The sequence below is a fragment of the Tursiops truncatus genome, chromosome 1 (assembly GCF_011762595.2).
Source record: "Tursiops truncatus isolate mTurTru1 chromosome 1, mTurTru1.mat.Y, whole genome shotgun sequence".
Classification (NCBI taxonomy): Eukaryota; Metazoa; Chordata; class Mammalia; order Artiodactyla; family Delphinidae; genus Tursiops; species Tursiops truncatus.
Genome location: NC_047034.1, coordinates 33,792,613 through 33,903,332, shown reverse-complemented (window position 1 = coordinate 33,903,332; position 110,720 = coordinate 33,792,613). Strand labels below are relative to the sequence as shown.

The 110,720-nt window shown below is 45.5% G+C and overlaps 3 protein-coding genes across 8 annotated transcripts; 2 read left to right on the top strand and 1 right to left on the bottom strand.

Moving 5' to 3' along the window:
• The first annotated feature begins 35,425 nt into the window (after window positions 1-35,425).
• On the top strand, window positions 35,426-71,492 carry RBBP5 (RB binding protein 5, histone lysine methyltransferase complex subunit). 4 transcript variants are annotated; one of them, XM_019918279.3, is made up of 14 exons: window positions 35,426-35,579; window positions 47,142-47,167; window positions 48,007-48,179; window positions 55,842-55,982; window positions 56,785-56,947; window positions 58,138-58,247; window positions 59,313-59,432; window positions 59,521-59,674; window positions 59,772-59,843; window positions 60,482-60,599; window positions 61,924-61,993; window positions 62,738-62,967; window positions 63,690-63,767; window positions 69,412-71,492. In XM_019918279.3, exons 1-14 carry the CDS (start codon window positions 35,561-35,563, stop codon window positions 69,438-69,440), a joined length of 1,503 nt encoding a protein of 500 aa, XP_019773838.1. In that variant the 5' UTR covers window positions 35,426-35,560; the 3' UTR covers window positions 69,441-71,492. The 4 variants fall into 4 exon arrangements, with proteins under 4 accessions (XP_019773838.1, XP_019773837.1, XP_073658278.1 ...); XM_019918278.3 differs by having other exon boundaries at window positions 63,690-63,881; XM_019918281.3 differs by lacking the exon at window positions 48,007-48,179 and having other exon boundaries at window positions 35,459-35,579; window positions 63,690-63,881.
• A 140-nt stretch (window positions 71,493-71,632) lies between these two features.
• On the top strand, window positions 71,633-75,927 carry TMEM81 (transmembrane protein 81). Its single transcript, XM_019918283.3, has one exon. It carries the CDS (start codon window positions 73,012-73,014, stop codon window positions 73,795-73,797), a length of 786 nt encoding a protein of 261 aa, XP_019773842.1. The 5' UTR covers window positions 71,633-73,011; the 3' UTR covers window positions 73,798-75,927.
• Window positions 75,928-76,702: 775 nt separating this feature from the next.
• CNTN2 (contactin 2) lies at window positions 76,703-108,833 on the bottom strand. 3 transcript variants are annotated; one of them, XR_004525406.2, is made up of 24 exons: window positions 108,579-108,833; window positions 99,665-99,820; window positions 95,240-95,384; window positions 94,981-95,156; window positions 94,724-94,819; window positions 94,134-94,343; window positions 93,762-93,861; window positions 92,444-92,619; window positions 91,903-92,039; window positions 91,332-91,461; window positions 89,807-89,957; window positions 89,558-89,685; window positions 88,829-89,004; window positions 88,185-88,305; window positions 87,523-87,681; window positions 86,892-87,041; window positions 84,694-84,764; window positions 84,143-84,377; window positions 83,687-83,799; window positions 82,396-82,582; window positions 81,942-82,054; window positions 81,291-81,459; window positions 80,617-80,884; window positions 76,703-78,342 (listed from the first exon to the last, which is right to left on the bottom strand). XR_004525406.2 is itself a non-coding variant. In XM_033852430.2 (23 exons), exons 2-23 carry the CDS (start codon window positions 99,741-99,743, stop codon window positions 80,775-80,777), a joined length of 3,132 nt encoding a protein of 1,043 aa, XP_033708321.1. In that variant the 5' UTR covers window positions 99,744-99,820; window positions 108,579-108,833; the 3' UTR covers window positions 76,703-80,774. The 3 variants fall into 3 exon arrangements, 2 of the variants coding, with proteins under 2 accessions (XP_033708321.1, XP_033708331.1); XM_033852430.2 differs by having other exon boundaries at window positions 76,703-80,884; XM_033852440.2 differs by lacking the exon at window positions 80,617-80,884.
• Between the last annotated feature and the right edge of the window lie 1,887 nt (window positions 108,834-110,720).

The following is a 110,720-nucleotide window of genomic DNA, read 5'->3' as shown; positions in this document are numbered from 1 at the left end:
CATCATACTCATAGCTGCTTCACTTTTTGCTGTAACTGCTGTGATCTGACTGCAACACAAGTTTGGCCAGGAGATGGCAGCACACCTTAAACAGTTGATGTGTTTGTGATTAAGTCTTAAAGAAAAAGCTAAGGTTGAATCTCTGGTTCTCAGCCTCCCCTACACAGTAGTCATCTAATGTAGATAAGCCTGTTACACTTGTGAAACTCTCCACTAACTCCAGCCATCTTTCACAGCTAAATATATCCCATCTTTATGCATATACCGTATATTCTCCTACTATAAAGTTCAGAATGACTGAGTTCTCTTTCTCATCATTATTATTTTGGAGAAAATAGTTTGTGGTATATACATTTTTAGATTGCATATGCTTTTCCAAGAACACAGTCCTCAGCGGCCTTGTTCTTTAAGCAGAGCAACTGGGGTGGCCTTCCTGGCCTTCCAAACCCGTTTGGGTGGGGCTCAGAGGGGAGAGGCCTAGTTTCTGAACATTATTAAATTCAACTTCAGAATTTCTGTCTTTAACAGGTCCCCAAGGAGTCCACAAAGTGCTAATTGAATAGCCTGCTTTCAAGTGTAGTTATCACAGGTGGCTATGTACTGGTTGAGACCTCTTAGGGCACTTCTAGGGATGGCCTGTTCCTTAGCATATTCTAAAGGTAGCATTTCAGATCAGTGGGAAAATCGACTATTTAACAAAACTGGCTATCCATCTGAGAAAAAAATAGACTCAAATCATCATGCAAAAAAAGGTATACCAAAGATCTAAATGTGAAAAAAGGCTGTAAAGGAACTAGATAATAGCACACACATTATTTACCATATGCTCGGCACTATTCTAAATGCTTTACCTGTACTCACTAACTTAATCCTCACCACAACCCCATTTTACTGATGAGAAAACTAAGGCATAGAGAGATTAAGGGTCCTGCAACTGATACGTGCCAGAACTGGGATGTGAAACTAAGGAGTCCGGCACCAGAAACTCTCCTTCTACAGAGGACCACCGCACTGTGCTGCCTCTAGGAGAAAATGTATGTAACTATGTATACTTATAGTTGGGGGGCAGGAAGAACTTTTTTTTTTTTTTACATCTTTATTGGAGTATAATTGCTTTACAATGGTGTGTTAGTTTCTGCTTTATAACAAAGTGAATCAGTTATACATATACATATGTTCCCATATCTCTTCCCTCTTGCGTCTCCCTCCCTCCCACCCTCCCTGTCCCACCCCTCTAGGTGGTCACACAGCACTGAGCTGATCTCCTTGTGCTATACGGCTGCTTCCCACTAGCTATCTATTTTACGTTTGGTAGTGTATATATGTCCATGCCACTCTCTCACTTTGTCACAGCTTACCCTTCCCCGCCCCCCATATCCTGCAGTCGATTTTCTAGTAGGTCTGTGTCTTTATTCCTGTCTCAACCCTAGGTTCTTCATGACATTTTTTTTTTTTTTTTTTTTTTTTTTTTACGCGGGCCTCTCACTGTTGTGGCCTCTCCCGTTGCGGAGCACAGGCTCCGGACGCGCAGGCTCAGCGGCCATGGCTCACGGGCCCAGCCGCTCCGCGGCATGTGGGATCTTCCCGGACCGGGGCACGGACCCACGTCCCCTGCATCGGCAGGCGGACTCTCAACCACTGCGCCACCACGGAAGCCCATGACATTTTTTTTTTTTCCTTAAATTCCATATATATGTGTTAGCATACAGTATTTGTCTTTCTCTTTCTGACTTACTTCACTCTGTATGACAGACTCTAGGTCCATCCACCTCATTACAAATAGTTCAATTTCGTTTCTTTTTATGGCTGAGTAATATTCCATTGTATATATGTGCCACATCTTCTTTATCCATTCATCCGATGATGGACACTTAGGTTGTTTCCATCTCCGGGCTATTGTAAATAGAGCTGCAATGAACATTTTGGTACATGACTCTTTTTGAATTATGGTTTCCTCAGGGTATATGCCCAGTAGTGGGATTGCTGGGTCATATGGTAGTTCTATTTGTAGTTTTTTAAGGAACCTCCATACTGTTCTCCATAGTGGCTGTACCAATTCACATTCCCACCAGCAGTGCAAGAGTGTTCCCTTTTCTCCACACCCTCTCCAGCATTTATTGTTTCTAGATTTTTTTTTTTTTCACGGTACGCGGGCCTCTCACCTTTGTGGCCTCTCCCGTTGCGGAGCACAGGCTCCGGACGCGCAGGCTCAGCGGCCATGGCTCACGGGCCCAGCAGCTCCGCGGCATGTGGGATCTTCCCAGACTGGGGCACGAACCCGCGTCCCCTGCATAGGCAGGTGGACTCTCAACCATTGCGCCACCAGGGAAGCCCCTGTTCCTAGATTTTTTTGATGATGGCCATTCTGACTGGTGTGAGGTGATATCTCATTGTAGTTTTGATTTGCATTTCTCTAATGATTAGTGATGTTGAGCATTCTTTCATGTGTTTGTTGGCAGTCTGTATATCTTCTTTGGAGAAATGTCTATTTAGGTCTTCTGCCCACTTTTGGATTGGGTTGTTTATTTTTTTGTTATTGAACTGCAGGAGCTGCTTGTAAATTTTGGAAATTAATCCTTTGTCAGTTGCTTCATTTGCAAAGATTTTCTCCCATTCTGAGGGTTGTCTTTTGGTCTTGTTTATGGTTTCCTTTGCTGTGCAAAAGCTTTGAAGTTTCATTAGGTCCCATTTGTTTATTGTTGTTTTTATTTCCATTTCTCTAGGAGGTGGGTCAAAAAGGATCTTGCTGTGATTTATGTCATAGAGTGTTCTGCCTATGTTTTCCTCTAAGAGTTTGATAGTTTCTGGCCTTACATTTAGGTTTTTAATCCATTTTGAACTTACTTTTGTATATGGTGTTAGGGAGTGATCTAATCTCATACTTTTACATGTACCTGTCCAGTTTTCCCAGCACCACTTATTGAAGAGGCTGTCCTTTCTCCACTGTACATTCCTGCCTCCTTTATCAAAGATAAGGTGACCATATGTGTGTGGGTTTATCTCTGGGCTTTCTATCCTGTTCCATTGATCTATCTTTCTGTTTTTGTGCCAGTACCATACTGTCTTGATTACTGTAGCTTTGTAGTATAGTCTGAAGTCAGGGAGCCTGATTCCTCCAGCTCCGTTTTTCGTTCTCAAGATTGATTTGGCTATTCGGGGTCTTTTGTGTTTCCATACAAATTGTGAAATTTTTTGTTCTAGTTCTGTGAAAAATGCCAGTGGTAGTTTGATAGGGATTGCATTGAATCTGTAGATTGCTTTGGGTAGTATAGTCATTTTCACAATGTTGATTCTTCCAATCCAAGAACATGGTATATCTCTCCATCTATTTGTATCATCTTTGATTTCTTTCATCAGTGTCTTATAATTTTCTGCATACAGGTCTTTTGTCTCCTTAGGTAGGTTTATTCCTAGATGTTTTATTCTTTTTGTTGCAGTGGTAAATGGGAGTGTTTTCTTGATTTCATTTTCGAATTTTTCATCATTAGTGTATAGGAATGCCAGAGATTTCTGAGGAAGAACTTTCTTGAATATGATCAGGAACCCAGAAGCCATAAGGAAAAAAGTGATAGAAATTATATAAAGAACATATGTAAGAGCCAAAGACACCAAAACCAAAATTAAGACTAATCACTAGTTTAGAGAGAACAATTGCAATATATAACTGATAAAAAGTTCATATTTTTATGAACTTTTTATAGCACAGCACTACCTATGTTGTCGGGGAGTGGATACAGCCGCAAAAGGCAATTTGGCGGTAAATATTACAAAAAATGTTAATGTATATATCCTTTGCGCCAGAAATGACTTCCAGGGAGTCCCTACCTACAGAAATATTTGCACATGTGTGCAAAGCTATGTAAGTACAAGGGTGTTTATTGCACCATTATTTGTAATACTAAAAAGTTGGAGGCAGGGCTTCCCTGGTGGCGCAGTGGTTGAGAGTCCGCCTGCCTATGCAGGGGACACGGGTTCATGCCCCGGTCCGGGAAGATCCCACATGCCGCAGAGCGGCTGGGCCCGTGAGCCATGGCCGCTGAGCCTGCGCGTCCGGAGCCTGTGCTCCGCAACGGGAGAGGCCACAACAGTGAGAGGCCCGCGTGCCGCAAAAAAAAAAAAAAAAAAAAAAAAAAGGATATATTTAGTATGACCCCTTTTTTGATAAAAATCCCTTCCATTCTTCCATAACACCAAATTATCTGGAGATCTAGTCCATCTCTTTATATACATGCATAGAAAAAAGTCTGTAAGAATATATATCAAAATGATAACAGTGGTTTTCCTAGGGAGAGAACTTCCAACTTTTAGTGTATTGATTTTCTGTTATTGTATTGTTCATCTGCTATGAACATCTATTTTTTTTTTTGTAATTTAAGAAAATGAATGAAATGGCTAATTTAGGAGAAAGGAAATATGTATTGGAAAGACATTAGGGCTCACAAAATCAACAGGAAACTATAAGTTCAGGCTCATAGATAGAATCAGTGGGTTGGAACCAGAGCAACTCTTCTTCATTGTGGCTGTGAAGAACCATCTTCACTCCTGATGCGTCCACAGCCAGGGAGGATTTTCTCAACTGGCCCAGTATGGGCCCCAGGCCTATCTCCTACCTGTACTGGTTCTGAACTGGAAGGCTCTCTCCCCTCCAGATTCCACGGTGGGAGACAAGCGCCTAGATTTGCCTGCTCACTAAAACCGCACTCAGTGGAGAAGTAATTCCTGAAAGGTAATCAAAGAACATTTAGAAAAGGGACCTAGATTCAGGACAGGCTCCAGGTTGACAGATGTCCACTACAGTTCACCTCTTGGGCTGCTCCAGTCTTCTGGCACTACTGGGAGGCCAGGTCGTGGAAGGAGATTTATAGATTGGAACCTGTGCATGGAGGGGAAACAGCTGGGTCTCTGGTAAGTTCATTTATAAATCTCTGGACTTTTTTTCATTGTAAGAAGACCCCCTTAGCTTCTGTTTCCTTTCTTCCGCCTTCCTTGTTTTCTTAGCATGGCTTCCCAACAAGATTAATCACAAAGTCACTCAAGCACCTAGCAATGTGCTAAATCAGAGGCCTTTTTTTTTTTTTTTAAATCAAAGTGTAGTTGATTTACAATGTTGTGTTAGCTTCTGGTGTACAGTAAAGTGATTCAGTTATACATATATATATATATATATATATACACATATATATATTCTTTTCCATTATAGTTTATTACAAGATATTGAATATAGTTCCCTGTGTTATACACTAGGACCTTGTTGTTTATCTATTTTGTACATAGTAGTTTGTATCTGCTCAGAGGCTTTCTATGTATGGATTCCAGGAACTGGGAAGCTAAAAGGATGAGGCGATTGCCAGGCTCAATGTGAAGCCACAGGCTCCGAAAATTAAGGGAGCTGCTCCTGGTTCCAAGCTGGCAACGTAGAGAAACAACACAGAATTAGTCTGAGACATTCTACTGAGCAGGATTTGCTTACAATTTTTAAAAATTATTACTTATGGGCTTCCCTGGTGGCGCAATGGTTGAGTCCGCCTGCCGATGCAGGGGACACGGGTTCGTGCCCCCGTCCAGGAAGATCCCACGTGCCGCGGAGCAGCTGGGCCTGTGAGCCATGGCCGCTGAGCCTGCGCGCCCGGAGCCTGTGCTCTGCAACGGGAGAGGCCACAACAGTGAAAGTCCCGTGTATCGCAAAAAAAAAAAAAAAAAAAAAAAAAAAAAAAAAATTATTACTTACTATTTGCTACCTGCAAAAAAGCATGTGTAACATCCTTGTAAATCTGTGGACCAGGACATTACCATGGTCTTGAAGGCCCTCTGTGCTCTTCCCAGATGCCAGTCCCCTGCCTCTCTCCCCAACCTCAAGGTTACTATTGTGCTTATCATTCTCTTGCTTAAAAAAAAAATTTTTTTCCCCAAATACACATGTACCCTAAACAATACATAATTTGGTTTTGTATGTTCTTGAGCTTTACAAAAATGCTGTTACCTGTATTTAACCTTCTGTAACTTTATTTTCACTCCCATGTCTCTGATTTTTATCCAAGCTAATTTGTTGTCACTGTAGTATAATACACTTCACTGCAGTGTATTATTCCAATGTGCACATGTACTGCAGTCGAGCCATTTGCTTTTTCTCAGGGAACCAACTTTTGGTTTGGTTGTTTTCCCATTGTATCTCTTGTTTTCTATTTCATTAATTTCTGCTCTTGTCTTAGTTATCTTTGTTCTTCTTTTTAGGGTTATTCCATTGTCCATTTTCCCAGGACCTTCTTTTTTTTTTTTTAATAAATTTATTTATTTTTGGCTCCCTTGGGTCTTTGTTGCTGTGTGTGGGCTTTCTCTAGTTGCCGCGAGTGGGGGCTACTCTTCGTCGTGGTGCGCAGGCTTCTTATTGTGGTGGCTTCTCTTGTTGCGGAGCACGGGCTCTAGGCGTGCGGGCATCAGTAGTTGTGGCACGTGGGCTCAGGCTCAGTAGTTGTGGCTTGCGGGCTTAGTTGCTCCATGGCATGTGGGATCTTCCCGGACCAGGGCTCGAACCTGTGTCCCCTGCACTGGCAGGCGGATTCTTAACCACTGCGCCACCAGGGAAGCCCCTCCCCCCATTTCTTGAGTTGGATGCTTAGCTTATGGATTTTCAATCTTTCTAATGTAAACATTTTATAATCTTTCAATCTTTCTAATCTTTCTTTCAATCTTTCTAATGTAAACATTTACGTTCAGAATTTCCCTTTAAATACAACTACTGCTGCATCCCATAACTTTTAATATGTAACATTTTTTGTTATTATTCAGTTTTAAGTGTTTTCTCATTGCCATTGTGATTTCTTCTTTGCCCTGAGTTTTACATAGGCATGTTTTAAAATTTCTAAGTGTGAGGATAAATTCCTTTATGTTTTTGTGGGCAGACAGCATGGTCTGTATGATGCCAGTTTTTAAAAATTTGTGGGAACTTGCTTTATGGACTAGCTCATGGTGAATTTTATTTTTTTAATGGTTAAGATGATAAATTTATTTTATGTGTATTTCACCGTGATAAAAAAATTGGGGGAAAAAAAGGGATTGAAGTTCTGATACACGTTACAACATGGATGAAGTTCAAAAACATCACGCTAAGAAGCCAGTTACAAAAGACCACACATCATATATTCCATTTACATGAAATGTCTACACCAGGTAACTCCGTAGAGATGGTGCAGTTTGGTGGCTGTCGGGTGCTTAGCGGAGGAGCTGCGACTGCTCGTGGGCACGAGGTTTATTTCCTGAACGTGTTTCAGAAACGGCAGAGGTGGTGAACCTACAAAATGCCACTGAATTCTTCAGTTTATTTTTTTTAAGTGGTCAAAATAGCACATTTTATGTTAGGTGTACTTTACACCATTTTTTAAAAACCCTATAGAACCGATTAAATTCAGGCTGACAACCTGCACAGAAGGTGCTGGAAGGGGCTCTGCTGCCACGAACACAGGCCCGGCCAGACATGCCCAGGCATGACCTCGAGGCTGCATCTCTGCCGTGTGTCCCTGTCTGGCTACCGCCCGTCAGACCCGCCGGCATCTGCATGCGGTCCTGACCCGGGTCAAGGGTGCCATTTGTCCCACCAGCCTGACCCTTCTCACTCGCCCGGCCTTGGCAGTGAACACCAATGCCCACGCAGGTGCCAGGATCACGCCTGCACCCGGACCATCAGGGGACCAGCGCAGGGCCGTCCTAACTGCCCAAGGTCATTGTCACGATCGAGCTGGACGAGCAGAGCCCGGGAGAGGACGCCACCCCCACCCTCCGTCCACCCCACCCCCCACTGGCCGCCGAGAGGCTACTGGAATGTTCCAACAAAAGCGAGTGGCCCGGAGCTCGGAGCCGCCCCTGGTGAGCATCTCAAGGACCTGCTTGCGAGTGGGGATGGCCCCACATTCTCCGCATTCCGCCTCGGTGATGCAGCCCCTGCCCACGCGTCACCCCACATCACCCTCCAGCAGAGACCCCGTGACCCCCACGACCCCAGGAGGGCACCGCATCGGCTGTGCCGACCCCCATCACCATCCCCTACGTGAGGCCCCAGACAGGCGTCCACGCGGGGATGAAGCCAGGAGGGAACCGAGTCGGGGACAGAACGGACAGGCCCGAGCCCCTCGGGGCGGCACTGCCAGGGCCCTGGCCTGAGCTGATGGTCGGGCAGCCGGAGACCGAGATGCAGAGATGCTTGGGCGACCCCTGTGCCGCGGGCCAGCACGGGCTGCTGGCGACGGCTCTGGGTAGACAGACAGCCTGTCACTGTGGTTGAGAGCCATCAAGGGGGCAAAGAAACGAGCTGGGGGACCCCTCGTACAGAGCACAATGGAGGGGACCCTCCTTCCAGCAGGAAGGTCTACCTTATTCTATCCTTTTATGTGTCTGAAAAGACAACGTGAACTATCAAAAGTGCGCCCCTTCTGTGATACGTGGGTACCCCAGGGCGGGGGGTCATGAGGAGGGGCACCCCGCGGGGGATGAGGACCCCCTGGGAGGCCCACCCGCCTCCGAGCCCCCCACCGACGAGCTCCTCTCTGGCCACCTGGGGCTCCTGCGGGTGGGTGTCTGCTCATGGGGTCTGCTCCCAGCGGGCTGCACTCTCCACCCCCTCAATGTCCTGCCTTGAGCCACGTCCTGGCAGGTCCAAGGGCCGCTCGCAGCGAAACCACACATGCACACAGGAGCCTGCTGTCCTGGACGGGGCGGGCGGCGGCCAGAAAGTCTTACCCATGGGACTGACTTCCCCCCCGCCGCCCACCTTCTCAGGGCGACTTCCAGGCCTCAGAAGCTCCAGGTTCACCCCCCACCTCTAGCTTTATCTACCACCGGCGGACATCTGCCTCCCAGCCAGGACGCATTGGGACTCCTCACTCTCCCCCCAGCCTTCCCAGACCTGCCCGCACGTCTGCCCCCACAACCACCTGCTGGGGCAGCACGTCCCGCCGGCCCCTGGGCTGCTCCGGCCTTTTCAGACTGCCTGCTCCACTCCCACCAGGACTCCACCATCGGGATGTCTCCATGGCCTTGCTGACTGCTCCTCCAGGGTCCACTGTTCTCTTTGGGAGACCCCAGGGCCTGGCCCTCATCACTGGCCACACCCTCCGTGGCCTCAACAACCTCCTCTATGCTAAGGGCTCCCAAATCTCTCTTCAGCCCCGATTGCTCCCCGAAATGCAAGACTCACGCACCCAAGTGCCCACTGAACAGCTTCACTGGGTCTGACGGACCACAGACTGAGTCCGGCCTCTGCTCAAATCTGCGCCCACCCCACACAGGACGCTGCTGGCACCCAGAGGCTGGGCCCAGGGACCTGATCCGGAGCCCACCCTGGGACCCCTGCTGGCAGGAGGCTGAGCCAAGTTCCCCTAACTGAACAAGCGGCCACCGTGGTCCAGAGCCCCTCAGCACCAGGCCAGGGCCCGAGGAGGGTCTGGTGATTGGTGTAAAGTTTCTCTATGCCCAGTGGGGGCCCTGCCCTGGAAGACGAGGCAGGGCACGCTGTTCAGGGTCGGGGCCTCCGGGTCATGGTCAGAAGCTCTCCTCTGACCCACAGCCCCTGGGACTCTATATTCAACCAACAGACCTGCCGTGGAGGAGGAACGGATGCCTCCCTGGGGGGCCCGGTAGGGACTGGGAGGGGCCGATGACCAGGTCTGGGGGTGGCCGCAGCTGGGACAGACACACGGGAGCAGTGTCCAGCCATCCCAGCCAGGGCCCTTCCCGCCGGGGGGCATCAGGGCTTCTCCTGGGCTTTACCTCACGGCACCACTGACCAAGCTGGTGCCCTGATGGTGGACACACCCCTAGCCAAGGGCGAGGACACCAGTGAAAACCCCACACGAGGCCACACCCGCTGCCCACTCTGCTTTCAGACTCTTCGCGAGGAGCACCTAAGCCTCGGGCCACCAAGCTCCATCGTTCCCCGCCTCGCAGAGCAGACATGTCAACCCATCACCGTGACACACGTCGTGGGAGAGGCGGTACTCACTGTCTTCTCCAGGACAGGGCATGCTGGCTCCTCGGGGATGCCGGGGAAAACGTGAAGGATAGCCCTTCGTCTTTGCGCTGACAGGACAGGCGGAAGGCCTCCATCTGGGAGGACACAGTGCAGGGGTCACCTTCACTGTCCACCCACTTGAGGGTGAGCGGGTGGCCCTGGTGGAGGTGGCACATCTCCCGCACCTCCTCACAGAGCTTGTCAAAGGTGGTGGTGGAGTCCAGGCTGGTGATCAGGATGTCCCCGCTGTAGTGCGCCTTCAGGTGTCCGCGGCCGCCGCTCCTGTCCATCTTGCGGCCGGTCCTGCTAGGCATGGCGCCCTCTGCAAGCTGCCGTCAGCGCCGCGCCCCGGACGCTCGGGCCATGGCGCGGGGCCCCAGCGGCCGGGCTGGGGCGCAGGTGAGGCAGACGGCGGAACGCGGAAGGGAGCGCGCGGCACGGGAACCTAGGAGCACGGCCTGGCCAACTCCGCAGAACTTAGCAGCAGGCGGGGCGGGGCCTCATGGTGAATTTTTAATGAGAGTTTTATGTGAACATGAAAATAATCAGTATTTTCATTACTTTTTAATGATTCATTGATGGGAGTCCATTTTGCCCTTTGAGACTAAATGAGACAAGGGCACTGCTATTCTGTGCTGTTCAGTGTCTGGCACACAACAGGGATTATGCTGAATGATTTCTCCTCGCCCCTCCAAATCTACTCTTCCACCTCTCCACCCAGCTCTGTGGACCACATCTTTTTTTCTGGGGTTTCCAGTTGGGTTCAGCTATACCCGTGGGAGTTTGGAGGGTGGCGGGAGAGAGAGATTGGGGTATTTTTCACCCGAGCTCACTTCCAGCTGGGCTGGATTGGCAATGGCTGCCTGCTTCCTGAAGGTCACAGCTCCTGTCAGATGGCTTTTGCCTGTAGCTACAGCTCTGGCAGTGTAGCTTCCACTAACCACTCTTCCCTTTACCCCATCAAGCCTAGGAGCTTCCCACTGCTATTAGTCTTAGGATGCTTTGCTGATTTCCCATAACCCTGCTTACATCTTTTAAATAGTCCCTTCATTAAACTTCCTTCAGTTCCTCCTTTTGAGTATGCCATCTCTTTTCTGATAGCATCATGATTGATACAGTAGCATAATGAATATTTGTAGAATGAATTATGTGAAACCATCACACACAAATTTTCACAGAACAAGACAGAACTTGGTGTTTGAGTGATGCTCAGGTTGAGTGATGCTGAAGAGTAGAGTGCGAGGGGGCACTAGAGAGAAATAAGACGAGAGAGATGGCAGGGACCAGATCATGAAGGACCCTGTAGGCCATGAGTTATGTTCCTATAGGTCTAGTTCCCTGAGAAACAGACTCTGAGATCGATATTTATATGCAGGAAGTTATTGGGGAGATCTCTGGACCACTTAGGATCAACACCTTCGAGACGCAAAGGAAGCGAGAACAAGCAGAGGAGAAATCTGAAGTGCAATGAAGCTGCAAAGGAGGCCCGAGCCATTCCATGGGGAGCTGTGGACCTTTAAGAATACTACAAAACTGTCCTACCTTGAGGCTGCAGGGTAGAAGTCCACAGTCTCTGCCACTTTAAATGTCACACAGTACTCAGGAGAGGGCACAGCCCATGTCCTCCCTTGAGGCTACAGGGTAGAAGTTCATGGTCTCTGCCACTTTAAATGTCACACAGTACTCAGGAGAGGGCACAGCCCATGTCCTCGGCCCCAAGGCTGGAGCCGGAGCTGGAAGACCTTGCAGCCTGCGTTCTTCAGCAGAGAGTTACTTTTTTCTCCTTCACCTTCTGGTGCCAGAACCAATTCTGGATATGCTTCATCATTTAGCATCATGAAGACCTAGAAAGTGGAATGAGAAGCTGGGAAAAAGATCTCTGCTGCTTCCTCTTTTCTTTCCTAAGAGAGGTGATCCCTGGGCAGCAGCTCAGGCTTTTAGAGACAGACTTGGAGTTGGAAAGACTTTTTAAAGCACCCCGTTTAAGCCCCTCTCTTTCAGCAGAGGACACTGTGATCCAGAGAGGAAAGGTGGCCACACAGCTAGTTAGAGGCCAGGACAAGACTAACACCCATGTTCCTGATCCCCAGGCCAGTTTTCCTTTCTTAATTATTCCCTTTGGCCCTCTGAGCTGAAAGGAGGCTGGCAGATGGGCTCCTTCATCTCTTCCAGCCATGGGGTCTGGCATAGCCTCATGTATGGAACCCCCATCCAATGTCAGGCACTAGAAAGGAGTCTGTGGCAGCTCATGTCATCAATCCCATGGTCCTGGGATGCTAGGATGTGAGAATAGCTTAAGAAGCACAGCTTGCTGAACCAGAAGCTAAGCTGAGGGATGCCGGCCAGGGCAGGTAAGGGGAGAGGCAGCCTGAGGATGTTACCAAGTGCTCACAAATTGAGGGTTGGGGGACGGGGCACCAGCTGGGCCAGGGTTTCCCTGTGGGGTAACTTTTCCCTCCCCAGACACAGGGGAGGAGGACCTTTCGCTGGACAACACTGCAAGCTGGATCCAGAAGAGCCAACTGCAGCAGGAAGAGAAGGGTGTGGCAGAGCAGAGAATGAGGGCTTTGGGCATCTAGAGAAGGTATCTGTCTTTGGTGGGCCTGGAGAGCTGAGTGAGGTTGGAGACAATCTCAGAAGGTCAGGCTGGCCCAAGGAGGTGGAAGATTTGTGCCATTTGTGGCTTTCAATTGTCAGCTGTTGGCTGCAGGTCCTGTACTTCTTGAGATTGTATTCAGGAGAGCTTGTGTTCAGGAGAGCTCTGTGTGCTGTCTCTGGTGTGTGTGGTCCTAACAGATGTTTCTGAGTAATGCAGAAGAATCTGTAAGTCATAGGCCTGTTCCGTGGGCCAAGCCACTGGACGAGAGGGACAAAGGTTTTCATGTCAGCATTTGGATAGAGGAAAAATGTGGCAGAGGCTAGGTGGATGCTTTCCCTGATGCTGGAACCCTGGGGGAAAAGAGACTGGGGTAGATGTGAACCTATAGGTCAAGCCTGTGACTGCCTTTCCTTCTCTCCCTCTTGAACCTGTACTATGTCCAGACTTGCAGGGCCTGACTGTGGGACCTACCATTGTGTCCTTTGGAAACAGGAGCCCCTGATCCTCATGCTCAAGGACGAGATGGGGGGAGGGAGAGTGACTGGTGTACTGCTGTGATTAAGTGGTGAGTCTGAGTGGTCACTACCTCTTTCCCTTCCCTAGACTGTGAACCTGGTAGGCAGAAAGGGCAGACTGCCAACACAGTGGGAGGACAAGAGCATGGGTGACAGAGCGCTGACACTGCAGGGCAGGAGTAGGCAGATGGGCAGGGAAGGTGTGGTGTCTAGCAGGGAGCTCAAGCCGCTCATTCTCAGCAGGTTCAGTGGGACAGTAAGGTGGAGGCTTTCCGAGAGATGCTCATCCCTGTGTCTTATCCCTCCCTGGCCACACACAACAAGGGACTCGAGCAAGAGGGCTGCACTCAGGCCTAGTGGCCCACGTGCCCCAGCTTGTCCTTAAGTATCTTACTGTCCAGGAAACGTGCAGTTCCTGGTGAGGAGCCCCCAGCTGCCCACCCACATTCTAGAATTGGGAGAATACACCCATCTCCTTGGGGTGAAGTGCTGATTCAGCTGAAAGAGGTCTAATGTTCGCCACAGTGCTTGGGGCACAGTGGAGTAAACTGCAGCCCTTATCAGTCTCTAATTTATAGGAAGAGCATGGTCTTGGGGCCAGACACAGCTGAATTAAAATTCAGACTCTGCCCCTTAGCCAGGCTATGTGTCGGGGCAGGTCATTTTTCTTCTTAAAACCTCAGCACCTCATGTGAAAATAGTGATGTCAGTGGCTATGTTTTGCAGAGTTATTGTGAGGTTATATCACAATATATATATCACATATTATATCACAATGTATATATCACAGATTATATCACCAGTCCAGTCCTCTTGGGCAGCAGTCCCCAAACTTTTTGGCACCAGGGACGGGTTTTGTGGAAGACAATTTTTCCACGGATGGGGCTGGGGGATGGTTCAGGCGGTAATGCAAGTGATGGGGAGTGATGGGGAGTAGTAGCAAGTGAAGCTTCGCTCGCTTGCCTGCCGCTGACCTCCTGCTGTGCGGCCCAGTTCCTAACAGGCCACCGACCAGTCCTGGTCCGTGGCCCGGGGTTTGGGGACCCCTGATCTGGTGGCTAAGACTCCACACTCCCAGTGCAGGGGGCCTGGGTTCAATCCCCGGTCAGGGAACTAGATCCCACATGCCGCAACTAAGAGTTCGCAGCCCACAACTAAAGACCCCACATGCCACAACTAAAGATCCCATAGGCCGCAGCTAAAGATCCCGCATGCCGCAATGAAGATCCCGCAAGCGGTAACGAAGATCCTGTGCCGCAACTAAGACCTGGCACAGCCAAATAAATAAATATTTAAAAAAAGAAAGCCCCTCTTAGAACTTATTTTCCAATGGCAGTTGATATAAAATAACATATAAAAACACGAGAGAATAAATTAATACCAGAAAGAGGTAAGTGCATGGAAAACAAGATGGAAGACAATAAAATGAAAGGTGTCATTTTAAATTAGGTGGTAAGGAAATAACTCTATGAGGAATAACTCTATGACATTTGAGCAGAAAAATGAATAATAAAATTTAATCAACTATACAAAGTTGGAGAGCTACAGAGAGGGCAAGGGAGATTGGATGTTCTAGGCAGTAGGAGCAGCAAAAGCTCTAAATGGGAACAAACTTGGCATGTTTATGAAACAAGAAAGTAAAGGTGGCTGAAGCCCAGAAAGCAAGGGAGAGAGTTCGAAGGTGAGGTAGGAAAAGAAGTTAGGATCAGTTTATGGGCTGTGAAGGCCAGGGTAAGGATTTTAGATTTTATTATTAGTGCAGTGAGAAAACACTGGAGCAGAGGAATAATATATTTAACTTATGTTATGAAAAGGTCACTGCCTGCTGGGTAGACAATGGGTCATAAAGGAGCCATAGAAGAAGCAGAGAGATGTACTGAAGAACTGTAGTGATACAGCAGAGATGGAGCAGAATAGATGGAATCAGGTTAGATTTTGTAGATTGAATTAATACAATTTGCTTGTAATTTGGATATGGGTGTGCTGAGGAAGGGAGCATTGAGAATGATTCCTAGGTTTTGGCTTGGGCAGCTGAGTCCCTGATGAGGGGACTTTACTGAGATGAGGGAGATGGGAAAGGAACAAGTTTGACAAAGAACTCAAGACTTCTGGTTTCCAGTCTGGTTTGTAAGACTTCTGGTTTGTAAGAAGCTTGGAAGTTGCCACTCCATCCTAACAACAAGTAAAACACTGAACAGACTGAAAAATAAACAGATCCATCAGAGAAGTGAGGTCACAGAGCAAACTACTGCCCCTAAAATTGGAGAGAGAGATAGGCCAATACAGAGCAGAAACCTGCAGGAGCCATTGCCAGGGTATGAAAACCTGAACTGTAACTGATGAACTGCTGGAGGCTCAGTGTGGACAAGTTTGAGGGCTAGAAACTCCAGGGGTACCCAGTCATAGGGGACCCCCACACTTTTATGAGTTTTACCTCCAGTAGCTTGGCCATTTCTCACAGTAAATATTGAAGAAAAATCCCCTCTTGCTTCCAGTAGGGGTGGGGGAAAAGGAACCATTTTGAACTATGCCAGAACATTCTGTTCTTCTTAACAAGGCTTGCCCTAAAGGGAAGTTATTTTACCAGAGTCTAAACTATTGGGGCTTGTTTTTTAGAGACCAACTAACCTGGGGGAAGGGAAACACCCAACTCCAGCCCACTCTGGCCATCCTGTGCCACCTAAGGGGTGGCTAGGGGAGGACTGAGAAGCACTTGCGAATTTCACAGTCCAGAGGCACAGGCTCATTAAAAGACTGACACCTAATCACAGGACTACAGAACAGTTCCTCTCCCCACACCACATCATCACACTACTAAAGGCCTATTTACCATAGTTCCCTTTACCCAGTATATCATGTCTTCATCAGACAAAAATTGAGGGAATCTGTTGCCAGTAGACCTGCCTTTAAAGAAATGTTAAAAAAAAAAGTTCTTCAGAGAGAAGGAAAATGATATAGGTCAGACATTCAGACTTACAGTATGAAAAAAAAAGAGCACCAGAGAAGGAATAGTGAAGTTAAATAAAGAGTTTTACTTATCTTATTTTTAATTGATCTCACAATAATAGTTTCTTCAAAATAATAATAGCAATCATTTGTTCAACTATGTATTCTTACATATGTATAAATATATGTATATATAATTTATATGTTTATGTATAATTGAAATAAATGACAGCAATGATATAAGGAACGAGAGGAAGGAATAAGGATTATTTTGCTATTATAAGGTACTTGTATTACCCATGAAGCAGTACAGTTGACCCAAGGGTTAGGGATGACGATCCTCCATGCAGTTGAAAATCTGCATATAACTTTACAGTCCTCCCTCCATATGTATGCAGATCTGCATCCACGGATTCAACTACTGTGGATCATGTAATACTGTAGTATGTATTTATTGAAAAAAAATCCACATATAAATGGACCAGTGCAGTCCAGACCCATGTTGTTCAAAGGTCAACTGTATAGTGTTATTTGAAGGTGGACTTAGATTATTTATAAACATATATTGCAAACTCTAGAAAAAACACTAAAAAAATGTTTTTTAAGAAATACAACTGATATGATAAAAAAGGAAAGAAAATGGAATCGCTCCTCGGCCTTTTGGCTAAGATCATGTGTAGGAAAGAAAATGGAATAATATAAAATGTTCATTTAAAACCACAAAAGGCAGAAAAAGAGTGGAAGACAAAAATAGGAACAAAGAACAGGGCAACCAATAGAAAACTGTAACAAATAGGGTAGATACTAATCCAACTATACCCATAATCACTTAAATATCAATTATCTAAATATACCAATTAAAAGACAGATATTGTCAAAATGGATCAAAAAAAGAACCCAACTGTATGTTGTATACAAGAAACCCACTTTAAGTACAAAGACACATATAGTTTAAAGTACGTGGATAGACAAAGATATACCATGCTAATACTAATTAAAGAAAGCAAGAGTAGCTATTTTAATTTCAGATGAGCAGATTTCAGAGCAAAGGAAGTTATCAAATATAAAGAGGGGGGCTTCCCTGGTGGCGCAGTGGTTGAGAGTCTGCCTGCCGATGCAGAGGACACGGGTTCGTGACCCGGTCCGGGAGGATCCCGCGTGACGCGGAGCGGCTGGGCCCGTGAGCCATGGCCGCTGAGCCTGCGCATCCGGAGCCTGTGCTCCGCAACGGGAGAGGCCGCAACAGTGAGAGGCCCGTGTACCGCAAAAAAAAAAAAATATATATATATATATATATATAAAGAGGGGCATTCCATAATGACAATAGGGTCAATTCTCCAAGAAGACATAATAATTTTTAATGTGTATCTGCCCAACAACAGAGTGTAAAAATACACAAGGCAAAACCAGATAGAACTTCAAGGAGAAATAGATGAATCTGCTATTATAGTTGGAAACTTCAACACCCCTCTATCAGAAATGGACAGATCCAACAGGCAGAAAATCAGTAAGAACACAGTTGAACTCAACAGCATATCAATCAACTAGATATAATTGACATCTGTAGACTACTTCATTCAACAACAGCAGAATACATATTATATTCTTCTCAAGCCCACAGGGAACATTCGCCAAGATAGACCACTTTCTGGGCCATAAAACACACCTTAACATATTGAAAAGAATAGAAATCATATGCTTGCTCTTAGACCATGATAGACTTAAAGCAGGAATCAATAACAGAAAGGTAGCAGGAAAATCCTCAAATACTTAGAGATTAAACAACACACTTCTAAATAACACATGGGTCAAAGAAGAAACCTCAAGGGAAATTTTAAAATATTTTGAACTGAAAAAATATCATTTATCAAAATTTGTGGGATACAGCAAAACAACTGTCATGGTTAATTTTATAATATGTCAGCTTGACTGGGTTAAGGGATGCCCAGATAGCTGGTGAAACACTATTTCTGGCTGTGTCTGTGAGGGTGTTTCTGGAATAGAGTAGCATTTGAATTGGTGAACTGAGTAAAGTAGATGGACCTCCCCAAAGTGGGTGAGCATCATCCAATCTACTGAGGGCCTGAACAGAAAAAAAAGGCAGAAGAAGAGTGAATTCATTCTCTGTTTAAGCTGGGATATCCATCTTCTCCTGCCCTCAGACATTGGAGCTCCTCGTTCTTAGGCCTTCAGGCTCAGACCAGGGCTTATGCCATGGCCCCTACCTGGTCCTCAGGCCTTTGGACTCTGGCTGAATTATACCACCAGCTTTCCTGGTTCTCTAGCTTGCAGATGGAAGACTGTGGGACTTCTTGGTCTCCATAATCACGTGAGCCCATTCCTATAATAAATCTCTCTAAAAATATATGTTCTGTTTTTCTGGAGAACCCTGATTAGTACAGCAGTGCTTAGAGGAAAATTCATAGCATTGAATGTATATAATCAGAAAAGAAAAAGGATCTAAAACCAGTCATCTAAGCCACCTTAAGAAGCTAGAAAAAGAAGAGCAAATTAAATCCAAAGTAAGCAGAAGGAAAGAAATAATAAAAATATAGAATCAGAAATAAATTACATTGAAAACAGGAAATCAACAAAACCAAAAGCTGGTTCTTTGAAAAAATCAGTAAAAGTGATAAGCTTCTAGCTAGGCTAACTAAGAAAAGAAGGGAGTAGACACAAATTACTAATATCAGAAATGAAAGAGGGGACATGACTACAGATCACATAGACATTAAAAGGATCATAAAGGAATATTATGAACAACTCCATGCCCACAAATCTGATAACCTTGATGAAATGGACCATTCCTTGAAATACACACTTTGCCAAAACTCACACAAGAAGAAACAGATAATCTGATAGGTCTGTGTCTATTAAAGAAATTGAATCAATAATTAATAACCTTTCAAAATAGCAAGCACCATGCTCATACTGGTTCACTGGTGAATTCTGCTAAACATTTAAGGAAGAAATTATATCATTTTTCTACAATCTTTTCCAGGAGACAGAAGCAGAGGGACTGCTTCCCAACTTATTCTACCAGGGCATTTCCCTAATACCAAAACCAGACAAAGACATTACAAGAAAAGAAGACAACGGATCAATATTTCTCATGAACATAGATGCAAAAATTGTCAACAAAATATTAGCACCAACAATGTCTATAAAGAATTAATTAATTGGGGCTTCCCTGGTGGCACAGTGGTTGAGGGTCTGCCTGCCGATACAGGGGACGCGGGTTCGTGCCCCAGTCCAGGAAGATCCCACATGCCGCGGAGCGGCTGGGCCCGTGAGCCATGGCCGCTGAGCCTGTGCGTCCGGAGCCTGTGCTCCGCAACGGAAGAGGCCACAACAGTGAGAGGCCCGCGTACCGCAAAAAAAAAAAAAAAAAAAAAAAGAATTAATTAATTAATTATAGAATTATACCATGATTTAGTGGGATTTATCCCACATATTCAAGGCTGGTTCAACATTTGAAAATCAATTAATGTGAAATCATCCCTCAGTATCCATGGGGTACTGGTCCTAGGACTTGCCACGGGCACAAAAACCCTCGGTTGCACAAGTCCCATAATCGATCCTCTGTATCCACGGGTTCTGTATCTATGTATTCAATCAACTGCAAGTTATTTTGTGGATATGGACAAATTGATTCTAAAGTTTATATGGAGAGGCAAAAGACCCAGAACAGCCAACACAATACTGAAGGAAAAGAACCAAGTCAGAGGATTGACACTACCTGACCTCAAGACTTACTATAAATGTACACTAATCAGGACAGTGCGATATTACTGAAAGAATAGATAAATAGACCCACATGAATTTTGTCAACTGATCTCCAAAAAGGAGCAAAGGCAATACAATGGAGAAAAGGTAGTCTTTTCAACAAACGGTACTAGAACAGCTGGACATCCACATGCAAAAAAATGAATTTAGACTCAGACCTTATACCTTCACAAAAGTTAACTCAAAATGGATCACAGAACTAAATATAAAATTATAAAATTCCTGGAATATAACATTTTCCTAGGAGAAAATTTAGATGACCTTGGATATGGTGATGACTTTTGGATACAACACCAAAGCCATGATCCATGAAAAAAAGAAAAGAACTCTTAAAACTCAACCTGATTAAAAAATGGGCAGGGGATTTCCCTGGTGGTCCAGTGGGTAAGACTCTGTGCTCCCAATGTGGAGGCCCACGTTCGATCCCTCGTCAGGGAACTAGATCACACACTCACGTCGCTACTAAGAAGCCCGCATGCCGCAACTAAGAAGTCCACGTGCCGGTGCCGCAACTAAAAGAAGATCCTGTGTGCCGCAACTAAGACACGGTGCAGCCAAAATAAATAATAAAATAAAATAATAAATAAAAAATAAATATTTAAAAAAATGGGCAAAAGATCTGAACAGACACCTCACCAAAGAAGATATACAGATGGCAGATAAGCATATGAAAAGATGCACTACATCATATGTCATCAGGGAAATGCAAATTAAAACAATAAGAGATACCACTACACACCAGAAAACTGACACCACAAAATGCTGATGAGGATATGAAGCAACAGGAACTCTCATCTATTGCTGGTGGGAATGCAAAATGGTACAGTCATTTTTTTTTTAATATTTATTTATTTAGGCTGTGCCAGATCTTCGCTGCGGCATGTGGACTTCTTCGTTGCAGCATGCATGTGGAATCTAGTTCCCCGACCAGGGATTGAACCCAGGCCCCCTACATTGGGAGCGTGAGGTCTTACCCACTGGACAACCAGGGAAGTGCCAGTGCAGTCCCAGTCACTTTGGAAGACAGTTTGGTGGTTTCTTACAAAACTAAACATATTCTTAGGGTACAGACCAGTAATCATGCTCCTTGGTATTTATCCAAAGGAACTGAGAACTTATGTTCACACAAAAACCTCCACACAGATGTTTATAGAAGATTCACTGACAATTGCCAAAACTTGGAAGCAACCAAGACGTCCTTTAGTAGGTAAGTTGATAAATAAACATTGTCTGATACACCCAAACAATGGAATACTATTTAGCGCTAAAATGAAATGAGCTATCAAGCCATGAAAAGACATGGAGGGAAACTAAACACTTATTACTAGGTAAAAGAAGCCAACATGAAGAGACTACTCACTGTATGATTCCAACTTTATGACATTCTGGAAAAGGCAAAACAGTGGAGACAGTGCAAAGATCAGTGTTTGCCAGGGGTTGGGGGAAGGGCAGGATGAATGGAGCACAGAGGATTTTTAAAGCAATGAAGCTATTCTGATACTATAATGATGGATACATGACATTATATATTTGTCAAAATCCATAGAATATACAACATAGGAGTGAACCCTAAGGTAAACTATGGACTTTCAGTGATAATGATGTGTCATTGTATGTTTACCAATTTTAACAAAAGTACCACTCTGGTGGGGATGTTGATAATGGAGGAGGCTATGCCTGTGGGGGGGCAGGGGGGTATGTGGGAAATTCCTGTACCTTTCGTTCAATATTGCTGTGAACCTAAAAAAACCTAAAAAAATTTTAATACATTTTTTAAAGAGTGTATTAAAATTAATAAAGATATTCACTTCTGACTTAAAAAGAAACTGGGTTCTGGCCTGGCATGAGGTGGACTTCAGATTCCATTTACAGAGCACTGAGGGTGGAGATATTGGGGAATAAACTTTTCTTCTTCCTCCTATAAAGATTTATTGCCAAACAGAACAGTTGTTCTCTTTTTGGAAGCACCCATAGCTTGAACTCTGACTTCTATAACAAGTTATCTAACTTCCCTTAAAAAAAAAAAGGTCCTGTTGGACTAGGGGATAGAGACGGTAAACAGGGAAAAAACTGCATTGAAAATCCCATCAGGTTTTTGTCTAATGTTCTTAAAGGGCTTTAATTTGAACTTCATCAAGAATATTAGCATCCAGCCCACAAAAGATGATCAAAATAATTAGAATTGGAAAGTCAGAGAATTGAGAAGAAACCAACCTGTTCTTTTCATATGGTTTTTCTTTGTTGCTTTTTCCTTTATGCAATGTTTTCCTGTTTTTGAAGAGAAGCAACTGTGGATTTTCTTTATCAAAGTGATTTTGAATGGCTGGGTTTGGTTTTAGAAATAGTTTTGTAAGTCTTTTCAGTTTGAAATGATACTTCCTTCCCTAACCCCTTCCAACACAAATGGGGTTTGAACATTCTCTGCTGTTAAGGAGTGGAATTAGTTAGGACCCTTGTAATCAACAAAAATGTTTTGGGATAGCACAAGCAAAAGGGCTGTCTTTGGGACTTTACTGGTGGCCCAGTGGTTAAGACTCCGTGCTTCCAATGCAGGGGACGCGGGTTTGATCCCTGGTAGGGGAACTAAGATCCCACATGCCACGTGGCCAAAAAAAAAAAGGTTGTCTTCTATAAAGGTCCAAGGCTATTTAACAGAATGAGAGGAATTTAATGCAACATGTTCTGGAAACAAGTTGGATGCAGAGAGCATTATCTTTGACTTGTTTCTGAACCTCTTTTTTATTATTCAATCTGCAGCCAACTACCATGGTTTAGGAGACAATGGCCCTGTAATACACGTCTATTCTCGTCAATAGATGTATCAGACTATGGAGGCCAATTAATTCCTACTTCAAATTCTTAGGAAAGGAGTCTAATTGGGTTCAGTTTGGATCAGGACATATAGAGCAATCAACTGTGGCAGGGGGACAGGGTGCACCACGTGCATGGGGTTCTCTTTCTGCAAACTTGTGGTTGACGAGTAGAGGCAAACTGGACTAGCTGTGTAATTTGTGGGGCCCTGTGCAAAATGAAAATGCAGGGCTCCCTTGTTCAAAAATTAAGACTTTCAAGATGGCAACAGCAGGCCATTAAACCAAGTGTGGGGCCCTTCTAAGTGTGGGGTCCTATGTGACTGCACAAGTCTCATGCCCTGAAGCTGCTCCACGCTCTGGTCCTGGAGGAAGAGCCTCCAAAAGGAGTTTTTAGACTCCATATGTTGGAAATAGAACCAGTGTTTCCTGTTTTTTGGAGATCGTAACTTTAGATTGACTTATGTTTTCCACCATTTTTCTAGTTCCTTATCGCCTCTTCAGATCCAGATCTTCAGAACTTTATGTGGAATTGCTTGAATGTAAGTTAGTTGTATTTTTAAAAGTCTTTCGTCCTTTCCTTTTATTGTTAGGCAATGATCTTCTGGAAGGTTGTGCAAAATTTGATTCGGGTTAACCACCTTCATGAGAAGAGTTGTAGGAGAAGATAATGTCCTTTTTCTTTCTTTTTTCTTCTTTTTTCGGCTGTGCTGCCCAGCATGCGGGATCTTAGTTCCCCGACCAGGGATCAAACCCGTGTCCCCTGCAGTGGAAGCGTGAGTCTTAACCACTGGACGGCCAGGGAAGTCCCTGTCCTTTTTCTTTTTAACTTTTTATCTTGAACTAATTTTAGACTTACAGAAAAGTTGCAAAGATAGGCTTAAGAGTTTCCATATACCTCTCCTCCGTCTTCCCCTAATGTTACCATCTTACATAACTACAGTACAATTATCAGAACCCAAAAAATTAACGTTGGTGCAATACTACTAACTAAAGGCCTTTTTTGAATTTTACCAGTTTTTCTACTAATGGCTTTTTCTTTTTCTAGGATCCTGTCCAGGATCCCACATTGCATTTAGTTATTTCTCCTCAGCCTTGTGCAGTCTGTAAAAGCTCCTTAGTCTTTCCTTGTCTTTCATGACTGACTTTTTTGAAGAGTACTGGTCAGTTACTTTGTCAAATGTCCCTCAATTTGAGTTTGTCTGATGTTTTAGAATAGCTAGACTGAATATTACAGGTATGATGTGTGTCCTCAGTGAATTCTATCACAGGTTCATGATGTTATGTATCTTATTACTGGTGATATTGACATTTATCACTTAAGGTGGTTTACACTAGGTTTCTCCCTGTAAAATTACTATCTTTTCCTTTATAGTTAATAAATATCTTGTGGGAGATATTTTGAGACTATGCAAACTCTGTTTCTTCTCAAACTTCTGCCCACTAATTTTAGCACTCATTAAAGGAACTTGTCTGCAACAATTACTAGTGTTTACCTAATGGTGATATTTTCTATAGTTCTTTTTGTCTTTAGGCTTATAGTATCCCATCAAGATGCTGTTTCCCAGAATTCATCTTAGTTCTTTTCCTCCCATCCTTTTTAGTGTAGTTATGTTATTGCTTTAGAATAGGTTCATTTGTTAGCATTTTTATTCCATTTGGGTTCTCTCCACATCCTAGCTGGTTTTAGTTGTTTGTTTATTTTGGGGGTATGTGATACACCACTATGGTTCTAAGGGTCAAAGCAATACAAAAATATACACTATCCAAGATGGCGTACTAGGAGGATGCAGAATTCGCGTCTCTTCACAACTAGGGCACCTACCAGGCACCAGTGGGGGACCACGGACACCTAAGGGGACAGGAGGAACCCCCAGCCATCAGGTAGGACGTGGGGCATGGGGGGAGTGAAGGGGGAGGAGAAGTGGAGGCAGGACGGGACTGGCGCCCCTGAGGGGCAGCTGGGGGAGGGCAAGGGATCCCACGCCCTAAGGGGAAAATTGGGGAACAACTGGGAGGGCAGAGGATCAACAGGGAGCATGGCCAGGTTTCCCCTACCCACTTGGGCCCCCAGGAACCTCTGCTGAGATCCCAGGCCTGATCCTCTGCTCACCAAGGCCCCCTCCAGATGCACAGCTCCTGAGGGAGTGGCAGGGGGAGAAGGGGGAGCAAAAGTAAAGGCCGGACCTCCAGGACCAGCATCCCTGAGCGGTGGTTGGGGATGGGGAGGTGTTCTGACACCAAGTGGGTCCCCCACCCCACGGTTAGGGGTCCAGCGGTGACGGGGGAGACCCTGGGGGAGACGGTGGGGGAGAGGCATGAAGGAATGGAAGGGAACGCGGACAGCGCTTTCCCTGTCCACTTAGGCACTGGGGAGCCTGTTGGGCTCCCAGGCCTATTCCCCTGCCCTCAGAGTCTCCCTCTTGCCACTCAGAACCTAAGCCCCGCCCCTACACCCGCACCCAGGGCCCTACCTCTACACTTGGAAACCCCCAACTCACTGGGCCTAAACCCCACCGACACATCCTCACTCAAGGCCCTACCTCCAAACTCCAGAACTCCTCACTCCAGACGCCCTGCTTTCGACGGGCTGCCTCTCCCCTTCCGCCGCAGGTACTAAGCAGAAGCACCGCCCCATGCTTGAATGTCGCCCGGCCTAGGCCCCGCCCCATGCGCAAACATCACCCCCCACACGCCTAGGTCCTGCCCCACCATAAACCCCACCCCCGCCTAAATTCCACCCCCCGCCTAAACTCCGCCCCCATAGCCAAGGTTTTTCATTTTTCTTTTTTTTTTTCCTTTTAGATTGGGGTTCTGTTTTACTTTGTTGATTCATTGATGTTGATTCTTTTATATTTTTATTTTTCCTAATAAATATTTATTTTTCTAATTTTATTTTATTCTTTATACTTTGTTATTGTTCTCTCCTTTTGGCTTGTTCCACCACCCCCCCTTTTTTTCTTTTTCTGTTGTGGTTTTATTTTACCTTGTTGCAGTTGTTTCAATTATAGTTTTATTTTTCCTAATATATACTTTATCTTTCTAATTTAATTTTGTTTTTTATTCTTTGAGATTGTACTGCTCCTTTTTTTCTTTCTTTTTTTTTTTCTTTTTTTTTTACTGCACTACAAAGCTTGCGGGATCTTGGTTCCCAGGCCAGAAGGTCAGTCCCGAGCTCCTGTGGTGGGAGCTCTGAGTCTTCCCAGAGGTCCTCATCTCAGCACCAAGACCTAGCTCTATCCAACTGCCTGCAAACTCCAGTGCTGGATGCCTCAAGCCAAACAACCAGTAAGATAGGAATACAGCACCACCCAACAAAAAAAAAAAAAAGAAGAAAGAAACGACAAAAAAATATGTTACAGATGAAGAAGCAAGGTAAAAACCTACAAGACTAAATAAATGAAGAGAAAATAGGCAACCTACCTGGAAAAGAATTCAGAGTAATCATAGTAAAGATGATCCAAGATCTAGGAAAAAGAATGGAGAAAATACAAGAAACATTTAACAAGGATCTAGAAGAACTAAAGAGCAAACAACCAGTGATGAACAACACAATTACTGAAATTAAAAATACTCCAGAAAGAATCAATAGCAGAATAACTGAGGCAGAAGAATGGATAAGTGACCTGGAAGATAAAATGGTGGGAGTAACTGCCAGGGAGCAGAATAAAGAAAAAGGAATGAAAAGAATTGAGGACAGTCTCAGAGACCTCTGGGACAACATTAAACACCCCAACATTCGAACTATAGTGGTTCAGAAGAAGAAGAGAAGAAGAGAAAAAGAAAGGGTCTGAGAAAATATTTGAAGACATTATAGTCAAAAACTTCCCCTACATGGGAAAGGAAATAGTCAATCAAGTCCAGGAAGCATAGAGAGTACCATACAGGATAAATCCAAGAAGAAATACACCAAGACACATATTAATCAAACTATCAAAAATTAAATACAAAAAAAATATTAAAGGCAGCAAGGGTAAAGCAACAAATAACATACAAGGGAATCCCCATAAGGTTAACAACTGATTTTTCAGCAGAAACTCTGCAAGCCAGAAGGGAGTGGCAGGACATACTTAAAGTGATAAAAGGGAAAAACCTACAACCAAGATTACTCTACCCAGCAAGGATCTCATTCAGATTCGATGGAGAAATTAAAACCTTTACAGATAAGCAAAAGTTAAGAGAATTCAGCACCACAAAACCACCTTTACAACAAACGCTAAAGGAACTTCTCTGGGCAGGAAACACGAGAGAAGGAAAAGACCTACAAAAACAAACCGAAAACAATTAAGAAAATGGTAATAGGAACATACATATCGATAATTACCTTAAATGTAAATGGATTAAATGCTCCAACCAAAAGACATAGACAGGTTGAATGGATACAAAAACAAGGCCCATACATATGCTGTCTACAAGAGACCCACTTCAGACCTAGGGACACATACAGACTGAAAGTGAGGGGATGGAAAAAGATATTCCATGCAAATGGAAATCAAAAGAAAGCTGGAGTAGCAATTCTCATATCAGACAAAAAAGACTTTAAAATAAAGACTATTACAAGAGACAAAGAAGGACACTACAAAATGATCAAGGGATCAATCCAAGAAGAAGATATAACAATTGTAAATCTTTATGCAGCCAACATAGGAACACCTCAATACATAAGGCAAATGCTAACAGCCATAAAAGGGGAAATCGACAGTAACACAATAATAGTAGGAGACTTTAACACTCCATTTTCACCAATGGACAGATCATCCAAAATGAAAATAAATAAAACACAAGCTTTAAATGACACATTAAACAAGATGGAATTAATTGATATTTATAGGACATTCCATCCAAAAACAACAGAATACACTTTCTTCTCAAGTGCTCATGGAACATTCTACAGGATAGACCATATCCTGGGTCACAAAGCAAGCCTTGGTAAATTTAAGAAAATTGAAATCATATCAAGTATCTTTTCCGACCACAACACTATGAGACTAGATATCAATTACAGTAAAAAAAATGTAAAAAATACAAACACATGGAGGCTAAACAATACGCTACTAAATAACCAATAGATCACTGAAGAAATCAAAGAGGAAATGAAAAAATACCTAGAAACAAATGACAATGAAAACACGACGACCCAAAACCTATGGGATGCAGCAAAAGCAGGTCTAAGAGGGAAGTTTACAGCAATACAATCCTACTTCAAGAAACAAGAAAAATCTCAAATAAGCAACCTAACCTTACACCTAAAGCAATTAGAGAAAGAAGAACCAAAAAAACCCAAAGTTAGCAGAAGGAAAGAAATCATAAAGATTAGATCAGAAATAAATGAAAATGAAATGAAGGAAACAATAGCAAAAATCAATAAAACTAAAAGCTGGTTCTTTGAGAAGATAATTAAAATTGATAAACCATTAGCCAGACACATCAAGAAAAAAAGAGAGAAGACTCAAATCAATAGAATTAGAAATAAAAAAGGAGAAGTAACAACTGACACTGCAGAAATACAAAGGATCATGAGAGATTACTACAAGCAACTATATGCCAATAAAATGGACAACCTGGAAAAAATGGACAAATTTTTAGAAAAGCAAAACCTTCTGAGAGTGAACCAGGAAGAAACAGAAAATATAAACAGACCAATCACAAGCACTGAAATTGAGACTGTGATTAAAAATCTTCCAGCAAGCAAAAGTCCAGGACCAGATGTCCTCACAGGCGAATTCTATCAAACATTTAGAGAAGAGCTAATACCTATCCTTCCAAAATATAGCAGAGGAAGTAACACTCCCAAACTCATTCTGCAAGGCCACCATCACCCTGATACCAAAACAAGACAAAGATGTCACCGAAAAAGAAAACTACAGGCCAATATTTCTGATGAACATAGATGCAAAAATCCTCAACAAAATATGAGCAAACAGAAACCAACAGCACCTTAAAAGTATCATACACCATGATCAAGTGGGGTTTATCCCAGGAATGCAAGGATTTTTCAATATGTGCAAATCAATCAATGTGATACACCATATTAACAATGTGAAGGAGAAAAACCATATGATCATCTCAGTAGATGCAGAAAAAGCTTTTTTTTTTTAGAAAAAGCTTTGGACAAAATTCAACTCCCATTTATGAAAAAACCTCTCCAGAAATCAGGCATAGAGGGAACCTACCTCAACATAATGAAGGCCATACATGACAAATCCACAGCCAACATCATTCTCAAAGATGAAAAACTGAAAGCATTTACTCTAAGATCAGGACCAAGATAAGGTTGTCCACTCTCACCACTATATTATTCAACATAGTTTTGGAAGTTTTAGCCACAAAAATCAGAGAAGAAAAAGAAATAAAAGGAATCTAAATCGGAAAAGAAGAAGTATAACTGCCACAGTTTGCAGATAACATGACACTATACATAGAGAATCCTAAAGATGCCACCAGAAAACTACTAGAGCTAATCAGTGAATTTGGTAGAGTAGCAGGATACAAAATTAATGCACAGAAATCTCTTACATTCCTATACACTAATGATGAAAAATCTGAAAGAGAAATTAAGGAAACACTCCCATTTACCACTGCAACAAAAAGAATAAAATACCTAGAAATAAACCTACCTAAGGAGACAAAAGACCTGTATGCAGAAAACTATAAGACACTGATGAAAGAAATTAAAGATGATACAAACAGATGGAGAGATATACCATATTCTTGGATTGGAAGAATCAACATTGTGAAAATGACTATACTACCCAAAGCAATCTACAGATTCAATGCAAACCCTATCAAACTACCACTGGCATTTTTCACAGAACTAGAACAAAAAATTTCACAATTTGTATGGAAACACAAAAGAACCCGAATAGCCAAAGCAATCTTGAGAAAGAAAAATGGAGCTGGAGGAATCAGGCTCCCTGATTTCAGACTATACTACAAAGCTACAGTAATCAAGACAGTATGGTACTGGCACAAAAACAGAAAGATAGATCAATGGAACAGGATAGAAAGCCCAGAGATAAATCCACGCACATATGGTCACCTTATCTTTGATAAAGGAGGCAAGAATACACCGTGGAGAAAAGACAGCCTCTTCAATAAGTGGTGCTGGGAAAACTGGACAGCTACATGTAAAAGAATGAAATTAGAACACTTCCTACCACCATACACAAAAATAAACTCAACATGGATTAAAGACCTAAATGTAAGGCCAGACACTATAAAACTCTTAGAGGAAAACGTAGGCAGAACACTCTATGACATAAATCACAGCAAGATCCTTTTTTGACCCACCTCCTAGAGAAATGGAAAGAAAAACAAAATGAACAAATGGGATCTAATGAAACTTCAAAGCTTTTGCATAGCAAAGAAAACCATAAAAAAGACAAAAAGAGAACCCTCAGAATGGGAGAAAATACTTGCAAACGAAGCAACTGACAAAGGATTAATCTCCAAAATATACAAGCAGCTCATGCAGCTCAATATCAAAAAAACAAAAAACCCAATCCCAAAATGGGCAGAAGACCTAAATAGACATTTCTCCAAAGAAGATATACAGATTGCCAACAAACACATGACAAGATGCTCAACATCACTAATCATTAGAGAAATACAAATCAAAACTACAATGAGGTATCACCTCACACCAGTCAGAATGGCCATCATCAAAAAATCTACAAGCAATAAATGCTGGAGAGGGTGTGGAGAAAAGGGAACCCTCTTGCACTGTTGGTGGGAATGTAAATTAATACAGCCACTATGGAGAACAGTATGGAGGGTCCTTAAAAAGCTACAACTAGAACTACCATATGACCCAGCAATCCCACTACTGGGCATATACCCTGAGAAAACCATAAGTCAAAAAGAGTCATGTACCACAATGTTCAACGCAGCACTATTTACAGTAGCCAGGACATGGAGGCAACCTAAGTGTCCATCGACAGATGAATGGATAAAGAAGATGTTGCACATTTATACAATGGAATATTATTCCGCCATAAAAAGAAAGGAAACTGAGTTATTTGTAGTGAGGTGGACAGACCTAGAGTCTGTCATACAGAGTGAAGTAAGTCAGACAGAGAAAAACAAATACTGTATGCTAAACATATTTATTGAATCTAAAAAAAAAAGGTTCTCATGAAACTAGGGGCAGGACAGGAATAAAGACACAGACGTATAGAATGGACTTGTGGACACATGGTGGGGGAAGGGTAAACTGGGACAAAGTGAGAGAGTGGCATGGACATATATATACTACCAAATGTAAAATAGATAGCTAGTGGGAAGCAGCTGTATAGCATAGGGAAATCAGCTTGGTGCTTTGCGAGCACCTAGAGGGGTGGGATAAGGAGGGTGGGAGGGGGACGCAAGAGGAAGGGGATATGGGGATATACGTATGCATATAGCTGATTCACTTTGTTATACAGCTGAAACTAACACAACATTGTAAAGCAATTATACTCCAATAAAGATGTTAAAAAATATATACAGTATCACTACCTCCTCATCCCTGTTACCCCATTCTCGTTTACCCCCCTTTTTTTCCATTCTTTTCACACCTGTTCCCTATAGGTAACCAGTCTCCTTAGTTTCTGATTTATCTTTTCTGTATTTCTTTTGCACATACGGGCAAAAGCAGAATGTTTTCTTATATTCCTTTCTTTCTTAGCCCAGCATTGTATAGATAAATCTTTTGTGGTTTGCATTTTTCTTTTAGCAGTATGTCTTGGCAACCACTTTATATCATTTCACAGAGTTCTTCCTCATTTTTTAAAATAGCTGCTGAGTATGCCATTGTATTATATACCATAAATGTATGAACACTTAGGTTGTTTCCAATATTTTGCAATTACAAACAGTACTGCAGTGAATAACCTGTGCATATGTATTTTTCCATTGTTGGAGGTGTATATTCAAGTGAATAGCACAGATCTTTCTTCCCCTCCAATCCTTCTTTCCTCCAGGGAACCAAGAGCTGTGCTGATGTTATTGCCCATATAATGTTTTCTTTCTTAGCTCTACGTTTGAAGTCTGTAATCTCTGACAATAAGCACAGATTGTGGTCAAGTGTACACTTTCTGAGAAAGCCTTCACTCCCTGTCTCAGCCAATAATTTGGGTGGCACCCCCAGCCTTGTACTACAGTAGTGGTTTTCAACCTTGTCTGAACATTAGAATCACCTAGGAGCTTTTAAAATACCATGCCTAGGAATGCTCTAGGTAGATTCTGCAATTAATGCAGGATCTCTGGGACCCAGGCACCTATATTATTTTGAAGTGCCCCCAGAAATTCCAACGTGTGGCTAAAGTTGAGAACCACTGGTTATATCCTTGAAATGTTACAATAATCTCCTGGCCTTCACCATACTGCCTGTGATTTGAGCCAGCTGCAGGAGTGTATCCTAGATGATTAGGAGGTGCTCCACTCAGAGAATTCCTCATTTTTACCTGGAGAAGAGGTAAATACCTGCTGGCCTAATTTCAGGAGGATCTGTAGAAGTCTTTAATGAAACAGAAGTTCAGCCTAGCTAAAAAAGTTCTTTCTCACATAGAATCTGAATGACAGGTACAAGTTGCTTCAGGGCGAGAAGGAAGAATATTAAATTTCCCTTTCTCCCCTTCAACACACAAATATGGGTACCTTCCTTTGTAGTTGGTAGTATTAATAAGACTTTGTAGGGAATTCCCTGGTGGTCCAGTGGTTGGGACTTCACACTTCCACCGCAGGGTGCATGGGTTCGATCCCTGGATGGGGAACTAGGATCCTGCATGTCGCATGGTGCAGCCAAAAAAAAAAAAAAGACTTTGTAAAGCAAAAGTCGACCAATAACACTGTTTATCATCAAATCAAAGATGCCACAAGTTATAAGACACATGATTATCTTATCTTAGTGATTCTTAGCACTAACAAACCCACTGGTAAATATGAGATATAATCAAATGTAAGATATATCCCTATTTCAGAGATTTTTAAATGTGGAAAAGTGCACATATTAGAATTGATGAAATACAGTAGATCTTTAGCCTAGACTTCTTTGAACTCCATGCTTGTAGGATCACTTCAATTTCTCACAGGCTCCTTAAACTCAACTTGTCCCAGTGGGGTACTCTTCATCTACATTGCCAAAGCTATTCCTTTTCCTGCATTCTCTACTTGGGCAAATGGAACCACCAAACTAGAAACATGGGAGTCACACCAGCCTCCTGACCTTCTACTTTCCACATGCAAAAGGTCTTTCCCATTCAGTCAGTTCTGTCTGGTACCTCTCTCGAATGCATTACCTAGGTCTTCCTCAACTCTACAAGATTGCTGTAGTAATCTCCTAACTGCTTTCCACCCCTCTAATCAAGCCCCGCTCCACACTGTCCTTGTTTTCTTTCTTTAAGCATCAATCTGATCATATTATTCCTTGCTTAAAAATCGAACAAGGGCTTCCCTGGTGGCGCAGTGGTTGGGAGTCCGCCTGCCGATGCAGGGGACGTGGGTTCGTGCCCCGGTTCGGGAAGATCCCACATGCCGCAGAGTGGCTGGGCCCGTGAGCCATGGCCGCTGAGCCTGCGCATCCGGAGCCTGTGCTCCGCAATGGGAGAGGCCACAACAGTGAGAGGCCCGCGTACCGCAAAAAAAAAAAAATCAAACAAGATGAATACTCCATCCAAAAAATAGACAGAGGATATGAACCGGTCACCTCACAGAAGAGAAAAATACACACTTATACATGTGAAAAGCTGATCATCCTTATTAGGAAATAAATGTAACAATGACATTTTTTCACCCACCCAGTTGGCAGCGTTTGAGAGAACTGATAATAATGAATGATTACAAAGGTGTGCAGAAATACTCCTACATACCATTGTTGGTAGTACAGTATTTGAGATGCATTTTGGCCACGTTTCGGATATGTGAAGGAATGCAAACTGCCTGTTAAAAACCAAAATTCAACCAAGTAAGTTTGAAGATCTAATTGGCATTATTAAACTAGATGGGCAGCATCCCATCTAGTAAACAGAAGGGCACTCTGAGGGATGTACAAAATGGAAGCTTTTTATAGGAAGAAGGGTAGGGTAAGGGAGTTATTAGCAAAAGAAAAGAAAGGATTATTTTTAGGTCAAGAGACCTTCTTTCTGGGAGGAAGGGAATGGCAAGGGTTTTATCATGCAGATTGCTCCTTCTGGGGGGTGTTGGGTGGTAAGCAGAGGTGGAGAGGGCCCAGGAGACATTACCTCATTGGTGCTGAAAATACCAGACTAGCCAATAAAGAGTACATTTCTGGTGAAGGTTTGAAACTGCATTTCGATCAGGTGTTAGATCTAGATCCATTTGGGGCCTGTGGTTTTCTCTTTAACATATCTAATTTCTCTGAGCCTCAATTACTGCACTTGGTCAAATGGGGCCAGTAGCTACTCTAATGTTCTCAAGGAAATGAGATAATTTTTTTCTTTTTTTTATAAATTTATTTATTTATCTTTGGCTGCATTGGGTCTTTGTTGCTGTGCGTGGGCTTTCTCTAGTTGCAGCGAGCGGGGGCTACTCTTCCTTGCGGTGCGCTGGCTTCTCATTGCGGTGGCTTCTCTTGTTGTGGAGCACGGGCTCTAGGTGCGTGGGCTTCAGTAGTTGTGGCACGCAGCCTCAGTAGTTGTGGCATGCAGGCTCAGTAGTTGTGGCACACGGGCTTAGTAGCTCTGCAGCACGTGGGATCTTCCCGGACCAGGACTTGAACCCGTGTCCCTTGCATTGGCAGGCAGACTGTAAACCACTGTACCATCAGGGAAGTCTGGAAGTGAGATAATTTAGGGGAAAGTAGTAATAGCTAACATTTACTGGGCACTTGCTGTTCTAAGTATTTCATATGTGTTTACTCATTTAACCTTCACAATAACCCTGTAAGAACTACCCCCGTTTTACGTATAAGAAAACTGAGACACAGAAGATAAAATACTGCCCAAGGGGTGAAGTTAGTACTAAGAAAGGAGCTGGGATTACTGGCTACATAAGAGGCCACATAATCTACATAAGAGGATCTAGCTCCAGTCCTACGTTTTTTGCAGCCAACCTACGCCCATCTTTCCTTTTTGTCATAGCCCACAGCATCCATAGTCAAAACCTGTTTATACAGAATTTGCCCATTCGCTAGTTTCATCAACTAGCCTCTAGTAGCTTTGGGTATCTCGTCACAGTTCTGTCTGATTGAGTTCCAGGGAACTCAGCCACCTCCCATTCCAATTCACTTCCAGGGTCCGGGTCAACGCTGGGTACACGGTAAATCCTTAGATAAATTCTATCGGACGTTTCTATGGGATCGATGTCATACCTTTACAAATGTGAAACAATTCTCACGAGACTGAGACAGATACACGATAACTAGGCTACATACAGGGCGAGTACCGCCTTGTCGCGTACAGCTGCGCTCCACACTCGAGCTCTGGGGCCAACCGTTCCTGCTGTGCTACTTCAGGGACTCGGCCGGAACCCTTCCGGCGGCAGCTGAGGCAGCCCGCCGGGACAACGCCGCTGAACGCACAACACGGGAAGGATTAGTAGTCTAACTATGTGCCTAAATTCTCTAGCTCACTTACATGATCCGAGGGAAAACAGCCCCAAATTCTTGCACTTTTAAAAAAAACCTGAGTGACGATAGCATTTTTATCCATTAAAAAATATCATAATCAAGTGATTCCGAGAGAGTTTTTTTTTCTTTTTGGTTAGGCATATATATGGACAGCCCACTTGAAAGAACAAGGAAGGCGAGGGAAGAAAGCGGAAGCCGTGGGGTCTTCTAAACCAGAAAGTCTCCGGAGCTTGTGCCAGGCTCTTTGCGGCGTCACCCAGTTAGACGCAGGTTTTGGAAGCGGTTGGAAGAGAAGGTGTCGTTGCTGGAGCTGAGACCAGACGGCCAGAGTCCTCAGGGATGAACCTCGAGTTACTGGGTGAGGAGGACTATGGCTGCTTCTTAGAGAACCTTTTGGTCCTGGAAAGGAGGGAACCCAGGCGGAGGGGACTCAGGCTGCAACATTAGGGACACAGTTCTAGATGCATCTTTTTGGGCGCCTTGATATGGAGCAGCAACAGGGAGAGGAAGACGAGCTTCTGCCTGAGCGGAATGCATTGCTTCTCCCGAGGCTACTTTGCAGTTCAATTGTGAAGCGTTAGGGAAAGATAGTTTGTGACTTAGTTTCGATTACAAGGATCACAGGTGCTGAAGTAGCCCAGAGCAGGCAGGACCAGAGTTACTGGGGGAAGGAATCTGAGGAAGTGAGGCTTGAGGTAAAGCTTTGAACACTTGTCAGGGTTTTGGGTGAAGCATGGGGTTTTGAAGAAACATGGGGTGCCTAAGGAGGGGAACGTGTTTATCTTCTAGTACAAGTTCCTCATTGAATAAATTAAAAAAGGCTCAGAGGGTACTGACTTGAAGGCACTCAGAAAGTAAATGGTATAGTTGGCATATAGGTGGCACTGGAATCCAGTTACCTTGACTTTCTGTTTAAGGTCTTTATCAGGGACGGTGTGTAAAACACTGAGGGGTGAACTACAAGGCAGTTTACTTTTGTCACCCTCTCTGATTCATTTCCTCTTTACCCTTTACCCAAGTTGTTTATAAACAGTAGGTTCTTCTGGGTTTTCATTAGGTAATATTTAGCATCGTAGCCTAAGGATGTCTGAGGTTTTCAAGAACTAAGCGACTTGCTATTTTCAGTGGTTGTGTTTCTCTTTAAAAAAGTTAAATTCATGAGATATACTGGCAGTCTTAAAGACTGTAAAGCTATTTAAGGAATGGTCTTTGCTTTTAAGGAGCTTTTTGTTAAGTGTGGAGAATAAGGTGTTTATGTAAATAGCTATACTATATTGCAGAATATAGGTCATCCTTTTTTAAAAAATTTACTTTTTATACAGTAAGTTCTTATTAGCTATCTGTTCTATACATATTAGTGTATATATGGCCAGCCTTAAAGAGTCTTTACTAAGGGCTAAGAACATTTGGAAGAGGGAGTGAATATCTTTGGGGCAGGGGAAGAAAGGTAATCAAGAAAGAACAAAAACAAACAACCAAAAAACCAAACCTGTGGAGGATTTGGAGTTTTGAGTGGATATTTAAGATTGGTAAAATATTGACAGACTGAAGTATGAAGATATTGGAAGGAGTGTTTATTAGGAATACGTTTGAGCTAAGACATCAGTGAGGTGAGTCCTAAAGGTATTTTCCGGCTTGGCCAGGTTGTGGGTACTGTGAATAAGGAGAAGGCCAAGAGATGGGATTAGTACCATCTACTCCTTGGAGGCTTTTGAATACCCAGCTGAAAAGCTGTGCTTTTTAAGGAAAGTAGGGCAGATCCATTGAAGGGTTTTGACCTGGTAAGTGACTCAATCAGAGCTGTGATTTTTTTTTAAAAAAGATTTATCTGACAACAGTGTGTAGTTGAGTCTGCCAATTTGGAGGGCTAGAGTAGATGAGGGATAAAGAAGGTCTGAACTAGAAAATGGAAAGAAAAGACATTGAGAAGGTAGAGTTGACAATTTGAAAATTGACTACATATCATGGTGGTAGTGGCACTGGTGGCGGTGCTGGTGGTGAGGAAGGGAGTGAAGTGAAAAATGATGGGAACTGTGATGGTGCTATTCATAAACATTTAAGGACATTTGGAAAAGACAGTTAGCATTGGGTATGTTGAGTGTGGGCCTGTGGTTCAGAAGATGGGTTTGGATTTATGAGAGAGATTTGTAACCTTCCTACAGGTGGGCTAGACAAAACCTTGTGAGGAGATGATAAGACCCAGGGAGAAAGTGGGAGGGGAAGAAAAGAAAACTGCTGAGGACAGAATCTTGGACAATCATCTATATTTAGGGAATAAGAGGAGGAATAAATGATAATATATCAACTAATAGTTACATAGTACTTACTATGAGCTAGGCCTATTTTCAAGTGCTTTTCATATATTTATTCATGTAGAGGTAGAAGAGAATGCAGGTTGGTGTGGTGTCTTCCGTAGAAGCAGTTGTAGAGCAGTTGAGACTAAGAGCTGAGAAAGGGCTACTCTACTTAGTTCTTGGGCAACTTTGGGCTCCTTAGCAACTTGAACAGAAGCTGAGTTACAATGATTTTAGGAAGATGAGTGACATGGACTGGAGGCAAAGGGTTGATGTTTATTTTTAAAAACTTAACTATGGAGGAAAGGTGATAGATAGGCTCATACCTTGAAAGAAAGAGCAGATGGGAAAGATTTTTCTTGTATGATACAGAAGATTCATGTGGGTAAAACTTAGGAAGGAATATTTAGCATTGGAAGGTTAGACAATTTAAAAGAAGGCTGACTGGATTCAAAAGATATAAATCTCTATGGGAATGACTTGAGTTTTATAGCAAGAAAGTTAATTATTACAGATATAAAGGAGAAAGGAACAGAAGTAATGTGATTGTGGGAGCATACCAAACCGTAGCTGGCCAGATAAAGGAAAGGAATGATAATGTATTCTTAACGTGGACTCTCAAATGCTTTTACCTCTGCAACCACTTCTGAGCCCTTGCTGTGTATTAGGCAGTAGGCACTGGAGGTAAAAGTTAAACAAGAGTTTTTCAAACTTACTTTTACTACAGCTCATCGTAAGAAATGTATTTTCTATCACAGTCCATTATACATACATACACATATAACTGTTTCTGAAAATGATACTAATTGTTATGCTCAGTGTCCTCTGATATCTTCTGATCTATTAAAAAACTTTTATGGTATGGCTCACTGAATGATTTATCCATTTGTGGTGGATTGGTTCCTAATGTTTGATAAACACTGAAATAAGATACAGCTTTTGCCCTGGATAAATACATAAAACTAGGAGGATAGGGCATAAACAAATAACTATGAAATGGAACCACAGTAAATAGTGGGAACCCCATTATGGGAATCCAGCTGAAAGAGCAATTAATTCTGCCTCGTTGGGGTTGGCGGTAGAATTTGGGGATGACTTTATAGAGGAAGTGCCATTTAACGCAGACAGTAAACATGGAGGAGGATTTTTCCAGAGGGACAAATGGAGAAGGTAATTACCAGTGCAGAGAACAGTAGGGGCGAACATTCTGAGGCATGAACATGTGATACATATTCTGGAAATGGTTAGCAGTTTCCAGCTGGTGCTTAGGGTGGATTATGCAAGGTTCTGTCCCAGGTGCTAATGCGGAGTTAGTCAAAGATAAAATGGAAAATACTGGTTGGGGCCAGATTATTGCTTTTTAAAATTATACTTAGGAGTTCAGCATATTGTTTAACAAGGGAGATTTTTGAGCAGGTAAGTGACATGATGAGATTTGGGGCTTAGAAAGTTGGCTGTAGCAGCTTTCTTAAGGATTGATGAGGGAGGCCAGACTGGAGCCAAGGAAATATAGTAGTTATGGCAGCGATGGCATCAGATTGGGGTGTGGTAAGATCAGTTATTTAGCCACCTGCAAGTTGCATTTCTCTAAAAAGAAATGCTGCGGATTGTGTCGTCACCTGTTAGACTGAGGAAGTGGAATGGAAACTGCTACTCTGGACCTAACTTACGGTAGGGAGGAATTGGTTGGCAAGTTGAAAATACTTTCACTGGGAGAAAAGGACCACGAAATTTTAGAGTTCATGGTAACCGAGTTTTTAAGGAGGTGGATGTTGAGCAATTTAGAGAATAGATATTATTCCAAGACCTAGAAAGCTAAAAGGTAGTTTGGAGGAAGGGTCCTAACTGGGAAAAAAGGAGGAGGCACCTGAGGGAACTGATGTGCTTGCACTGAAAGCAGTCTAAACTCAGATTCCAAAGAGGCATGTACAAAAGAAGGGCACGTTGCTGAAGGTGAATATATGAGGGTGGCACTAGCTGTTAAGAATAGTGTCAGGAAAGCTAATGTGACTGAAGGCAAAGATTGTAAAAATGAGGCAACTAGAAAGGGTTTTTAACATTATGTGGAGTGCTAAGAGCAAAGAAGTTTCCTGCTTGGTTGGGCTGGATGGTGTAATACCAAAATTATTCATTCAACACTCAACAAATATCTTTCATGCGCCTACTCTGGGCTTTTGTAGTTTATAGGCAAAAGGGAAGTGGAATACTTCTTTTATTTTGAATTTTATTTTATAATGTTTTTTATACAGCGGGTTCTTATTAGTTGTCCATTTTATACATACTAGTGTATACATGTCAATCCCAATCTCCCAATTCATCACACCACCACCCCGCCCCCACCCCCACCCCCGCCGCTTTCCCCACGTGGTGTCCATACGTTTGTTCTCTACATCTGTGTCTCTATTTCTGCCCTGCAAACCGGTTCATCTGTACCATTTTTCTAGGTTCCACATATATGTGTTAATATTTGTTCTTCTCTTTCTGACTTACTTCACTCTGTATGACCGTCTCTAGGTCCATTCACGTCTCTACAAATGACTCAATTTCATTTCTTTTTATGGCTGAGTAATATTCCATTGTATATATGTACCATATCTTCTTTATCCATTTGTCTGTTGATGGGCATTTAGGTTGCTTCCATGAGGAATGCTTAACTTCTTATTTTTCTTTTGCCTTCTCTGGGGAAAAGGATTTTTGTTTGTTTGTTTTTGAACAAATAAAGTGATCATTGGTTATGGCCAAGAAGAGTCCTCAATAGGTAGAGATTTTAGATGGGTCACTTAGTTCACTTCTCTTGGTCGAATTATATTCCTTGGCCGTGAAGGAACTTGGCATGTGAAATAATGTCGGTGATCTTTGAGAGTTGGGGAGAGGAAAGAAGACATGCTGAAAGAAAGAAGATGGGCAGAATTTTGACTATTTTCAATTAAGGGCAGATGTGTTTTGCAAATCATAGACTAGTAACCTTGAGGTCAAATTTGGGCAAGATTATAGAGGCTTTTTAGTGCAGTTATAGTTAAGAGTAGGGTTTCTTGGTCAGGTTCCAGTTTTGCCACTTTTTAACTGTCAGTTTGGGGATAACCTTTAATCCTAACTTTCTTTATCTGTGAAATGGAGTATGATAGTACTCAATAGTGAATTGAGAGGATCAAATGAGACAGTATGTAGAAGACCTTAGTACGGAGTCTGACACATAAGCATTCAGTAAGCCGTAGCTGCTAATGATAAATGCAGGCTTGAGCACTTCAAAGAAATGATAAGCCAGCGTGAGTTTAAGTCTAGAAAACTCATTAAAGTTCTTTAAATTCATGCTTTTCAAATTAACATACACAGTAGATATTTATCATAACAGTGGACACAATACAAATATGCATACAGAAAAAATTGCCTTTTTCCTCCTTTCCAAATGGTAACTGTCTGGAATTTATCCTTTTATACCTTTTCCTTGCTCATATGAGTATAATTAAATACAATTTGTAAGGGCTTTGTTTTTGCTTTTTTACAGAAATAGAACTTTTTATACACATTTTTTGCAACTTGCTTTCTTCACTTAATTTCACGAGATACTATTCCTACACATTAGGAGATAATAGAACTAAGGATTTTTAATGCGTTCGTGTAGATACACACTCACGATATCAAATTTTAACTTAACTGTAAATGCTTTTTTATTTTTTATATTTTTTGGCTGTGCCGTGCAGCTTGTGGGATCTTAGTTCTCTGATCAGGGATTGAACCTGTGCCCTCTGCGTGGAAGCATGGAGTCTTAACCGCTGGACTGCCAGGGAATTCCCTATAAATGCTTTTTTTTAAAAAGTGTTCTTTTTTTCCCTTGCCTCCTCCATTCTTTGTTGATAATCCCGTGTATCTCCTTCCATATTTTTCTCTATGCCTATATGTGTGTGTGTGTATATACATAATGTTAACAAAAAAAATGAGATATACACTTTGTGTTTTGCTTTTTTTCACTTAAGTAACACCAATAAAAATTTTGAAGAGAATTAGTGTAATTTATCCATATTTGAATACCACAATTTTTTCATCCATTACACTAATAATGGGTATTTACCTTGTTTCCAATGCGGTGGGGGGGGGGTGTCCTTTTTTTTTTTTTTTTTTTGCCACCAAGAACAATAGTTTAAGTACCCTTGTTCTTACGTCCCATTGTTGTGTTTACATCTATGGAGATTAGGTTTCCAATTGTAGGATTACTGAGATGAGGGCTATGTATATTTTTGCTTTTAATAGATGCTGTCAGATTCCTTTTCCAAACGGCTATAACAGTTCCCATTTTTATAGGCAATATCCCTTCCCCCCCAGCAGGTGTTCTCTCTCTAAATTTTCCTGTCTGATGGATGAAAATGGCATCTCATTTTTCATTTGGTTTACATTTCTCTGAATTTGATGTTTTCCTTTGTTTAGAGGCCATCTCATTTTGTTCTTCTGTGACTTGTTTATTCACATTCTTTATCTTTTCTTTTTGATCATTTTTCCTTATTGGTGTATAGACTTGCTTTATAGTGTAGATGTCAACTCCTGTCCGTCATCTGCATTGCCAATTTTTTCTAAATCTTTTGACTGTTTATGGGAACTTGTGCCATGCAAAATGTTCCAGTTTTTATATAATCTAATGTATTTCTCTTTTCTTTCGGTTTTCCTAACTTGGTTAAGGTCTTCCCCACCCTAGATTATACATGGGATCTCCTAGGTTTTCTTCTAAGATTTTTGATTTTAAAAAATCATTAATTTACCTGAAATTTACTTTTATATGTGGTATGAGAGAGGAACTGGAGCTGTTTTTTCTTTCAGATGGATAGTCAGTTGTCCATCCCTATATATTAAATAAATTCCCACTAAATTTAAATGTTATCTTTATCATATATCAGCAACCTTACAGTACATGTAGATTTTTTTTTAACATTTGTCTTTAATCCATCTGGAACTGCATAAAATTTACTAGTTTTTGGAGAAAGCCATTAAGCTTTCCCACCCCAGAATGTAGTTTGTCTTTTCACTTATTCATATTTTACGGCCTTAACTAAGATTTTATAGTTTTCTTCTTCATACATGTCATGTCTTTCTTATTACATTTTTTCCTTAAATATTTAGCCATTGTGAGTGGAATTTTCCCCTTCATTTTCATTTCTGGATATTAATTGCTAACCTAAAGAAAAGCTGTTAATGTTTGAATGTTTTTCTTGTATCAAACCACCTTGCCTTATTTTCTTATTAATTTGGGTGGTTTTTAAAATTAGAATTTCTGTGTTTTCTAGGTATTCAGTGTTATCAGCAAAAGAAATAGTTTTATCTCTTATAGTCAATGTTTAAACCAGTTATTTCATTTTCTTATTCCATTGGCTGGAACCTCTAAGAGGAATATTAACTAATAATGGTGATATATCCCTTTCTAGTTGCTGATACTAATTGGAATGGTTTTAATATTTCACCTTTTAGAATGATAATTGTTGTGTTTTTGGTTAATAGTTTTTATCATTTATTGTAGTCTTCTGTTAGATGTGGCTGTTATTAGAATGAGCTATTGAGTTTTAGCAAAATTTTTTTTTCAGCATCTACTCATAGGATTGTATGGCTCTTAAACATTCTCGTCCAAGGATATATTGAATACATTAGAGTGCATTGTGCTATTGTTTGTTCCTTTGGAGTGAGTTTGGAGTAGGCCTATTTTTTTTTTCCCCTTGCTATTCCATTATGCCTTCTTACATGGTAGAATAATAAACTCCAGATTTTTTGTGTTTAGAATTCGGTTATACTTATATACACTGCTAGAAATTACTTTTCATTTCTGCAGAATCTAGAGGTGAAATACCCTGTACTGTTTGTGTTCTTTTTTTTGTTGTTGTTTGCGGTACGTGGGCCTCTCACTGCTGTGGCCTCTCCCGTTGCGGAGCACAGGCTCCGGACGCGCAGGCTTAGGGGCCATGGCTCACGGGCCCAGCCAATCCGCAGCATGTGGGATCTTCCCGGACGGGGGCACGAACCCGTGTCCCCTGCATTGGCAGGCGGACTCTCAATCACTTCGCCACCAGGGAAGCCCTGTTTTTTGGGGTTTTTTTAAAGAATCAATTTAATTTTATTTATTTTTTGTTGCATTGGGTCTTGGTTGCTGCACGCGGGCTTTCTCTAGTTGCGGAGAGCAGGGGGCTACTCTTTGTTGCGGTGCATGGGCTTCTCATTGCTGTGGCTTCTCTTGTTGCAGAGCACGGGCTCCAGGCGTGCAGGCTTCAGTAGTTGTGGCACGCAGGCTCAGTAGTTGTGGCTCATGAGCTCTTGAGCACAGGCTCGTAGTTGTGGCACACAGGCGTAGTTGCTCCACAGCATGTGGGATCTTCCTGGACCAGGGATCTAACCCATGTCCCCTGCATTGGCAGGCAGATTCTTAACCACTGTGCCACTAGGGAAGTCCCACTATTTATGTTCTTAAGTGAAAGAGACTCTTGTTTTCTTTTTGTATCATCTTATCAGGTTTTGGTATCAGCTATGTTGGCTTTATAAAACACGAATACATATTTTTTTCTGCTCAGAAATAGCTTGAATAACATAGTAATTACCTGCACCTTGAGATTTAGGAGAAATTGCTCATAAAACCATATGGGCCTGCTGTCCGTTTTTTTATAATTAAACATTTAAAAAAAATTTAATGGTAGGTCTTTAACAACCTCTCAATGTGTTTTTTCCTCATTGACCCAGTCAAGGACTTTTCTTCTGTAATCAGTTTTGGAAATGTGTCATTCATGTTTTTTGAATTATCAAGTGTACTGTGAAGTTAAATCTGACCAGCGTTTATTTCTCTTTGGCAGCTACATTTGGGCATCTTTTTTACCCCCTTTCATGGTCTTTAGAACCAAGCCTAAGAATCTAATTGTAACAAAATGTTAAATGTTAGATGATGGGTGGTTAGATGGTGGGAGGATAGAGAATATAAAAGTGGCCTTGAGCATCTAGGGGCAGTGGCCTTGTGCTACCATAACCCTACTTGACAGCATTCTTGCTCAGGCTCTTCAACCAAAGTGGCCCAGACGAGCTTAGTCTTTTTTATACACACTTTTTCTTTGTGTTCCTTTAAACTCCTTGTTATAATCCTGTTAACTAGGATGACCCTCCAAAAAAGGGGAAAAAAACCCACAACACCTAAAACATAAAACAAAAATACAAAATCAGGGGTAATCTGTGTTGAAGGGTAATCATACATTAAAATGGTCCCAGGATTCTGGATTCTCTCAGAATCTTTTTGTTGTTGTTGCTTTTTTGGCCACACTGCCCTCTTCAGTGGAAGAAACTGTGCCCTCTTCAGTGGAAGCTCGGAGTCCTAACCACTGGACTGCCAGGGAGTTTCTCTCAGAATTTTAAATATGGCTTTCCCATCTCTGAACACAGAAGTCATACTCTACTCCTTCCTGAGTACTTCATATTTTTAGGTTGTGTTTTTTTGTTTTGTTTTTAATTTTTCAATGAATACTCCTTTTTTCTCTCAATCATGTGAATATAGATTTATATTATTGCTTTGGAAATATATATAAGATATTTTGTTAATACATATTATAATACATATATTACATATAATACATATAATATGTGTAGTATTTTGTTTAAAGAACAAACCTTAAATATGTTAATGTTTGTTTAAGCATATAGAAATATATGGAAGCTTTTACCTTAGTAAGTGGGTTGCAGGGAGGAAACTATATCATTTTTTAATTACACATATCTGTATTACCTACATGTATGACTTTAGTAATTTTAAAAAGGTTCTTTCAGAATAACCTATCTTAATCTGGTTTCAGCTTTTCATTTCATTCCTGTCTTTAGTATTTGAATGCAATCAGACACTGAAGTCTGGTGCACATTAGAGAAATCAAAATAATTGCCTTTTGTTGGGGGGCAATTATTCATCTTTATTTTCATCTTTCTTTTAGTTTTCTTAACTTTAGGGCCTGTATTCTGATTAGTTTTAATGTTTTCACTGTTTTGATTTCTATTAATTTTTATAAAGGACAAAATGTAATAAAACTGGTTTTCAGACTTTTTTTAAAAAAATGGAAGTACAGTTGATTTACAGTATTATGTTAGTTTCAGGTGTATGACATAGTGATTCAGTATTTTTGTAGATTATACTCCATTTAAAGTTAGTATAAAGTATTGGCTATATTCCCCATGCTGTACAGTATATCCTTATAGCTTATTTACTTTATACATAGTAGTTTGTACCTCTTAATCCTCTATCCCTATATTGCCCCTCCCCCTCCCCTTTCTCCACTGGTAACCATGAGTTTGTTCTCTATATCTGTGAACCTATTTCAGTTTTGTTACATTCTTTCATTTGTTTTATTTTTTAGATTCCACATGTAAGTGGTGACATATAATATTTGTCTTTCTCTGACTTATTTCGCTAAGTATAATACCCTCCAGATTGATCCATGTTGTTACAAATGGCAAAATTTTATTCTTTTTTATGGCTGAGAACTATTTTATTATCTATATAAATATTCATAGATATATAAATATTCATATATATACACATACTCTATATCTTCTTTACCCATTCATCTGTTGATGGACACTTAGGTTGCTTCCATATCTTGGCTCTTGTAAATAATGCTGCTGTGAACGTTAAGGTGCATGTATCTGTTTGAGTTAGTATTTTCATTTTCTTCGAATATATACTTAGGAGTGGAATTGCTGGATCATATGGTAAAAAACTAAAAATAGTAAACTTATTTTTTAGATGAAATCTTATTTGAATGTCCTAAATGTAAAACAGCTTCCTTGGATCTGTAGTTCTCAGAGTATAGTTTAAATATCATGCTAATAAAATGTTTAGGTAATAACATAAGTAAATACTGATAAAGATGTTGCTACTGCATTAAACTTCTAAACCTTAAACTTCTGACAAACAGGCAGTATCGTACTATAGCTCAAAATGTTTATCACTAATGTATAAATGCCAAATTTAATATAGGAAAAGTATTCAGGGATGTCTGTACCAAAATGTTATTTGCTTAAGAAATTAATACAGAGAATTGTGTGTTTAACCAACTACCAGATTGTGTTATAGCCTTAGTACTATTATTAGGAAGGGAACCCTGTTGGTTGGCTGCTCTTAATAAAGGTTTTAAGAGAGTAGTTGGGATTTAAGATAAGTTGACTGATTTGATTTTTTAAAGTTTGTTACATAAAAATAACCGTAAAAACACCCCATTACATGTTTACATTAATAACGTTTTTATGAAAAATAACTTTTCTAAAACAAAACTTATTTAGTGAGAAGAGTGGCATTGTTTTGCATTTTTACAAATCTCTTTAATGTTTGCCTAAATATCAATAGAAGTTGGCTGGATTCTGCATTCATACTGTTTCAGTATCACAGCTCGTATAGCCTCAGAACTCATCTGTAAACTTGTGAAATAATGAGAGTAAAAAGGCACATACCATCTTGGTGTGATATTGAAAATAGGTGTGACCTCATGGAGTCCCTGAAAGGGCGCCAGTTCTCCATCCACACTTTGCAAGCCACTGCTGTACACTGTTTGTGAGCGGTAGTTGTGAGCTGTAGGATTCCTGGTATGTTGCACATGTTCCATCAACTTTCTTCCTTTGCTTTGTTGCAGAGTCCTTTGGGCAGAATTATCCAGAGGTAAGAGTATTGTATTGTGATTTTAGAAAACGGTAACTCCCTAGCTTTTATGTTTGAGTGGAAACTACGTTTTCATCTTTTTTTTTTTTCTTGACAATAGAAGCATTAAATATGATGATCTTTTGCTATAAAAGGGAACTAAATGTTTAATTTTGAGCAGCAGGGGAGGTAGATAGGCAATGTTGGCTGGAAATTTCAACATAATGTAAATCTTACAGTTCATTTCCCTTTAAATTAAAAAAATACTTTTGATTGAAGCATTTTTCAGAAACAGTACTATCACCTTCATGTAAATTTTTTTTCTGTGTGCTTTTATAGTTTTGATCAGTGTTTTTGCATAGTAATAACACGTATGGTATAAGTGTGCTTTACATGTAAAAATATTTTGTAACACTTAGAGTGTGTTTAATGTAGTCGTGATTATTTTAAATGGCTTGACATTAATATAAATTTATTTGATTTTCCTAATGTTACACAGGGGTTTTGTTTTATTTTTCTTGGAATAAATTTCAAGAACTATGATTACTTGATCAGTAAGATGACTCTTTTAGTGAATCCTGTTTTATTTTGCCTAATTGCCTTCCGGAGAATTTGTATGAAGTTATAGTTGTAATGCAAGGGATTGGTCACATCTGTTTCTAAAAATTCTCTGTTAGCTTTTATAAATATTTCTCTATTTGGGCTAGTTTAATAGATATGAGAACACACATAGAGATTATTTTGGTATACATCATAATTTAAATTCAAGAGAATTATCATAGATGTTAGAGAAACTTTAAGAAATTATTTGGATACCTGGGTATTATTGTCTATATTCTTATGTTCATTTTAATCTTTAGGAAGCTGATGGAACTTTGGATTGTATCAGCATGGCCCTGACTTGCACCTTTAACAGGTGGGGCACACTGCTTGCAGTTGGCTGTAATGACGGCCGAATTGTCATCTGGGATTTCTTGACAAGAGGCATTGCTAAAATAATTAGTGCGCACATTCATCCAGTCTGTTCCTTATGGTAAGGAATTTTAAAGTTAATGTATTAAATATTTAAATCGGGGGGATGAACGGTGACTGTGTAGTTGCCAGTCTCATTAGATAAATTTTAATATTTAGAGTTTTAAATATACAGCCATTAGTAACATAATTTCTCATAGCCTATGGAGACCTTGAATCCATGCTGCTTTCAACACCTTTGGGGGAGAAATTCATTGTAATATGGATCTGTATCAGGCTCTGTCTGAGAATATTTCAGTACTGAAATGAGACATTTACAGATTGCAGCTGTAGTATTCTTGTGGTATTGACCTTTCATTTAGAATAAAAAAATCCTGGTTAGGAGGGCAGCTTGGAAGTCAAAGTGTCCAGCCTTGTCCATGTTCTTGAATTACAGTAGTTTTAGTGAACACAAACATGCCTGTTCCTTCATTGAATTGTAGTTATTAAGGCTTCCCATCAAATATATTGAGCTGAAATCGGGTATTATATAAATCCCATTGATTTCATTCTTATTCTCAGGGACTATCTGTTTTCAGAAAATTTTATTTTGGGGCAGCACTTCTTTTAAATGAACTTGGGACCAAAAACACCTAATCAGATCTAGATTTATTAAACTAACATATTTCCTTTTGTCGAAATATAAGCAGCAGTGGTATTATAAAGCACTGGATTGGGAGGAGGCCTGAATCCCAGTCTAGCTTTGGCCACTAATGAACTGGCGGCTTTGGCCAAAACGTTTCTCTAATATGCAAAATGAGAGAACTGGCCTGTATGATTTCTTAGGTTCTTTCCAGTTCCTTTGCATTTTATTTATTTTTTTTATTGTTGTGCTCTTGCAATAAAGATTTAAGTAGGTACATACATTTTTATCAGCTTTATTAAGATACATATAATTCACATGCTATAAAATCCACCCAATTAAAATGTACATTTCATTGTTTTTATATATTCAGAGTTGTGCAACGATCATCACAATCTAATTTTAGAACTGTCACTAAAAATATACATGTATTGGGCTTCCCTGGTGGCGCAGTGGTTGAGAGTCCGCCTGCCGATGCAGGGGACACGGGTTCGTGCCCTGGTCCGGGAAAATCCCACATGCCGCGGAGCGGCTGGGCCCGTGGGCCATGGCCGCTGGGCCTGGGCGTCCGGCGCCTGTGCTCCACAATGGGAGAGGCCGCGGCAGTGAGAGGCCCGCGTAATGGAAAAAAAAAAAAAAAACATGTATTTTTATTATAAAATAATAATAATTTAGAAAATTATGGAAAATACAGCAAAGTAGAAGATAGACGACTATCTCCCATAGTCTTACCACTCTGATATTACTACTGTAAATATTTTGATTTGTTACTATGTATAATTTTTAAAAAGCGTAGGACTTCCCTGGTGGCATGGTGGTTAAGAATCCACCTGCCAATGCAGGGGACACGGACTCGAGCCCTGGTCCGGGAAGATCCCACATGCCACAGAGCAGCTAAGCCCTTGTGCCACAATTACTGAGCCTGCACTCTAGAGCCCACAAGCCAGAACTCCTGAGCCCATGTGCCACAACTACTGAAGCCTGTGCACTTAGAGCCCGTACTCCTCAACAAGAGAAGCCACCACAATGAGAAGCCCGTGCACTGCAATGAAGAGTAGCCCCCACTTGCGAAACTAGAGAAAGCCTGCGCGCAGCAACGAACACCCAACACGGCCAAAAATAAAATATATAAATAAATAAATAAATTTTAAAAATTAAATAAAAAGCATAGTTTGTAAGCGTGCTACGTTTTATTTTATATTTTGCTCTTTTCCTGTCTAACACTGACCAGACATTTTCCTGCTGTGTAGCCTTTAAAAACTTTTTTTTAATGGCTAAATATCTTCTGATAGATAAACCATAATTTACTTAATCATTTTTGTTTCTCTGCTACATAATGTTCAGTCAACGTCTTTGCACATAAAGTTTTTCTCTCATACAATCATTTCTTCAGCAAACATTGAACATGTATTATATACCAGATACTGCTTTAGGCATTTACGATTAGGGTTAGGGTTAGGGTTTGGGGGACACAAAAACAAGTAAGGAGAGATTCTTGATTGGTAGGGGGAGGTACATGTGCATACAGCTACATGTACTAAAGCTCTGTAGGTCCTACCTAAGAACTATATTTGCGATTTAGTGGAGGCAAAAGTGCAAAGGAGGAAATGATCAATTGTATTGGAGAAGAAGTGTGGTCAGAAAAGGTTTCAAAGATGAGGTAATTTCTAACCTCAAACTTGTTAGATGACTAGGTGTTTGCCAGTTGTATTCCAAGCAGAAGGTGCTGTACAGGCAAAAGCACATCAGCTTGAAACAAGCATGGTAAAATGGGGAACTGCAGGTAGTTCAGATTAGCTGGATTGTGGTATCAGAGATGTGACATGGCAACAGCCAAGGTAAACAGGTCCTCATGGAGCACATTGTGTGCCACACTATGAATTTGAGCTTTATCGTGTAGGTACTGTGAAGCCATTAAAGGACTTTAGGAAGGAAAGTGACGTGATGAGCTTTTTATTTTAGAAAGATCTCTAGAACAGCATGTGGGAAAGAGATTGAAGGGGACAGTGAATGAAGTTAGGATTGCAGTGGCCTAGGCTAGAGCTGATGAGGATAGGTGCAGTAGGAATGGAGCTGAATGGTACAGATGTGAGAAATAGTAGAAATAAGAGGTCTTAGGCATTAATTAGATAAGGAGTGTAAGTGAAGTAGAGAAGTTAAGATCCTCAGGTTTCCTGCTTGGATGAAGATGTTCAGTGTAAGATTTGAGGGTGATAATGGTGAATTTGAGATCACGGTTGTGTGTCTCCTGTTGTATTTTATTGCAAATAGTTGTTTTATGAGTATCTTCCCTGGAACATGGTAGGTGCTGTGATACATGAACCTTGTCTGCCATTTTACTGTAGCATTATACCTGGTATGTAGTAGGCATTCAGGTACTTGTTGGATGGGTGGGGATATCTTAGTGAAGATGCCCAGTAGGCGTTTGATCTATGTTTGTTCATTATGTAGACTTCCAAAAGTATGTTACTGCTAGGTCAAAGGGTTTGAACAATGAGAGATTTTCCCCCTCTCCCCCCAACATTTTAAAACTTTTTATCACAAAACTTGATTATTAAGAACTTTAAAACATTCAAACAATATATGAGTATATAGAGTAAAAAACGAAAGCTCTTTGTCTACTCTTTAAGGTAAGTAGTATTAGAGTATATGGAATATATCTTTCATCTGTGAGATATATCTGTATCTCCCTCAGCATGTATAAAAATACACATACACATATACATGTGTATGTTTTTTAAAAAGCGGAGACATACTATACATTTTGTTTTTTAGCTTGCTCTTCCACTTAATGTATAGTGGATGTTTTTCTGTGTTGATATATGTGTGTGTGTGTGTACATACGGTATATATAGTATTGCTTAGTATGTATGCATCATAATTATTTAACTGTTCCCTAATTTTTGGTATATATAAGTATACATGAGAGTTATGATCTGTAGTTATATGCATTTTGCATTTTTCTTTGATTCATCCTCATTTAGTATATAACTTTATGTATTATTTTAATTGTTGTGTAGTATTTGAACATGTTAGGGACTAAGAAAATTTCACCAAAGAGAAGTTTTGGATAGGCATGATAGCTGTCTTCAGCTATTAAAGAACTGACATGTGCAAGACAAAAATTGACCTAAGGAGAAGAAGCAGGACTGGTAGGTAGTGAACGGGATTTATAGGGAAACAAATGTTACCTTAGAATAGAGATGAGCTCCCAAGCAAAGGTGCCTATGGATGGGATGGACTGCCCAGGAAAGAACTTACCAGTGGGACTGGCCCTGCTTCGGCTTGCTGTCTCTTCATAGGGATGCTACAGAAGATATTCAGTCACTGGATGGGGGCCATAGGTAGAATGAAATGATGTTTAAGACTCTAAGATATTAGACTTAGTAAAGACCTGTCTGTATTTTGGAAAGAAACAGTATTGTCAGATGTGAGGATGTATGAGAATCCCTAATTCTTGAATTTATGGAATTTGGAATTGAAGAATATATTGTTAGTTTTAATGGGAAAACCCCTCTTAGTTTCACCTCTGATTATAATTTAATTTCTAAAAATAGATTTCCCTCTATTATAACAGAAATACAAGCCTGCTATGAAAGAAAAAGTTATTAAAATGCAGAGGGTTTAAAGGAAAAATGGAAATATAGCTAACATTCTGTTTCATAGTCAGATTGTGCTAAAATGCTTAGGGGAACAGCAGCAGAAGCTGTCCCTTGTTTCTTCCCATTCCCAATATTCCAATAATGTCCCATTTCCAGTGTACTTCCATTCTTTTGGTTTGTTTCTCTTAATATTTGTCTTCATATTTCTAAAGTATTTATGCATATTACTTCTTCTTAGTTTGTTAATTTCAAGAACTTATCCGTGACTTTTTATTACAGTATATGTGAGCTTTATCTCACCCTTTTACCCTCCCATCATCTACTGAAATTGGGTGGACCATTGGCTTTTTTGTTATCAACCCTCAAGTTACAGTATCTGTAGGCATCTTCTTTTTTAGATTCTCCAGAAGGATCTTCTAATTGACTGGGAGTGTTCTAGAGGTTGTGGGAGACACAGGCACCTGAGTCCTTTGTATGCAGACTTGAGCTTAGTCCCTCCACATTCACTTCCTCAGTTTACTCCTGCCTTCCTCTGCTGTGAGTTACAAGTCTGGGAATACATTTATCTTGTCTCTAATATAATTAATGGTTTTTGAGCACTTACTGTATTGCACTGAGAGTTTTTTATGTATTAATGTTAAGTCTCTCGAGAGTCTGCAGGTAGATACTATTATTTCCATGTTATAAGTGAGAAAATTGAAGCTCAGAAAGGCTGTATAACTTGCCCAAGATCACGCAGCTAGAAGGTTGTAATGTCTAGGCTTGAGCATAAATCTGACTTGAGCCTCTGTTCTTAACCATGAACTGTGTTGCGTCCTCTATGTTCCTCAGCAGCAACTCCTCTTCATTGCAAAATTTGAATGAAGACTGATTTTGGGTTTCTTTTTCTGTTTGTCTCTTCTGTTTTTCATTTCTCTGTTTTCTTTTTTGCCTTTCTGTGGGTTACTTGAACTATTTTTAGAATTCCATTTTGATTATCTGTGGTATTTTTTATTCTTTTATTTATTTATTTATTTTTGGCTGCACTGGGTCTTTGTTGCTGCTCACAGGCTTTCTCGAGTTGCGGCAAGTGAGGGCTACTCTTCGTTGTAGAGCACGAGCTCTAGGTGCACGGGCTTCAGTAGTTGTAGCACGCAGGCTCAGTAGTTGTGGCTCGAGGGCTCCAGAGCACAGGCTCAGTAGTTGTGGCGCACAGGCCCAGCTGCTCCGTGGCATGTGGGATCTTCCCAGACCAGGGCTCGAACCCACGTCCCCTGCATTGGCAGGCAGGATCTCAACCACTGCTCCACCAGGGAAGCCCCTGTAGTATTTTTTAGTGTATTTCTTTGTATAGCTTTTTAATGGTTGCTAGGTATTACATGGTATATACATAACCTATCATAGTCTACTGGTGTTGACATTTTACTAGTTTAAGTGAAGTACAGAAACCTTCCCTTTACATCCCTTTACCCTCCCTTGTTTATAGTATAATTGTCTTAAACATTTCCTTTATGTATATTGATACCTATATAACTTATAATTTTGGCTTCAAACATCAAAACTCTAGAAAAAAGTATTTAATTTTTTAAAACCTTTTTCATTATTCTTTCTTCCTGATGTTCTAAGATTCCTTCTTTTATTGTTTCCTTTCTGCTTAGAGAACTTCCTTGAGCCGTTCTTTTAGGGTAGATCTGCTGGTGACAAATGCCTTGATTACCCCTTTGTTCTTGAAAGTTAGTCTCTCTGGGTGTAGAATTGGGGATGACAGTTCTTTTCTTCCAGCACTTGAAAAACTGTCACTTTCTTTGGACCTTCATGGTTTCTGGTGTGAAATCTGCTGTCGTGTGAATTATTGTTCCCCGTAGGTAACGTGTCATTCCTCTTTCTGCTTTCAAGATTTTTTTCTTTGTCTTTAGTTTTCAGAAGGTTGTGTCTTGGAGTGGATTTCTTTGAGCTCATCCTGTTTGAAGTTTGCCTAGCTTCTTGAGGCTGTGTGTTTTATATCTTTTGCCAAATTTGGGAAATTTTCAACCATTATTTTTTTTTCATGTTTATTGGCGTATAATTGCTTTACAATGTTGTGTTAGTTTCTGCTGTACAACAAAGTGAATCAGCTATATGTATACATATATTCCCATATCCTCTCTCAACCATTATTTCTTCAAATACATTTTTTTTTTTTTTTTTTGCGGTATGCGGGCCTCTCACTGTTGTGGCCTATCCTGTTGCGGAGCACAGGCTTCAGACGCGCAGGCTCAGCGGCCATGGCCCACGGGCCCAGCTGCTCCGCGGCATGTGGGATCTTCCCGGACTGGGGCACGAACCCGTGTACCCTGCATTGGCAGGCGGACTCTCAACCACTGCGCCACCAGGGAAGCCCTCTTCAAATACCTTTAAGCCTTACTCTCTTTCTTCTCTCCTTCCAAGACTCTGATGCCATGGATATTAGATATTAGATCTTTTATTATAGTCCCACAGGTCCCTGAGGCTCTGTTAATTTTTTTCATTCCATTTTTTCTCCTATTCAGATTGGGAATTTTTAATTCTGTCTTCCTCTTTTCCATTGGCTGCTGAACCCATCTTTTGAGTTTTTTATTTCAGTTTTTATATTTTTCAGTTCTAAAATTCCCATTTGGTTCTTTTCTCTATATTTCTGTTTCTTTGCTGAGACTTTTTTTTTTCCATTTGTTTCAAGCATGTTTGTAATTGCTTGTTGAAGCATTTTAATGATGGCTGCATTGCAATCCTTGTCGGGTAATACTAACACCTGTGTCATCTGTGTGTTAGCATCTGTTGGTTGTCCTTTCCTAGTCCTTTGGCTCTTCTGGAGACTTTTTTTTGTGTGTGCCTATTGATGCTAATGGGTTGTTGGCATCTCCGTCACCCAGTCCAGGATATATGAGGCAAAAAGAAAATCTAAGGACCTCACTGCTGTGTCGTTCCTCATATCCTGTAGTCCCTAGACAGTCTGTCTTCTCTTTACCTTTTTATGTTTGTTTTCTATATAATGTTAGGATGTTTAACTGTACTTAGCAGGAGGAATTAATTCCTTCCTTAATTCTTTTCTTAATTATTTTAAATAACAGATACCTATCTGTACTGGTTCACTTATACTATGATAGTGCTACTTCTGGGACAACTTCAGAAAGCTCAACTACTCCTCCCCCTCCCCCCAAGGGGAAGAAAACCTGCTTTTTGTTAAATCAACACTTAAGGGCCAGCTGATTTTATACTTTTCTAAAATGTTTGAGTCTCCCTTTTTTCACTGAGCCACTTGTACTGTTATCTTGAACTGTTAAGAGCTTCTATTACTAGATATGAAGATGTCATGAAAACATTCTTTTTTATTGCTTAGTTAGGAAAGCTTGTTGTGGATTTGAGTATATGTTTAAAAAATAAAGAAGAAGAAACGTTGGTGACCCATGCAGTTAGGGCAATAAGTGTGACTCATGCTTTTTTATCTATAAGGATGATATGATATACTTAGAATGTGTGCTAAGTTACCCTTTTTCCTTCTCAGCTGGAGTCGAGATGGTCATAAGCTCGTGAGTGCTTCCACTGATAACATAGTGTCACAGTGGGATGTCCTTTCAGGCGACTGCGACCAGAGGTTTCGATTCCCTTCACCCATCTTAAAAGTCCAGTATCATCCGCGAGATCAGTATGTTTAATCTGTGCTATTCTCTCCTGGGGTGGGTCTAATTCTATCTCCAGGCCCATGACAATTTCAGTTTAAGGTTTTAGGATGCAAAAGCCCACATCTCTTCAACCTCTTCTATATAAAATAATCTTTCCAGATTATCTGGATCTAGTGAATAGATTTTAAAGAGACTGTTATAGTATATAGTTAAAAACTGGCCTATATTAATTAAGACTTCAGAAATGGGCAAAGGTAGAAATAAGTATAATAACTGTTCTTTACCTGGGGTTTTCCTCCAATTTGAATTTCTTTAGTAGGGGAAACGGTTCATTATGAAAACTATATTTAAGAAAAAGAGTTACCCATCATTCTATTACTGAGATATAACTATTTTCATTTCTCTAGGTTTTCTTTTAGGCAAGTTCTCTTTAAGTATAAAGCTTATTGTATAGCGCTTCATAACTCACAAAGCACTTACTAGCTCACAAAGCATTTGTCTATTAGATGTACGCAAATATGTATTTTTACATAGTTTTAATTGGTATTTTGCCTTTCACTTTATTTCATACATATTTTACCAGTTTGCTACATCTTCATATTTATTTTTAATAATTACATTTTATCTTGTCAAGGTAAGATCTCATAACTTTACTCAGTCATTTCCCTATTATTAGGAATTTAGAGTTTAGGCTTTTTCACTATTTTAAATATGCTTGGGCTGGGAGAGTTGATGAGGTAGTAGATAGGAATTACAGAAAAGAGCAGAGAGTCAGCCTTCTGATATCATAGCAACAGCCAATGTACTATTCATATTTTTAAACAGGAACAAGGTTCTCGTGTGTCCCATGAAATCTGCTCCTGTCATGTTGACCCTTTCAGATTCCAAACATGTTGTTCTGCCCGTAGACGATGACTCCGATTTGAACGTGGTTGCATCTTTTGATAGGCGAGGAGAATATATCTATACAGGAAATGCAAAAGGCAAGGTAAGCGTAGAAGCTTAGAAGCTGGTGAAATATGCATCAGTCATCCTGTACATTGGCTCATTTCATGTTTGCTTGTTCTTTCTTTGAAATTTCTTTTACCCCTTGACTAAGCATGCCTCCTGCCTGTGGTAAATATAGCCTATTTTTCTCTCATGCCTTAATAATTTCTGTTCTTTGGATTTAGAGCAGTCAGAGGTAATTTGACCTAGAGAAGGATGGGGGGGCCTTTACTGGATGCTAGTAATGAAAGGCCATTACTAAATTATAAAATTTAAAAATCATATCATCAATGGAGTACTGCTGATAAAATGTCTGATATCTTGGTCTGCAAATATTGTATAATTTAGGCTAGCTTAATGTATTGTTTTGTGTACTAAGAAGTTGGATTTGATGAGCTTTAGGGTCCTTTTCAAGCTTATTAGAGTTTGAGTTCCAGTGCACTTTGATTTTTTTTTTTTTTTTTTTTTTTGACTGGGACGTGTGGGCTAGTACAGTTTCATGGCTGCTTTAGAGAGTGGCAGGTTTTTTTTTTTTATTGTGGTAAAATGCACTTAACGAAATTTACCGTCTTAACCATTCTTAAGTGTACAGTTCAGTGGTGTAAAGTACATTCACATTGTCGTGCAGTCATCACCATCGTTTATCTCCAGAGCTCTTTTCATCTTGCACTCACCTTGTACTTACTACATAATAACTTGCTATTTCCTACTCCCTTTCACCCCTTAGAAACCATCATTCTACTTTCTATCTTTATGAATTTGGCTATTCTAGTACCTGTATAAGTGGACTCATCCAGTATTTGGTTTTTTTGTGATGGGCTTACTTCCCTTAGCATAATGTCCTTAAGATTCATTCATGTTGTAGCATGTGTCAGAATTTCCTTTCTTTTCAAGTTTGAATAATATTCCATTGTATGTATGTGTCACATTTTATCTGTTGATGGATACTTGGGTTGCTTCTACTTTTTGACTCTGGATAATGTTAAACATTATCTTCTAACAATAGGTTAAGACAGTGTCCTTTAATTGAAGAGGTAAAAGGCAATAGCAGTTGATCAAGTTGAATACATGGGAATAGAGATATTTATATTAATATTTTCACCCAGTCTTTGCCCAGCTTCAGAAACAGAAGTCAAATCTAATTACTGTAAGTTATCAGAATACTTATTATTTTTCTCTTTTAAACTTTAGATCTTGGTCCTAAAAACAGATTCTCAGGATCTTGTTGCTTCCTTCAGAGTAACAACTGGAACAAGCAATACCACAGCCATTAAGTCAATAGAGTTTGCTCGGAAGGGCAGGTAAGTGAGACCTGTCTTTTTAGAGACAGTTTTAAAAGTGAGTAGAATGCAAAAATACATTGAGATTCACAGTTTTTGTGTATATTATACTTATTTTTTTTTTTAAGTTTACTTAGAAAATAGTTATAGAAACTGTCACTATCTGGTTCTTAAGTTTATAAGATTTACTGCTTTGAGCCAGCAGTCACATCTTATCGGGAGGTTAACAGGCAGTTCCTTTACAGAAAAGATGTCTGAGTGGTCTGTGCATAGAACCAAAATGTCTGGCATATGGTAAACACTGGGTAAAAGTGAGCTGTTATATTATAATCAGAATTGATATCACAAATTCACATAGTAACTGAATATGCACTTTACTTACATAAAACCTATTTATTTACCCTTTTAATTTCAGATGTTTTTCTGATAAGTTTGATTACCCAGCTAGAAGTAGATTTATGTATCAACAGAAACAACAAGAAAATAGGTTGTCAGTAAGAGAAGTAACAGTCATCCTATTTTGTATGGGAACCACCATACATACTTAGAGGACATTCATGTTCAAATTCTCTTGAAGCAAGAGACAATGAAGTCTGTAAGAAGGTGGTAAAATAACTTGTGTTTTAGACAGGTTTCCAACACTCAGTGTTATCACAGTAAAAAATTGGGCAATCCAGAATGATATATTTAGTTTATTAACTCATTAAGAATATACTATATATAAAGCAGGCCAGAGGAATGAAGTATTTATATATATTTAACTGTAAGCTTGTGAATTCGGGAAACTGGTTTCAATTTAGAGGTTTTGGATTTTAGTCAAATACTGCTGATTAGTTTGTGCATCTAGGGTTCAGGGATTACACAGGAAGGGAAGTAAAGCGTTTTCTCACTTCACGCTATATTTTGGCTTGGAAGGTGACAAGTAGATATATCAGTAGTCTAGTCTATTACTTAGATTTTCACTCAGTCTCTCCCTGATTTGTTAGTTGTCTTATGGTACTGTTCTAAGTAACTGGTAGCCATGGAAAATGTTAACAGGAACAGATTCTGACCTCTGGTGTTGATATTTTTTTATCTTTTCTGTAGTTGCTTTTTAATTAACACAGCAGATCGAATAATTAGAGTTTATGATGGCAGAGAAATCTTAACCTGTGGAAGAGATGGAGAGCCTGAACCCATGCAGAAACTGCAGGACTTGGTGAATAGGTATGTATCACAACCTAGAAGAATATGTGCTAATTCATGGCCTGGGGTCAGGTTCTGGTTCTATTTGGGTACTTTCTTTGTCCTTTAGGACCCCATGGAAGAAATGTTGTTTCTCTGGGGATGGGGAATACATAGTCGCAGGGTCAGCCCGGCAGCATGCCCTGTACATCTGGGAGAAGAGTATTGGTAACCTGGTGAAGATTCTCCATGGGACAAGAGGAGAACTCCTCTTGGATGTAGCTGTGAGTAGGATGAGAGGTTGCTGTTGTTACTTATGTAATACAGAAAATCTTGGATTCATCCTTAGAATTGATTTTTCTTTGCTTCATTAAAATTTAGTGGCATCCTGTTCGACCCATCATAGCATCCATTTCTAGTGGAGTGGTATCTATCTGGGCACAAAATCAAGTAGTAAGTATTTTTCTGGTTTAACTGCTTTGAAGCTAGATACCCTTTCCTTTTATCAAAGAACTTTACAAATAGTAAGCCCAAAATTACCTTATATACTTTCTTTTCCATATGATTCTTCTAATTAAATAGTTCAGTGCATCTAGTTTTGCTTTATTTTAATGGTAAGGTCTTGGTCCAAAGTCAATTTACCAGCTCTGTTTTCAGGGAGAAAAATCTAGTGTACTTCCTGGTACGTTTTTCTGTTGCTCATCTGAGATAGAGTTTTCTTGTGCTTTTCTTATTTTCAGTTCAGTTAGCTTCTGTTTTACATCTTGGTTTTATTTTGAACACCTTTAATTATATTTGTAATCAGTGTACTCAGAAGAAAACTTAACATTTTACCTCAGAATTACATCTTAAAAAGATTAAAGAAGGCTGTTATTTATGAAAGAACTACAGTTAATACCATGGAATGTTTAAGATAGGAAATGCCTTAAGGTAATAAAACTGTAGACACCTAATTTTTATTATCTGCCAAATTTGATCTCAGAATTTTGAGTCTTGTTCATGGTCAGTCCTTTTATTTATATCATTAATGTCTAGGTTACAGACCGCTGCTTTCTCACACAGTTAAGTAGTATGTTTTGTTTGTGGCATAGGAAAATTGGAGTGCATTTGCGCCAGACTTCAAAGAATTGGATGAAAATGTAGAATATGAAGAAAGGGAATCAGAGTTTGATATTGAAGATGAAGATAAGAGTGAGCCTGAACAGACAGGTAATATTTCTCAATTGCAGGTAGTATTTCCCAAAGGAAAAATGATTGTTTTACTCAGTACTCATTCTTAATTTGTGTTGAAAATTCATTTCAGCACTTAGTCTAATTTTTTTTCCTAAGCTTACACAGTTTTGACAGTGTTTTTAGAATATTTATTTGTAAGGCATTGACTCAGGGTTTACATGGGCGTTCCTAGGGCTCAAGCAGCTCTCTTAACGTTTCACTTTGTATTTCCTGACTAATTGCAGATGATTAAATGAGGATTTGCATGGGGCACCTAACAAAGCCACCCACACACGCTGGGTGCTCAGCTGCTGTTTGCGTATTGTCACTCCTTTGTCAGTAAGATGAAGGTAAAGAGCATGGGCTCTGGAGTCAGACCGCCTTGGGCAGAATACTTATTCTTTAAACCTGAACTTCCTTTTCTGTAAAATAAGGATAACAATAGCACCTGCCTTTTAGGGTTGTGGGGAATAAATGAGATAATTCATGTAAAGGGCTCACTATAGTGTCTAGGCCATAATGAGCATTCAGATGTTCTCTTCTATTATGATTATGATCGTGATCATTGTTATTTTTATCTCTTGGCTTCTGAACTTCTAGATAGGAAGTTACTTGAGAATAAAGATTTCATTTTATAGCCCCATCGTTGTCTAAACACAGGGCTTTGCATCTGGCAGGGGTTTGTGTGTATGAATGCTTAATGTGCCCAGTTGGCACTGTCAGCTTGAGTAATTAATGCCACGGGTCATTGACTGCTGGGCCACTTGATGATGTCAGGAATCGGGGAATTGGGATTGAAATTAGTTCTCTCCAGCTTGAAAGTGCTGGTCCTCACTTTTGTGATATTAGATAACTTACATGCCTCCTGTGCCTTAGAAAGACCGTCAGGGCTGCAGTATATTCTGGATTGTATTCGTGTTATTGGACTGTGTTGTACGAAGCCTTCCCAAACTTCCGCAGAAGTTCTTTCTCCTTCCCATCTCCTTGGCACATTGCACAAACCTTTACTGCAGCACTTACTGTGCTACAGTAACAGGAACAGATTCTGGAACTGAAATTATCTGTGTGTATGTGTCTCCCCAGTTAGACTTCTAAAATTTTTACTGAAGAACCGTTCCCAACTTCCTGGGGCATTGCTCTATTCCCAGTGCCTAGCGTGTGGTGGAAATTCAGTAAATATTTGCAGAACGACTAAGTAAAACAAACTGTTTGGTTTTCCTCCTTTGTTTCTCCTGGATTTCAGTTTATGAAAACCATAAGCTATATGTAAAAAGCAGTTTTCTACTTCTTCTCACACCTCTGCTGTGTTTTTGTCCTGCAGGGGCTGATGCTGCAGAGGATGAGGAAGTGGATGTCACCAGTGTGGACCCTATTGCCGCCTTCTGTAGCAGGTGAGCTGCCGCTGAAGGCTGGGCCTGGGGTGCTCCTCCTCCTCAGTCTCTGGTTGTGCTGCTCAGTTCCCCGGCTCTTCCTTCAGGCCCATCTGCCTTTGACCTCAGAGATAACTCCTTTGGTGCGCAAGAAATCCCTTCCCTTCTCCCTTGATAGAAAAATCTTAAGGAAGTGAAATAATTTGTTTATGCCGTTTATTTTTACTACTGATTTTATTAATTGTGTTGTCTGATTTCCTTTTTTAAAAGTTTATTTATTTATTTTTGGCTGCGTTGGGTCTTCGTTGCTGCGCGCGGGCTTTCTCTAGTGGCAGCGAGCAGGGGCTACTCTTTGTTGTGGTGCGCGGGCTTCTCGCTGCGGTGGCTTCTCTTGTTGTGGAGCACGGGCTCTAGGTGCATGGGCTTCAGTAGTTGTGGCACGTGGGCTTCAGTAGTTGTGGCTCGCGAGCTTTAGAGCACAGGCTCAGTAGTTGTGGCGCATGGGCTTAGTTGCTCTGCGGCATGTGGGATCTTCCCGGACCAGTGCTCGAACCTGTGTCCCCTGCATTGGTAGGCGGATTCTTAACCACTGTACCACCAGGGAAGCCCCTGTCTGATTTCTTTTTATTTGTCTTGGCTTTCTTGAAATTTTAGATCCATACATGTTGCTTATGGTTAGATGATTCTGCCCTAGAGGAAGGGTTCACGGTTTAAGCAACTTTCTCCTCTTTTTTCCTATCCCTTTTCTGATCCTGTTCCAAATAGTGATGAAGAGCTGGAAGATTCAAAGGCTCTATTATATTTACCCATTGCCCCTGAGGTAGAAGACCCAGAAGAAAATCCTTATGGCCCCCCACCGGATGCAGTCCAAACCTCCTTGATGGACGAAGGGGCTAGTTCAGAGAAGAAGAGGCAGTCTTCAACAGATGGGTCCCAGCCACCTAAGAAGAAACCCAAAACAACCAATATTGAACTGCAAGGAGTACCAAATGATGGTAAGAGCCACATTTTCTCTCCCTCGCCTGACAGAGGCCACTCTCTAGCACAATCTGGTAATTTCCTGTTTGGGTGATTTTCCCTTAAAGGAATTTTCCCATGAGTCTTTTTTATAGTGCTTTACAACTTTGTAATAATTTCATCTGCTTCACGTCTCTTTTAAAATGGGGAGATTCTGCCCTCAGTACTTTGCCTCAGATGACATACTTTAAGTCTGACATCTGGCTCAGTTTGTTTAAATACCCTACCTCTCCCCCAAGATTCTCATTAGGTAGTAAAGTACTAGTCAGACTTGGACAACCTTAATTCTTCCTACCTACTTTTACAGTCTGACTCTAGAAGCCTTTTTAATTACATGGTTGAGTCTGGCCTGTTGCGTACCAAAGCCCATTCCCTTTCTGCTCTCACATGCCAGTGTGCACATGTGCATTCCTGTTGTGGCTTGTGTGATAAAGTGTCAGTGTGTCTTTGAGCTACCTTTTCCATTTAGAGCTGCTGTGGCTTCGTATGAATCACATAGGCCATGTGGCCAAGGAACTATTTCTCATTTAATAGCCACACTTCTGTAGTTTATAATTAATAAACAAAACAAACTTTTCTTCTTGTATTAGTGGACCTGAGATGCAAGAGCAGAATTCTTTGCTCATGGATAGGTGGCATGGCACATACTCAGTTGGGGTGATGTGTGGATTTCTTTCTTTGCCTATCTGTCCTTTTACAGAAGTCCATCCACTACTGGGTGTGAAGGGGGATGGCAAATCCAAGAAGAAGCAAGCAGGCCGGCCTAAAGGATCAAAAGGTAAAGAGAAAGATTCTCCATTTAAACCGAAACTCTACAAAGGGGACAGAGGTTTACCTCTGGAAGGATCAGCGAAGGGTAAAGTGCAGGCGGAGCTCAGCCAGCCCTTGACAGGTAAGGACACATTGGGAGCACTGTCTGGCTTGCTTCGTGGCCTTGCTTTGTACAGCCCCTGACTCCGTTTAACTGCAGCATTTTTTCCTTCCTTCCCTCCTTTTCCCCAGTGGCAGATATTCTCTGAGTTTTAAACTACTGCTGAGGGCAGGCTAAACCAGATTTGGCTTAATTCAGTGGCTCTTAACCTTGGGTCTATAACCAGGTTTCAGGGGATCTCCATTCCCTTGGTCTTATGCAAAATATTTTATGAATAATTTTTGGGGGAAGATGCCTGTACATTTCACTGGATTCCTGTAGGAATCTGTGACCTGAAAAAGGGTAAGAACCCCTGGTTTAATTCATTTTTTTAATCTGTGTTTGCTCCTAGGTTTTTTGTTTTGTCTCAAATGAAAGATCCAAACAGATAACCAGAAATATGAACTTCTTTATACAGCCCTTGACCATTTAACTGTAGCATCTTTTTTCTCTCTCTTCAAATTGTTCAAATCCCAGAGGTGGTGTTTTTCTCTCTTTCAGTAGTCTAGAAGCAGTGATGGAGTTGTTTGTAGTACCATCATGTTAAGGAAGAAGATGAGGTGTTTTGTTTTTTCAAACAGGAGATTACCAAAAAGACAAACTTTGTAGCTTCTTAACACCTAAGCCTCTTGAAACTTACTGTTTTCTCACTTCTATATAATTGAGGGATTTTTATTGGAGGATGGAGAACAGTTTCAATTTCCAGTCAAATACTTGTGAATCTAGGCTAAATGGTCTTTTGTTTGGAAAATAGTAAGCAAACTCAAGTTCATTTCTGCTCAAATATTGTTGGGCTTTGGAAACTTTTTGTTTTGTTTTATATTTAGGCACTGCTTTAGTTAATACATTACTCTCAGTTTTCTGTGGCTAGGTCAGTAGATTCAGAGGCAGGACTAACAAAATATCAGTGTTTGTGTTTAGGGTTTTTTTTTCCCCACTTTAAAATTTTAATTGTGTTAATCCAAATGTGATGATACGCAAAACAGAGTTCCTTAAGCCAGTTAATCATTGTGAACATGAATTCTCTTCTGCAGAGAAGCTGAAACAGACTCAATTAGTCATCATTTTGAGTATTCCCCCTCAAGTTCACTAGATTTAGACTTTCATAGTCCAACACCATACCATTGGAGCACTAGCATTTTTTTTCCCAGCAACAATATTTATGGTACTCCACCGATAATCAGTTACCATCTCCACATTCAGTCCACTTAGGGCCATGTCTGTATATTTTTAAAAATAGCCTGGAAGAGTTATATGGACATTGCCAGCAAAGATTGCATGTCAGTAATTGACTAATGTAAATAAAATCCATCCTTCCATAACCCACTTCTTGCATAAGCAGATGCCACTATAGAAGAAACAATTTGAAGTTCAAATAGATTTCCCTGGCCCCAAGAGCTGAAATGCTTCAGGGTGATTTCAAATGTAGGCAAACATATTGAATTAATTGAAATACTCTAAGACATACTTTCCCAGCATCTTCAGAATCTTTCTAAGCATACTTTCCCAGCATCTTCAGAATCTATCTGTAAGTAATCATTCGCTTTTTAATACTAAGTGTATGGCAAATAAACCATTTGAAGTTTTTAAAAACTAAAATTTTCTCTCTATAATACAGTGATTTCAACTTTTAATTATAGCTGATATGATCACTAACAGTTACTAAATATTTTTGACATTTCTCAAATTGGGTTTTTGTCAAAGGTACCATGAAGTACTGTTACATTTTACAGCTTAGAGTATAACAGCAGTGGTATTTTTTAGCTATGCTTCAAAAACATGTAAATGAGATGTTAGAAAGTTTGCTTAGAAAGTTTACTTAGCCGTAAAGGAATGGGCCTTTTTATTCCCTGAAGTTTTCAAAATACTGCATTGAAATTTTGATCTGTGTGTGAAATACATAGTGTTTGTACATGTCAGCATTTCAAAACTCCTTCTAGCAAGACTGGATATCATTATCAATGGCCTATGAGAAGTTTATTCCCACTCACTCAGCTGACAAGGTTAAAAAAGGTACCGACCTCGTTAAAGGCTAGAACCTGTGTCTTGAAACAGCAGGGTGCTTCAGACTGGATTTTTATTTTCTTCATTATTGTTATCAGGGACTTGAGTTGGTCAGCCTTAAATGGAGGCAGTTATTTTAAGGGCTTCACCCTTTGAAAGGACTAGAGGAGACTTTTACATAACAAGGCCAGGGTGATGATACGCTTTCTGACACCACACAGACAAAACAACTGTCTAGATTACTGCAAACATTTCACCAACTTCTCATGATTATCTGCATCGCATACTTCCCCGTGTAACCTCTACTTCCTTCTTCCCATCTTCTTCTTCTCTTGCCTTGGTTCCTTGGCCTTTTCCTGAATGGAAATCTCCAAAACTGAAATGGCCAGATCAAACTCCCGAGTGTGCTGAGGAGCAGGATCATTAAGAAACCTCAAAAAAGGCATTGTGGTTTAGTCCTGACACTTCCTCAGAAGGGCTTTTAGCCACTAGCTGCAGTGTGGTTTGGGTCTTTATGAAGGCTGTGAGTCTGGGGGAGAGTGCTGAAACTGAGTATCATATAGCGCGCCATTAGAAGTCTCAGTTTCAGGACAACCTGTCATACCTTTTGTGTGGGTTTCTTCGGGCGAGGGTGGTGCTTCATCCAATACCATTTTCAGCTTGGAGGGCCCAGAGCAGGCAGAGGCTGGCTGACACATGCTGTTCATTTTCACATAGCTCCCCCAGGCCTCTGAGGTAATAAAAACTTTATGTCTCACGTTCTTCCACACCTTGGAGAGTTTCAGTAAAAAGCAGCATGCTGTCACTGTGGATTTTCCACCAGATATTAAGAAATGAATCCTGATCCTCAGTGGCTGAGGCTGAACCATCTTGAAAGATTAGTTCAGTCTGATGGGTGTATTTATAGATCCAGTGCTTTGTGGACCTCCCCGCAAATGCCCTGCTTTTGCATTAGAGCCAAATCATTTGAAGGCAGATTGTAGGTGTAGGCTACTGCTCAAGTTAGATAAATGCCAGCTGTTTGTTAATATCTGCAATTCATCAGTTACTGAAGAAACTGTTCAGTAAGCCCTGATAGGCCTGACAAAGCTGCTATAGTCTGTTGCATGTTGCAACAGGAGATTATGCATTTCAGGCGACAGTTGGAAGACACATAGACCGCCAATAGAAGTAATCTAGCCATCTGGAATCTGAGACTGTAGAAAATTCTTCCCTATCAAACAGCTCATCAGTATTGAACAGTACCAGTGGACTCACATCCACGAAGACACACTTTCTGTGATGAGGGAGGACCCATCAGTGAAGCTTAAGGGTAACCCTGAGCCGGGGACTTTTCAGAAAGTCCAGATCGACATAGCACCATCTATCAGATTCCCCCTGGTTACCTTATTAGATACTCTGCAGAGGACAGTCCTCAGGATCGAAACTTGAGATGTGAGCAGAGCCACCAGTGTCCCGGTTGCCCTGTGACCGCTCAAAGATTGCCCTAGAAGTAGGGCTCCTTGGCAGTAAACACCCTCGGTAGCAAGTGTGACAAAGTTGTGGTCTGTCACATATGTGGTCTAAAGGCCTTGTGGGTTGGTGGGCATGAAGGGAATGGTCTGTTGAGGCCAAACTGAGCAGAGGTGCCACTTCTGGGGGCCGACAGGCCCCGCGCTGATTTCCCTGCCTTTGGCTGCACCACTGCCCTCCTGGTGCTGGCCCCCCACCCTGGGCCTCTGAACTATGTTCTGTTCACTTGCTGAATCTGATTGTTTTAAATGATTGGTAGGGGCTTCCCCCCCCCCCCCGCCCTTTTTGAAAAATGATCAGTCTCTCAAAGACTAATTTATGAATTCCTGCTAAAATCATATTTTTAGATGGCTAGTTGGGTATTCTCATTCTGTGTGGTCTTATTAGCTGACTAAGGTAATGTTTGAAAATTAAGTGTTTTCTTAAGCCACCCTGGCTTGGCTGCTTTGGGGAGGTACCAATAACAGCTGTTTACCATTAGCTGAATTTTTCTTAATTTTATATTACTGGAGATTTCTGTCATGTTGCGGGTAAATAATACTTGGGGCAGATTTTTAAGTAGCCTGGAGATCTTCTGCTTTGTTGCTGTTGCTGTGTATCTTATCTTGCTCACAGACTTGCTTGCTCTGGTATTGGTTTGTTGCCTGATGCCTCAACAAGCTTTGTTTTTGGTCTGTTCACAGGAAAGAGAGCGATTAAAGAAAAAACATTAACTGACCTCAGATAATCAGTATAATGATGTAGCTCATTAGTCATCTTGAGTGCCCATTATTAATGCAAGCCACTTTTTCCTCTCATGAGTTAGGCTTAAAATGTCAATGTTGTCTTTTTTTAAACTGTTAAACTAGATTGGTCAGGGTACCTGTGGAAACAGTCAGAGAAGCTAGCCTTAAAGTGTTAAAGGCCTGTTACTGAGCCCTGTGGAGTAGATTCTTTTATCTCACGATTTTTAAAAAAATCAATTCAAGAAGTTAATTATTATATTTTATGTTGAAAGATCTGAAAAACAGATGCTTAAATATACTTTTTATCTTACTGAACTATATAAAGTTTAAATTTGATTTTTAACATGTAGCATCCAGGAGAGTTTGTATCTCATAATTTCAGTCTCTTCTCAGGCAAATTGGAATTTATTTTTATTGCCAGTTTTCATCTGTGCTTGAACTTATTTAAAATCAGGTTAAAAGCAAGGTTTATAAATGGGTACTTTTTTTTTTTTTTTTTTTTTTTTTTTTAAAAATTGGGCAATTATTTTTAACTATTTTACCTTCAAGTGGAATGTTCTTCCCCATTCCAGATGACACTGGGAGGACTTTCTTCACCTTGATCTCTTTTTACACTTCCTAGTTAATATTTCACAGCAACCCATTTAAGGATGTCCCTCAGAGATTGAACAGCTTCTATGGAGTAATCAGGGAAGTGTTCATTTGATTTTACTATTTAGGATTTTATTTATTGATCAGTTGTTGGCGCATAGAAATGCCAACAGTAGTTTTCATTAACATTTCACCATATTTGGGATTCTGAGGAGCTGAGAGTATCATTTAAGGAACAAGGGTGTTTGGAAAAGGGTTTGTTGCTCACCTTTAATCATTTAGTGGCGAATTAGTTTAGTATATGAAAGATTGAAAGAGGCAGTAGTACCCTAGAATTTCCTTTCCTCTACTTAACTGCACTTTTTGGAATGTGAAGCATTGTATGTTAACACCTTGGAGAATGGTTAGAAGCTTGGAAAATGTGTAGAAGTCTGATCATTTTGCCTTTTTTTCTCCCTTTGGGGCAGTGCTGAGAAAAGTACTGAGGGAGGGTGGGGTTTGGATTATTTGTTGCTTCAGTAAAGAGTAATTGGGAGTTGGAGTTGGTTTTAACTTAAAGGGGGGAAGTTCTTAGCCCATGTGTGCTTGTAATGCATCGTCCAGCATCTGTATTTGTGTTCTTGAAAGTAACTGGTCTAAGTTGATGCTAAAAGAAATCTTTTTATGTCTCATCTCTTTAGCAGGGGGAGCGATCTCAGAACTGTTATGAAGGCCCTTGAAGTTCTTTGTTCTTCCCTACTTTGCCATCGTGTGGCCTCTGGACACTGTGGTCAGTCATTTGAGATTGACTTTAATTTAAAACAAAGGCCTCTGTCTTCCACCCAGGAGGTGGAAGGAGTGAATTTTATGTTTGAATGAAGAATTGAATTAAGGAAGAAGAATATATGTCCCCTTCCCTTTCAAGCATAAGTCCAAATAGGCTCTCAGGAATGAGGATTTGTGAAGACATCAAACAGGAGTTTTGACTCATTTAAACTTTAATGCTTGTTATGTTGCTGGAGAAGAGATTCCTGTTTTGCTTGTCTGTCTTTACTGTACCCAGCACCATTTCGGCCTGTCATTTCCTATCTCCTACTTTCCTTCCCTCCACAGTGCACGTCCTTGAGTGACTTGTTCTTATCTGTAATTTTGCTGCCTGTATCCTAGAAAAACGTCTGTTGCACATTCTTTCTTCCATTTTTAAACTTACCCACTCACCAGATACCTCCTATATTTCCGTATTGTATTACAAAGATGGGCAGAAAAGAAAGTGCTGGAAAGATTTCAGATTTTCCAAAAGGAAAGAAAGATAAGAAAGGCCCCCTCTTTGTTCACATACTGTAACATTTTGCTCCAGAAGTTGAGCTATAAGAGAGTCAGGTTTTTCTTTGTATCCTTTTCATTGCATGGTTCCCTCCAGTATTGGTTCATTCTCATTAATCATGGTTTTTGAAGATAGCTAGTTCATTTGTCTCCAGCAAAGAATCATCAGTAGTTTATATTGCTTTACCTGTACTGGCTTCCAGAGCCAGAAACAAACCGAGGTGTCTCTCAGCAGACTTCTTTTTTGCTGGGGGTGGGGGAATCTATGCAAGGACTAAAATAAAACCGTCCAAAATCAAAGCAATGACAACACAGTTCAAATCAAAAAATCTAAGCACCTTTTTTTTTTATCATTGCTCGTGGACATCTGTCCTTCCCATCAGTCATTGCATTTCCCCTCCTTGTATCCACACCCCTTTTCCTTCCTACATGTTTCCAGTCACTTCCTTTCTGTGAAAGGTTGCTTAGCTTTTTAAAAAAAAATTTTAATTTTTGCTTTTGCTGTTCTTTGTATAAAAAGTAGCAGATTGGATGGATGTGTACACTAGGTGTTTGAAATTCTCTGAAAATCCAGAGTGAAGAAACCAGGTGTGGAGGGAGGGGCCTCTCCAGCCTCTCTTGAGCAGAGCCTTGAGCTGCCTGGAAGTGCTTAATCTGGATCATCATTTTCACAGTATTTTCAAAGGAGAGTTAAACACTGTGCTTGTTGGGAAATCTCTGTCAGTTGGTGGTTGCTCCGATAGGTAGCCAAACGAGGTGATTACCTTTTGGATTTTAGCATAGAAATCAAAGTAGAACACATCAACAAGAGCCTCTTCCATTCCATCTTTAGAACCAAAACGTTCAGTAGTTGAAGCAAGAGCTCTCCCTGAGTCAGTGGCAAAATGTCTATATTTTTAGATGCCACTGCTTTTTCCTCAGATGCTCATTTTGTGAATTTCATTTCCTATTTCATATTAGACCAGTGGTTGAGATTGGTAGGTGGGTCACTAGACATGTTTTTGTTTTGCAGACATTATTTCCATTTTGTTTCTCTTTGTACTGTACAGTGCAGTAGTATGCAAACTGTGTGATACAAGAGGTTTCTGCCTTATTTCCACATGCAGAGTAGCTGGGGGTCCTCTGCCTGAGCATTGGGATGTTCAAGCTCTGTCCACCTCCTAAACCGGCTACTGAGAAAGTCAACTTCAGCCCTGTCAGAGTGTCTCTGGCAGCAGCTCCTAATAATTATTTATGCTTTTGGAATTTGTTTCAGCTCCTAAAACCTTCTGTCTATTTCAGTTTGATTTTCTCGATTTGTACAATATATGCATATTCTTTTTCCCTTTTGTCACCTGCCCACCCCCCAGTGTTTTGTTTTCTAATGTTCTGTAGTTTTGTACGAGATGAGACTTAGCCTTGGGTACTTCTTGCTGAAGCTTTAATGCTTTGTAAATAAAACCTGATGTTTATTAAAGAACAGGTGTAGGTGTGTGTTTGTAGACACTGATCACTTCTGAAAGTCACCGGCCACTTCACTCTGTACAACAGAAAATGCAGCTTACTTTGTTGATATTAGATCTTCTCCGTGTAGAAATAACAGCTGGAAGGGCTAAGGAGTGGCCAGGTAGTCCAGATACCTGCCTTTGGACAAGAATATAAAGAAACAATTCAAGCAAAAAGTTAGTGAAAAAAGGATCATGTAGGAATGCCCTCTCTTCCAATTCCTTAGCTCAGTAAGTGTATAACTACTCTGTAGAGGCCTCAGTGCTAGGAGACATTGTGGAGCTTACAAAAACTCTTGCCAGGAAGTTCCTGCCTTCCAAGGACCTTTCTTAAAGTGTAAGTACAGATAAATTCCTCTTCATTAGCACTTTTTCTCCCTAGATTAAATAGCCTTGAAATCCATCGAATACTTATTGTCTCCTAAAGAATAAGATGTTTCATAAAGTCTATTTAAGTCTTTGATTTTAATCATCTCCAAATCTGAGTGTCTACTTATTAATCCTGTTATGTGACTGAGAATCTTTTTTGACATCATAGCTGTTGCATAGCAACTTTGACCCAAGTGAATGATGAGCTCCTTTCTCGTTCTATGGGGTTGGGGGGACTGGACTGAGAGTCAGGAAGAATTATATATCCTCTCCCCCAGAATATATCTTCGGTACCCTTAGGAACGAAGAGTGCCTAGAAGTGGGAGAGGAGCTGCATTTAACATCGCCTGTCTTGCTGCTAAGCATTGATTCTAAAAGCCCATTTGGCCCTTGCCTTCGTGAATTTTCATTTCTTTTTAAAATTCCTTACACACTTTACAAAGTGTTTTCATGTACAGTTTATCACTTTTGATGCTCAAAGTGACCTTCCTGAAATAGGCAAGGAGGTCTTAATTTACAAAGGAGGAAACAAATTCAGGAAGGGTAAATCACTTGCCTCTCAGTCCAGAGTTCTTAATCCTTTTTATAGAAGGTTTAGGAGCATTTAAAGTTAATAATAACTTAATTCAAGTTAATCCTCTCTTTTTTGTTTTTAGACTTGGTATTTGATTTCTTATTTGGGCAGATTTAGCTGGTATTTTGAAACCTTTGAATTCAGAGCCTACAATTTGGAGGGGAGGGGAAAGGGTGAGGAATGGTACAGCCTTACTATACATTGAGGTAATTTGGAAATTCACTTCAGCTTCTGAAGTCTTTTCATCTTTGTTTCCCAAGAGGTGGACTTAAATGCATTAAAAGGATGGGAAAAGAATGAAGACTGGTAAGGTGGTTGTTAACAAGTAGTGATAGTAAAGCAACAACCTTGTGACGTTTTTTCTGCCGTGTGGCCTCACCTGTTAATAAGGACTGGACTTTTATTAAGTTGTATTGTTTTATTGACAATGCATGCATCATATCTTTCGACTTTGAAGGCTATCTCATGTCGAAGGAATTAAATTACGTTGCGGAGGATTTAGCTGGAACACGTCGGGTGTTGGCTGAGGGTGGTGAAATGCCTACTAAGACATGAAGACTTTGGCCACTAGTTTCATCCTTGGGAACCTGGTGTTGGCCTTCTATCTCCCTTTGGTGGTGACTTTACCTAAAACACTGGCCATTCCTGAGAAACTGCAAGAAGCTGTGGGGAAAGTTATTGTCAATGCCACAACCTGTACTGTCACCTGTGGCCTTGGCTATAAGGAGGAGACCGTCTGTGAGGTGGGCCCTGATGGAGTGAGAAGGAAGTGTAAGTCTCAGCGCTTGGAATGTCTGACCAACTGGATCTGTGGAATGCTCCATTTCACCGTTCTCATAGGGCAGGAATTTAAGCTGAGCTGTCTGAGTTCAGACATCCTGGAGGTTGGACAGGAAGCTTTCCGATTCACCTGGAGACTTGCTCGGGGTATCATCTCAACTGATGATGAAGTCTTCAAACCCTTCCGAGCCAGTTCCCACTTTATAAAGTTTCAGTCCGCTCAGGAGTATGACTCTGGGACCTACCGGTGTGACGTGCAGCTGTTAAAGAACTTGAGACTTGTCAAGAGGCTCTATTTCGGGCTGAGGGTCCTTCCTCCTGACTTGGTGAACCTGAATTTCCATCAGTCCCTTACTGAGGATCAGAAGTTAGTAGATGAGGGCCTGGAAGTGAATCTGGACAACTATTCCAGGCCTCAGCGCCCACCGTGGAAAAAGAAGGTGACCATAGCTGTGGGGATAGGAATTGCCAGTGGTGTGACTGGTGGCGTGTTGGTGAGCATCGCCCTGTGCGGTGCACTGAGGGTGATCCACAGCAGTGCCATCCTTGAGACCTGACAAACCTTGCTGCCGAAGGGCTGGCTGCTCAGGAAGCCAAACTAGCTTTTCAGGGGAATGTTCTGCCTGCCGGATTGTGGATTAACTAAGTGGGGGGGCTTCCACTACCACAGGAGTGAGTGGGGGTTGTGATGCGGGGCAACATCATGGTAGCTGTGGGCAATATTCCCTAACTCTGTGTCCCAGATGGATCTCTTCCAGATCTTCTCTGCCCACTAGGTACCCAGGAAACCTGACTGCAGGCATCTCCCTGCTCCTGGGAAGAGTTCTGTCTTCCAAGTTTGCATTCATTTTCTACCCTTTACAACTTGTATGCCTCCCTACCTTGATCTCCCTTCCGAGCAGTATAATCGTGTAGAAGGATATAATAGCTTTTCTAGTGAAAGTGTTTTTTTCCTCTTCAATAAAAACAATTCCCAGTAGCTGTATGGAAACCTAACCTTTTCTGCCCTTTAGTTTAAAATTTCTTGCAGTTGTTTAAATTGTCCCATAATCAGTCTGGTTTGGGGTTAAACTTACACCAGCGTTTTTAGAATAGACATTGAACATATCGCTTTGTTGGGGGCATATGCCCATGTGTGGCAGAGCCGAGGGTGTTAGTAATGACTTCTGACTCAGTTATGTAAGAGACAGTCACTAAATGTTAATAAATTATTTGCACCCCTTATACACTCCCAGGTGAAACCTTTGTGCTCAGTGCTAAGTTGAATTCCTGGTGAAACACTGGATTCTTCAGCTGGTAGATTGCCCCTGAACAGTTCCTAGGCTTGCTCCCTGTTCCTGTCCTTCTAGCTCTTTCAGTGCCCTGAAGCTTGTGCTGCTGGAGGTTTCTTACAGCAGCCAAGGCCCCGTAACGGAGGACTAGTACCTTCCTTCCTCAACAGGAAAACCAATCTTAAGACCTTCAGAGGCCATTCAGACTGTGTCTGAGATAATTGCCTTGGCTTGTGGAACTATCAGGGAAATTGCTCTTGGGCCGCCAGCTGAGCTAATTCTATATGAGATAATTAGCATTTCTTCCCCTCACTTTTTTCTCAGCACAGAGGAAGTAGCAGAAACAAGACTTGGACCAGTGGTTATCTTCTCTGGCCGTGTGTCTGAATCACCCGAATGAGCTTTTGAAAAATAAGATTCCTGAGCCCTAACCTGAGGATGCTAATTCAATTTAAATTATGACCAGTGGATCTCTGTTATTTCTTCTATTTTATATATAAAAATAAAGTCCAACCCATAGAAAAGTTGAAAGAAAGGTTTGATGACATCCACAGACCCTTTAACTGGATTCACCGATTGCAAATGTTTTGCTCCAGTTCTCTTCCTCTCTAAATACATATTGATTTTATGTGAAGCACTTGAAAGCTAGTCACAGACATTGTGACCTTTTACCCCTAAATCATGTATGCATCTCCTAATAAGGACGTTCACCTGTATAACTACAATGACTTCATCACACTAACAGTTTCCTAATCTTACAAATAGTTGATACTTCGTTTCTCCCAATTTCTAAAATCTTAGAACTTTTAACTTGATGTTTGATCTAGGATCAAATGAAGGTTCACGTATTACATTTGATTATTATTTCTCTTAAGTCTTATTTTACAACAGATCCCCTACTTTTCTTTTTTTCATGACATTCATATTGAAGAGGCCATTTGTCTTGCATAGTGTCCCACAATTATTTCCTCATGAGTAGATTCCTGAGGAATGAATCTTAAACATTTTTGACAAGAGCCCAGCGAAAATAATATGTACTTATTGCATGACCTCGGGAGGCACAATGTCAGGGTGACCCATGGTTGATGCTAAGCTTGATCGTTTGGTTAAGGTGGTGACTGCCAGATCTCTCCAGTGGTGGACCTGTATATGTTTTCCTTTTGTAATCTGTGGGGTGATGCTTTGTGATTATCTGGTTTCTAAAAAACGTTCACAAGCGTTTTAGAATCCATTCATGGTCTTTGCCTTATTATTACGTGCTGGGGATTGCAAAATGATGGATTCTTTAAATTCATTTTTGTATTTATTACCCTGCATTTTTCTGTAAAGAAATGCTATTCTTTTTATTCTTCTGACGTTTCAATGAATTCTCTTTTATATTCAGTGAATTATATATAATCCATTACTGTTGTCATATTTTTGATGTTCAGATTGTTCCCAGTTTTGGCCAGAAGTCCCTTCAAGCCAACTCCTTTGTCCTTTTGGTGTGGTCCCACTTGACTTTGAGCATGTCCTTGCATGGTAGTGTTGCAGCTGGAAAATGTGACTAGAAATTCAAATTCTTTTGGTTGTTGTGAAGAGAGGCTAGAGGCACCTTCTCACCAGGTGGGGGTCACTATGTCTCCGCAGGGAGAAGACTTCCCTTTGGTACTGCTGAGTCAGTACAGGTATCCCCCGCTTTTTGAAAGTTCACTTTCCACCACTTTGGTTTTAGGAGAAACCTACGTTAGTACCTGTTTTCGCTAACTGAAAAGAAATCTGAAGGATTTTCACTGTTTCAAAAAAAAGGTAATTGCTTCTTTGCTTTACACCATTTCAGCTTAAGAAAGATTTCATAGGAACACTCTACTTTTGAGGAGCGGGAGAAACCTGTACCTCAAATGTCTTAAAAATCAGGGAAGCTTGAGCAGTACCATCAGATGAGCACTGTTTACTGCCCATCCTGTTAGGTAAAGCCAGCCAGCCTAGGAGAATGCCTGCTCTGCTGAGGCCTGCCTTAAAGTTGCTTGGCCTAATTTTTCTCCCCTCCCAGGACTGAATGAAGCAATATGGACCGTGTGTTGTGACTTCCTTAGCGGTGACTGTGTGAAGGCTGAAGGTGTTGGGTAAAAGCCTAGGGTTAGAGAACAGGACAAGGAGATACTCTTTAGTCTGAGGATAAAAACACGCACAGCTGGTGCCAGCTGCCTCAGCAGGTTGAGAAACCGTCTTTATTTAAGAACTGCCTGCTACCAGAGTCAATAAATAACTACCATTATAAGAAGTGTAAGAGAGACAGACAGTAGGTCAGTGGGAGCGGGTCCATTTTAACAAAAACTGAGTTAAGTCAGTGGTCCAGTGAAGCCCCAACCCTTGCCCAACTGTGAGCTTTTCTAAGCTATGCAGGCCCTGGAGGGGGTGGGTCAGTTGGAGTCTGGGGGCCAAAGCAGGGTGCACCCCATCTGAGGGCATGAGGCTTCCTAGGGCTCTGGGGAAAGCTATCAGACCCATTTTTTTTTTCCTCTCCAGTTTCCCTTTATTGTCCTGCCTTCCCAAAGCCTATGACCATATATACAGCTACCAAGCACCTCTTTCCATGGAGCTCTTTGAAGTTCCTTAAAAGTGCCCATCTAATCCCTCATGCCACTCCAGGAGCCTCTCTGGCAACCTTGCTCATCTCCAGGATGAAGCCCAGGTTAGGTCTGAGCCAGGGAAATAGCTGCACCTGTGCCTCAAACCCAGGTTTGAGGATACTGTTTATCCCTCCGATACAGAGGAGCCCAGTAGGCTGTTATATTCTGAGATCAGGAAGCACACAGACCTCTAGCTGGAGAAGAGATGAAGGGAGTGAAACATTCTAGAGCCAGCTCGGGCTCTTGCCCAGAGTAGACTAGCCTGGCTCCTGCGACTGCCAAGAGGCAGCAGTATATGCTGGGAAAAGAATGCCTGGGGTGAGCCTTGCCCCGTAAATGACTGTGACTGCAGTCACTCCCCCCTGCATGCTGCAGCGGGCAGGAGCTCCAAGACTCTTCCTGTGCTGAGCACCTTCTGATTCCAGGAATCCCAGCCCTGACGGACACTTGCAGCGTCCCCTCCAGTCTTCACCTACCCTAGACCCCAAGACAAACAGCTGTCAAAATTTCTCAGAGGTCCCTACAAAAGGAAGAAGCCCCTCAATTACTCAGTCCAGGGTCTCCTTGAAGATGTTTTTTCTGATGGCTCTCCTGTCATTTTATCAAAAAGAGCCCCCCCACCCCATGGCCCTCCTGTTCCCTGGGACCACCTGTATCATTTGATTCCCTGGATGAAAGTAGGTAACCCAATCGCGCTGGGCCCTGAGACTCCACCTGAAGAGAGCTGCCCTCCCCCCAAGGGTGAGGTATACATCTGGGCTGTTGGAGCAACCAGGGCTGAGCAGCCAGGGCTGGGGCAAAGGGCGCTATAGGCTGAGCCCCAATGTACACAGAACGGAGACTCTCCCGAGCCCTGAAGCGCTGCCTGTCCCTAGTCCTCAGGCACTTGCTGGCCACTGAGCTGTAGGGTGAAGTACTGGTTTGTGGCTGTTTCCCCTTGGTTGCCTGTCTGGGGCTTGGCGTGTGAGAGGGGAGAGATCCAGGATCGAGTCGTTACCACAGCAGGAGCGAGCCTCAGCGCGTGCGGGCAGCGAAGGCAACAGTCGGGCCTCTTGGGCAGGAAGGGACTCTGAGAAGCCGTCTGATCTCTTCTTCTGCCTCCACACCACCTCCTGGGCAGCCACGTCACCAACAGGCTGTTCCCCTTCACGTGCCTGCGTGTCCTCAAGCCACCTGCTGTCTTATTCAGTCTTAACCAGCACTCTGCCTGAGTCTTGGCCTGCAGGAACATCCATTTTAGTCCAGCTCTGTGTCCCCCAAACAAGTTCTTCCTGCACGGGGCTTACGTTTTCCTGAGGCTGAGTTCTCCTAGTTAGAAAAACCCTTCCTGGGTTTCCCAGGGGGTCTGTGTGCCTCCACAGAACTAAGACTCTCAGTCGTTCTCTCTTGCCTCAAGCAAGCTTAGGGGCTGCAGCCGCCAGCTGCACAGGTGAGTCCCTGTGGCAGTCGAGGTCAGCCCTCTCGGCCCAGCATCTAGACACCTGTCCCTTTGCTGCTCCTCCCGCAGCCGAGGCAGTGAGGAAAGAATCGGCTAAACCCTGGAAGGAGGTTTTTTACTTTCAGCATCCCCTTTCTGATAGAGCTGGGTACAGGCCAGATCACAGCCATGGGGGACCAGGGTGGATGCTAGGACAAGTTTGGGTCCCTGCAGTGGAAGAATGGTCACTCAGCTGAGCCCCCAGCACCTCGCATGGGGGTGAAGGGTGGGAGCAGGTGAGGAGGTTTTGATTGGAGGGCTCCAAGGAGGCAGTCCTGGGCCAGGGGCAGGCTGGTAGGTTCAGTGGTGGCAGGGAGAAGGCATGTGAGCTTACATTTTTAAAAAATTGTAGTGGGTAAACACCAACATAAACCTGCCCAGGAAAATAGAGCAGGACTTGAAAAATTTAAAAACCATAACAAAATAGAGCTCTAACTGTAAACTACAGAAACCAGGCTCAGGGGGCCTGTGCCCTACAAGATGTCCCGCTGCTCCTATATGTGAAGGGCCACCTGTCACAACATAGGCTTTGGAGTTTCCTGGTTGTGCCACCACTGCTGCCTGGATTTGGGGAATCCCTGCCCTTGCTTTGGCCTCTTTTCTTGGAGCAAGGGCAAGGGGAGCAGGGGGCTTCAAGCCAGCACTGCATATTGAGGTCCCAGCAGAAGCTAGGCTCAGAAGGCAAAGAAAGACTGGGGTCTCCTGTAGTCTGCATGCGCCTTGGGTTGGGACCCAGCCATGCCGAGCACCCCACCATCACCCACCTGCACCTCTTGAAGAAGAATTTTCATAGCCCAGCGCCCTTCTTAACCACCTTCTTAACCAGGTCATAGCCATTCAGCACTGCCCCCTTCCTCTGGGTAGACAAAGAGCCTGGGACAGGAAGGTTGGAGAAGAGTGCTATCCCAGCCCCATCATTGACAGGCTGTGTGACCTGAGGAAGGCCCTGCCCCTTCCAACTCTGTTACCTCATCTGTAGAGTGGTGGCTTGGGCCCAGTGAGGTCTATAGCCTCTTCCAGCTCTGACGTGCTGTGACTGGTAATACACCCAGAGCGCAAGCTAAGATGTCCCATTTATTTACCCCTTCGTCTTCTGGGGGAATGCAAAAGAGCATCCGAGGCAGCCTGGGGGGCGGGTCGCCATGTGGCCCAGGGCGTTCCTGCGAGCAGGTAGGGCCGCATTTATCCTTTGCCCTTCTCAGAAGACTCCTGACTCCAGACACACAGAATTACAGCTGCATTTTGCTGGAGGAGGACGGTGGAGGCACTCCTGCCTCCTACTCAAACCCGCGAGGGACCGTGCAGGCTGGGGCTTGGTGCGGTGGGGGACCTGCCCAAGACAAGCCCTTTAGTCACCCAGCCACCTGTAGTGGCTTCTGTCACTCTGGGGTGACAGGGTTGGGTTGGCAGTATTGGCTAAGAGGGCAACGTCACCTTGATTGTGACTGTGCCGCAGGCCAAGTCTGGTGCCCCTTTCCACCAGGAGTCTCAGCTTCTCAACCCCTCTTAGCTCCCACCCAGCAGTCGGGAGCGTCGCCCCCCGGAGCTGCAGGGGCTCAGGCTCCCGGCCTCAGACACCAGAGCACTGGTTCTCAGCCATCAAGGTAGGTGGCAGGGGCCTCCAGGGAGTTATCCAGGACAATGTCAGGGTCCAGCCGTGCTGTCCTTTAAGAGGAGAAAGGAGGAGAGTCCCTGGTCCCCAGGTTTGGCCCTCTCCTTAGACTGAGAGATGCTGCTGTTTAAGCTTTGTCCCGTTCCTGTCCGGTGTTCCCGGGCTTAGGACTCCGCTCTCTGGAGCAGAGTCCATATGCGGTCCCAGAGTGCTATCTCCGCTGATGCGCAGATGCCTGTTTAAACCCCCTTCTTCCTGTAGGCCTGCCTTCCATCCAGGCACCCTAGAGGGCCCAGGCATAGGGTTCAGTATCATCATGGAAGTTACTGTCTGGTGCCTCTTGCTTTAAAGAAAAAAATTCCTCGCATGGGTTCTATCCTGTGGCAGAATATGAAATATCCTACCTCCTACGAAAAGGGCACTGCTTAAAGTAGGTATTTAAAACCAGTCATTCTCAGGCACAGTGTTGGGCCACCTTGGCATTGGGAAGGGGCTGGGGCCAGCTGGCTCTGTCCATCGGAGGTGGGTGTCCAGCTGTGGCAGAGAGGGAGGGGTGCCGAGATCAGAGCTCCAGGTAGCCTATGAGGATCAGTGTCGCCACGGAATGACAAAGGACGGTGCCAGGATGTGGGACTGGACAGACTGCTGAGTTCTCCACCATCATGCTTGTGCCTGAAACCAGCAGGCGGAAATGGGCTGAGTGAGCTGGGCCTGGGACCTGCACATCCCTGTCCCACCCTCAGGACAGAATCCAGACCTTTCCTAAGGAGATTCACGGAGGGCTGGCTTCAGGACGGGGAGGTGTTCTCAAGCCCTCCTTCTGCAGTGTTTTGTAGGACCTTTGCTCTTGTTCCCGTGAAAGGAGTGCACTTACCTCAGCCCTCAGGGATGTTTGGGAGTGGGAAGGAGGGGGCAGCAAGGGCAGTTCCAGGGCTACTTTGCACTTGGTTCCTGCCTGCCTGCTTTTTTGCCCCTTGGGGACTGGCTGGGTTGGGGTCTGGCTTGGGTGGGAATGATTCCTGCATCAGGCATCTGGATGGACCCTGATACTCCTGGGGGATAAGGGGAGAGACAGCACCTCCATTCCTCACGATGTGGACTTCTGCCGGGACCCCGTCCCCCCCTGGCCCTGTGGTCCGAATCTGCACCAGGGCATGGCCAATGTCTTCAGGAACCGCAATTTCTATCCAATTCTTGCTGGTGAGGTGGAGCGTGGGAGTCGGGTGTAAGTCGTTCTGGTACAGCATCTGTGGGAAGGGGGTTAGCCAGGCAAGAGTTTCCTTACACCAGGACTGATTCTCCTCTTCCCTAGCCCCAGGAATGGGAGGAGCCCATATGGTTCTGGGCCCTCGAGGTCCTGCCTCCTCACCCCTCCCGTTTCCTGTTGACCAGGTCCAGGCTCTTGAACAAGCTCCCCACTGGGAAGAGAAAAGCTTGCAAGCAGCTGAACTGGTTCTGCAGACTCCTTAGACCAGAAGGACCCAGACTTCACCCAGTCCATTGCTGCCCCCTTGAACCCTGTCTTTCCGCAGTCATACTATTTTCTTCTAGTCGCTACTACCTGCTCCCTGAAGAACTGCTCATGGATTTCACGCCTCTCACAATTCCAAACTCTCTGCTTACATCTAACTCAGATCCTTCTGGCTAGAAACTGCAGCTCCCTTTTGTTTGCCAGAAATACAAGTGAGCTCTTCCTCAGCGTTCAATGCCTGGTTGATCCCTTCCTTACCTTATAGCCTGTGACTGCAGACTCATTTCGGAGCGGGACCACAGGGTCCCACTTAATACTAAGACTGGAGCTCGAGAAAGTCCAGGAGATGTTGCCAGGGGGTCGCCGTGGAGCTGCCAGAGGAGGGAGAGAGTTGGGGAGACTTCCCAATGTTTCCCCACCACTCACCCCCTTGCTTTTAGCCAGCCTTTTTCTAGATGTCTTCCCAAAGCAGTTGGACCCAGAACATTCTGTCACCGCTGCCTGAGAAACACACTCCAACAAAGTTTGGAGAAAAGGGAGGCAATTCAGAGGCCATGAATTCCATTCCCTCGTTATTATTAGACGTGCTGCCTCGTTTCTGTCCTGCCCAGGGCTTGTGGGCTGGAGCATTTGTCTTTCGGGGAAAGAGTGATCCTAGAGGCACCGCCTCCAAAATATACCGCCCAACCCCCACCCAGGCTGACGGACTCACGTGGCTTCACGGTCGTGGCATTGGCGGAAGGGCTGGCAGGCCCAGTGCCGGCCCGGTTGTAGGCCCGCACAGTCACGTGGTACTTGGTGTTGTAGTGTAGGCCGGTGACTAGGGCACTGGTGTCTAGCCCTGCTGTCCTCACTCGGTCAGCAGCTGCTTCTTTGTCCCCAGCTTTCCAGTAGCGGATCTGAAGGGGGCAGGGGTACCCTAGGGTCAGCAGTCAAACCCAGGACCTCGGGGCTACCCTGACCCTGGCTCTGGACACCTGCATCCTGCTCCTTGCTGGTGCTTGTAACTCAGTCTCGGGTCTCAGAACCTAGACACTAGATCATGAGCTCCAAGGGAGCAGGGACAAGTTGGTGTAAGTGGCTGCTCCCTTCTTGGTGCCCAGCAGAGTGCCCAGTCCAACGAGAGAGCTTAATACGTGGGCTGAACGAGGGAGCGGGGGTGTGGGCACTGACTCAACCTAGCGATGGCCTGCTGAAACCAACCCCATTTAATTAATTCAAGGAATCCCGTGGGGACTCTGTTAAAGGCTATGAAACGCACATTGTACTTGCAAAGTAGTCCCCCAGCCCTCACTCCAGCAAGCTTATGAGGGCTGCGGAGTAAATGCAAACCCATTGTCATAGACCTCGTAACACCAAGGCCTTCTAGATATTCTTCCAAATCAATGGCAGAGTTTGCAGCTATCTCCTCAGTGGGGCTCGCCTAACCCATTGTGCTAAAGCCCAGAGCTGACTCTCCTGAATGGAACTGGCAACATCACTAGTATGATGATTCTCCCTTAGACAATGACATTTCCTGCTTGCCCTTCTTTCCCTTCCTCTCGCTTTCTCACTCTCCATCCACCCCCGCATGTACCCCAGTGTGGAGTCACCAGTGGGCCCAAGTCTTGGGTCAGAAACTGCTGGGCCCAGAGTTCCTCAGGGACAGGATGAGCGGCTGGTACATAGAGGAGGCCATGCTGTTCTCTGCAGCCCTGAGGATGCCAGGCTAACTGGGCTCTGGCATGAAACGGGCAGGCTACGCCCCTTCCAGGACCTACTCCTCCTCCCCTGGGCTCCCACAGCGTCCAGTGCCGGCTCGAGCCAAGCAGTAACTTCAAGGCTGTCCACAGGCATCAGCTAGAGGGGCTTAGCTGAGGTTGCGTCCATGGTGCTGCATAGACTGCGTGCTGTGTGCCTGGTTAGTGAATGAGTGATTCCAGGAGGAGGACTAGCAAGCCATGAGGTGCCCCCGCGCCTTGACCCCCCGACCCCTTCCTCTCCCAGCCCAGGTCAGTGCTCACCTCATACCCCAGGAGGATACCATTCATGTCCTGCCGCACCGGTTCCCAGGTCACGTTCATCTCTGAGGATGAGACCCCTTTGGCCCAGACCTTGGTAGGGGCCACCCTGGGTTCTGAAGACCGACACAGAATGGGTTTGGGTTCCCGGGCACTCCCTGTACCCTACAGAGCAGCTGCCAGCTGGGACTGCCCCCTCTTAGGATTTTATGGAGCCCAGGGTGCAGGGTGCAGAGCATCCCCCGGGGCCCACTTCTCTTTCCAGAGAGCCTCCCTCCTCTAGGCCTGAGGGGAGACGAGGTAGCAAGGGCTAGGAAGGAAGCCAGTGGCTTAGAAGCCAGGTGTCCTCTCCACCCCACCTGCGGAACCTAGCAGGGGTGTGAGGAGCGCTCCCGCACCCTACACCCCGTGGACACGCTGCTGGGGTGGGGATGCCGCATGGGCCCCGGGGTGGCCCACCTTCCTCAGCTGAGTACACAATCGCGGTGAGGCTCTCAGGCCCATCCCCGCGGTGGTTGTAGCTGCGGATCTTGACCTCAAAGGGGGTGTAAGGCCGGACGCTCTCGTTGCTGTAGACGAAGTACTGGGCATCGGCGCCGGGCACCCGCGCGGTCTGCCAGCTAGTGCTGCCCTGCCTGCGGAAGGACAGCAGGTAGCCGAAGCCGTCTCCGTTCTGGTACTCCCGGGACATGGGCTGAGGGGCAAGAGCGTGGCATGGGCGAGGGGCCGCGGCTGCGTTTTCCTGCCCGTCCTCCAGCCCCACCTAGCCTTCACCAAGAGGGGTGGCCCCAGGGCTGTGGTGGTTCCATCCTGCAGTGGGTACCAGGGGAGGGGAGGGACCTTGTCTGCTCTGGAGTCAGGACCGTGCAGTGGCTCTGTCTGGGTCCTCTCTGCATGCTGCTCAACTCCTGAGACGAGTCCCACCAGGTGCGGGTAGGGGTGAGGGTGGGGTAGAACTTGTCCCCCCAGAGAACTGGAGGCATAGCCCTGCCTCTGTCCTTGCAGCTTACCGTCCAGTTGACAATGAGCTCTCCAGGGGCTCCACCGCCTCCTCTGAGACCTGAGGGTGCCACCGAGGGGGCTGTCAGGGCCAAGGGACACAGACAGTTAATGGGCAGTGAGGGAACAAAAGCTCTGAGTCTGAGACCAAAAAGCATCCTAGGACAAGGACACCCTTCCAGTGGGCCCTGGCTACACGCCAATAAAATGGACAACCTAGAAGAAATGGACAAATTCTTAGAAAAGTACAATCTCCCAAGACTGAACCGGAACCAGGGAGAAATAGAAACTATGAACAGATCAATTACCAGTACTGAAATTGAATCAGTAATTTAAAAACTCCCAACAAACAAAAGTCCAGGACCAGATGGCTTCACAGGTGAGTTCTACCAAACATTTAGAGAAGAGTTAACACCTATCCTTCTGAAACTATTCCAATGGGACCTGGTTTTGTCTTTCAAGAGTCCCTCTGGACGTGGGCTTTGGAGTCAAGCAGACCTGAGATCAGATTCCACCTCTGCCACTTACTAGCTGAGTTTCTCTGGACGAGTTACTTAACCTCTCTGAGCCTCTGATTCCCCTCTCTGTAAGATAAGGATAATAATGTTTCTCTCAAAGGCTGTAAGAAGAATAAAATTAAACAAGACAGTGGCTAGCATATACATATAGTATACACTCCATAATGATCATTATCTTGATCCCTCTTGTTGGTTTAAACTAAGTAGCAGAGACCAACTCTAATTTGCTTTAAATTAAGGGGAATAAATAATTCAGAACTGCAGTTAATCCAAAAAACATTTCTTTTGGGTTACAGGTTGTTTTATTATTTTATTTTTTTATTTTCATGGCAGACTTAATTTCCTACTTGTCTCTAGTATTCAAAAGGCTGATATTAAAACAAGAATGTATTTAATTAGATCGTGAAGCTTGGCAGGGGGTAACTTGGCTGAGGGTTAAAATATTTCTGTAGATGATCCAGCAACTGGACACTTATCACTTCGTTCTGATGATACTTTAGGGCCTTCTCATTTGCAAAGGGCACTTAAACACATTACCCATTTGATCCTGTGAGGTAGGCATTAATATTACCCTTTTCAGAGTGGAAAGATTGAGGCCCAGAGCAGTTAAGTGACTTGCCTGAAGTCACACAGCTAATAAATGTCACAGTTTGAATTTGAACTCAGCTCTTCTGATTTGAAATCTCATCATCTTTCTTCTGCATCATAGCTGTCTTTGTGCTCAACTCCTGGATACTACAGTGAAGGAGACCACTCCTCACCCTTTGACTGTCCAAGAAGTTCAATCAAAGAAAGTGCTCCTTCTGGAATTCTTTACTCAGGAGAGGTACAAGTAAAAAATATTGAATGATTCCAGAAAGAGCCTGGAGAGTCAGCATGGGGCACACAGGAAACCATGTTTATGGACACAAAAAGGCAGACCCTCATTACACATTCAGTGGGGCAGGCCTGGGTGGGTATGGAGGGGAGGCAGGTCCTGATTCCATGCTGCTGGTCTCAGGATCCCAGGGCTCTCATTCTGGGCCTTCCCCTTCACCTCTTCCCTTCCTTCCCCACTCAGGTTCTGACACCTACCTGCCTTTCAGGGAGGGTTGTGGGCAGATTGTCCATTCTTCCTGCTCCCAAAGAAACCATCTAAAGAAGGACTTAGAGCACCAGCTGCTTACTTAGTGCCCTGAACAACACACACACACACACACACACACACACACACACACACACACACACACACACACACACACACACACACCCCCCTTCCTCATTAACTGATTCCTGCAGCTCGTGCACTTCCAGGGAGGATATCTGCCCATCACCCCATGGTCCTGGGTAAGTCCAGGCTCTGCCAGTGTGACCCTTCCTTCACATGGAATGGTTTTTCCATTTTTTTAAAAATTAAACTCTTTACTTTGAGACAATTGTAGATTCACATGCAGTTGTAAGGTTGGCCTGTTTTTTAAATGAGTGGTTTGGACTGGATGGCTTCCAGCCCTGACAGGCTGTGGCCCAAGGCACAGTACGTTGTGCAGTGTTGCGGCCTTGCTCTGACTTGTGTTTCTTTCTCATCTGTTTTGTTAGAGTCCGAAGCCTGGTGAGCAGGGTTGGAACTCCATGTAATTGCTGCTTGCTTGGGGCTCCCTTTAAGGAGGGCTAGGGTCTGTGCCCTGACATTACTTCTCACCCAGGGCTCTGACCTGCTTCCTTGGTCCGGATGTTGCTGGAGGGCCCACTGGGCTCCCCAGTGCCCAGGATGTTGCTGGCTAAGACCCGGAACTCATAATCCATCCAGGGCGTGAGGCCCAGCACCTGGGCGGTCTCGGCGTTGCCCTCGATGTTGGCGGGATCTGCAAGGCACCAGGGAGTCAGTGTTCTGCACTTCATTTACTGATCTAGATGGAAAGGGCAGGGACTGGGTATGAATCACTTTTTTATACCCAGCTCTCACGGTGGTACCCGCTATATTAACAGTTCAATACCTTTTTCAGGAATGATTGGGAAACTCGTAGACCTCCCTGCCTTGGAGCCTTTGTAAGATGTTGTGTGCATCCCACACCCCCACGAATGTTTTCATTGCCCCATTAATAGTCCTGCCAGTGCTTCAAGGGTGCAGACTGAGTGCCTCCCTCTCCAACCCTCTCCCCATTCTTCTGCCGCCTGTGTGACCATCTTCCCTAATGGCCTGGGAGCTCCCTGCAGGCAGGGGGTCTACACTTGTCCCTCTTCGAAGCTCCAGGCTCAGCCTTGGCCTCTGACCCCCAGCACCCCCCCTCGCCCCCCTACAGCCAGGCCTAATCAGTACTGACCTGGGTGGGGCCTCACACTTACTGGTCCGAACCTGCTTCCACTTCCCTGCAGGTAGAGTACGAGCTTGCAGGGTGTACTTGGCAATGGGGCTGTGGTTGTCAAAGCCACGGCTCCAACTGAGCTGGACAGTGGTGTCACCGATGTCTCTCACAACCACGCCTCCTGGGGGACCTGGCGGACCTGCACCAAGAGGTCAGAGCAACAAATTTGAGCCAACCTCCTTCAGGCTCGCTTGGGCTGGTGCAGTACCAAGAGGGAGCAGCAGAGGGCGCAGGAAACATACACCGGGTTGGGAGGGCAAGGAATGGGGGCAGTAGTGAGTGGCAGATGGGGTGTTTTGAGGAGGAAGGATGTGTCCAAGGCTGGAGGGGTCACAGAGGCTCTCTCACAGAGATGTGTATAGATTTCCCAGCATGAGGCTTTGAAACTTCTGGCCTCAGCAAGTTCTCCAGTCTTGGGATGTGGTGGAGTGGATTTTTTTACAATTTTAGCTTTGGAGAAAGAATATTTTATTCATTTAGGACCTGCGAAGAACCACGGGATGAGTTCAGCTCAACAGACTTGTTAGGAGCCCTTCCCACGGCTTTCAGGGAGAGGTGGGAGTTAGTTAGGGAGCGAAGGTCAGAATAGCCCAGCTGGCCTCTGAGGGTGTCACGGTGGGGGTGGGGTGGGAAACCCATCACCTCGGACCAGGACTGTGGCCTCCTTAGATGCACTGTCCACCACCGTCTGGGCCATGCATGTGTACTTCCCACCGTGGCGCAGCTGGGCGTTCAGGATGGTCAGATCCCCAACCGTCTCCTTCTGCACACGGGGGACAGGAAGCGGGGCGGGTCAGAGGAAGCAGCCCTGGCTAGTGCATGAGTCAGGGGACAGGAGGCGGGGCTCAGAGTCCCCTGCTCTGTTACTTCCCCAGACCCCTTGCACCTCGCTCTTCCTCTCTGTTCCGTGGGAGGGATCAGCTAGTCTCTACTTGGTACCACTGGGGATTAAACGACATTTTTTTTACAGAAGACAGTCAGTGATGGTTCAAGTTAGTGATATCATCTGCGCTGGGGGGCAGGATAACAAGAGTAGGGGAGTGAGTCTTGCTCGGTGTGTGAAATTCCAGGTTTGACCCTAACCCTCTTCTAAATGCATAGACGTCGGGTGGAATCCAGGGAACTGCCCGTCTAAGGGAGGGTGCTTATGAACCCAGGGATGAGCTTGCCATCATGGCATTCCTGGGGGAAAGGGGAAAAGCTTTGGGGGTGTTGATGGCTCTCGTGGGTCCCTTGTCTGCCCAGAAGGAGAGAAGAGCCCTGGGTTCTCTGGCCTCAGGCCTTACCAGACTGGCCCTTCGGTAGTGACCCCCAGGCTTGTCGAAATCGATGGGGAAGTCATCCAGGGTCCAGATGAAGGTGAGGTCCATGGTGGGGTCGTGGGAGGCGTGGCACTGCAGGGTCAGGTTATCTCCCAAGTTGATGTCGGCACTGGAGGGGGCTAGAGTGATCTTGGTTGCATCTACCAAGACAAAGGGCCCCTGAGTGGAAGGGGAGGAAGTAGGCCCAGGCAGGGGCGGCAGGGCAGGGTGAGAGGCTCTGTCTTGAGCCCCAGGAAAGAGAACAGGCAGCGTGGCCAACAGCATCCTGACCTCCCAGCCGCCCCGCGAGTGCGTGGGAGGGAGGCAGGAGCATATCCCGGATGGCGGTGTTTGGGGGCAGTCCCAAGAGAAACCGAATCCTGGGGTAGCCTCAAAACCATACTAGGGGCTTCCCTGGTGGCACAGTGGTTGAGAGTCCGCCTGCCGATGCAGGGGACACGGGTTCGTGCCCTGGTCCGGGAAGATCCCACATGCCACGGAGTGGCTAGGCCCGTGAGCCACGGCTGCTGAGCCTGCTCGTCCGGAGCCTGTGCTCCGCAATGGGAGAGGCCACAACAGTGAGAGGCCCGTGTACCGCAAAACAAACAAACAAACAAACTAGGAGGAACATGGGAACACAAGAGCCCAATGGCGAGGAGGGACGGCACCCCATGGTGGCTGAGTCACCAACCTCAGCCAAACCATGGTCCTTACCTCGCACAGACAGGATGCCCGTGCTGTTGGCTTTGCCCATGAAATTCTCAGCAAAGCAGGTATATTTGCCTTCATCTGACCGACTGATGTTTCTTATGATCAAGGTGCCATCCGGAGTTACAGTCACTCTGCAGCAAGGACAGAGCAGATCTGGCCAACCCAGTGACACACTGTCGTCACGGGAAGGGGACTCACCTCCAGGGAGAGAGAGGGTGAGCAGGAATTGCTCAGGTGGGGTGGGGCTGGTACCTGCTGCTGTTGACCAAAATCTCAGTGCCTTTGCTCCAGAGCACCACGGCCTTCGGAGCTGCCCTGGGCTGACAGGGGATAACGATCTCTCCCCCTCGGGCTGCGGGGATCAGACGCCTTACAGGATTCAGCCTAAAGTCAGGGGCAAGTGCTGGAAGGAAGGGGGAGCGCCCCACAGTCACGCAGGGAATCGAACCAGCACTCGTTGCCCTGGCGTCAGATGTCACCTGGCTACATGTTAAACATTTTATGTTCCCTCTATGGCCAATCCACGAGTGACCCCCTAGCAGCACCACTTCCAAAATAGCCAGGATCCAGCCCCGCCTCATCACCCCCACTGCCACCAGATCTCTGCTGGTTGGCCTTCCTGATTTTGCATTTTCTTTCTACAATCTCTTCTCCACCCAGCTGCCAGGAATATCATTTTAAAAACACGAAACAGACACTCAGAATGAAGTCCAACGCCTCCCAAGGGCTCACAAAGGAGTCCCTACCTCTCAGATCACATCTTGCTCCATTCCTTCCCTCACTTATTGTGCTCTATCACCTGGGCCATTTTTTTCCTCTTCTTTTTTTGGTTCCGTGAAGATGACATGATTTTTCCTGCCTCAGGACCTTTGCACTTACTATACATTTCGCTTGGAAAGCCCCCAGATCTTCACATGGTTGGTTCACATCCCAAATGCAACTTCTTCAGAGAGGTCTTCCCTGACCATCCCCTCTAACTGGCCCACCTTACCCACAGCACTCCGCGGGATTTTCTTTACTGTATTTTTTATGGCTGTCTGAAATTATCTTATTTAATTGTTTGATTTTGTGTTTATTTGCCCCCCTCTCTCCACTGGATTGTAAGATACTTGAAGGCAGAGACCTTATTTTTCGTGTTCACTTCTTAGGAGGTGTTGAAGAAATATTGGTTGAATGAATGAATGAGTCTTAGTTAAGCCTCACTACAACTGGATGAGGTAGGTACCGTTCTGTCCATTTTACAGATGAGGAAACAGACTACAAGCTTAAGTCACACATCTAAGGATACTGGACTAGCTGACATTTACTGGGCACCTGTTATGTGATGGGCAGGTTCCTTACGCTTTAGCTCTATCATCTCCTTTCATCCCCACAGCAGCTGGATGAGGGCTGGGCTATTATTGCCCACATTTTATTATTCAAGAAACTGAAACACAAAGAGATTAATAACTTGCCGAAGGTCACACAGGCAAAGGGGCTGCATTAAACCCAAATCTAGCTGATTTGGCTTTCAGTGACTTTTGCCACTTTTTTTTCATGGCGGCAGACATTTCCTTTTCCACGTCAGACGCGGGTCAAGCCAGAGACCCTGTCCTCTGGGAGCTCCATCTAGTGTCTCATCTCCTGTCTTAAATCCCTGAGTTCTACTCAGAAGCTGTTGGAAAACTAAGGAAAACTGCCAGGTGAGCATGTGCATTTAGAAATGCTGCAACTCACAACCCCTAACGCCCCCCACCTGGGTGTCCCCGGGGATGTCCTCTCTCCCTGGGCCCCTTACCTTGCACGGCCAGCTCGGCACTGGCGTAGATGGTGCCGTGCTTGTTCTCCGCCACACACTGGTACATGCCTGAGTCCTCCAGGCTCAGCTTGGAGAATCGCAAGTCTCCGGCCAGCACTTCTACCCGGGCCTGTGCAGAAGATCAGGACCACTGGGTGGGGGCTTATGGGGTGGATGCAGTGGAGACCGGGCTGCCTGGAGGGAGTGCCTGTATGCCCAGTCCTATCCAGGGCCACCTGGAATCCCAGGACGCACAGATTCCCCTGGCCTCCCCACACGTCTGCACCCGGAAGCCAGAGGGGCAGGTGACACACTCAGGACCACATAGTGCTTTTGTGGCTGAGTTGGGCCTGAACTCAGGTCCCTGGACCCTCCAGACTCTATCCAGTTGACCAGCCTGAGGCCATGTGACTCTGGGATGGAGAGAAGCACCTAGAACTACGCTGTGGCACCCTAATTGGCCCAGAAAGGTTGCCAGTGTGCGGAAGGGGAGGAGATCTGGAGGGTGAGGGAACCAGGTGAGCAGAGGAAGGTGTGCTGTGTGTGTGGAAGGAAGCCCCAGGTCTCCTACCTGGGAGGCCAGAGGATCCCCATCCCGAAGCCAGCGCACTGTGGGCCGGGGCTTGCCGGCGGCTGCGCATTCCCAGTGCAGGTTGGAACCGATGTCAGCCTCCATGTCTGAGATCACCTTGAGCCACTCGGGCTGAGCTGCGGGGAGCAAGGGAGAGCAAGGCTGGGGAGGGGCTGGGGAGGAGCTGGGAGGAGCTCCGCGAATTAACTGGACTGGATTTGCAGGGCTGCAGCTCCTGCGCCAGACAGCAGAGGGCGCCAGCCGCATTCCGGGGTGGGGAGAAGCAGGTTCAAGACAACTGGCACTGCCAGTAACTCTTTTAGCGACTTAAGTCATTCTAATGCTTTCCATGTGCTTTCTGCAACCTTGACTGAAGCTCTGAGCTGACCGCAGCACCAGCCTCGTCTGGTCCCATACCCACCCAGTGCACCCCGTGGGCAGGAAAGTTTCAGCAAGGGGCTGCCTAATCTCCTCCCTGACTTCTGGGTCGGCTTCCTCAAGGACAGGGGAAGGCAGGCGGCGAGGGTGTCCGGCTCTGTACCCTGCACGATGATGCGGCCCTGGACGGTGTCGCGGCCCTTGGAGTTCTCCGCCTCACACTCGTAGGTGCCTTCGTCCTCGAAGCCTACGCTGGGGATCTGCAGGGTGGGCTCGGCTGTGGCCCACTGTGGGGACAAGGAGCCATCCACTTTGCGCCACTTGATCCTGGGGACGGGGCTGGCAGGGGAGACAAAGCCAGAGGGGGTGGGTTGAGCTAGGCAGACTCCCTTGTGCCTGCAACTCCTCCCCCAACCCAGGTCCCCCTGAGATGCTGGGCAGGTGGGGACGACGGGGAGGAGGGCCGGGAAGAGACAGGGAGAGCGGCCAGGAGAGGAGGAGGGGCCTCTCCCAGGGAGGCTCAGAGCACAGGTGGTCTGTTCCCTGAAGCTGACTTGCCCTCATGGCTGACCCCACCCTGCCCTGGCCTCTTCTGGGCCTGCCCTCCTCAGCAGCGGCCTGCAATCCGGTTCTTTATGGGTCCCCTTCCTCCTCTCCCCAACAGGGCCTTGCCTCTACTTTTCAAAGGGGATTAAGTTGTTAGTAATCTGTGTACTAAAATGGACTGAGGTATCGGTGAGTCTTACAAGGTAACGCATTACCCTTCATGTGTTTTAAATATGGATTTTCTGGAAGCCCAATAACTTTCCACAAAGCAGGGGGCATCTTGGGTAACCACAGGAGATATGTGAGGGAGGAGGGGACCAATGCACAAATCACATTCTTTCATTCATTCTACAAACATTTATTGAGTACCTGCTATTTGCTTAGCCCTGTTCCAGTGAGTCCTTTTTCTGAGAGAGTAAGAGTTCTATTATACATTTTCTATTTTAAGAGATAACTGTTAGCATCCACAGAATACTTACTAAATACCAGATGCTATTCTAAGCACTGTACATATATTAGTTCATTCAATCCTCATAACAACCCCATGAGGTAGGTACTATTATTATCACCATGTACAAATAGGGAAACCGAGGCACAGAGAGGTTAAGTGGTTTACCCAAGGTCTCCCAGCCAGCAAGTGACAGAGCTAGTAGTTGAACGAGGCAGGCTGGGTTGGGGTCCACGCACCATGCTACCTGCCCCCAGCCTGGGGTGTTGTACAAGCTGCCTGAGCCTATCATGCACGTTGCTGGGAAGATGTCTCCCCCAGAGGGTTAGTGCTCAGTGAGTGGCGGTTGCTACCCACCGTGGGTCCGGCACTCTGCTAGACCCTGCGAAGGCACCGAGATGACTGAGAGCCGGCCCTGCCTGCCCTCTCCCTGAGGGGCTCTGAGAGGCTGTGCCCTGGCCTGTCTCCTCCCTCCCCCACCACTCACTTCCCGAAGGCGAAGCACTCCAGGGTGACCTGCTGCCCCACCAGCGCATAGGTCTCTGCTGGGAACCGGGCCTTGATGCTGGGGGCAAAGAGCCTGGTGTCTGGGGAGAGAGGGTTCACACATCAGATCCAGATCGGGTGCTCCTGTGCTTAGGATCTCAGCACAACTCAGAGCCCACACTTTCTTGACTCCCTTTCCGCTTGGGGGCATGCAGCAAGGGTCTGAGGCCATGTAGCAGGAAGACCCTGGGGTCCAGGCCCAGACCCTGTGCCCTTTGAGCTGCTCTTCACAACTTCAAAGGGAAGACCCCCTTTCCCAACACCCCTTGACCCCTTCAGCTCCCTCCTCCTCGCCTTGCCCGCTGACCCTGACCTTCCGCAGCCAGGTTGAGCTGAGCAAACTTGCTGAAGACGCTCTTGGTGGAGAAATCCATGTGGCTTGTGGCCAGGCAGGAGTAGTTGCCCAAGTCTGAGGCATTGGTCCGGGCAATGTACAGGTTCCCTGTGGTCTGGGACACGAAGTGACGCCCATCCGTAGGGATGAAGTTGGGGAACTCGTTGAGGAGCCAGCGGTAGGACAAGCCTAGGAATGGGGAGTTTGAGGAAACCGGGGGTGCTGGGCTAATGGAGCAACTCTGGGTAGGACCTCAACGCGCTGCTGGGGATCCGTAGACCCTGTCCTGAGAGCCCCTGTGCTCTGAACTGGGGCTGAGGGGAGACCTAGAGGGAAGATGCGACTTTATCTCTGCCCTCAGCGAGTGCTGTCTGCTGGGGAAACAGCCCCTGCCCTTGGGGACCTCCCAGTCTGATGGGGGGTGGGGCACAGAATCATTTAGAGTTGGGCACCCTGGGATCAGTGCTTCCAAGGGTCACTCACCACCTCTTATTCCATCCCTCTTCTGCTGAGCGGCCAGAAGCCCCTCCTGTGCCCTCTGTCTAACATGGCCCAGGGGCCTGACTCACCTGGGTAGTGGGCGGGTGGGTTACAGGGCAACATCACACCCCAGCCTTCGTGGGTTTTCACTGGGTCTCGCTCCTCCTTGGAGAATTCCTGCAGGACTGGAGGTGGAGACCCTGTGCTCAGGCGCTGTCCTCCAAGCCTGCGGGACCCTCCCTCCCCAGCTCAGGCTCCATGGGGAAGTAGTCACCCGCCCTTCTGGACACTTTTTCCAGCCCTGTCTTCTCTACCCCAAAGCGTCCCGGCACCCCGTGGGGCTCACAGCCAAAGCGGAGGACAGCCTCCCTGCTGACGACGGTGCCCACTGGGTTGGAGGCCAGGCACTGGTAGACGCCGGCGTCCTGGGCTTTGGTGGGGTTCATGATGACCAGGTTGCCCCCGACCAGCTGGTGGCGGGAGCCTGGCTCCAGCTTCATCTCGGTGCCATTCATCTTCCACCTGCAGTGGGGGCGGAGAGGGGCTGATGTGACGAAAAATTGCCCACTGCCCAGGGCCTCCCAGCACCACTGCGAGGGTCTCACCTGTAGGTGGCCGGAGGGCTGGCCCGGGCACGGCATGCCAGTGTCACCTTTTCCTCGGTGGACTCCTCTGGGAATAGCAGACCGAGGGGCTGGTCTTCAAAGACAGGCCCAAAGGTGGCCGGGGATCCCCAGGCTGAGCTCCAAGCTGCAGATGGGGGACACCACCAGAGGTCTCAGGGCCTAGGGGCCAGCTGGAGCCTGGCCTCCAGGGCAGCGCTGTCCAATAGAACTTTTGGCAGTGATGGAAAGGTTCCATTTTCTGCCCTGTCCAGTACAGTAGCTATTTGCCATTAGCCACTGTGCCCCTGAAATATGGCTAGTGCAGCTGAGGAACCAGATTTTAAATTTTATTTGATTATAATTAATTAAAATTTGAATTTCAATAGGTTGGGCAGACCCCATCTAGTCACTTAGTTCAGTCAGTCACCCCTCCTATACTCAGATATTGAGTACCTGCTGTATACTTAGCACTGGGCGAGGCCCTGTGTAGCAAAATGAGTAAGACACAGTCCCTCTTCCTCAAGGAGCTTGCGACCCAGGGAGGAAGACAGAAAACTGACAGTAGGTGAGAGCCATAATAGTGGTTTAGGTTCAAGAGCAGGGACCCTCGGAGTGGAAGCAGTCAGGGGACTCATGGAAGAGCTGACCTGCAGGGTGTGAGATGGGCCTTGAGAGATGCATGGAAGCCACTGGCTAAAAAGGGGGAGAGAGGAGGTGTGGCCCTGGAGCCTAGTGTTCCTTCTGGGAAGGGCGTCCTGAGAGAACGTGCTCTGGCCCTGGGCCTCTATTAGCTGTTACAGGACCCTTCTAAGCCTCAGCGTCTTCACCTGTGAAATGGAAAGAAGATGAACCCCCCTCCCAGGGTCTGTAGCAGGGTTCAGCTTGACACAGGCTGTGTACTCAGCCACTGTCTCCTGGACCCAAGTGAGGGGGCCGGGTGGGGGTCAGGGGAAGAGGAAGGCTCAGTGGTGGGTGGATGACGTACACGTTGCTTTGGGGCATTTTATAAAATTCCATTGTGACATTTCAAGAAAGAGAGGCCCAGAAAAGGGAGCGACTTGCCCACAGTCACAGGGCAAGCCTGTGGCACGCGCAGCTCTAGACCTCGGGTTCCTGAATTTGCTGGGCAGATGGGTATCCCGCATGCAAATGGCATTTTCCTGCCTGGCCCCCTCCCGGGGCAGATGCCTTGCTCTCCATGTCCCCTTGTCCAGGCTCACCGGGGCAGGCTCTGAGAGGCAGAGGGCAGTGTTTCACATCTGCCTCTGTCTGCGGACTGGTGTGGCCGGTAATTCTTTGCCTTTGTGGTGTCAGGCAGGAGCCAGGCCACCCCTAATTGGCTCCTAACCCTCCATGAAGCTGAGTTCAGGCCCTCCTTGGTGGGTCGTGGGGGATCCCCATTAACCAATTAGTGCCTGCTCTCCCGGTGCATCCAGCTGTCAGCCCTGGTCCAGGGGTGGGGGTGGGCCCCGTGCCACAGCTGAGGCCCAGCCTTGGACCCCTGGGAGTGATGGCAGCTGTCAAGCAGCTCTCAGAATGAGGAAGGAGGCAGGGCTCCCTGAAATGGCATCCCCCATCCGCCCTCCCCACCACCCATCACTGTCCCTCATCGCCGCCCCAGGCCTCGGAGATGGCAGCGCATCCTCTCGGCTGGAGAGCCCAGCTTAATCCTAAGTTAATGATGGTGGTGGAGGGTAGGGACCCCTGCCCCAGCTGGGACTGCCGGGAGGGGAGGGAAAGGAGGGGTAGCGGAGGCAGCCAGGCTGCTGGGAACAACCTTGCATAATAGCAGCTTCCAGTAACTCTGTCTGGATGGTGGTGGGGGGGGAGGGGGGCGGATGGTGGCTGAGTGGGCCCGGGGCACACTGATACTTTAAGCTTCCAGAAAAAGCTTTCTCTCCGGCATTCAGCCATATACACACCCTCACCCAATATCCACAGACACATGCTTTCCACCTCTCACGTATACACACTTCCTTAAATGCACACAGACATCACACATATATACATACATGACTCTCTAAGCTACTCCAGTAGTCAGATACACACATTTATACACACACCCGTTCCCATGCACGTATGGCTACAAATGTCCACATATACTTATTTATATCTACATCTAGGCATTCATAATAACAGAATAGATGCTATTTATCGAGGGCTAACTCTTTACCAAATACCATGCTCCACATTTCCTTCTCATAACCTCTTTACAAAGTAGCCAGTGCCATTTTCTCGTTTGGCTAATGTGAAAACTGAGACTTCGAAGGTTAAATAACTTGCCCCAAGTCACACAGAGAAGGAGCAGATCTAAGGGTGTGGACCCTGGCCAGCCTCCCCCCATAGCCAGCGTCCTTAACCACAGGGCTCAGAATTCTTGACTTCAGTTTCCCATCAGGACCATCAGAGATGCTGCTCTATCCTGGAGGTCCCGAATCAGAATCTCTAGGAGTGAGGCCCAGGAATCTAGATTCTAAAAGGGCCTCACGGGCATTCTGAGGAGCGGATAGAGTTGAGAGCCATGCGCTGTGTGTAAGGCCTTCTATACACGTTCATCATCCCCCCAAATGTAGCATGCCCCCCATGCAATAATAACGCACTCACATCTCCACCCTCTCAAACATCCACAGACACACCCGCACTCACCCCACACCTCCCTCTGAGGCTACACACACATCCACCCACACATGCACTTTCTCTCTCTCTCTCTCTCTCTCTCTCTCACACACACACACACACACTCCCAGGGAAAGCCACCCACTCTGTGCTGTCCTTATTCGGCATCCTCTCTGATTCTCTCCTGAATCCCTATCCTGACAACTCTGCTCCCCCAAACACAGGTTTCAGGATCTCATGGAGGAAGGAGATTAGGGAGCTGAGACTGTGGAGGGGAAGCCGTGCTGCCCGTCTTTGCACTGGGGTGCAGGAATCCGAAGCTGCCTCCCCAGGGTAGGTGCGCAAAGACAGCCAAGAGCTGAGGCCCCTTCCTAGGGGGTGGGAACAGCCATGGGATGTTCCGCTCCTGCCTCTGCGGTTGCTGGAGGTGGCAGACCAGGTCCCGTCTCCCTTGGCCTTCCTGCCTCTCTGGGTCTATGGACCGCGGAGGCTGCACATACTGCTTACCTCAGATGATGGGGTCCCAGCACTGACTGACCCTGAGGGTGGGGAACGCGGAGGAGCCCGGGTACGTCCGCCACTCTCTCTGGGGTGGGTGTCTCCTGCCCCTTGCAGCCTGGGCTCCCCAGCCCAGCAGCTCCTCCAGATCTGGGGGGCCCTGGCACTGGGAGCTAGGCCTGGAGCTGGGGGCCTGGGAGGCTCCCCTATTTCCCAGCAGCCTCACTGACTTGGATGCTGGGTTGGGAGGCAGTTAGGACATAATGAGAACATCTGAAACTATGCCAGTGGAGTCCTTCCCTGGTGAGACGAAGAATTTAAAATGTGCTGGTTGCAGCCTTGCAGGGGCTGTGGGGTGGGGGGTGGGGGGGTGGAGCCTGAGGTATAGCTAGAACTCCAGAAGGACACCAGAGGATGGGTACCCTTTCTCCCACGGAGATCTTTAAGAAAAAAAGAAACGTCTATTGATCCGGGCTGACGGTCAGGGCAGAGAGGCCAAGCAGCGGTTCCAGTAGGCCCCTCCGAGCAGCAGCAGGCTGTTGGAAGGTTCCCCCAGCTCAGACAGCCTGGGGATCCCATACCGCCTCCCTAGCCCACTCTCCAGAATCCAGCCAGCCCGGGCCCCTTGTGCTGCACTGCTCGGTTTTCCGTACCCTCCTTTTCCTTCTGCCAAACGCCTTCCTCCCCTCTCCCCACTTGAAGCACCCCTGGCATGAGAACTTTTGCTTGGGTCCCTCCTGCCTTTTTCCTGGGCCACGCCCTGCTCTGCCTCATCTCTTCCCAGATCCCATTCCACATTTGGTCCATTTGCCAGGCTTCACTGTTGTCCTGAGGAACCTTCCCAGAGTTGTGTGGTCAGGGCACCCTAGAGCAGTACTATCCAATAGAACTTTCCGTGATGATGGAAATATTCTATAAACGGTGCTATCCCATACGGCTATGAGGCCTTGAAATGTGGCTAGTACAACTAAGCAACTAATTTTAAATTTAATCTTGCAGCCTTAAGAGGCTGCAACTCTGGGCTGATGTCATGGAGATCTGGTTGTGCCATAGTCTCGCTGTGTGACCCAGGGCAAGTCCCTCACCCTCTCTGGATCATCTACAATACGACAAAGACTCATTCCCTCTCCTCCTAATCTCAAAGGGAAAGTAAACTCCACAAACAGGAAACTTTTATAAGGAAATGGCCTCAAACTGGAGTGCCACGCAGTGCAGTCAATTATTTCTGTAGTCACATCACTAACATAATAGCAGTGATATAACGCTGTGATCATGCCCGCTAGGCTTCGGAGTCCAGACAAGCCCTCTTACCTGGAGTGGAGACAAGGGCCACAGCGGCCAGCATTAGCAAGTGTGATTTCCTCCTGGCAGGTGTCCCCATGGTGAGCATTCCAGGCAGAAGTGGGGAGCGGAGGAGAGGAGCCTCAGCCCTGCACAGGGAGAGTCTGGCTGGAGGCTGAGAAGGACCTAGGGAGGCAGAAAGGCGGGGGAGGACTCTGAGCTGAGGAGCGCCCCTCCCAGCTCCAGGTACATCTGGGTCAGCGGCGATGCTTTTGCCTCAGCCTGGGGAGGGGCTGGAATTGCTCTCACCCTCCCCAGGGCCCCAGGGGAAGGGGCTTGGCCATTACCAAGGAGCTCTTCCCAGGGCCGAGTGCCTCCTGCTGGCCCCCTGGGAGTCTGGCTCTGCCCTGTACCCTCACGCCACCTCCCGTGCAGCCAGCAGGGTGTTGCTCAGGGAGTGAAAGCAGTGACTAATTGGGAGGCAAGAAGCCAGCGCCTGCTCACCCGGTAATAGCTCTCAGTGCAGGGCCAGAAGACAGCAGGGCCCGTGCCTGGGTTTGGGGAACTAGTAACATCTTCTAGGAATCGGGCCCGCTTTCCCCTGCCCCGCACACAGCTGCCTGGGTTGGGGGTAATAAGCCCCTCTGGGAGCTGCAGCAAGTCTCTGGGAACCAGCCTGTTTTTCTACCAGTGAGGAGGGGTTTCATTGATTCGCCCACACCCTCTCACCTGGACCCCAGGTAAGGCACTTAGGTACTGTACATGATGGAGCCATAACCTTGGCCCCCTTAGTAAGGTTTCCCAACCAGATGGGCTAGTGGGCCTGGACAGGCCTTCTGGGCCGAAAGAGTTAACGCAGCTCCTAGAGGAGCCTCCCTCTTGCCGAGATGAGCGGAGATTTGGTTAGATCCTGGAGCCCTGAAGAACCTGCTCCCTGGGGGGCACCGAGAGCAAATCAGAGCCCCCCTCCATCAGTCTGAGAGAGGGGGGCCTCATCCTGGGGGGAGAGCAGGTCCAGCCTTCCACCAACTCCCCATCTCCAGGCTGTCCTGCCCAGTTTGGGGTGGGGGGAGTGTGGGATCTCAGGGGCCTGCTTCTTGGTTATCAGACTGAGTCTGGGTCACTGGGCTCCCAGGCTACTGGGGGCCAGATCGTCCTGCTGCATATTCCGCTTCTCTGCCCTGCTACCTGCTTTGCAGAAAACTAAGAGCAGAAGGAGGTGATCTAAGGTTGAGGGAGCGAGCCCGGCTGGGGGCTCTTCCACTAACTGGCTTCAAGACCCATGCCATCTCTGGGCCTCAGCGTCCTCATCTGTAAAATGGGTGCTCTCTAGCGCCTCTTCCAGCTCTGAGACTGTGATTCTCCCAGAGAGTGCAGGGTGGCCGAGGGCCTGGGAACGCTGCCCCTGGGTGGGAGTGGGGAGGGGGAGATGGCAGGCTGCTGATGACCTGAGTCTGCCTCTAGGGCCAGTGCAGAGTCCGAAGACCGGTGCAAGCTCAGGATCTCCCGGCCTCACTGCGGGCTCTATTCCCCAGGAAATAGAGGGCTCCCAAATGCCCTTAAACCTCAATATTGATCACCACCACCCGTTCCTGCCTTCCCAACAGCCACAGCTGGCACCGAAGGAGCAGCCAGGGGGTGGGGGGAAGAGAGGGGAGAAGTGGGCCCAGGGCCCGTCAGGGAGGATATAGGCTGAGAAGCTTGGTGTTCCGATTCGAGTGGCGGGAGTGGTGTTTAAACAGATGGCACTCCCTCCCCCGCCCCAACTCCAGCCTCATACCCACCTCCCTGTGTCAGAAAGGGGGCCAGGTGCCACCTCTCCACCTGTCCCTCCCTATCCTTGCCACTTTCAGTTCCAGGCTTGAACCCAGAGATTCAGCACTTCCAGCCCGTCCAACACGCCCCCAGCACCCTCAGCGCAGAATAGGTATCACTCGTGTGTTGTACTTAACTGCTTGAGAACAGCTGTGATTGTGTGCCTGCACGTCACATGCTCACACTCACACTCACACAGTGGGCTGACCAGTCTTCAGTGCTGCCCAAGGGCAACCCCAGGGCACGCACACACACACACACCCCTCATACGCCCTCTCACACAAATTGTCTCTCACTCACACACTCCCTCCCTCTCTCTCATACACACATACACTCTCACACATGCTCTCAGGTTACTGGGGTCAGCAGGGTGCTTAGCCATGGAAGAATCTAGAAACAGGACCTGGATGGTACACAAATGCAGGAAGCTGTCCTCATGATAGGGAGCCACTGGGGCACTGGGAACCACAACAGGCGTTGGAATCGATGGACAGGAGTTGGTGACCTTGGCTTCATCTCCTAACAGTGTTGGGAGCTTGGACAAGTTCTCTCCCCTGGTGGACCTCAGTGTTCTCATCTGCGCAGTGGAGATCGTAACGCTTCCTTTGCAGAGCTGTTCTGAGTGTGGAGTGAGGTACAGAGTGCCCTGCAGAGGCAGTCTTGGGGACTTGCCTTCGGGTAGCGGTGGGGATAGGGGCGTGGAGAGAAGATGGGGCACCAGGCCCCCTCCCCACTTCAGCCAGAGCAACTCCACTTATACTTGCTTTATCTGCTGGACTTCCCTCTGAGGTTCCCTTTACTCAAAGGTTTCCGCAGCTCCGAAGAGTTTGAAAACACCCCTTTGGCACAGGTGTGCCCCGTCCGGAGCCTGGCACAGAGAAGGTGCTCAGTCATCGTTTGCTTCCTGCCCTTTGTCTGCCTGCCAGTCTTGAGAGCTCAGCGAGGGGGTAGGGTGTGGGCTCGGGGAGACAGGCACTTATCCTGAGTGTGTCCGAGCAAAACGGAAACAGACGGGCAGGGACCTGCGGCCGGGGCTAGAGACTCCAGGGACGAGTCTGCTGCTGCCCGTCTGCTGTTGCCCACCAGCAGTGCTGGAGAGAGTGGGGTGGGTGTGCGTGTGTGCGTGTGTACGCATGTGTGTGATGTTTGTGCGTATCTGTGTGTTCTGTCTCTATGTCCCTGTGTACATGTGTGGTCTGGTCTTGTGTCTCTGTGTATATGCATGTGTCTGTGTATGAGTATATCTGGTCTTTGTGTATTGAATATATGCCTCTGTGTGTGTGTGTATCTGTGTGTCTGTGTCTTGTGTCCCAGCCCTGCCTTGTTTCCCGGTGATCTACCAGGAGCCCTGCACCCTGGATCATTCACCTCCACCCCACAGTGGTCAGAATTATCTGGTATCTCTCTTACCATAAGTAATTACCATACATCATGGATAATACAATCCCTCTGTTCATCCTAAACTTCGATTTAATCCTGGACTTTTATCAGTCACTTCTGGGCTCAAGGGCCCTGGGCACCCCCTGGGGCCTGAGACCTGCAGCCTCAGAGGAGACATGGGTCGGGGCGGGGCTGGTACCAGGAAGCACCTAGGGTTGCCCTCGGGGAGCATTAGAGGCTGATCAACCCCATCAGATGTACATTGAGCCAAGCCCGCTCCGCTCCGTGCTAAGGCCTTGTGTGAACGCACATCCCCACCCCCCAGAGCTTGGGTCAAAGGTTGGAGCTTATTTCCTCCCTGACACGAGGCAGTTGGCATGCAGCCTTGTTCTGCGTCCATTCCCACTGCGTATTTAACACCATGTGCCAGGCATTGTGCTAAGTGCTGGGGAGGCAGGAATAAAAACACCGCCTTTGCTGAGTTCCCTGCCCAGCTGAGTGCAGCAGGGGATGTGCTCACGAGCTGCATGGGCCAGTCGTCTCCCCATACCATCTGCCCTGTGACACATTCTAGAATACCCAGGATGGAGGAGGCCTTTTTGTCAAGTGCAAGGCCGGCGTGGAGCTATGCCAGGCCTAGAGCTGGCCCTGTGGACCCTGAGCCAGCCAGGCCTGGCCCCGGCCAGCTGCCCTGGTGCAGGGGTGCAGGCACAGGCTGGTACAGGCGGACACAGGCTGTCACCATCCGGGGCCGGTCCTGGGAGAACGTGGGGGGCTCATAGGCTGCTTGGGGTTCCGGGAGACCAGGGAGAGCTGGCCGAATTGCCGGGCCCAGGAGACAAAGGGCCCGGAGGACAGCTGGGGATGGAAGGCTGTGAGCTGGACTCCAGGGTTTGCTGGCTGAGGGCCCTTGCACAGAGGCAGTCGGAAAATGAAAGACACACTCCACCCAAGTGCTTTCCCTTGGGGTACTGAGCTCCTGGCCCCAAGCCTGTCTCTCCTTCCCCCTGGACAATGGAGATTTGAGCAGCTTTGGGATGGGTGGTGGTAGGAAAAGAAGGAGTTTGGAGCCCATTTGAGGGCAGAGACTAAGTGACTTGTTGTAAGCTGACAGGTATTATAGGAGCCCCTCGTGTCCCCACCGTGCTCCACCTAGCAGCACAGCACGCTGGCTTAGTGGGGTGGGCTCTTGCGTTGACAGACCTGACACTTACTAGCCAGTGTAACCTTAGTATAACTAACCAGCGTAACCCCAGTTATTACGTTCATTACTTAACCTCTCTGAGCCTCAGTCTCCATCTGCAAAATGGGGATGAGAGGGGTAGTACCCACCTCCCGGGACCCTGTGAGGTCAGCACAATTCCTAGCCCATAGTAAGCGCTTGAGATAGATCAGAGCTCATCACTGAGAACCGTCATGGGCCTCAAGCACGGACCCCAGCACACCGAGGGACACACAAGTGTGTCGACAGACACTGGGCCCGGCTGTGGGTCGGGCTCACTTCCACACAGTCGCGACATTCGGGCCAGGCTCACGTGTCGAGAACGCTGAGAGTCTCCCACAGACTCCCTGGGCTGTACCCCACAGGCGTGGCGGGCCTGGGCCAGCACCGGCGGGCATGCCGTTCCAGACAAGGCACAAGGACACACAGAGACACGTCCAGACGCCGCGTGTGCAGGAGAGCACCTGGCTCGGACACCCACGCGGGCCCCCCCAAACAGGTGCGCAGCCTCAGCCACTGCACCTCCTGCCTGTGGGGTGTGCGATGGGAGGGGGACTCTGCCTACGAAAGGAGTTGCCACCTGGGACGGGACCACTGTCTTCCGGGAAGGTCTGAGCCATGCCCACACCCCCTGGGAGGATGGGGTGTCTTCAGTGGCCTGGTGGGCCCGCGTGCCTGGTGGCAGGAGCTGGCAGGAAGAGGACTGCAGTTGAGAGGCCTCGGTGCGGGCGGGGCTGGTGCCCTGAGCTGGAGGAGGTCCTCCGGGCATATTTGGGTGGGATAGGGACCTTCTCAGTCCCCACTGGGGGACAGGGACTGCTTGGTGACAGGGCGGCCTTGCAGCTGGGTCCCTCCCCAGCCTGCTCTGTGTGCTCCCTCTCCTCCCACCCCTCGGTGTTCTCTGCAGCCTCTTTGTATTCGCAGCTGGTTCCCTGAGGCCCCAGCCCTGGCACTGCCGTGCCCTCGGGGGAGAGCTGTGACTCCCAGGCTCGTGGGTTTGCCTGAGCTTTCGGCACGGGGCCGGGGAAGTCCGGCCCTTGATCTGCAGCCGGGAGTCTTTGGCCCTTCTGTCCCCACCCTCTCCACTGAAGAGACCCCTCAAAGTGGGGAGTGGGCAGAAGGGGAGAGCCTTGCATTCTCCTGGGAGGACCTGGGGGCGGGCAAGTAGCACCCAGACTCGAGGTTTTCCTACCTGCCTGCCTACTCCGTGTGGGGTCTGGGGGCAGAATGAGTGAGGGCTTTGGGAGGGGGGCCCTTTTGAGACATCAGGCATAGGAGCGATTGTTTCAACTTGGTTCAGAAGATCCAAATCGGGAAGAAATTACTGGAGCAATTTTGCATGTCCCCTCATCTCTGCTGAGAGGTGACTCCCTCTAATTCCTGGACGGCTGGTTCAGAACCAAGCCTGGTCGAGGTGGGTTTGAACTTGCTCCTCCCCTCAGGCTAGTTTCCACTCTAGGGCCCAGATTAACTGTACCTGTTGGGTTGCACCGCAGGAAGGCCACCCTTCAGCCAGAGCCAGTGTCGGGAGCCTTTTGGTCTATGAGGTCGGTGGACATTGAGAGGATGTGGGCTAGGCTGGAGAAGACCCAGCAGGTTTCATCTGGATGTGTGCCCCAAGTGTGGGGTGGGGCTCATCAGATAAAGATGCTGAGGTGCACTTGGGTTTGCACATGCTCTGGGATAGAGTGTGTTCAGTTTTGGGTGAGAATGTCACACACTTTTGCTTTTGTTTGCATCCTCTCTGGGTAAACAAGGAAACATGGGCTCATTTTGCATCAGGAGAACTCATTAAACCCATGGAAGTACTTCTTTACTCCAGGACAGTTACCATTGGGGCACAGAACCCATGGGAACTCCCATGAATGTTCCAAGTTAGCAAAGTCCTGGGGGGTTTGGTCTAGATTAGGGAGGTCCGGAAGGTTGAGAGGTGGTCAGCATGCAGGAGGGAGAGAAAAGGATGTCTGTCTTCTTATGGATTCCTGAGTCACCTCCCCCTGTACCATTTGCAAGAGGATAACCTGAGGCTGGGAGAAATTAACAGGTCACCTAGCCCAAACTCTACTTCTAGGCAGAACTGTCTCTAAGCTTGGACGGACCCCAGTTCTCCACACCCTCACAGAGTCATTGGAAAGGAGGTTGCCCTACTTCCTCATGGCACGTCTTCCTGGTGAGGAAGTGTCTCCTGCAGTCTAGCTTCAATCCCTCCTGCTTCACTGGCATATCTTTTGCTCTAGTTCTTCTTTCCCTGTGTATCAGTCCTCAGCCCTGTGGTTCCAACCTCAGGCATAAATGTGTGTAGATAAGCTTTCTCACAAACATTTGGCTGAAGATGTTTCTGGGAGGTGGGGCACAGTGCATTCTCCAAACCACCCCAAAGGTATTGCTTCCCTGATGGCCTTAAAGTCAGAGAGGATACCTTGGGGGTACCTCCTTCTTTGTACTTACTCCTGAGGAGCAAGTGTGGTCAGTTGGTCAGAGACAATGTGTGCAACCATCCCGTTGAGCACACTTCTTCAGAGGCCCATCCCACACGTGTCTCTATTTGAACAACTGCTGGCAGAGAAGGTGCTGGAATGGAGTTGCATAAGGAGTGAAATCTGGCAGGGGGAACGGTGCGGGGTAGGTGGAGGAGTGCATTCGACCAGGAAGGGAATGCGAGGAGAGAGCTTGGCCGGGTGGGGCATAGAAGACGCGTGGGGAATAAGAGAGAGCGAGAGCAGGGGACACCTTTCCTAGGGCAGTGCACCCCTGCTCCCCTCACTGCTCATGGTGAGCCCCAGAAGGACAGGTGGATCTTGGGTGACTTTGATGCCGTGGGCTCTGCGGCCCCTCCCTGTCTGTCTCACCTCCCACCTCCCTCTTGCCGGCTGGCAACTCCTGATAGATCTCATGGGAAATTAGGAAGAACTTTGACCTTGTGGTCAAAGCCTTCCTTGAGTGGTCCTGCAGCCTGGCTAGAAGGGGTTAACTTGGGGCACCCTGGGGAAGGGCATGGATGCTGTTGTGTCTAAGGGAAGAACTCCCTCCCCCCGAGGACAGGAGTCAGGGCACCATCTCCCTGCTCCACCTCCAGCCTCTCCCACAGGTTCCGGTGGCTCCGTCTGGTTCCCTCTGAGTGCAACTGGGAGGCGGGGACTCAGAGGCTAAGTGGAGGTAGGGGCTCTCCAGGCAGGAGGTTGGGAGAGGAGCCTGAGACTGCTGCCCAGAGTGATGTCAGATCACCGACCTCCTGGGTTATTTGGGCTCTTCCTCCTACTGCTTCCCTTTGAGCAGAAGAGAAAGGATGCCAGCTGGAATGGGAAGGGAGTTTGGGGCCTTGGGGAGTCAGGCTGAAAGGAAAGGGTGATAAGAGTCTGACCAGTTGCAGGCTGGACATGAAGTGGGGGAAGTTAAGGGCAGGAAACCTGGGGGCTAAAAAACCTGCCCTTCTCCGGGGCAGGGGCTGTGGGTACTCACAGTTCACTCCATCCTGGTCTGTCTAGATTCCCAAACCTCCAAACAACCTTGACTGACAACTTTTCCTCCTGGGATACAGGCTCAGCCCCCAGTGCTCTGTGGCTGAAGGGTCCCTGGCTTTTTCCCTGTGTAGGGTCAGGACCCTCCTTCCACAGGCACTGTCTTAGCTCACCCCACTCCTTGCCTCCCAGACCTGGGAATCCCTCCTGGAGAAGGTGATGGGATTCATCTCTGGGCACTGGCTGGGGCTGCTTCCCCCACCACTGGCTATTATGTAAGCCCTACAGTGCTGGACAGAAGGATTGCCCTCTCTTTCTAGACCCCCTAAATGGTACCCCTCCCCCTTCTAGCCTAGCCCCTTTCCCCACTGGAAAGCCAAACTTCTGCAAATCCTTTCTTCCCATCGGTGAGGCTGAGGGGGAGGGATCCGAGGAGAAGATAAGGTTGGGGAGGGGGGAAGGGATGTGACTTGCCTCAGTTTCTCCTCCCTATGTCCCCGCTCCAGGACAGGGCTTTGCCCAAACTTGTGCTCCAGTCTCTCCTTGTCTCCCACAGCCTTCCCCTCTGCCGAACAGAAGCAAGACTTTGCAAAGAGGTCACCCTGCACAGGCAGACGCAGGGGGACCTCAAGTCTGGGCAGTCAGGCTCAATTCCTTCTAGGGATATCTGGGCGCAGGTCAGGGTCTGGGACTTGTCCTCATGGAGAGTCAAGCCCTGGACCAGGGGTGTGGGGCAGGCCCATAGCCTCTGCCCTCTCCGGAGGCAGTTGTTGCTACCAGCCTGTGGCTTGAATTCCTGGACACACTGCTGGGGTCCAGGTTCCGGGCCAGGCTTGGCCTGCTAGGGCCCTGAAGGATGCCACCCACGTAGGGCGGAGGGCATCTCCAGTCCTGGTGGCCCCTGTGGGGCTGGGGTGAGAAGTCAGACTGGCCCCTGCCAGCCAGCTGGGGTTCCTGCCCTGTCCCTGCCCCCTCCCAAGTTGCCAGGAAACTGAACGCGGAGCCCCTGCCCACAGCAGCGCCCTGGGAAGCCCCAGGACTGGAGGAGACAAAAGCGGTTGGCACCTACCTGGGCTGAAAGAAGGGTGTTGGCTGGGGTAGGTGGACGCTGCTCATAGCCCCCTGGGCCGCCCTCCTCTCCTCCCGGCTCGCCTCAGCCTCAGCTGATCCCTGCTGTCCTGGCGCGGCAGCGGCGGCAGTGGCGGTGGCGGGTGAGGGCGCGCGCGCGCGTGTATGTGTGTGTGTGTGCGCGCGCGCGCGCGCGCGCTGGAGCCACTGCAGCATCTCTGCATCAAGATGTGCTCCTCCCTCTCCCAGGCTCCGCTCACTGGCTGGCTCCCGACGCTCGCTCGGGGCCCTGGAGACCGCTTCCTTCTGCCCCCCTCCCACCCCCTTCCCGTCCCCACCCTCCTGGCTTTACCTCATTTGCTGTCATTTAAGGGCTAGGGAGCGAGCCAGGCGCCCGCGTCTTCCATAATGCATGGGCAGCTCAGCTCCTGGCGCTGTCTGGCCTGCCTGCCCCCACCTTCCCTGCCCAGCCCAGAACGGAAGGGCTGGAGAGGGGTGCGGTGAGGAGGCAAAAGAAAGTGGCTCCTATCCTCAAACCCTAGAGACCTATGGAGGCAAACTCCTTGTTTCCTCCAGAAATCCCCTATTAGAGGAAGGGCTGCGAATCAGAAATCCCCAGTTAGTGGCGCAAAGCAAGTGGGGTGGAGGGCTGCCTCCGTTGCCCACCTTACGTGTTTATTTTTATTGTTTCCCTTGCTTATAAAAGTAACACGGGCTCTTGGTCAAAATATCCGAACATTAGAGGAAATTTAAAAATAGATAGTGAAAGTACCTTAACAAATTTAAATCACATGCCTCCAGGTTTACTATTTTCATGTATATAATTTCATGGGTTATAAGTATTATTTTATGCAAATGGATCACACAATACATCATGATTTGCAAAATATTTTAAAATTATATAATAGATCTTGGGCACCTTTTCACATCAGTGCTTATGGATCCAAGCCCATTTTCAATCAGCCAGCTGTGTATTGTCATGAAAAGCTCACTAGATTGGGGGTCTGAATGTCTGAAAGGTAGTCTGGGCTCTGCTAGTCACTGGCTGTGTGTTCTAGGGTAAGTGCTCCGCCCTCTCTGAGCCTCACTGGTAACCCGAAGGGGTTAAAGATGGCCAAGGCCCCTGCCAGCTCTGAGATTCTAGGTGCTCAGCCAGGTGAGTGACACATCTCTCCTGCTCTGCTCCTGTCATGTGGCAGGTGTGCCCAGGAAGGCTGGGGCCTGGAGGAGGAGGGACAAGCCATCTGTGGTGGCAGTGGGCCCCGTCAGGCTGTCACTGTTCTCTCACCCCCCGCTGGTCCACCTGCTGTCCAGCTCGCACAGACAAGACTGGTGAGTGGTCCAGATGCTAGAAACAGCTGGCAGGGCCAGGCCAGCATCAGAGTTTTCAATAAGCATACCTGTCAAGCCTGGGACATGGCTCCATGTCTTCCTGAGTGGAGGGGGTCACAGGGGCTTGGGACAGACCTGGAACCACAGAGAAGGGTCTGGAAAGGGAGAAGGAGGTGTGGTGTGGAAGAGGGTCTGCTGCGCAGCCTCCAAGGCCTGAATGCCTGCCCAGGTCCCATATGCTCTCCCCTCCGGTCCTCCTGCCGCCCCGCCATGGAGCTTTCCCAACTCGGGAGATAGTCTTCATTGTTCCTGATGGAGACTGTGTGAGCCACGTCTCTTGGATAACTTGGACTGCTGCTGTGCAAGTTCCTTCCAGGATGTCCTTCCTTTTTCTGCCTCTGCCCACATTGTCCTTGTCTGTCTGTCTGTCTTCCTGGGGCTGGCACGTGGACCCCGAGCTCCTGAGGTGAGCCCTGCCCTCTGACCCCGCCCAGGTCAGCCCAGGCTCTGAGGAGAGGGCTTCAGAGTTCTCTCCAACCAGAGATGGCTGCCAAGCGCGGATGGCTCAGCTGCTGCCCTGGGACTGACGGACCAGCCATTGGCTGGCTCAGGGGCCAAGGGTCTGGAAATGCACGCAAGGAGCATTGCTTTAGATTGACACTGCTGTCTTTGTGACTCTGTTTTAGGACAGCTGCTGCCCTTGTGGTGGGAGCTTGGTCCTTGGGGGAGGCCACAGTTCCCGTCCCAATGACACAGGTGGCTGGGGTCTTTAAGATGCTCTCAGATCCCTCTGCAACCTGCCTGCCCTGCC

Excerpts from the sequence above, each read along its gene's own strand:
- RBBP5 (XM_019918278.3), top strand. Across the intron at positions 55,983-56,784 it reads CAGTATCATCCGCGAGATCA|GAACAAGGTTCTCGTGTGTC; the intron begins GTATGTTTAATC and ends ATTTTTAAACAG. Across the intron at positions 62,968-63,689 it reads GCAAGGAGTACCAAATGATG|AAGTCCATCCACTACTGGGT; the intron begins GTAAGAGCCACA and ends GTCCTTTTACAG.
- TMEM81 (XM_019918283.3), top strand. The coding sequence starts at position 73,012 with ATGAAGACTTTGGCCACTAGTTTCATCCTTGGGAACCTGGTGTTGGCC.
- CNTN2 (XM_033852430.2), bottom strand. The coding sequence starts at position 99,743 with ATGCTCACCATGGGGACACCTGCCAGGAGGAAATCACACTTGCTAATG. Across the intron at positions 92,620-93,761 it reads GAGTGCTTCGCCTTCGGGAA|CCCCGTCCCCAGGATCAAGT; the intron begins GTGAGTGGTGGG and ends CTCCCCTGCCAG. Across the intron at positions 84,378-84,693 it reads AGCTCATTGTCAACTGGACG|CCCATGTCCCGGGAGTACCA; the intron begins GTAAGCTGCAAG and ends CTTGCCCCTCAG.